The 144,179-nt window shown below is 44.6% G+C and overlaps 1 protein-coding gene across 3 annotated transcripts; it reads left to right on the top strand.

Annotated features, from left to right (window-relative positions):
* The first annotated feature begins 69,513 nt into the window (after positions 1–69,513).
* RDH5 (retinol dehydrogenase 5) lies at positions 69,514–138,358 on the top strand. Of its 3 annotated transcripts, none has more exons than XM_073663758.1 (6): positions 69,514–69,784; positions 70,420–70,486; positions 126,128–126,458; positions 130,935–131,193; positions 133,678–133,841; positions 136,282–138,358. In XM_073663758.1, exons 3-6 carry the CDS (start codon positions 126,146–126,148, stop codon positions 136,503–136,505), a joined length of 960 nt encoding a protein of 319 aa, XP_073519859.1. In that variant the 5' UTR covers positions 69,514–69,784; positions 70,420–70,486; positions 126,128–126,145; the 3' UTR covers positions 136,506–138,358. The 3 variants fall into 3 exon arrangements, 2 of the variants coding, with proteins under 2 accessions (XP_073519859.1, XP_073519858.1); XR_012273872.1 differs by lacking the exon at positions 70,420–70,486 and having other exon boundaries at positions 69,515–69,784; positions 136,282–137,228; positions 137,342–138,358; XM_073663757.1 differs by lacking the exon at positions 70,420–70,486 and having other exon boundaries at positions 69,515–69,784.
* Positions 138,359–144,179: the final 5,821 nt, after the last annotated feature.

Below are 144,179 nucleotides of genomic sequence, written 5' to 3'. Positions count from 1 at the left end.
TTTAACCTCAATGTAATCACATTGTTCAGCTCATGCACCTCCTCCTCCATCTCCGAAATGACCACATCAGTCACAAGCTGACAGCACTGCCAAGCGGCAACAGGCTGTGCTGAAGATAACATGCTTAATGCTTAATTGACAAACCGCCCAGCGCTGCAGAGTTGTTGAAAGCTGTAACACAGCAGCCTGATCTGTGGCTCTCACCGCTGAACATACAGCCAGCCATGGTCGTGTGTGACAATGGGCGGAACCTGGTGACGGAGAAATGACAACCGGAGTAGATACGGTTTCCCTCTATGCCAGTCCTTTCACCAAGCTAAACACAACTCTCAGCAAAAAAAGTTGTGGACTGGCTCCGTACCGTCCCTGGCCACATTCACCTGTCCACGTGTTTGTGGTTAGGCGGTCCTTCCCAGTAAGTGCACTGGGGAGGACACGGGTAATGTTGTGGGACCCGTGCTTGTTGAAGGCGGAGACGATACCAGGAGAAATAGTGGCGGCTGGGGACCGAGTATGGACACCCGGCCGCCGTCGGCATGGGGTTGTGAAAAGCTTCTGCCTCCATGAGCTTAAAAGGCCATATTTCAAGGTCAAGCAGCTGCCCAGAAATCTGGCAGTTTAGTGTTGCGGCCTGAGGGTGAGTGCGTGGCTGGCTGCATACTTGCATTTGCATTCCAAGTAACAGAAAACTAAGCAGATAGTGGCCCCTATCATCATCATGGCCTCGCCTCGGCACTATGAACTCTCCTGAAGGAGAAGCCAGGGCCCGCCAGAGGAGTCTCTCGTGGGTCCGTCCAACCCTGCCGAGAAGCAGCCCTGGCTAAGAAAAGTGTGGCGGAAGGCTCCCGGACAGTCTATGGCTGCTTTTTTTAATGTGGATCGGCCATGCTTATGCATGTTATTTCTTAAACCGCATTACAGATCAGGCCATTGTCCAACTCTGTATTCAAGAAATTAAATGCACGAAGACAGATGTGTGTGTGTCAAAGCACCAACGACAAGTTCGAATTGATGTTGGACGGGCTGCCATTGCTTCTGCAACAAGCTGCATTAGAGGACTTCCTGGGAGAAATGACACCCAGGGTAGATACGGTTTCCTCTATGCCAGTCCTTTATGAGGTTATGAAAAGCTTCCGCCTCCACGAGCCTAAAATGCCACATTTCAAGTGCAAGCAGCTGTCAGAAATTTGGCAGTATACTATTGCAGCCTGTGGGTGGGTGGCTGGCTGCATACTTGCGCTTGCATTCCAAGGAATGGGGTAGAGACAACTGAACGCTGCACTGGGACAAGGACATGGACGGTGATTGTTGCAAGTCTGCAACGACAAGTGAATGGCGTGAGGCATCTTTGCATGCGCCAAGGATCACTTATGATGGGCTCACTTTTAGGCAGTGACCTGGCAGTCAGAAATGTTTCCAGAGGTCTTCCCCCATGCTGTTCCCATGTCTTTTCAGCACTGTATGCATGTGTCTGATGATGTGTCACACACCACATGGCCAGATAAGGTTGTAAAATGTTAAAATGACATTTCCCAGTGAATGCATTTGTCTTTGTTGAAAGCAATGCAAAAATGCATCAAAAACGCTACGTGTGAACATAGCCCAAGGTGTGGAGGATTTTTGTTTTTGGTTATTTATTTTGCTTTATATACATTGTACATGTCATGGAAAGGATGTTCCTTAACATATTTCCCAGGAAAATCCATTTTGGTTTTGTTTTTGTATGTTTTATTGTGAGTCCGTAAAAGTGGCGTAATACTCTGACAATGTTGTTGACAGCAGTGACCTGGGAGTCAGAAATGCTTCCACGGGTCTTCCCCATGCTGTCCCCATGTCATTTGAGCACTGTTCCCATAGATTTGGGCAATTTTTAGGCCCTCTGCAGACCGCCGGGGGGAGCCGCCTGAAAAATGCTCGAGTTTCCCATAGACTTACATTGGGCTCGTTGCTCGGGTCGAGCACCCGAGTATTCCAATTTGCTCGACCCGAGCATTTTAGTGCTTTATCATCACTGTCAATAAGTTAATGGAAAGAATTGGCAAGAAAAATGTTTTCTAAGTACTGTAATGAATTTATGGAAACCTGGCCATTGCTGAGTGTAGAAAGTCAGAAAGCAGTGTTCATTTACTAGTGACATGAAGATGCTAAAAATATGTCCCTCTTGAGGCTAAATTCATACATCTGTGAAAAACACAGTCCGGATATGGACCTTAATGCCTGGATTATCCCAGCGTCCGCCTCAAGTAGACCTACACAGTTGTTGAATTCAGATCCAGATATCACTGTCCATACTTGGTCTGTGCTTTGGTGTAAAGAGGTTGTCTGCTTTAATAAAAGGGTCCTCCAACAATAAGCTGATTACTGATTCTATCAGTGTACTCTGAAATCAGCTTAAAGGAGTTTTCCCACGAACAAAAGTTGATTTTAATCAATAGTTCCACAATTGGATGTGTTTAAATAAAATGTCCCTGTGCTGAGATAATCTTATACGTGTGCCCCTGCTGTGTACTGTGTAATGGCTGTGTCTGACCGTGCAGGAACATGGTCTGATCATACCACATCTCCTGGGCAGGGGAGGAAGAAAGAGTATACAGACATTACAGCAAAGGATCACAGCTGATTCTTTTTGTGAGGTAAAACATTTCTCTGCCTGTTTTTAAACAATGTTTTACTTCAAAGAAAGAATAATTTACATCCCCTGCTGTAATGTCTGTACTTCCCCTCTCCAGCCCCTCCTGCCCAGTGAATAGTGAGCACTTGGAACCCCTAGGTGCTTCACAAATTGATTCGTAAAAATGAAAAAGTGTTTTTTTTTTTCACTTTTTCATTATTACGAATCAATTTGTGAAGCACCTGGGGGTTCCAAGTGCTCACTATGCATCTAGAAAGGTGCCTTGGCGGGTCTAGTTTCCAAAATGGGGTCACTTGTGGGGGAGCTCCAAAGTTTGGGCACAGAGGGGCTCTCCAAACGCAATGTGGTGTCCGCTAACAATTTGAGCCGATTTTCCATTCAATTTGTTAGCGGATACCATGTTGCGTTTAGAGAGTCCCTGTGTGCCCAAACATTGGAGCTCCCCCACAAGTGACCCCATTTTGGAAACTAGACCCCCCAAGGCACCTATCTAGATTCATAGTGAGCACTTGGAACCCCTAGGTGCTTCACAAATTGATTCGTAACAATGAAAAAGTGTTTTTTTTTCACTTTTTCATTTTTACGAATCAATTTGTGAAGCACCTGGGGGTTGCAAGTGCTCACTATGCATCTAGATAGGTGCCTTGGGGGGTCTAGTTTCCAAAATGGGGTCACTTGTGGGGGAGCTCCAATGTTTGGGCACACAGGGGCTCTCTAAACGCAACATGGTGTCCGCTAATTATTCAAGCAAATTTTACAATCAAAAAGTCAAATGGCGCTCCTTCCCTTCCGAGCCCTACAGTGCGCCCAAACAGTGTTTTTTCCCCAAATATTGGGTATCTGCGTGCCCAGGGGAAATTGCACAACAAATTTTGCGGTCCATTTTTTCTTTTTACCCCTGTGAAAATAAAAAGAATTGGGTCTAAAGTAACATTTTTGTGAAAAAAGTTAAATGTTCATTTTTTTCTTCCACATTCAAAAAATTCCTGTGAAGCACCTGAAGGGTTAATAAAGTTCTTGAATGTGGTTTTGAGCACCTTGAGGGGTGCAGTTTTTAGAATGGTGTCACTTTTGGGTATTTTCTGTCATAAAGACCTCTCAAAGTGACTTCAAATGTGATGTGGTCCCTAAAAAAAATGGTTTTGTAAATTTTGTTGGAAAAATGAGAAATCGCTGGTCAACTTTTAACCCTTATAGCTCCCTAACAAAAAAAAATTTTGGTTCCAAAATTGTGCTGATGTAAAGTAGACATGTGGGAAATGTTATTTATTAACTCTTTTGTGTGACATATCGCTCTGATTTCAGGGCTTAAAAATTCAAATTTTGAAAATTGCAAAATTTTCAAAATTTTCGCCAAATTTCCGTTTTTTTCACAAATAAACGCAAGTGATATCGAAGAAATTTTTCCACAATCATGAAGTACAATATGTCACCAAAAAACAGTCTCAGAATCAGGGGGATCCGTTGAAGCGTTCCAGAGTAATTACCTCATAAAGTGACTGGTCAGAATTGTAAAAATTGGCCCGGTCATTAACGTGCAAACCACCCGCGGGGCTTAAGGGGTTAACTTAGAACTTCCATAGAGTGTGTGCACACAGCGCCATTTAAACACCCGAGCACCCACCAGATTTTTTTTTAAGGCAAATCCGCATAAGGAAAACACCAGAGGTTATTTTTCTGAAGCGGCTTTGCTGTGGTCTTTCCAGATGTTTTTGTTGTGGCTCTGCTGCCGGCATCTTTTTTACTTTATAAAAAAGGCGGGTGACTTCCGAATGAGCATTTTACTTCTTTTAACCATTTTAGGATTTCCGAACCCGGAAGCTGTTAAAAGACGTGACATAAGATTGAACATGTGCACAGCAGTGTGGTTTTTACATCGCTGCGCATTATGATCCTTTTTCTGGGGCGCTTGAAAACATGCCATGTGCACATATCTTTATAGGGCATTTCAAAAATGGTTCCCCCCTAAACCAGAACCCCCTCCTTAGGCTATTGCGCAAGAAAAGTGCCAATTGTGGTTCTATATTAACTATTTCTATATGTCCTATTAGCTCAGTGTATGCATCAGCTTATTGTATTATTATAGAGTGAAGTAGAAAAAAAAATCAGGAGCATAATTATCAGATATGGAGGACGTTTCTGCTGAGTCACAAGGGTGTGTGATGCTCAACATTGAGAGAATTGGGTCTGCTTCGTAAAAGTAAGGCATGGCTTATTGAATACACACATCAGAACATCAGACAATTGTCACTTGATATTTATTTCTCACAGTACAATTCTAATACACCTTGACAAGCCCAAATAAATCTAGAATGTCAGAGCTCCTGTAAAAGACCTTGTATTCTGTCTGATTTCCATCGGGATGTCCAGGCCGAAGATACTTGAAAATACAAGTGCCATACAAATGGCAACTGAGGACATGACTGGGGAGGTAATGCCTAAGGCTATTCTATTTGTAGAGCAGGAGACCTGTCATTTTGTGCCCTCACCTATTTACCAGAGGCAGCTGGTTGATGTTATCGCTCTGCTGTGTATTCAGTCTCTTTTACAAGCAGGCGAGCTGATCTATTCTGAGCACCTGCTGTTTTCCCTCAGTATAATTGTAAAGCCGGTGTTATGCCTTGTGTTTTGTCCACTTGGGATACAAGTTAGCCGTTAATGTCAGCATTGTGTACTATGTGCCCCGACCATCTGTCTGCTCCACTGTCCTATAATAATTGGGTTGTCTCGCTGGCTTACGATTATTAATGTGCAGCATAGAAGTTTTGTCTGTACAGTCTCAACCGACCAGAATTCTGCTGGCTATCAGTAGACGGGTAAAAAACTAACTCTTCCATTAGCAATAAGATGTGAGCTATTTGGACTTGTTAAACAAAAAAAAGGGATTTGTCCATATCTATAATCCTTATTGTGTTTCAACTTCTTTTGTTCTCTTTGTTTAAAGTGCGGTTAAAATAATTTTCTATCTTGATAGGTCAGACTTATACAGACAGTGGGTGAAGTAAGTATTTAACACATCACCAATTTTCTAAGCAAATATATTTCTAAAGGTGCCATTGACATGAAATTCTCACCAGATGTCACTAACAACCCATCCAATCCACACAGGCAAAAAAATCAAACCATAGATGTCCATAAATTAAGTTATGAGTAATAATGAGAAATAACACAGGGAAAAGTATTGAACTCGCTTACTGAAATTTATTTAACCCCTTCAGGACCCAGCCTATTTTGACCCTAAATACCTTGGCATTTTTGTCATTTCTGACCAGTTTCCCTTTACGAAGTAAAACCTCTGGAACACTTCAACGGATCCTAGCGATTCTGAGATTTTTTCGTGACATATTGGGCTTCATGTTAGTATTAAATTTAGGTCGATAATATTTGCGTTTATTTGTGAAAAAATCAAAAATTTGGCAAAAATGTTGAAAATTTTGCAATTTTCAAATTTAGAATTTTTATTCTGCTAAACCAGAGAGTGATGTGACACAAAATAGTTAATAAATAACATTTCCCACATGTCTACTTTACATCAAAACAATTTTGGGAAAAAAAATCTTTGGGGTAATAAGTTTGAAGGGTTCAAAGTTCATCCAGCAAAATTTACAAAACCATTTATTTTAGTGACCACATCACATTTGAAGTCCTTTTGAGGGGTGTACATGACAGAAAACACCCAAAAGTGACACCATTCCAAAAACTGCACCCCTCGAGCTACTCAAAACTACATTCAAGAAGATTATTAACCCTTCAGGTGCATCACAGGAACTAAAGCAACATGGAAGAAAAAAATGAACATTTTAATTTTTCTAACAAAAATTTTCTTTTAGCCTAAATTTTTTTATTTTCACATGGGTAACAGGAAAAAATGCATCCTAAAATTTGTTGGGCAATTTCTCCTGAGTACACCGATACCTCATATGTGGTCATAAACCACTGTTTTGGCGCACGGCAGGGCTCAGAAGGGAAGGAGAGCGATTTCACTTTTTGAATGGAAAATTAGCTCCAAAATTCAAATTGCGCTCCTTCCCTTCTGAGCCCTGCCATGCGCCCAAACAGTGGTTTATGACCACATATGAGGTATTGGTGTACTCAGGAGAAATTGCCCAACAAATTTTAGGATGCATTTTATCCTGTTACCCATGTGAAAATTAAAAAATTTAGGCTAAAAGAAAATTTTTGTGAAAAAAAAAAAAAAAGTACTTTTTTCGTTTTCACAGATCAATTTGTGAAGCACCTGGGGGTTTAAAGCGCTGACTATGCATCTAGATAAGTTCCCTGGGGGGTCTAGTTTCCATTATGGGGTACTTTTGGGAGAGCTCCAATGTTTAGGCACACAGGGGCTCTCCAAACGCAACATGGTGTCCGCTAACAGTTTGAGCCGATTTTCCATTCAATTTGTTAGCAGACATCATGTCGCGTTTGGAGAGCCCCTGTGTGCCCAAACATTGGAGCTCCCCCACAAGTGAACCCATTTTGGAAACTAGACCCCCCCGGGAACTTATCTAGATGGGTGGTGAGCATTTTGAACCCCCAGGTGCTTCGCAAATTAATCCGTAAAAGTGAAAAAAGAAAATTTTTGTGGAAAAAAAAATACTTTTTCATTTTTATGAATCAATTTGTGAAGCACCTGGGGGTTCCAAGTGCTCACTATGCATCTAGATAGGTTCCTTGGGGGGGCTAGTTTCCAAAATGGGGTCACTTGTGGGGGAGCTCCAATGTTTAGGCACACAGGGGCTCTCCAAACACGACATGGTGTCCGCTAACAAATTGGAACCATGTCGCGTTTGGAGAGCCCCTGTGTGCCTAAACATTGGAGCTCCCCCACAAGTGACCCCATTTTGGAAACTAGACCACCCAGGGAACTTATCTAGATGGGTGGTGAGCATTTTGAACCCACAGGTGCTTCACAAATTAATCCGTAAAAATGAAAAAAGAAAATTTTTGTGGAAATTTTTTATTTACCTGCTGATTCCAGGTCTTTCTGTAGCTCTCCACAGGTGGTCCTTGGCTCTTGGACAACTCTTATGATAATTCTTTTCACTCCTCTGTCTGAAATCTTGCAGGGAGCACCTGGTCATGGCCGGTTTGTAGTGAAATTATGTTCTTTCCACTTCCGAATCATGGTCCCAACAGTGCTCACTGGAACCTTCAGTAGTTTAGAAATTCTTCTATAACCAATGCCATCAGTATGTTTTGCAACAATAAGGTTCCGAAGGTCTTGAGACAGTTCACTGTTTTCACCCATCATGAAATGTTTTTTGTGTGGCACCTGGTAATGAGACACCTTTTTATAGGCCATAAGTTGAACCAGCTGATATTATGTTTCACTAAGTGTCAGGATTGCTTTCTAATTACTGATAGATTTCAGCTGGTGTTATGACTTTCCATGGCTTTTTGTACCTCTTTCTTCATGTGTTCAATACTTTTTTCCTATGTCATTTCTCATGATTACACATAACTTAATTTATGGACATCTATGGTTTGATTTCTTTGCCTGTGTGGATTGAATGGGTTGTTACCGACATCTAGTAATACCGTATTTTTCGGACTATAAGACACACTCCCCCCACCCCACCCAACTTTTGGGGGAAAATTGGGGTGTGTCTTATAGGTCGAATGTAGCTTACCAGGGAGCTGGCGGTGGCAGGAGTTGTCTCCTGATATCTCAATCTGCGCAGACCCAGACCCTGCAATTGTTTGATCACTTATACTACATGCTGCAATTATACAGTATTGCACTATTTAGAAATGATATTTTTTTAACGTTTCCATACTGTCGTGCATATTTACCAGCCTTAAATATTTTTTGTTCCACCCGGGACATTTATTGCTTTATTGCACATACATAGGATATGAAATATGGATGAGTCTAATATATATATATATATATATATATATATATATATATATATATATATATATATATATATATATATATATATACTGAAGGCATCAAAACTATGAATTAACACATGTGGAATTATATACTTAACAAAAAAGTGTGAAACAACTGAAAATATGTCTTATATTCTAGGTTCTTCAAAGTAGCCACCTTTTGCTTTGATGACTGCTTTGCACACTCTTGGCATTCTCTTGATGAGCTTCAAGAGGTAGTCACCGGAAATGGTTTTCACTTCACAGGTGTGCCCTGTCAGGTTAATAAGTGGGATTTCTTGCCTTATAAATGGGTTGGGACCATCATTTGTGTTGTGCAGAAGTCAGGTGGATACACAGCTGATAGTCCTACTGAATAGACTGTTAGCTTCTTTTTTCTTGCCATAATACAAATTCTAAGTAAAGAAAAACGAGTGGCCATCATTACTTTAAGAAATGAAGGTCAGTCAGTCCGAAAAATTGGGAAAACTTTGAAAGTGTCCCCAAGTGCAGTTGCAAAAACCATCAAGCGCTACAAAGAAACTGGCTCACATGAGGACCGCCCCAGGAAAGGAAGACCAAGAGTCACCTCTGCTTCTGAGGATAAGTTTATCCAAGTCACCAGCCTCAGAAATCACATGTTAACAGCAGCTCAGATTAGAGACCAGGTCAATGCCACACAGAGTTCTAGCAGCAGACACATCTCTACAACAACTGTTAAGAGGAGACTTTGTGCAGCAGGCCTTCATGGTAAAATAGCTGCTAGGAAACCACTGCTAAGGACAGGCAACAAGCAGAAGAGACTTGTTTTGGCTAAAGAACACAAAGAATGGACATTAGACCAGTGGAAATCTGTGCTTTGGTCTGATGAGTTCAAATTTGAGATCTTTGGTTCCAACCACCGTGTCTTTGTGCGACACAGAAAAGGTGAACTGATGGACTCTACATGCCTGGTTCCCACCGTGAAGCATGGAGGAGGAGGTGTGATGGTGTGGGGGTGCTTTGCTGGTGACACTGTTGGGGATTTATTCAAAATTGAAGGCATACTGAACCAGCATGGCTACCACAGCATCTTGCAGCGGCATGCTATTCTATCCGGTTTGCGTTTAGTTGGACCATCATTTATTTTTCAACAGGACAATAACCCTAAACACACCTCCAGGCTGTGTAAGGGCTATTTGACCAAGATGGAGAGTGATGGGGTGCTACGCCAGATGACCTGGCCTCCACAGTCACCAGACCTGAACCCAATCGAGATGGTTTGGGGTGAGCTGGACCGAAGAGTGAAGGCAAAAGGGCCAACAAGTGCTAAGCATCTCTGGGAACTCCTTTAAGATTATTGGAAGACCATTTCCGGTGACTACCTCTTGAAGCTCATCAAGAGAATGCCAAGAGTGTGCAAAGCAGTCATCAAAGCAAAAGGTGGCTACTTTGAAGAACCTAGAGGATAAGACATATTTTCAGTTGTTTCACACTTTTTTGTTAAGTATATAATTCCACATGTGTTAATTCATAGTTTTGATGCCTTCAGTGTGAAAGTACAATTTTCATAGTCATGAAAATGCAGAAAAATCTTTACATGAGAAAGTGTGTCCAAACTTTTGGTCCGTACTGTATACATCACACAGGAGACACCGAGGCTGGGGCATACACATGACAGAAGACACAGAGGCTGGGGTATGTATATCACTGGAGATGCTGATGTCTCCTGTGGGACGGGAGCGCATTGCCCGCTAACTCAGCTAACAGAGTACTGCCGTAATCTTCCATTGCACGCACCGCAATGTCCTGCAGTATTTGCTGCGTGCACATGCTCCCAGAGTAATAAGAAATTAAAGGGCCGTCAGCCGTCATAATATAGCTGATGGATAGAGCACTTTGGTCCCAGGGAATCTGCCCAGGGGCAGGAGAAAAGGTCATCGTAGGTCGTAAACAGCCCTTGGGCCAGAGGCCCCCTCCCATCCCCGCTAAAAGATAATGGGATGTCCTTGCATCAGGTGATAGAGGGCCACAGCCATGGCAGAGAGGAAATGGATAAAGAACAGGTATCCCGTGCGATATTGACCCAGAGCTTTGCATGATAGCAATGTACAAAATTGAGTATCCTTCCATGTGCTGCAGCCAGAAATATCTATGGCAGTCAGGCATTCTTGTGCCCATTGCGTCTTTAGGATTAATTAGAATTCTGGCTCTGATCCTGGGGCAACCCGTAGACCAAACTAAGTGATTGAGGTTGCGCTGGATTTTGTTCCAGAAAGGAAAGAGATTGTGGACTGAAATGGTTTGGAAAAGATATAATAGCATAAGCATGACTGTCATGTTAATGATGTTACCCTCTATCAAACCAGGAAAATTTGCCACGATTTCATGAATTAAGTTTTTCTAATCTGGACAAAATTGATTGAAAGTTGCATGCTCATGTGCTAACAGAGTGTCTTCGGCGTGCTGGAAAAATGTTTGTGTCGCCACGGCTGTTATCCGCACCACATTCAGGGATTGCCTAACAAACAGGCAAACCCCGCATGTGTTGCAGCTGTCTAACAGCCACAAGAGATGTAGCCGTGACGATGCGAACATGTTTTTCGAGCACGCCAAAGACACTCTGTTAGCACACGAGCATGCTCGGATAATGGCTTTTGCGAGCACGTTCGCTCAACACTAGAAGAGATGTATGTGGGTTAGGCCACATTCACACCTTCAGCATTTGGTCAGTATTTTACATCAGTATTTGTAAGCCAAAATCCCGAGTGGAACAATCATAGAAAGCCATCACCACTTCTGTGTTTTTCACCCATTCCTGCTTTTGGCTTACAAATACTGATGTAAAATACTGACCATATACTGAACACGTGAACATGGCCTTAGGGAGCTAAATCAGGAGGTCATGTGCAAATGAATGCAAAAGACCTTATTATTTTCATTTATGTTAATCCCCCCACCCCCACCTTGAAATCATATACTCCCCTAATGAGGCCTCCTCATTGAGGCTGAAACACGTAGGGAGGGACCTTGGGGGTCACATAGATTAGGTCTATTCTTGGGTACTGCCCTTGTCAGGACAGGAGTCTACGCATGGGGCACGACACGGGACAATAGTATAACGAAACTTTTTTTTCCCCATCCTACAGCGTTACCTCTTATGGGTAACATCCGCAACAAAGGGTACTAGTGAGACCTCTTCATTTTTTTACTTGCACGGTTGTTGTCTTGGGCACTTATTTATATGTTGAAAATGGTCCAGAAGTAATGCATATCAGCATATACAGTGGTGTGAAAAAGTGTTTGCCTCCTTCCTGATTTCTTATTCATTTGAATGTTTGTCACAGATCACAAAACAAATTTAAATATTAGACAAAGATGACACAAGTAACACAAAATGCAGTTTTTAAATGAAGGTCTTTATTATTAAAGGAAAAAGAAATCCAAACCTACATGGCCCTGTGTGAAAAAGTGATTGCCTCCCCCCTCCCCACTCCTGCCTTAAAAACTAAATTAACTGTTGTTTATTAGTGTTGAGCGAGTATGTTCTGTTCCGAGTATGCTTGGACCGAGCTTCGAGTATTTACAGCTGCTCGGTGATATGTTTGAATCGCTCCCATGTGCATGATTTGCGACTGTTTGACAGCTTTATTACATGTGAGGAATGTGTAAGAAGCAGACATTCCTCACATGTAATAAAGCTGTCAAACAGTCGCAAATCATGCACACGGGAGCGATTCAAACATAACATTTAGCAGCTGTAAATACTCGGAGCTCGGCCCGAGCATACTCGGCGAAAGGGTTAACAGAACATACTCGCTCAACACTATTGTTTATCACATCTTTGGGAAGGTGAGTTCAATTTCCCTAACCACATACAGGCCTGATTACTTCCATGCTCGTTCTCCATCAAGAAATCAATAAATAGGACCTACCTGACAAAGTGAAGTAGACCAAAAGATCCTAAAAAGCTAGACATCGTGCTGCAATCCAAAGAAATACAGCAACAAATGAGAAACAAAGTAATTGAGATCTATCAGTCTGGTAAAGGTTATAAAGCAATTTCTAAAGCTTTGGGACTCCAGCGAACCACCGAGAGAACCATTATCCACAAATGGCGAAAACATGGAACAGTGGTGAACCTTCCCAGGAGTGTCCGGCCGACCAAAATTACCTCAATAATGCAGCAAAGACTCATTGAAGAGGTCACAAAAGACCCCACAGCAACATCCAAAGAACTGCAGGCCTCACTTGCCTCAGTTAAGATCAGTGTTCATGATGCCACCATACGAAAGAGGTTGGGCAAAAATGACATCCATGGTAGAGTTCCAAGATGAAAACCACTGCTGAACAAAAAGGCTTGTCTCAGTTTTGCCAGAAAACATCTTGATCACCAAGACTTTTGGGATAATACTCTGTGGACTGCTGAGACAAAAGTTTAACTTTTTGGAAGGTCTATGCCCCATTACATCTTCCATAGAAGTAACACAGCATTTCAGAAAAGGAACATCATACCAACCGTAAAATATGGTGGTGGTAGTTGATGGTCTGGGGCTGATTTGCTGCTTCAGAACCTGGAAGACTTGCTGTGGTAAATGGAACCATGAATTCTGCTGTCTACTAAAAAATCCTGAAGGAGAATATCCGGCCACCTCAAGCTGAAGTGCACTTGCAAGTCCAGCTATGAATGACTTAAGAAAAACAAAATTAAGATTTTGCAGTGCTGACAAAGTCCTGACCTTAATCCAATTGAAGTGCTGAGGAATGGCAAAAAGGCGGTTCATGCTCCGAAACCCTCCAATGTGGCTGAATTACAACAATTTTGCAAAAAGGAGCGTACCTTTTCTGTCTGTATTCACACACCTGTGTTCTGGAGCGTGGCTCTTAACAATTTGTATTAAAGGCTAAATTTTATCGCTACTCTCATCGCTTATATAGTGATAAATTTAGGTCGATATTTTTTGTTTATTTCGTGAAAATATTGGAAATTTGGTGAACATTTTGCAATTTTCAAACTTTTACTTTTCATGCCCTTAAACCAGAGAGTTATATTACACTAAATAGTTAATAAATAACATTTACCACATGTCTACTTTACATCCGCATCATATTTGAAACATCATTTTTTTTTATTAGGAATTTAGAAGGGTTGAAAGTTTATCAGCAATTTCATATTTTTTCCAACAAAATTTACAAAAAATTTTTTTTAGGGACCACATCACATTTAGAGTGACTTTGAGGGGCCTATATCATAGAAAATACCCAAAAGTGACAATTTTAAAAACTGCACCCCTCAAAGTGCTCAAAACAACATTCAAGAAGTTTATTAACCTTTTAGCTGCTTCATAGGAATTAAACATTAAAGCTATGTGGAAAGAAAAAATTACAATTTTAATTTTTACCACAAAAATGTTGCTTTAGCCCCAAATTTTTAATTTTCACAAGGGAGACAGGAGAAAATTATCCCGAAAATTAGTTCTGCAATTTCTTCTGAGCATGCTGATACCCCATTTGTGGTGGAAAACTACTGTTTGGGTACACGGCAGGGCTCGGAAGGAAAGGAGCGCCATTTGACTTTTGGAGCGCAAACTTGGCTGGAATAAGTAGTGGACACCATGTCACGTTTGCAGAGCCCCTGATGTGTCTAAACAGTGGAAACCCCCCCACAAGTGACCCTATTTAGGAATCTACAAGCTTCAAGAAATTTATCTAGAGGTGTGGTGAACACCTTGAACCCGCAAGTGCTTCACAGAATTTTATAATGTTGAGCTGTGAAAATACAAAATTACATTTTTCCACAAAAGTGTTCATTTTCACAAGGGTACCAGGAGAAAATGAACCATGCAGTTTGTTGTGCAATTTCTCCTTTGTACACGATACTCCATGTGTGGTGGAAAATTGCTGTTTGGGCGCACGGCAGAGCTTGGAGGGAAGGAACACCATTTGACTTTGGCTGGAATAAATAGCGGACATCATGTCACGTTTGCAGAGTCCCAGATGTACCTAAACAGCGAAAAAAAAACACAAGGCACCCCATTTTGGAAACGATAACTTTTGAGTGAGGAATTTATCTAGAGATGTAATGCACATTTTTAATCATCACGGAATTGTATAACATTGGGCTGAGTAAATAAAAATTACCATTTCAGCAGCAGAAGGGAAGGAAGGGAGACACAGATCCATTACTAGTGGGTAGGCGAAGCCCCATAGGATAGTTCACCTCAAATTTATAAAAAGTGACGACCGGCCCTTCCAGCCTAGGCTCCTCCTACTCCCATGATTCTCCAGTCTAAAATTTGAGGTCGCAGAGGATAGTCGCTGCCTTTGCAGCTCCTCAGAAGATTTTGTTATTTTTATCCCGGAGACCTGGACCCCCCGTGGTCTAGGGGTCTCAGCGCTGCTGGGACCCCCACCCCTCCCCTGGCAGATCTGCATACCCCCTAAGGCGGTCCCCGCAGAACCCTGCCGGCCCCGGGGGATACAGGGCGCTTTCTGGCGGAGACGCAAACCGCGCCTGTGGGGTCCCTGCGCGCTCCGCCGTGGGGGAAGCTAAGGGCCACGGCGCCACACATCCCTGGGGGTCCCTGTGACGCTCAGCTGGGTAAGTGCTCAGTATGTATGAGACCTTTAGCGGCTGCTGCGGCAGCCGCTATTACTTTAATCAATGCGGTGACTGCTGTTTTTTTCTTTTTATCCACAGGTGGAATCCCTGCAGTGAGGTGTCAGACGAGCGGGAGCGGAGGACGGAGAAACCGCACGCTTTTTTGAACGGCGACGGGGGGCGTGGCCTCGCGTCTCCTCGACTGCCTGTCTTTCGCGGGCAGGAAGCGCTCTAAGCGCGCCGGAGCGGTTCCCGCCCCTTCCTCTTCCGGCTTCTTCTGCGCTGTGGCCATACCGAGCGGCGTCCTCCTGCTCCTAGCTCGTCTCTCGTCTCTCTCTCCCTCATTCCGACCGGGAAGAGCAGTCACCGCGGCCAGCTGGGTGAGTCGCTTCTGTCTTTAAGGCAGAAGGTTCCTCTCTCACCTCCGCAGCGCGCGGCACCTCTCTGCAACCCTGTTAAGGTAGTCAGACTGTGCTGTACCTGCCGCTGTTACCTCTCAGCTGAGGTATTTCTGGGGCTCGCACACCTCTTTTAAAAAAGCAGAGGTTGTCCGCAGTCTGCAGCATTAACCCCTCGAAGGCAGTTAACCCTTAAACCTTGCTCTGTCGGGCAGCTGGGGTAGCTTTCTCTCCTAGAGGAGCTGTAACCCTTCAGCGCTTGGTTTCCCCTGGGAAGAACAGGCTGTGGTACGGGATCACTCTGTCCTAGTTACTGACCACACCTTTAAGGGGTTATTCGGCCTTTCAAATTTCTGTGTGAGGGCATGTCGGATCAGGGTCCAGAAGGCGCGGACCGCCTCCCAGGTCCGCTTCAGGATCTGTCTCGCGTATCTGACACGCAGGAGTCCTCGACGGCGTCAAGTTTAACGCTGGTCGGGGGGCTCAGTGATGTTACAGTGGAGGCGCTCACTCGCTCCATTGATAGCCTGTCTGGCCTTCTAGGTCATTGGGTATCAGCTAAATCCCAAAAGACTTCTCGTGGCAAGAAGCGCCACAGGCCGGTACTGTCCCCTCCGCACAGCGAGACGGAGGCCTCAGAAACTCCAACAAGCTCTGCTGGGGAGATCTCCGATTCTGACGAAGAGGATCGGCAGGGGCGCTCTGCTTCGCTTTTGGGCCGCGTGGATGCCTTTATTGTGGCTATGAGAGAGGCGTTACAGTTGCCTGATGAGGTATCGAGACGCCCTGGTAAGTCGGCCTGGCTGTTTCAGGAGTCGCGTCGGACTCTGTCGACTCTGCCATCACTCGATGAGCTTAGCGAGGCGGTGGAGAAAGAACGCCTGTGTCCGGATAAGCGTTTTCAGGGGACACGGATTTTTGATGCTCTGTACCCCTGTTCCACGGAGACGGTCGCTAATTGGGTTCCCTCTCCTGAGGTGGACGTTCCTTTATCTCAGCTGAGCAAATCTTCTCTGCTTCCTGTTAAAGGGAAGGCGAGTCTGCAGGATCCGCTAGACAGAAAGACAGAGTTAGCGGCAAAATCCATCTACGAGGCCGCGGGTCATGGATTCCGAGCGTCTTTAGGAGCCATGTGTGCTGGTGAGGCGTCTCTGCGGTGGTTGGATCAGCTACGGACGGCGTAGCAAGATGGGACCCCGTTATCGGAGGTAGAAAGGCTCATCCAGTTGTTGGAAGAGGCGGCCCGATATGGCAGAGATGCAGTTCTGGATACTACATCGGTTCTGTCCAGAGCGCAATCCTCGGCCGTCACAGTCAGAAGAGCGCTGTGGCTTAAGCAGTGGACTGGAGACGCTGTATCCAAGCAAGGTTTGCTGAGTCTGGCGTACAAGGGTGGTCAGCTTTTTGGTTCTGACCTCACGGAGCTGATTGCTAAGGCCAAAGCAAAGGATAGGGCTTTGCCGCAGCGGAGAGCAGCGGCGTCTACGTCTGGCAAGTCTAGTGTCGGTGGTGGTCGTCGGTCCTTTCGGCCCAGGGGACGGTTAGGTCAGCCCTCTTGGGGATCGGGTCGTCCCTCGTCTTCCGGAAAGAAGACCTCTCAAAAATCCCGTACTCCCTGGAAACAGAATTTCCATCAAGACAAACGGGAAACTGACAAAAAGCCCGCTAAGGCGGACTGACGCCAGGTGCTCACCTGAGGGTTCCCGGGTGGGGGGTCGTCTGCTCCAATTCGAGTCGACTTGGGCACTCCATGTATCGGACGCCTGGGTGACGCGGGTTATGTCGGCAGGCTATTTCATAGAGTTTCATTCTCGACCCCCAGACAGGTTTTGCCAGTCTCGCATCCCGTCCGAGCCCAAGCTGGCAGCTGCACTGCTACGGGAGGTCGATTCTCTTCTGCAGAACGGCGTAGTGGTTACGGTTCCACCGGAGGACCGGGAAAGGGGATTTTACTCCAACCTCTTTGTGGTTCCCAAAAAGGAGGACTAGTTTCGCCCCATTCTGGATCTCAAAGAGTTGAATCTTCATGTCCGGACCCGGAAGTTCCGCATGGAATCTCTTCGCTCTGTTGTGGCGGCTCTGTCACAGTACGATTTTTTGGTGTCAATCGACATCCGCGACGCCTATTTGCATGTCCCCATTGGAAGGGCCCACCAGTGCTTCCTGCGTTTTGCCATAGGTCAGGCTCATTATCAGTTTGTGGCCCTGCCGTTCGGGTTGGCCTTGGCGCCCAGGGTTTTTACAAAAATTCTGGCGCCACTTATGGCGATTCTCCGAAGACAAGGGGTTACGATTCTTCCCTACCTGGACGACCTGTTGATAGTGTCATCCACAGCGGAGGAGGCGGTGACCGCTCGCGATCTATCCCTTCAGCACCTGGAAGACTTCGGGTGGCTGGTCAATTGGAAGAAGTCATCTCTGGAGCCGTCACAGTCAATCCTGTTCCTGGGAATACATTTCGACACGGTACGGGCAGTGGTGTCCCTGCCTCCGGACAAACAAGCGAACCTTCGTCACCAGGTTCAAGCCATGAGGTCGACGACGGCAATGTCCCTTCGAAGGTGTATGCGCCTTCTGGGTCTGATGGTGGCAACAATGGAGGCGGTACCGTTTGCTCAATTTCATTCCAGGGGTCTCCAAGATCTCATTCTGACCCGTTGGGATCGATCGCCGGCTTCGCTGGATCGCAGTGTCATTATCTCCCGCAGGGTGCGAGAGTCTCTATGATGGTGGTTACGTCCGGAGGTGTTATCCCTGGGGAAATCTTTCCTCCTTCCACGGTGGTCGGTCATAACCACCGATGCCAGCCTGACGGGCTGGGGGGGAGTTTGGAACGATCTCTGGATTCAGGGGGTCTAGTCGTCAGAAGAGTCTTCTCTGCCGATCAACATCCTGGAGTTGAGGGTGATTTTTCTCTGCCTCCGTCATTGGACAGTCCCTTTGAGTGGTCTGCCAGTCCGAGTTCAGACGGACAATGCACAGCGGTCGCGTATATCAACCATCAGGGCGGGACGAGGAGTTCCAGACTCATGATGGAGGTCTCTCAGATCATGGTATGGGCCGAGTCCAGGGTTCCAGCCATCTCCGCGATTCACATCCCAGGAGTGCGGAATATCACAGCGGACTTTCTCAGTCGCGAGCAAGTGGATCCCGGAGAATGGAGTCTTCATCCGGAAGTGTTTGCACTGCTGTGCTCCCGTTGGGGGACTCCCCAAGTGGATTTGATGGCATCCAGGCTGAACGCCAGGATTCCGACGTTCATGTCCAGGTACAAGGACCCGGAGGCCGTGGTGGTAGATGCTCTAGTAGCCCCGTGGGACCAGTTCGAGCTGATCTACGTGTTTCCGCCGGTATCCTTACTGCCTCTAGTGATTCGGCGGATCAAACTCGAGTGAATTTCGGCAATTTTGGTGGCGCCGGATTGGCCAAGGAGGGCGTGGTTTTCAACGCTGGTGTCTCTTCAGTCAGTGCCTCCCTTTCCACTACCTCTTCATCCGGACCTGTTAACCCAAGGTCCCAGTCGTCATCCGAACCTGAAGTCTCTTCGTTTGACGGCGTGGCTCTTGAGACCGAAATCTTGACCCGTCGAGGGTTTTCAGCCGAGGTCATTTCCACCTTGCGAGCGGCCAGAGGTCCTGCTACGACTAGGGTTTATCACAAAACTTGGGAGGCCTTCTTTTCGTGGTGTTCTGAATCGTCAAGAAACCCGAGGATTTTTTCCATTCCCAACTTATTGGCTTTCCTGCAATATGGGTTGGACAAGGGTCTGACAGTTAGTACCTTGCGGGGTCAGGTATCTGCTCTATCCTTGCTTTTTCGGAAGGCTATTGCCTCGCGCAGGGATGTGCGTTCCTTTTTTCGAGGGGGTAACTCGTCAGTTTCCGCCTCGGAAGACGTTTGTGGCTCCTTGGCGGCTCAATATAGTCTTGGAGGCTCTTCAGCATGGGCATTTTGAGCCTATGGATTCTGCTACGCTTTATTTGCTTTCTTAGAAGGTGGCCTTCCTGGTAGCGGTCACCTCCTTGAGAAGGGTTTCTGAGTTGGCGGCACTTTCTTGCTTGCCCCCTTTTCTGGAATTCCATCCGGATCGCGTGGTGCTTCTCTCCCGTTGTGACTTTCTGCCTAAAGTGGTCTCACGTTTCCATGTCAATCAGGACATCGTGTTGCCCTCACTCTGTCCAGAACCGAGGAATTCAAAGGAGCGGGCCTTGCACTCGTTGGATTTAGTACGGGCATTAAAGTTCTATCTTGCGATCACGCAAGGGTTTCGGAAGTCGGACTATCTTTTTGTGATTCCTGCTGGTCGTCGGCGTGGTCAGCGGGCTTCCAAAGACACTATAGCTCGGTGGATACGGTCGGCTATCCTAGAGGCGTACCGGCTCAAGGGCGAGCCTTGTCCGATTAAGGTTCGAGCTCACTCCACGAGAGCTGTGGGTTCGTCGTGGGCTTTTCGTCAAGGGGCCTCGGCAGCTCAGCTCTGCCGGGCGGCTACCTGGCGCTCTGTTCACACCTTTACAAAGTTTTATAAGGTGGACGTCAGTGCTTCCGCTGATGCGGCCTTGGGACGCAGGGTCCTGCAGGCGGCGGTGGTTTAGGATATCTCTTTAACTTGTGTTTAGCGCTGGTTGGGCGTTTATCTAAGTTGTTGAGGAGTTGGCGATTCTGCCACTGTTTTTCCCACCCTTGAGTTCTGGACTGCTTTGGGACGTCCCACTAGTAATGGATCTGTGTCACCCTTCCTTCCCTTCTGCTGCTGAAAGACGGATTTTGGTAAGACCTTACCTGTAAAATCCTTTTCAGCGAAGGAAGGAAGGGAGACACAGCGCCCTCCCATGGCAGAAGTTTATTATAGTTTTTCAGATGCGGCGCGACCCCTCTCTGATGGCGGTTATCTGGGTTGGGGTTGGCGCGCAAAGGCTCTGTTCCAGCATTGCCAGCTCATCGCAGTTGTCAGGTCCAGTGAGTAGTACCTGGGACTGTGTGGTTTCCTCTACTTTATGTATAACCTGTTCTCTCGTTTTTTCTGAGTTTTCAGAAGAGGTTGTGTTGCTCCGCTGGTGTTATCTGCTCTTCCTTAGCTTGTGTACGGACTGGAGAATCATGGGAGTAGGAGGAGCCTAGGCTGGAGGGGCCGGTCGTCACTTTTTATAAATCTGAGGTGAACTATCCTATGGGGCTCCGCCTACCCACTAGTAATGGATCTGTGTCTCCCTTCCTTCCTTCGCTGAAAAGGATTTTACAGGTACGGTCTTACCAAAATCCGTCTTTTTTCAATTAAAATGTTGCTTTGGCCCCAAGTTTTTAATTTTCAAAATGGCTAATAGGAGACAAAACGGTACTATTTATGTAAATTTTGAAAACTACTTTTGAGGCACAGTACAAAGCTCAGAAGGGAAGGAGCACCATATTACAGTGCAGATTTTGCTGTTATGGTTTGCGGAAACCATGTTACATTGGCAGGGCCCCTGAGGTGCCAGAATGACGGAACCTTTCCATAAGTGACCCCATTTTACAAACTACACCTCTCAATGAATTCATCTAAGGATGCAATGGTGATATTGATACCATTGGTGTGTCACAGAACTTTATACCATTGGGTGATAAAGAAAAAATAATTCAATTTTTACCCCCAAAATTTCATTTTAGCCCAAGATTACATTTTGACATGATGAAATGGATAAAAATGGCACCAAACTTTGTCACACAATTTCTGCTGAACTTGGCAAAACCCCGTATGTGTCTGTATAGTACTGCTTAGCCTCACGGCGAGACTTGGGAGGGAAGGAGCGTTATTTGTTTCTCGGAGCACAGATTTTCCTAGAATAGTTTGCGGATTTTATATACAGAGCCCCTAAGTGCTAGAATAGCAGAACCCCCTCAAGTGACCCAATTTTGTAAATGACACCCCTCTGGGAATTTATCTACAGGTGTAGTGACGATTTTGTCTTCATGGGTGTTTTTCAGAAACAAGCAGCAGTGAATGTTGCTGAGTGAAAATAGCAAATCTGCCTTTTGTAGTGCCCAATATATTGTAGTGCCCATACACTGTGCCCAGCTTGTGCTTCTGGAGATACACATCTCTCCTCACTACAATCATTCCAAACATGTGGACGCTAAATGTGGTTTAAGCACACTGTGGGGTCAGAAGGGAGGGGAGGGGGCATTTGGATTTGGAAGCAGAGAATTCGCTGGATTTCATTTTGGGGGAGCTATTTTTATTTTCCAGAGCCTTTGTTACCAGAAACGTGGAAGCCCCCTATATTTCCATCAACAGATGATGGACCTTAGTGGGAACTTTATTTTTTTTGTGGATTAAGTTGATACTTTTATTGGGAATATTTTACATAAAATTTTGGATCACATTTATCCTGTGCTCTGCGCTACGGGTTTTCTATCTAAATCTCCCAATGACATGATTCTCACGAAATCACTGACTGATCCATTCGCTATAATGAGGCAGCAGAGTTACTCTGGACTTCGTCTGGCTTCAGTTCAGATGTGTCCTTCTTTTTAGAGGTGCACAAAACTGTGGTCAATTGTTCTTTTATGCAGGCCTAAAAAAACGGACACTGCCGGATCATAGGCCAGACAGCATCCAAAATGTCTCCATCTGCCTCATTATAGGGAATCTTGCGTCCGGGGTTTCATCTGAATCATGTATTTCAGAGATTTACACGGAAACCCCGGTGCAAGCACTCAGCGTAAAGCACAGGATAAATGTGCTCCGAGCCTTACTGCAATCTTTGGGAGGCTGATTATACAATTCAATAGTAGGTCAAGAATTGATTGTATTTATTTTTTACATCATTCCTCGCTTAGTGTAAGTGATTAAATTACTTTATTCTTCGGTTCAGTGCGATTACAGCGGTACTAGATTTATAACTGTTTTTATTTTTTACAAAAGAAGTTTTTGCATTGCCATATCTTGAGAGCTATAATTTTTCTAGATATCTGCCGACAGAGTCGTGTGAAGGCTTGTTTTTTTTGGTACCATTTTCGGGCACCTATTTTTGATCGCTTTCTATTCCGATTTTTGGGAGGCAGAATGAACAAAAATCAGCAATTCATGAATTGTTTTTGGGGGATTTTAATCCCGGTCACTGTGTGGTAAAACTGATGACACAATTTTATTCTTCAGGTCAGTGCGATTACAGCGATACCACATTTACCGTATATTCCGGCGTATAAGACGACCTGGTGTATAAGACGACCCCCCTACTTTCCTGTTAAAATATAGAGTTTAGGATATATTCACCGTATAAGACTACCCCTTTTCCAACGCATACCAAACACCGGTAAAAATAAAAAAAAAACAGATTTGAATTTAACATGGTCCTTTTTTAATTTAAATTCTTATGACATGCAGGTATATAGCAGGAAAACTCACTCATAAACATATTAAAATAGGGGGGACCCCACGTCATTTTTTGGGGGGGTCCCCCATTCTAATAGCTAGTAAAGGCTAGGTATTCAGCTGGGGGCTGATATTAGTAGCCTGGGAAGCTCCGTGGGTATTACCCCCTTCCCAGACTTCAAACATCTGCCCCAGCCGTCTGCTTAACCTCCGCTAGAGACTATAATGATGGTGGATCCCACGCCAATTTTCTTTTTAAAAAATCCTTTATTTTAACACTAAATGACAATTGAGGGGTTAATAAAGATGCAGTCCCTAAATTATTATTAATTTTGTAATTAATTTTTCCCAAAAATGTTGACGTGGGCTTCGCCATATTTTTGTGTCCAGCCAGGTACAGCAGGCAGGAACGGGCTGCCCCCAACCACCAGCTGCCTATTTGTACCTGGCCGGACACAACAATATAGGGAAGCCCTTTTTTTTTTAATTATTTCATGAAATAATGAAAAAAAAAAGACGTGGGGCTTCGCCCTATTTTTGTGTCCAGCCAGGTACAACTAGGCAGCTGGGGGCTGGAATCTGCAGCGCAGGGAGACCCAAGCTTTCTGGGCCCCCCCGCTGCAAATTGCAGTCCGCAGCCACCCCGGAAAATGGCGCGTTCATAGAAGCGCCATCTTCTGGCGCTGTACCCAACTCATCCAGGGCCCTGGTGCGGTGGCTCACTGGGTAATAAAGGGGTTAGGGCCAGCTTGGCATTATCAGCTGGCCCTAAGCCCGAAATTCATGGGGTCACGCCAATATTAGACATGACCACCATGAATTTCTAGTAAAGTAATTAAAAAAAACACAACACCCAGAATAAAGTCCTTTAATTGAAATAAAGACACAATTTTTTAATGTTCTAAATTAAACCATACTTACCATCACGCCCATTCCAGCTGAAGCCAACGATCTCCTGCAATAAAAGTAAAATAATAAAGCAACCTCATCCTTACATCTCCATGGTTCCCAGGACCGGTCCAGCTCTGCTACATTCACATGACAGGCTGCACCGCAGCAGAACGCTGCCGTTCAGCTTGCCATGCGGCAGACACTGAGAAGCGCAGGCATGCTTGTGCTCCTCAGTGTCTGACTGTGACGGCATCCAGATGAGCCGAGATCATATCCAATGAACTCGGCTCACCTCATGCACGTCACTGACAGCGTGGGAAAATTCTCCTGCTCCCCGCATGCGCAGTAGAAGTTTCCCACGCTGTCAGTGACGGACGTCCAGGAGGTGAGCTGAGTTCATTGTCGGCTCATCTGGATGCCGTCACAGCGAGACACTGAGGAGCGCAAGCATGCCTGCGCTTCTCAGTGTCTGCGGGATGACAGGCTGGATGGCAGCGTTCTGCTGCGGTCCAGCCTGTCATCTCGATGTAGCAGAGCTGAAGCTGTCCTGGGAACCATGGAAAGGTAAGGATGAGGTTGGTTTATTATTTTTCTTTTATTGCAGGAGATGGTTGGCTTCAGCTGGAATGGGCGTGACGGTAAGTATGGTTTAATTTAGAACAATAAAGAATTGTGTCTTTATTTCAATTAAAGGACTTTATTCTGGGTGTTTGTGTTTTTTTTAACTTTGACTATGGGGTTAGTAATGGGGGTGTCTTATAGACGCCTCTCCATTACTAACCTGGGCTTGATGTCAGCTGGCATTATAAGCTGACATCAACCCCAACCCTATTACCCCCTGCCACCGCACCAGGGCAGCGTGGAAGAGCGAGGCTAAGTGCCAGAATTGGCGCATCCTATGGATGCGCCATTTCTGGGGCGGCTGACGGCTGGTGTTTCTAGCCTGGGAGGGGGCCAATATTCATGGCTCCCTTCCTGGGCTATTAATATCAGCCCCCAGCTGTCTGCCTAGCCTTTGCTAGCTATTAAATTAGGGGGGACCCCACGTCATTTTTTTGGGGGGGTCCCCCATTTTAATAGCTAGTAAAGACTAGGTATTCAGCTGGGGGCTGATATTAGTAGCCTGGGAAGCTCCGTGGGTATTACCCCCTTCCCAGGCTTCAAACATCTGCCCCAGCCGTCTGCTTAACCTCCGCTAGAGCCTAAAATTAAGGGGAACCCCACGCCAATTTTTTTAATAATAAATCCTTTATTTTAATACTAAATGACAAGTACAGTAAGCAACACTGTCACTGTACTTCATATATATGTGACTGACATGTTTCTATCTATCTAATCTATGTGTGAAGCTCTATTCTGTCTGTTATAAATTGTCGGGTACCGCTGCTGAATTGCCGGCCGGCTTTTTTAAAGAGACGGTGCATGAAAACACTAATATTTGTTTTAATAAATCCTTTACACTAAATGACAAGTACAGTAAGCAATACTGTCACTGTACTTCATATATATGTGACTGACATGTTTCTATCTATCTAATCTATGTGTGAAGCTCTATTCTTTCTATTCTAAATTGTCGGGTGCCGGCTTATGCCGCTGCTGAATTGCCGGCTTTTCATATATTGTCACAGAAGCGATGCGAACTTCCCTGCTCCGGACACAGCGCAGCGCTTCTGTGACAAGTGAAAGCTGTCGGCACAGAAGCCCTGCGCTGTGTCCGGAGCTGGGAATACGCAGCGATGTGTCAGTTTCAGCACAGAAGCGCTGACTGTCTGGACCTACCGCCGCCGTATTTTAACTCCCTCCACCTTATATTAACTCCGACATGGCAGGGATACGGCCACGGCAGCTTATTAACACCCCCAGAGTATCCCCGCATGTCAATTTCTGAAAGTTTAAAAGCATTACCGGCGTATAAGACGACCCCAGACTAGACAGAAGATTTTTCAGTCTTCAAAAGTCGTCTTATACGCCGGAATATACGGTATATAATTTTTTAATGTTTTGCCACTTTTAAATTTTTTTTATTTTCCACTGATGGATCTGTATGGCAGCTTGTTTTTCACGGAACAAGATGTAGTTTTCTGCAATATCATTTTTATTTATATTCGACCTTTTGTTCACATTTGTATTCCATTTTTTTGTTTAACGGTATGATGAAAAAAACTTATTTTTTTGCCACTTTTTTTTATTACTTTTTTTTTTTACTGTGTTCTCTGAAGGGGTTAAATAGTGTGACAGTTTAATTATTCAGGTCCTTTTGGATGCAGAGATGCCAAACATGTACTTTGTTTATTTTTGTATTTATTGGTATATTATTTATTTTTTCAGTTTTTTTTTTGTTCTTTTATTTTGTGTTTTTTTTTTATTTTTACACTTTTTTTAAAACTTCATTTTTTTACTTTTTTTCCCTTTCCCAGGATAGGACAGCAACTTTCCCTGCCCTGATCATTCATCTATTACTCTGCAATGCTTTTGCATGAGGCATGTCAGCAGAAACTTACAGGCCACTGTATCTGCGTGACCCCGCAGCCATCTTTTGGCCCGGGGTCACGATGGAGGCCATCAGCACAACACAATCGCATTGTGCCGATCAGAGCAGAGAGGGACTTCCCTCCCTCTACTTTGGCGATCAATGTCGCTGTCACTATTGACAGCGGCATCAGAGCTGTTCAATCCCCGCGATCGGCGCTAGCACTGATCGTGGGCATTACTGTAGTGTGTCAGCTATGATGTACAGCTGACCCCCGCTGTTGATTGCTCTGTACTCCCTACTTTCGAGAACACACTTCCTGCAGTGTAAGGCGCATGTCATGCAGGGGTTAACACCGGCAATAACAAAAGTAAATAATGGATAGCGATGTATCACCTTTTGAAAAGGGAGTAACAACAACAAGACTTCTAGGGCAAGCCATATGGTTCGCACTGAGGCATGGGTCATGTATGGCTATAATGGAGGAGTAATGACACAATAATAAAAAGCATATAAGTATGGTAAAAGGAGACCCTAGTGAGAGAGAGAAAGCACTTAAGGCAGAGAAGAGGTACTTAGTGCAATCAGGGCTGGAGTCAGTCAGTATCAAAAGATCCATGAGACTTGCATGAGGATTTTCTTTAGGTACTGTGGCAGGAGGCCCTTCTGGGTGGAAGGTGCGGATGGAGTGACAGTCTCTTGGTCTTTTCCTGGAATCTGGAGTGTTGAGGAAACGGCCAGGCTGTGAGACAAATCGTGGGCAGGTGCAGATCACAAAGAAAAGCTGGAAGGTCTTCAGGGGGAACGAAGAGTGAACATACAAGCTCCCTTTTGTATATTCAGAGAGAAGGGGAACCCACAACGGAAAGGGATCCCTTTAGATTTCAACACATTCTAAACCGGTTTAAGGCTGTGTGCACACGATGCGTTTTGTAACCGTTTCTGCAGCAGCAATTCCGCCTCAAAAACGCTTAAAACACGCTTGGTAGAAGGCCTGCCATGTTCCCCAATGATAATCTGCATGTGCTGTGCACATGCTGCGGAAATTTCCGCTGCGGATTATCATTGTGGAAAAAAACGCAGCACTACCAATTTGCCGCCATTGACTTGCTTTGGAACGCATGGAATCTGCATCCCTGGATCTGTAGATGCTCATTCCATGCGTTTCAATGCGCGGATGGTACCCGTGTCTGGAGAGGAGGAGACTCTCCTCTGGACCCGGGTACCATAGAACTTGTGAAAAAAATAATAAAATAAAAAATAAACATTATACGTACTTTCTGATGGCCCCCGGTGTGCTTGTCTTGGCTTGCCGGCAGATCGCGGTGGACTCAAGGACCTGCGCTGACGTCATTTAGTCATGTGACGGGTCACGCGACGCTGACGTCGGCAGGTCCTGCAGTGTACGCGAGCTGCCGGCAAGCAGAGACGCATCGGATAAAGATTCTGGGGGCCATCAGAAGGTAAGTATGATATTTATTTTTTAACATTCTTTCGGTCACACTATATAAATCCATGCCGTTTGCATGGATTTATATAGTGTGACCAAGTTGTCAAGCACTTTCCAAGTGATGCTAAAATCGCTTGGAAAGCGCTTGACAACCCGCATGCGGAAATACATGTGAAGAACGCTTCACATCTGCATGTCCCTGGCAGGGAAAACGCATGTACAATCTGCATGGACAATCCACATGCGTTTTTTCTGCCAGGGAGATACAGAAACGCTCAGGAAAAAATCCGGAGCATTTCTGCATCGTGGGCACATAGCCTAAGGGTTGCATGCTAAGCCAGAGTATGACGTGAGAGATTTTGCATGATGTGTGAGAGATTGCTTCCTCTGAGCCGCCTGTAGAATAGAGTTTTTAAGACTGTAGAAGTGGATGCGACATATAATGTCCCTGGGTGTATTGCGAAGTTTTTAGCAATAAGGTTCGGATACGGTTTTAACCCCTTTACAGCCTGGGACGTATTACTACGCACCAGGCTGTAACCCCCGGTTCAGTGAGGGCTCTGGCGGTGAGCCCGCACTGAACCGGGCACATGTCAGCTGATTATTACAGCTGACATGTGCCCGCAACAGCCGCGGGTGGAATCATGATACACCCGCGGCTGTTAACATGTTAAATGCCGCTGTCAATCTCTGACAGCGGCATTTAACAGTGCCGCGCCGGAAGCGTGTCACTTACCCCGCCCATCGGTGACCCCGTCACGTGATCGCGGGTCACCAATGCGTGGGCATGACAACCCTGGGTCTGCAGCAAACTCGAGTGGTTGTCATGTACTGCTCGCTATGAGCGCCACCTAGTGGTCGGCGCTCATAGCACAGGAGCATTTCTACTACATAGAGGTGATCTGCTGATCACTTCTATGTAGCAGAGACAATCAGACAAGTGCTGCTTCTTGTCTCCTATGGAGACTATAGAATCAAGCAAAAAGTGAAAAACAAAATGTTTTTTAAAAAATATATAAAAGTTTAAATCACCCTGCTTTTGCCCCATTCAAAATAAAATAATAATAATAAAAAAAACACATACACATATTTGGTATCGCCGCGTTCAGAATCGCCCGATCTATCAATATAAAAAAATAATAATCCAATCGGTAAACGGCGTAGCGATAAAAAAATTCTAAACGCCAGAATTACGTTTTTTGGTCGCCGCAACATTGCAATAAATTGCAATAACGGGCGAACAAAACATCAGATCTACCCCAAAATGGTATCAATAAAAACATCAGCTTGGCATGCAAAAAATAAGCCCTCACCTGGCCCCAGATCCCTAAAAATGGAGACACTACAGGTCTTGGAAAATGGCGCTATTTTTATTTTTTTTTTAGCAAACTTTGGATTTTTTTTTCACCACTTAAATAAAAAAGAACCTATACATGTTTGGTGTCTACGAACTCATAATGACCTGGAGACTAATAATGGCAGGTCAGTTTTAGCATTCAGTGAACGTGATAAAAAATAAAAATAAAAAACATCTGTGGTATTGCAGTTTTTTTGCAATTTCACCGCACTTGGAATTTTTTTCCCATTTTCCCGTACATGATATGGTAAAATCAGTAATGTGGTTCAAAAGTACAACTCGTCCCGCAAAAAATAAGCCCTCACACAGCCATATTGACCAAAAAATAAAAACTCTATGGCTCTGGGAACAAGGGGAGCAAAAAACGAAAATGCAAAAACGGAAAATCCCAGGGTTGCGAAGGGGTTAAAGAAGGCAACCACTTGTAATATAATGCAATTTTATTCATAACAGTTAATATGAAAGATAAAATACAGAATCAAAGGAATAGTATGATATTATGATATTGCGTACACTTTTGTAGATTCTAACGTACAAAGGTTAAATACTTATAAAGGTTACATACTTACTATCAGATAGAAGAAGAAAAAAGATTTCCCTAGTAGCATGTACATCATCCATCCAGAAACTTCAGCTGGAGAACCGTTCAGCGATGGGCAGAGAATGCATCCTAGGTTCTACACTGTGAAGAGCGTCATCTTCACAGGTCCACAATGCTTTGGCCATACCTGAATTCTTCAACAGCTTTTATACATTTTAGAAAAAGGCTTACACAACCTAATATTACGTAAGCATGAAAGTACATAGGTTGTTGTCCAATATTCCAATCCTGTGACAGTGGCCAGCTATCACAGATAAGCAATACCGGACAAGACCTGTTCACGGACCATTCTACTTCTGTTATAATGTTTACATATGATAAGAGTAAATCCTACACCGGGTTATAAATCAGAACAAGGTTTTCTTCCCAGACAGTATATTGTGTTAAGAAGCTATGTATCAGATACATTCACAGATAAAGTATATTTTAACACAGAATATATAATCAAAATATTAATTAAAGCTTGGATACATCATAATGGGTTTCAGAGAGCCACTTATATTTTTGGTACTACAATAAGCTTCTCCATCTTAAGTCATATGCCTATAGTCTTATGTACAATATTGTGCAATCGTCTTTGTGTCTGGTTCTACCTCGGATCTCTCATGGCAAACACCGCATATACAAAGGCTAATTCCCTTCAGTAATAAAGATTAAACCTCAGACTGTTACTAAAACATAGCTTTAGGTTGAGTTTGCTATGTCTGGACTAATGACCCCTAGTCTACTGAGGTAGGATACCTACAAATGCTGACATGTCCGGTTCCTATTTTTTTTTCAATATGGATTTGAAATATAAAATAGCCATTGTTCATGTTCATACTACACTGGGGCAGGGATCATCTGGATCCACTGGGCATAGTGTTCTGTGAGAACTGTCAAGTTCGATTGCACAGCCTGGGGGTCGACCAAAAAGGTCAGTAAAGATGGTTGCAGGGCCGGCTCCAGGTTTTTCTGGGCCCCGGGCGAAAGAGTCTCAGTGGGCCCCTTTAACACATACCACGATTCATGATGCAGAGATACAGCGGAGAAATATATATATAGTACAATGCAAAGATTTCACTTCTTACATTACATGAGTGATATCTATTGTAAATTCCACAATAGCTCAGAAACCGGTGAATCGCTCCACACAGAATACTGGCCCCCATACAAGGCTCCATACGGAATACTGGCCCCCATATAACGCTTCATACAGGATACTGGCCCCCATATAACGCTCCACACAGAATACTGGCCCCCATATAACGCTCCACACAGAATACTGGCCCCCATATAAGGCTCCATACGGAATACTGGCCCCCATATAAGGCTCCATACGGAATACTGGCCCCCATATAACGCTTCATACAGGATACTGGCCCCCATATAACGCTCCACACAGAATACTGGCCCCCATATAATTCTCCACACAGAATACTGGCCCCCATATAAGGCTCCATACGGAATACTGGCCCCCATATAACGCTTCATACGGAATACTGGCCCCCATATAAGGCTCCATACGGAATACTGGCCTCCATATAAGGCTCCATATGGAATACTGGCCCCCATATAAGGCTCCATACAGAATACCGGCCCCCATATAACGCTCCATTCAGGATACTGGTCCCATTATAAAGCTCCATACAGGATACTGGCCCCCATATAATGCTCCATACAGGATACTGGTCCCCTAATAAAACTCCATACAGGATACTGGCACCCATATAACGCTCCATACAGGATACCGGTCCCCTTATAACGCTCCATACAGGATACCGGTCCCCTTATAACTCTCCATACAGGATACTGGCCCCCATATAATGCTGCATGCAGGCTGTTACCCCCCACATAATGCCCCATACAGGCCCCCCCCCTTTTAAAGCTCCATGCAGGCTGTTACCCCCCACATAATGCCCCATACAGGCCCCCCCCCCTTTTAATGCTCCATGCAGGCTGTTACCCCCCACATAATGCCCCATACAGGCTGCCCCCCCTTATAATGCTCCATGCAGGCTGCCCCCCCCTTTATAATGCCCCATGCAGGATGTCCCCCCCCCTTTATAATGCCCCATGCAGGATGCCCCCCCTTCTCTTTATAATGCCCCATGCAGGCTGTCCCCCCCCTCTATATAATGCTCCATGCAGGATGTCCCCCCCCCCTTTATAATGCCCCATGCAGGATGCCCCCCCCTTCTCTTTATAAAGCCCCATGCAGGCTGTCCCCCCCCCTCTATATAATGCCCCATGCAGGATGTCCCCCCCCCTTTATAATGCCCCATGCAGGATGCCCCCCCCTTCTCTTTATAATGCCCCATGCAGGCTGTCCCCCCTCTATATAATGCCCCATGCAGGATGTCCCCCCCCCTCTTTATAATGCCCCATGCAGGATGTCCCCCCCCCTTCTCTTTATAATGCCCCATGCAGGCTGTCCCCCCCCTCTATATAATGCCCCATGCAGGATGTCCCCCCCCTCTATATAATGCCCCATGCAGGATATCCCCCCCCCCTTTATAATGCCCCATGCAGGATGCCCCCCCCTTCTCTTTATAATGCCCCATGCAGGCTGTCCCCCCCCCTCTATATAATGCCCCATGCAGGATGTCCCCCCCCCTCTATATAATGCCCCATGCAGGATATCCCCCCCCCTTTATAATGCCCCATGCAGGATGCCCCCCCCTTCTCTTTATAATGCCCCATGCAGGATGTCCCCCCCCCTCTTTATAATGCCCCATGCAGGATGTCCCCCCCCTCTATATAATGCCCCATGCAGGATGCCCCCCCTTCTCTTTATAATGCCCCATGCAGGCTGTCCCCCCCCTCTATATAATGCCCCATGCAGGATGCCCCCCCCTCTCTTTATAATGCCCCATGCAGGATGCCCCCCCTCTTTATAATGCCCCATGCCTCCATACATTAAAAAAAAAATCAAATACTCACCTCCCTCCTCCTCACCTGCTACCTGCTGCCCGCCGCTCGGCTCCGAACTCCAGCGTTGTCGGTGTCTTCCCGCTCAGCGCTCCCTGTGACGACTCAGGGGAAGGCGAGGTGTAAAGACGTCACCGCGCCCTCTGACCTGAGACGTCACAGGGAGCGCAGAGCAGGAAGACAGCGGATCTGCGGAGGCACGGGGAGAGGTAAGTATCGGGCTGCCGGGGCCCTGAGCAAGCGGGGGGAAGGGCAGGCGCTGACACCGCTCTCCTCCGCCCATAGCCCAGCGGGGTGTGCGACCGCCAGTGGGCCCCTCTGCCTGCTCAGGGCCCCGGCATTTGCCCGGGTGCGCCGGGTGCTGACGCCGACCTGGATGGTTGTGAGGACAGAAGGAATGTCAGAAGGGGAGATTGATTCCGGGAGGCTCCAAATATGCAGGTTGTTGCGTCTGTTCCTATTTTCCAGGCTGTCAACATTTTTTTTTCTCTTTTTTTTTTTTTAAGAAATGTGTCATCAGAAAATTACCTATTGTTTAAAGGGAATCTGTCAGCAGGTTTTTGCTATCTCATCTGAGAACAGCATGATGTAGGAAAAGAGCAGCTGAATCCAATGATGTATCACTTAGTTTACCGGTTGCAGCTGTTCTGACACAATCAAATTTTTATATTCAGCAATGTAGCAGAGCTGAGAAAGCTAACCGCACCCACACCATAGCTAACCCCGCCCCCACACCAGGCTTTCTGTGTACATACTCTAAAGATAGTGCAGTGAGGTGCTTATCACAGGGAGGGCGGAGTCGGACTACAGCTCACCTGCTGCTGTAGTCCTAGCAATGATAATCACTAGGTGATTAAAGCTTCAGTCTAAGTAAACAACATCACATTGCTGGACATGTGACACATCATTGATTTCAGTGTTTTAACCCTTACCTCATGGTGTCCTCAGCTTACATTGCAAAAACCTGCTGACAGATTCCCTTTAAGGCCAGGTTCCCAATTTCAGTATTTGGTCAGTATTTACCTCAGTATCTGTAAGCCAAAACAGGAGTGGAACAATCAGAGGAAACGTATAATAGAAACACGTCACCACTTCTGTATTTATCACCCACTCCTGGTTTTGGCTTACATATACTGATGTAAAATACTGACCAAATACTGAATGTGTAAACGTGGCCTAAGTCAGGATTTTATGTTATAGGTTTTTTTTTTTCATTTTCCCCAGATCATGACCAGCTAAGTTTTTTTTCGTACATGCACACATTTTTTTTAATTTTCTTATTTGGATATTTAAATAACTTTTTCCGTTTTTGTGATGTGATTGTGTGGTGTGCACGCTGTCACGAATACCCAATGTCTCGATTTGGCAATCTGCAGTCACATAGTCACTTTTCTTATGAAACCAGACCAAGCCTATTAATACATTTTCATATTGCTGATTTTCCCAGTAACTGAGGCTGGCATATTAGTCCCTGTTACAGGAAAAAAATCAGCTTTCTGCTTGAATTTCAGAGCTGATCTGGATGTGCAAGGACTCAGCAGCTTCTGCTCCTTCCCAGCCGCCTGACTGGAGGAGGAAGGATTGTTAGCGCTTCTGATACTATATACACAATGCTTATTCAGCAATCAGGAAGGCAGAGATGGTAACAAAGGATTTCTGTCCCCAACTGCTAACGCTGCAATGACATTCTAACATTTTGGATCCTGTGTTATTATAATCTTGACCGCGATGATGATGATGGTGATGACTGGTGAAAAGTAAAAATCATTGAGTCTTGGATAACTAACATATAACGTTGCACTCTGTAGTGCTATAGCATGTAAATATGAAATATATATGACATTTGAATTGCATTACTGCTCTAGATAATAGGAAAAAATAGAGATACTTGGCACATAATTTGGCCAATTCATGCATGCCAAGTGTTAGAAAAGGCATAGTGGCCAAGGTGAGAAATCCAAGTTCAAGGCTCTTGTTCGTGTTTAGTTCTATATATATATTTAAATGTCCGGTTATTTTTTTTTTTTTCAAACCAAAATAAATATATATATACACAGGTCCGGCTCCAGGTTTTTGTGGGCCCTGGGCGAAAGAGTCTCAGTGGGCCCCTTTAACACATACCATGATTCATGATGCACAGATACCACAGAGAAATATATATATAGTACAAGGCCAAAGATTTGACTTACTTCTTACATTACATGAGTGATATCTATTGTGAATTCTACAATAGCTCAGAAACCGGCGAATCTTTGCAGCACACAGTGCAGACCGGACAATATAGTCCTCCATACAGTATTATTGGCACCACTAAGTCCTTCATACAGTATTATGGGCCCCATATAATGCTCCGTACAGAATAATGAACCCCATATACTGCTCCATACAGGATACTGGCTCCCATATAATGCTTCATGCAGAATACTTGCCGCCATATAACCCTCCATGCAGAATACTGGCCCCCATATAATGCTTCATACAGAATACTGGTCCCCATATAACGCTCAATACAGAATACTGGCCCCCATATAATGCTCCATACAGAATACTGGCCCCCATATAATGCTCATACAGAATACTGGCCCCCATATAATGCTCCATGCAGGCTGTGCCCCCATATAATGCCCCATGCAGGCTCGGCCCCCATATAATGCCCCATGCAGGCTGGGCCCCCGTATAATGCCCCCTGCCTCTTGGGGCCCCATATAATACCCCATGCAGGTGCCCCATATAATGCCCCATGCAGGTGCCCCATACAATGTCCCATGCAGGTGCCCCATGCCTCCATACATAAAAAAATCAAATACCTCACTTCTCACCTGCTGCCGCTGCTCTCATCGCTGCCGCTGCTCCAGACTCCTCAGTCGCGTCGCCGTCTTCCCGCTCTGCGCTGTGACTGCTCAGCAGAGGGCGCGGTGGAAATACGTCATCACACCCTCTGACCTGAGACGTCACAGTGCAGCAGCCGCGGAATATACAGGACCTGCTGCGGAGGCACGGGGAGAGGTAAGTATTGTGCCTGGGCCCTGAACAAGCGGGAGGCGGGCGCGAGGGCTGACATAGCTCTCCTCTGCTCACGGGTCCCATAGTGCGCCGGGGTGCCCGACGGGGAGTGGGCCCCCCCCCCGCCTGCTCAGGGCCCCAGCACTTGCCCGGGTATGCCGGGTGCTGACGCACATATATATATAGATAGATAGATATACAGTATATAGATAGATATATATCTATCTATATACTGTATACACTGCTCAAAAAAATAAAGGGAACACTTAAACAACAGAATATAACTCCAAGTAAATTAAACTTCCGTGAAATCAAACTGTCCACTTAGGAAGCAACACTGATTGACAATCAATTTCACATACTGTTGTGCAAATGGAATAGACAATAGATGGAAATTATTGGCAATTATCAAGACACCCTCAATAAAGGAGTGGTTCTGCAGGTGGGGACCACAGACCACATCTCAGTACCAATGCTTTCTGGCTGATGTTTTGGTCACTTTTGAATGTTGGTTGTGCTTTCACACTCGTGGTAGCATGAGACGGACTCTACAACCCACAGAAGTTGCTCAGGTAGTGCAGCTCATCCAGGATGGCACATCAATGCGAGCTGTGGCAAGAAGGTTTGCTGTGTCTGTCAGGATAGTGGCCCGAGGCTGCAGGCACTACCAGGAGACAGGCCAGTACACCAGGAGAAGTGGAGGGGGCCGTAGGAGGGCAACAACCCAGTAGCAGGACTGCTACCTCCGCCTTTGTGCAAGGAGGAACAGGAGGAGCACTGCCAGAGCCCTGCAAAATGACCTCCAGCTGGCCACAAATGTGCATGTGTCTGCACAAACGGTTAGAAACGGACTCCATGAGGGTGGTATGAGGGCCCTACGTCCACAGATGGGGGTTGTGCTCACAGCCCAACACCGTGCAGGGTGCTTGGCATTTGCTACAGAACTCCAGGATTGGCAAAGTCGCCACTGGCTTCCTGTGCTCTTCACAGATGAAAGGTTCACACTGAGCACATGTGACAGACGTGACAGAATCTGGAGACGCTGTGGAGAGTGATCTGCTCCCTGCAACATCCTTCAGCATGACCGGTTTGGCAGTGGGTCAGTAATGGTGTGGGGTGGCATTTCTTTGGAGGGCCGCACAGTCCTCCATGTGCTCGCCAGAGGTAGCCTGACTGCCATTAGGTACCGAGATGAGATCCTCAGACCCCTTGTGAGACCATATGCTGGTGCGGTTGGCCCTGGGTTCCTCCTAATGCAGGACAATGTCAGACCTCATGTGGCTGGAGTGTGTCAGCAGTTCCTGCAAGATGAAGGCGTTGAAGCTATGGACTGGCTCGTCCGTTCACCAGACCTGAATCCGATTGAGCACATCTGGGACATCATGTCTCTCTCCATCCACCAACGTCACGTTGCACCACAGACTGTCCAGGAGTTGGCGGATGCTTTAGTCCAGGTCTGGGAGGACATCCCACAGGAGACCATCCGCAACCTCATCAGGAGCATGCCCAGGCATTGTAGGGAGGTCATACAGGCACGTGGAGGCCACACACAATACTGAGCCTCTTTTTGACTTGTTTTAAGGACATTACATCAAAGTTGGATCAGCCTGTGGTGTGTTTTTCCAAGTTAATTTTGGGGGTGACTCCAAATCCAGGCCTCCATTGGTTAATTAATTTGATTTCCATTGATGATTTTTGTGTGATTTTGTTGTCAGCACATTCAACTTTGTACAGAACAAAGTATTCAATGAGAATATTTCATTCATTCAGATCTAGGATGTGTTATTTGAGTGTTCCCTTTATTTTTTTGAGCAGTGTATTTTGGTTTGAAAAAAAAAAATGACCGAACATTTAAATTTAACATTTAATAAACTATACATTTTAACCTAAGCTGGATTTTAACATTTGGTCATTTTCTGATGACACATTTAACCTAACATTGGTAGGTAAATCATTAACAAAATCAAACAATAATAACATTTCAGTTTAATTTGACCATCTACACACCTTCCTCTTTCTTGGTTTATGAAAAGGTATCAATATCCCTGTTTGCCTAAAATAATTGCCTCTTTTGATATTGCTGTTCACAATAATCGCAATCTGGAACATCCATTATTATATTAATGTGTATTTTCCAGTTGTCTTTTTCTTTGATGTTTTTTTGAGTCAATGTCCTTTTCAGTAAATTTAATTATTTATTTAAGTAGTGCACCGTGTGCCAATTACTGTGCTTTTGCAGAGTACAGTAACGTGCTTAAGCAAATCACCAGTTACAGCCCCTCCCCAAAGGCCGCCCCAGAGCACGAGCATATCACTATGTCACAAATGAAAATAAAGATTATAAAAGAACCACGGGACGGATTTCATCAACAAAGGTATCATTTTAATCAGTGTAACCGTGCTCACCTGACAGTGTATGTGATTTACTGCGCACAATCCTGCTGACAGGTGCACTTTAATGAACAAATGTTTGTTTGCAAAAATTAAAAAAGTTTTTCAATGTAGCTTCAAAATGCCCATGTAACAAGACACTAAATGAAGACAAATGCATTTAAAAATACCCTAGTACTCCTAGTGCTAGGCGTCACTTTTGTGTTCTCCTAAAAAGGCAAAGTATATAGGGATTCCATCTGCTAGTGAATGGCTGGCAGACGTTCCCTATGAATCCTGTTTTTTAATGTTTCAGATGGAAGCCCCGATGGGATAATATGTTACAGAAACATTTGACTCCTTGCCCAACAAGCTCACTATACTTGTTTGTGTCATAGGTGTGATCTAATGGCGTTTACAGTAAATACTAGGTGGTTTCCAACATTAGATAAGGACACTATCACTTTGTTCTTGAGCTATGTTTCCATACAGTTCTTAAAATTCCTATATGATCAGCATGAGCACGAAACTGGGCCACTACACCTTCTTGAGGTAATCAGATCGTCATTATACTCCCATGATTGTTTCTCTTTTCTTTATTGTGTCCATTACATTTTCCAACCTACTTTGACATTGGTGCCTTGTACAGGCAACACAGGAGGCATCAGAGCCTCCAAGATCATGGAATACATCCAGAAAACACATTGAAAGGAATACGCATATGTCACAGGGTTAATTAAAACTTATTTTGCTAACGTACACTTTTATTACTGCTGGCACATGTGGATATATACAGAAATGTCTCCAGCTCCTATATAGTGATGATTAGAACTGCTAAAAGTTTTTTTTTGTACATACCCAAATAGACAAAGCAATTTACTAAAGCTGTCTATAAACATAAACACATGCCCGTCGATTTATTTACACTGGCATTTTGTACACAAGTCCTAATGAAGGGAGCTCTATAGTGTAAGATGCCTTTCTGCCTCTTAATGAACTTGGAGCGTTTTTGTACTGCAATGAGCCACCACTAGAATTGTTCTGCAAGCCAACCATGCTCTGGAGTACACTTCTGTCGTACATTACACTTCTGTGGCTTAAATTATAATAAATTTGTTGGGTATGCTTGGCCATTGCCAGTACCACCCAAGCTTCATCCACTTTTGCATAAGTTGGCTGAGAAAGCCGGGACTGACAAAGATGTTAAAATTTGCAACAGTGTTTAACATTTCAAACTATTTTACACCAAAACAGCTTGATGAATCCATCTCTATGCTTTTATCTACAGATCAATGGCAACTTAAGCTACAGTGGGGATGGAAAATATTCAGAGCCCTTTACATTTTTCACTCTTTGTTTCATTGCAGCCATTTGGTAAATTCTTAAAAAGTTCATTTTTTTTCTCATTAAAGTCCACTCTGCACCCCATCTTGACTGAAAAAAAACCCAAAAATGTAGAAATTTTTGCAAATGCATTAAAAAAAGAAAAAACTGAAATATCACCTGGTCATGAGTATTCAGACCCTTTGCTCAGTATTGAGTAGAAGCACCCTTTTGAGCTAGTACAGCCATGAGTCTTCTTAGGAATAATACAACAAGTTTTTCACACCTGGATTTGGGGATCCTCTGCCATTCTTTCTTGCAGATCCTCTCCAGTTCCGTCAGGCTGGATGGTGAACGTTGGTGGACAGCCATTTTCAGGTCTCTCCAGAGATGCTCAATTGGGTTTAGCTCAGGGCTCTGGCTGGGCCAGTCAAGAATGGTCACAGAGTTGTTCTGAAGTCACTCCTTTGTTATTTTAGCTGTGTGCTTAGGGTCATTGTCTTGTTGGAAGGTGAAACTTCAGCCAAGTCTGACGTCCAGAGCACTCTGGAAGAGGTTTTCATGCAGGATATCTCTGTATTTGGCCACATTCATGTTTCCTTCAATTGCAACCAGTCATCCTGTCCCTGCAGCTGAAAAACACCCCCATAGCATGATGCTGCCACCACCATGTTTCACTGTTGGGATTGTATTGGGCAGGTGATGAACAGTGTCTGGTTTTCTCTACACATGCCGCTTAGAATTATCACCAAAAAGTTCTATATTCATCTCATCAGACCGGAGAATCTTATTTCTCATAGTCTGGGAGTCCTTTATGTGTTTTTGAGCAAACTCTATACGGGCTTTCATATGTCTTGCACTGAGGAGAGGCTTCCGTCGGGCTACTCTGCCATAAAGGCCCGACTGGTGGAGGGCTGCAGTGATAGTTGACTTTGTGGAACTTTCTCCCATCTCCATACGGCATCTCTGGAGCTCAGCCACAGTAATCTTGGGATTCTTCTTTACCTCTCTCACTAAGGCTCTTCTCCCACGATTGCTCAGTTTGGCTGGACGGCCAGGTCTAGGAAGACTTCTGGGGGTCCCAAACTTCTTTCATTTAAGGATTATGGAGGCCACTGTGCTCTTAGGAACCTTGAGTAATGCAGAAATTCTTTTATAACCTTGGCCAGATCTGTGCCTTGCCACAATTCTGTCTCTGATATCCTTGGGCATTTCCTTTGAGCTCATGATTCTCATTTGGTCTGACAGGTGTGTGCCTTTCCAAATCAAGTCCTATCAGTTTAATTAAACACAGCTGGACTCCAATGACGTAGTAGACCCATCTCAAGGAGGATCACAAGGAAATGGACAGCATGTGACTTAAATATGAGTGTCCGAGCAAAGTATCTGAATGCTTATGACCATCTGATATTTCAGTTTTTCTTTTTTAATAAATTTGCAAAGCTTTCTACATTTCTGTTTTTTTTTCAGTCAAGATGGGGTGCAGAGTGTACTTTAATGAGAAAAAATGAACTTTTTAGAATTTACCAAATGGCTGTAATGAAACAAAGAGTGAAAAATTTAAAGGCATCTGAATACTTTTTCCGTACCCACTGTATATTTGGTAAGATCTACTCCCACCTCCATTAGCATGCATTCTTGGTTCAGCATGAATCTGTTTTCAATGCATGGATAATTGGCTGGTTCAGACTAAAAATATGTATGGGAATCTTACATTTCTTATCTGTGTTTGAAATATTTTTGCCGTTATGACATTTTTTGGTTTGAGGGCCACGTGGCCAGATTGATCCAACCCCATAGCTGCAATAGAAAATTATAAACATCACAACATAAATATGGAACAGGTGCTAATTCCAATTTCAAATTCCGATTTCCAATTCAGAGACTAGGTTAGTCCAGCTATGCCCCTGGCTGGCTGTTCCCAGCACCGCAGCAGCTGACTGACAGGCCTCCTCTCACGTGTACATAGGGAGAGACCTGTCAATCAGCTGCAGCAGCCAGAGCGTTTCAGAGAATAATACACCTTGCTGGGATTCCTGCTGCCTGCGGTTTGGGCAGCATGAATCACCTGACAGGTTCCTTATAAGCGCTCGCTCACACTAGCATATAACACTGAGTGCTCTCCGATGTTTTATCAGATAACACTCGGACCCATGTTATACTATGGGACAGTGCAGATCTGTGATTTTTTTCTTGTGCCGATTCGGCATGAGAAGGCAATCACAGCATGCTTTGGGTGCCTCCAATAAATCGGATCACATATTCCCATACAAGTCTATGGGTGCGTGTAAAACATCAGACTGCACTTGGATGTCATCCGAGTGCAGTCCGACATCTGTGGACACAGAGAATGGAGAAATTAAGTTCTTCATCTTCTCCGCACCTGTGATACGATTTTATCATGCGAGAGAATCAGATCACACTCAGATGACACTCGGATCAAACTCTGACAGCCATAGAAGATATGCTTAAAATTTATTTATTTTTTAAACGATCTATGAGAGGCATATACTTATCAATAAAAACAGAATTATATCCCAGATTTTCCCTATTTTTATCCATCTGGTCCAATTCTTTCCAATAAGGCTGTGTGCCCACGATGTGTTTTTGGTGCTTTTTTTGGTGCGTATTTGCAGCGCGTAAACGCTCCAGAAACGCATTGCATACCTTATCCCATGACTTCCTATGACATTCTGCAAGTTCTGTGCACATGGTCAGGATTTTTTCTGCACAGATTTTACTCACAGAAAAAATACGGACATGACCAATTCTTGTGCATTTCTGCATGCGTATTTGCCTATACAATGCATTGGAAAAACGCATGGCAAATACGCGTCAAAAACGCATGTAAAAACCGCATGCGTTTTTCTGCCAAGGAGATGCAGAAATGCTCAGGAAAATTTCTGCTTCATTTCTGCATCGTGGGCACTAAGCCTAAAAGTACAGTTCCAGCTTAGAGCCATAGTACCTCTGTCTGAATACAGCCTTTGTTATGTGCTGTGTACATTTTTCCTTGCATTCGACCTGTATACCATATATACTGTAACCGGCGCATTCTCAAAAACTTCTTGCAGCGTTTCAAAGACTCTATTATCTAGTGCCAGTTCTCCAACTCTGAACTACTCATGTTTATATAAGCTTATCACGTGTGGTATAATCCCTTCTCTAACCTCTTTGATAATGTTCTTCGCCAGCTTAGAAAACATTTTTCCTATACCACACTGGAATTTTTTACAGAAAGCGTTAAAAGTGACTCCATGCATGCAGTCATATGATGCAACCTCAATATGATGTGAAGAGGCCTCTAGAGAGTCTGGAGCATTCCTCAGATCCAATGTTTCTAACCTTGTGTTGCAAATTCACAGCTTACAGTCAGAGATACGCTTTTTTTCGCCCCGGGCAAAGAGAGTCAGCTGAGTGCATTAGGTCTATATCTTAATAGCCTGGCCCAGTAATGTGACTTGGAGGCAACTACTCTGGTACCAGGCATCCTGGTTTCATCCCTATATATAAAGGGGTGGTCTACTACTGGACAAGCTATTTTTAAAGTCCCCAATATGACTAGTAAGTTGTTTTTTTTCTTTTGAACCCCTGACCAGCACCCCTGATGATCCTGGTCTTGTGCCATTAATAAAGTAACTTTTGCACTTCTGTCAGACAGAACTGTGAAGGATCTCTTCTGATTAGTGCATCACACCACAACGATGATATCACACAAGGTCTTCTAATCTGAAGAGGCACCGACCAAGCCGCCACTCCATCCAGGATCTTGCTAATCTTTTTGCTCGACTCTAATAGTATGATTGGTTTCACTCACAGTTTCTGATACTTTACCATTGTTTTTGTCAGCCACATTCAGGAGTAGATCCACCCGAGAGAAGTATACAGTAAATCCTTCCATTATATTTCAAATTTCTGTTGAATTTATTTATGGCTTTACTAAAAATATTTCTAAAAAATATTGCAGTAGTGTTTGTAAAAAAAAAAAAAAGTTCTGAAAAATTGCCATAATGCGTGTGACTATTATTATAGCATTACTACTCACACTACCCAGAACATGTACCATCAATGTACAGATTAAAAGGAACCTGTCCCCTCTGAAAACACTTTCAGATATGACTTTATTTTGCAGGCTAATAGTATTAAAATACTGCCTGGCCACCTTACTGAAACTGTGCCTATTGGGAGAAAATGAACTTTAAGTCATGGGGGCGTGCATGGAGTGGTTATGTAGTGAAAAGTTCAAGGGGCTCACTGGGTGAGGTGGACTCTCTAAGCCTAAGGTCCAGGTGGGCACATGAGCCACGGGCATTGATGCAGCAGGTTGATGAGTAGAGGGACTGAAAACTGTAGGTAGGCAGGTGGAATTCTGGAAACCGCAGGCAGACAGGTGGAGTTCAAGAAACCGCAGGCAGGCAGAGGACGTCAGGAAACCACAGGCATGCAGGTGGAATGCAGGAAACCATAGGCAGGTAACAGATAACACTCTGTAGTAACAGGAAAGTCAGCAACCAAGGAAGTGGCACACAGCCATGAAGATGTTCTGAAAACCGAAGCGAACAGCGATAAGAGGTCCAGAGAACCCTGGGACAGGTAGCCTACAAAATTGCAGAGTCACTAAAAGCAGCAGACAAGTAGGTAGACACACTAGAAGCCGCTGGTCTACAGGAGACGACACAAACTGCAAAGTCTAGTCTCAAATTCAATGCCAAGGCCCGGGTCTATGTCTCAGAAGCCCTTAAATAGGCCCAGGCAGTTCATCACATGGAAACCCGCCAGCCCACCTGCAAAGCCCAACGTGCAGCAACATAAGGTTCAACGGATCGGGGCAGATGGAGCAGAGCCCAGACCAAGGACAGGTGTGTAACAGTACCCCCCTTAAAGGGCCTCTCCCAAAGCAGTTCGGAACCCTCGGCAATGGTATTGTCGCTGCTGTACCTTTGGGATCCATGACCTAGGTATTCTGTTACGAGAAGTTCAAGGGTCTCATTGGGTGAGGTGGATCCTTTAAGCCCAAGGTTTAAGTGGGCACATGGGCCACGGTGGCTGTGCAGCAAGTTTGTAAGTAGAGGGACTGGAAACTGTAGGGAGACAGGCGTACGTCAGGAAACCACTGGCAAGCAGGTGGAGTGCAGGAAACTGCAGGCAGGTATTTGATAACACTCTGGATTAACAGGAAAGTCAGCAACCAAGGAAGCGGCACACAGCCAGGAAGATGTCCTGAAAGCCGCAGGCAGACACAGAGAGGAGGTCCAGGAGACACTGGGACAGTTAGACAACAGAACTCCTGAGTCACTAGAAGCCGTAGACAAGTAAGAAGAAGCACTAGAAGCCTCTTCTCTTCAGGAGACATCCTGCAGACCCGCTCTAGGTTGATATGCACACACAAACTGCAAGTCTAGTCTCAGATTCAATACCAAGGCCCGGGTGTGTGTCTTCGAAGCCCTTAAAGTGCACCTGTCAGCAGGATTGTGCTCAGTAAACTACATACACAGTCAGGAGGGCGACATTACACTGATTAAAATTATAATGGTTGATGAAATCCGTTCTGTGATTCTTGTGTAAACTTTACTTTCAGTTTGGAGATAATGATATGTTCGTGCTCCGAGGCGGCCTGTGGGGGGCACACTATCTGGTGCTCTGCTTACTTATTCATCTGTACGCTCTTATGACAGCTCACTGTGCCTTCACTGACCTGCTTCCTAATAGCCGGCGCTCACAGTATGGTGAGCAGTGACTGTAGCCACTTTGTGCATTACCGCATGATTGAAATTTGGTGGCTCCTGGGAGGGAATAAGATAATTTTCGCCCAGTAGTGGCACTTTCAGTAAAACAACCGGGTAGCATTGTAGTTCTATTTACCTGCACATTAACCCTATATTTGTAGGTAAGCACCATTTTCAGAGGTGTCAGGTTCCCTTTGATGTCACAATCATCACTTCTCCTTGCTACAGAGATTTTGCATGCTTCACATCTTTACTAGACATTACTGTGGGACCTGTTTTCTACTCCACTTATTACAAGGCTGTGTATAATGCGTGCAGCCCTGGACAAAAAAAAATGCTGTTTGCCTCAATTTTCAAAAATCGTGGCAAAAATGTTGCTTAATTCTAGCTTTGTTTTCTGGAAATCAGACTTGATTCCCATAAATGAAGATCACATATACTGTATATATTATGGCATTGCCTGATGCAGACCCCTGGAGCACACACAGGTCCAGGCTGTCTTTAATTTATTGCTGTTAATTGTCATTCATGTGCAGAGAGGTTTACAGTAACATTAATAATACGTTCAGCATTGTATATCCCACTATGTCTGTGTACTTATTATTTGTGCATACCCCAACAAGAACATTTTAAGAGCCAAAGGTTGACCAGACTCCTACCAATAGACCTATTTAGTAGATTTTATAAGGTGCATTCACACATGGCAGATTAAGATTGGTATACATCAATCTTAATGAACAGATGTGGTGGAGCAAGATGCGCCCAATTCATTGAGGTGCATGATATTTAATGATTTCGACGCACCTTCTCCATGTAGTACACTTTGCCAGAAATGAAACTCCAGTTAGTGGCTCTAGTAACATTTCTGGTGCTAGTAATGGCATAACTTTTGATAAATTTGGTGGCTAGGCTCCGTCCCACCCATTCCCCACCCACTTTGGTGGAGTTGGCTGGGACTGGTGTGAAAACTCCAAAAGTTGCAAAATTTTTGTGTTGCGTAAAAAATTGCAGCTTTCAAAGTGTTTTATGCCGGAAAACTAGCATAAACACTTTGATAAATTGGCCTGTTTTCCATTTTCAATCACTCAGGAAATCCAGGACAATGTCTACCTTCACGATTACTACTTTATCTCACAAATTCTGAAAACATCCAGAAACATTGACAAACGTACATGTAAATGGCATTAGCCACATCTCTTTTTATGAGCTAAACTTTTATAAACTTTATATTTCATATTAGTGCAGGAGATATATTTATAGTCATAGCATTCACCTTAGTTCTGTTTTCTTGCCTGATAATGGGAGGGTAAGGGGGAAGTGTGCTTATTCTGTGTGAAATTTATAGGACAGAGAAATCTTTCAGAACTTGTGATCAGGATCTGTCCACTGAGTAAAAACTCTTCCCCTTTTACCGAGGCCATTAATTCTCCCATTGTTCTATGTAGTAAATCCTCTTTCTGATCCGCATCAGGGGGAAAGTTTAACCAAAGCCTCTGAGCTGAGAGTGTGGGAGCAGTAGACCCTTTCCTGAAAGAACACATGAATGTCAATCATATGAGAACATTGTGACTAAAATCTCCACTGTACACCATATGTTGCGTTATCAGCTGATTTTACATACAAAAGTATTGGGAAATATGGACAAAAGCATGAGCGATATATGGCACTCCTGCTAGGTGGGGGTGATCAAGAAAGGTTCCACATCCAATAGATAAAAATTAAAAGGTACTTGTCGCTCCCAAGTGAAAATGATACTTCAGATTTTATGAGACAATCCAAACAAAATTGTAATGTGATGTGTCAGTCCTTATAATTGGACCTTCATCAGGCTCAGATTGCTGCTGGATAAATAGGAGACACAGAAAGAATTGATGAGCCATGGCGCCTTAATTATTGTGACTACGGCCGCTTACTTTCGGCACATCAATTCTTTTTGTGTCCCCCATTTATCCAGCAGCATTTCATGTCTGATGTCCAATTAAGTCATAACATTACAATTTTGTTTGGATTGCCTGATAATAAAATCTGAAGTATCATTTTTACTTTGGAATGCCAAGTACCTTCTCATTATTATAGCCCCCCGCTACGCAATCTGCTAATATTTGTGAAAGAATGGGTCATTCTAAAGAGCTCACTGAAGTCGATCGTGGAATTGTAGGAGAATGTAACTATTGTGCCACTTAATTCTTCTCTGGTGAATGTCCCACAGTTAACTGTGAGTGGTATTTTTGAAAAGAGGAAGTGGGGTTGTCGAGGGCTGAGGCGCATAATGCATAAAAGTCACCAATGCTATATTGGCCCAGGACAAAAACTTTGAGCCGGGAGAGTTATGGCAGGACTTAACCATCAAGAAGCACAATGTTCACCACTGGACTCAGAAGCAATGGATACGTGTCCTGTGGAGTGACAAATCATGCTTTTCTATCTGCATTGTGCCAAATGTAAAGTTTAGTGGAGGAGGGATAATGTTGTGGACTTGTTTTCAAGGGTCGGTCAGGTTATAGTGAAGGGACATCTTAAAGGGGTTGTCTGATCAAAACCAATATGAGGGGTGTTCATTAAAGATTTCCCCTGACCGACTTCTATTTATCAAAGGACGCTGAAACTTCACATGTGTAATGATATAAGTCTCTATAGGTTACATGCCAATTTGCAACTCAGAACTGATAACGGTCTTGATTTTACAGGTGCTGAACTGGTGTGAGGTTTGATAATGGACCCAGTGGAATACAGAGCAGTCATAAAGTTCCTTTACTTGAAAGGCCGCACACCAAAGGAGAAGTTCGATGAGATGAAAGAGGTTTATGGTGATGATTCCCCATCATATGATGTAGTCAAGAACTGGCATCGTCAATTGAAATGTGGTTGGACTTCGGTGCAAACAGCTCCAATTCCAGGGCGACCCCACTTTGCTATTGATGAACACACCATCTAGCAAGTGGAGGTCGCCATTTTGGAAAATCTCCACGTAATCATTCGCCACCTAGGCCAAAATATCAAGATTAGTGTGGGGTCCATGGAAAATATCATCCAAGACCATTTTCGCAGGCATAAGGTATCCGCTCGCTAGGTTCCCCTGCTGCTCACACCTTTCCAGAAGCAGGAACGAGTCGAATGCTCTAAGGCTCTATTGACGATGTGCCATGGAAACCAGGAGGACTTTTTCAACAGACTGATCACATAGGATGAAAGCTGGGTCCATCATTATAATCGTGAGACTAAAGTCCAGTCGATGCAATGGAAGCATCATGACTCACCGCCTCCAAAGAAGGCACGTGCCCAACCCTCGGCAGGCAAGGTCATGCTCACAGTATTTTGGGACCAGCACGGAGTAGTATTGATGGATTTCCTAGCAAAGGGTACCATGATCACTGGGGCATACTATGCTTCACTGCTGCGAAATTGCGGGAGGCCATCAAAACCAAGAGACGTGGCATGCTCCAGTGTCCGCCGTCTGCAAGACAATGCACCAGTTCACAACTCACATGTTGCCCAAATGGAGGCATGCTCCTGTGGCTTTGACATTCTACCGCATCCCCCTTAATCAACCGACCTCACACCATCGGCCTTCCACCTCTTTCCAAAAATTAAGTTATTTTCAAAGGGCAAGCATTTTCCAGATGATGATTTCCGAAGTCACAATGTGGCTTTTGGAGCAACCTGTCGACTTCTACAAGCGAGGTGTTTACAGTTGCTTAAAGAGATAGGAGTAGTGTATGTCCCTAGGTGGCACCTATATAGAGAAGGACTAATAACTGTGCCAAGTTTCATTGCTCTCAGTCCACAGGAAGTGGGTCAGGGGAAATCTTTAATGAACGCCCCTTGTAAATCTGCAGTCACTCTGTGTGACCGCAGACTTATGATTCCGGTTTCAGACCTGGTAATGGAGGGTATGTATGAGTTGTACATACCCCTGGCAAATGGGCGCAGCCTCGCTCTCCATACACTGCACACGCCCTCTAGTCGGCCATGCCCACAGGCCGTCCACGTCACTAGACAGAGCGCGGCCTCGGCTCAATACAAGTGCATGGAGCTAGCCGGGAGTATGTACAGTTAGGTCCATATATATTTGGACAGAGACAACATTTTTCTAATTTTGGTTCTAGACATTACCACAATGAATTTTAAACAAAACAATTCAGATGCAGTTGAAGTTCAGACTTTCAGCTTTCATTTGAGGGTATCCACACTAAAATTGGATGAAGGGTTTAGGAGTTTCAGCTCCTTAACATGTGCCACCCTGTTTTTAAAGGGACCAAAAGTAATTGGACTATTGACTCCAAGGCTATTTCATGGACAGGTGTGGGCAATCCCTTCGTTATGTCATTCTCAATTAAGCAGATAAAAGGCCTGGAGTTGATTTGAGGTGTGGTGCTTGCATTTGGAAAGTTTTGCTGTGAAGTAAACATGCGGTCAAAGGAGCTCTCCATGCAGGTGAAACAAACCATCCTTAAACTGCTAAAACAGAAAAAAAACATCCAAGAAATTGCTACAATATTAGGAGTGGCAAAATCTACAGTTTGGTACATCCTGAGAAAGAAAGAAAGCACTGGTGAACTCATCAATGCAAAAAGACCTGGGCGCCCACAGAAGACAACAGTGGTGGATGATCGCAGAATAATCTCCATGGTGAAGAGAAACCCCTTCACAACAGCCAACCAAGTGAACAACACTCTCCGGGAGGTAGGCGTATAAATATCCAAATCTATCATAAAGAGAAGACTGCATGAAAGTAAATACAGAGGGTTCACTGCACGGTGCAAGCCACTCATAAGCATCAAGAATAAAAAAGCTAGACTGGACATTACTAAAAAACATCTAAAAAAGCCAGCACAGTTCTGGAAGAACATTTTTTGTACAGATGAAACCAAGATCAACCTCTACCAGAATGATGGAAAGAGAAAAGTATGGCGAAGGCGTGGTACAGCTCATGATCCAAAGCATACCACATCATCTGTAAAACACGGCGGAGGCAGTGTGATGGCTTGGGCATGCATGGCTGCCAGTGGCACAGGGTCACTAGTGTTTATTGACGATGTGACACAGGACAGAAGCAGCCGAATGAATTCTGATGCATTTAGAGCCATACTGTGTGCTCAGATCCAGCCAAATGCAGCCAAACTGATTGGTCGTTGTTTCGTACTACAGATGGACGATGACCCAAAACATAAAGCCAAAGCAACCCAGGAGTTTATTAAAGCAAAGAAGTGGAATATTCTTGAATGGCCAAGTCAGTCACCTGATCTCAACCCAATTGAGCATGCATTTCACTTGTTAAAGACTAAACTTCAGACAGAAAGGCCCACAAACAAGCAGCAACTGAAAACCACTGCAGTGAAGGCCTGGCAGAGCATCAAAAAGGAGGAAACCCAGCGTCTGGTGATGTCCATGAGTTCAAGACTTCAGGCAGTCATTGCCAACAAAGGGTTTTCAACCAAGTACTAGAAATGAACATTTTATTTACAATTATTTTATTTGTCCAATTACTTTTGGTCCCTTTAAAAACAGGGTGGCACATGTTAAGGAGCTGAAACTCCTAAACCCTTCATGCAATTTTAATGTGGATACCCTCAAATGAAATCTGAAAGTCTGAACTTCAACTGCATCTGAATTGTTTTGTTTAAAATTCATTGTGGTAATGTCTAGAACCAAAATTAGAAAAATGTTGTCTCTCTCCAAATATATCTGGACCTAACTGTATAACTGATACATACCCTCCATTACCAGGTCTGAAACAGGTGAATCCCTGCAGCGCACGATGTGTGCACTGGAAGGATTCATAAGTCTGCAGTCTTACAGAGTGACTCCAGACTTATCGGTTTTGACCGGACAGCCCCTTTAATGCTTCAGCATACCAAGACATTTTGGACAATTGTATGCTTACAAGATTGTGGAAACAGTTTGGGTAAGGCCCTTTTCTGTTCCAGCATGACTGTGCCCCAGTGCACAAAACAAGATCCATAAAGGCATGGTTGGAGGAGTTTGATGTGAAAGAACTTGAATGACAGCACAGAGCCCTGATCTCAACCCCATCTAACACCTTTTGGATGAATAAAACAAGTGATTGCTAGCCAGGTCTTCTTATCCAATATCATTGTCTGGCCTCACAAGTGCTTTTCTGGATAGGTGGGCAAAAATTCCAACAGACACACTCCAAAATCTTGTGAAAAGTATTCCCAAAAGAAGCTTTATAGCTACAAAGTGGGGGCCAGCTCCATATTAATGTCTATGGATTTAGAAGGGGATGTCATGAAAGTTCCTGTAATGTGTACATGTCCTAATACTTTGGCCATGTTTAGGCCACAGAAGGTGCTCACAGTAGCACAAGACAAATGTATGTGATGTCTAATTTCACTTGCCGTACAGAATGGATCAGTAGATGCCAGTCTTTGAATCTGACAAAACCATGTGGGCAACGCCATGAAGAGGCCTTCATGAGAGAATGTCACAGTGGCTGAACTCTCAGGATTATGGTGTGGGGTGGTATAATGTATGATAGCCGGACCTTTCTTGTTTTCATTCCGGGTGCACTAAGAGCTCAGAGTTACATTGATTTAATTGTGTCCCAGGAGCTGTTCTTTTCAACACAAAAAAGGGGGCTGCCGGCAGCAAATTTTGATGATTTGTGTGCTGAAGTGCATTCATCATGGCAGAACTTTCCTCAGACAACCATTGAAACCTCATAGATAGCAGCCAAGGCGTGTGGTCCCAAGTTGTAGAACTGAAGATGACGCCATTCACCACATCGTGGAAAAATCTTCTTTATTATTCCATAGCAAACAATAAAAATCAGGTTGGAAGAGTATGGGCCTGTGAAAGTGTCAGTAGACACAAAACAGCCATAGTCTGCTGTTGTTCGCTTGTCTCTAACAGCTCAATCACACTTTGGCTGTGTGCCCACGTAGCGTTTTTCAAGCGTATATGCTGCGGAATTTCCGCAGCGTAAACGCTTGAAAAACGCATGTATATCCGCACCCCATGGTCCCCAATGGCATTCCGCAATGTCAATGCCCATGCTGCGGATTTTTCCGCAGCGTATATGCTGTGGTCAAAAATCCGCAGCATGTTCATTAATTTTGCGGAAGCGCAGCGGAATCAATGTGCGGATGGTACCCAAGTCTGGATGAGAGGAGACTCTCATCCAGACCTGGGTACCAAAGAACCTGTAAAAAAAAGAATAAAATAAAGTTTATACTTATCTTCTGATGTTTTCCCTCCGTCGCGCTGTTGTCTGAAGGACCTGCCACGTCATTGAGTCATGTGACCCACCACATGACTCAATGACGTCACCGCAGGTCCTGCACACAACAGCGTGAGCCGCTCAAGCCTCCGGACGGGGCAGAGAATGCATCAGAAGGTGAGTATAAAGTTTATTTTTTTATTTTTTACCATTCTGAACAAGTTGTCAAGCACTTTTCCAAGTGATGCATGGAGAAGTGCTTGATAACCCGCATGCGGAAATGCATGCAAAGACGCCTCACAAACGCTGCTACCTGGCGGGAAAACCGCATGTAATATCCGCATGCGATTTTCCCGCCAGGGAGAAGCGTAAAAAATATGCTTCAGGTCCGCAACGTGGGCACATAGCTTTTATGTGTTTTTCTCCTATTATTTTTGACTTATTGTGCATTTAAAAAAAATAGAGAATGTCAATTTTTTCCGTATTTTTACAGTTGTTTTTCTCCTTTGGGTTCAAAATGGGTTTGCACCAAAAACACATCTAAAATGTGTAATTTTTGCTGCAGTTTTCGGGTCATAATTTGTATTATTCATGCAGAAAAAAAACTTTTAAGTAAAGGGATTTGTGAACGTGCTCTAAATCTGAAGCTCCTTTTGGTACCCACACTAATTAATTCTGTAATTCTCTAGTTTTATTTGATATCCACAGTAAAAATTTGGAAATAAAGTAGAATGTGTGTGAATGGAGTATAACAAAACTTCCTACACATGAAGAGTGAAAATGTGGATTTTAAAGGGAATCTGTCACTAAGTTTTTGCTATGTAATCTGAAGGACCATGATAGAGGGACAGAGGCCCTGATTCCAGCGATGTATCACTTACTGGGCTACTTGCTGTCATTTTGATACAATCGCTGTTTTCTCTGCTGCAGATCTAGCAGTATTTTGAATGCTGATCTCTGTATAACCCCACCCACAGCACTGATTGGAAGGTTTCTGCGTACACTTTGCAGTATAAAGCTGATGGTAGGGGCTTGGTTACACAGCGCATTTAACTAGGAGTTAACTCCTAGTCCTGTAGTGATAACCTTCTGCTGATAAAGCACTGACTTTATTGAAATAGCAACACACAGCCTACTAAGTGACACATCAATGGAATCAGGCTCTCAGCCCCCACAATATATCATACTGCTCTTAGATTATTTTGGAAAGACCTGCTGGCAGATTCCCTTCAAAGCAAGATATGGGTTTTGGCAACTTGGCCTTGGAGAAAATCTGTTGCATGAGTACGTGGCCTAAATAACAAGATGAACGATGCAACATTTGATCTTTAAAAGATGGGAAATAGTGCATGACATTAAAGTAAATGGCATGCAAAGTAAAAGTAGTTTAGGTGATATATATTGTGTATTCTGCAACACAGTGTGATTATGATCAGCACTTAAAAGGTAAAAGCATTTTCAAGTAACTTTTCAGAATAAGCTGTTTTGTGTGTACATGAGGGATAACACTATTTCTGGTTATTAAATAAATTTTACCCTACATTTTCAACAGTTTCCCCTCCTCTTCAAACTCTATCTCTTAATGTGCAATTGTCTCTGAGCTAGTGGGAAGAGACAAGGTGTTGTATAGTTGTGAATCCCGCCCTAGTGTGAGATATAATAGCTCAGCATGATCTTTCTGTCTCCCACTGCTTGTTTTCTCACCCTATTCCTCACAGTTTCACCCTCCCTCTTCTTTATAGAATATAATAGGAGGTGTAACCTGATCCCTCACTATGCTGCCAGTCCATCTTGTCTTGAGCATGATGGATTTGAGCAGTCTCTTTGCTCCTACTATTAGTTTATGGATTAATTATGCAAGTTTGAATGTTCAGTTTCCATTTAATATTTTGTTTGCAACTGTAATTTAGATGATATCCTAGTATAGCTCCAAAATGTAGTCAGTTATCGCTTCAATATAACTCATTTAGGCCATCCTATACACACGTGGTCAAAATTGTTAGTAACCCTCGTTTAATTAAAGAAAAACCCACAATGGTTACAGAAATAACTTGAATATGACAAAAGTAATAATTAATTAAAAATCTATGAAAATGAACAAATGAAAGTCAGACATTGCTTTTCAACCCTGCTTACACAGAATTTAAAAAAAAATTCAACTCATGAAATAGGCCTGGACAGAAATGATGGTACCCCTGAAAATAATGTGACAAAAGGGACATGTTAAATCAAATTGTGTCCACTAATTAGCATCACAGGTGTCTACAATCTTGTAATCAGTCAGTGGGCCTGTATATAGGGCTACAGATACTCACTGTGCTGTTTGGTGACATGGTGTGTACCACACTCAACATGGACCAGAGGAAGCAAAGGAAAGAGTTGTCTCAGGAGATTAGAAAGAAAATTATAGACAAGCATGTTAAAGGTAAAGGTTATAAGACCATCTCCAAGCAGCTTGATGTTCCTGTGACTACAGTTGCACATATTATTCAGAAATTTAAGATCCATGGGACTGTAGCCAACCTCCCTGGACGTGGCCGCAGGAATAAAATTGATGACAAATCAAAGAGACGGATAATACGATGGTAACAAAAGAGCCCAGGATAACTTCTAAATAGATTAAAGGTGAACTTCAAGCTCAAGGAACATCAGTGTCAGATCGCACCATCCATCGTTGTTTGATCCAAAGTGGACTTCATGTGAGATGACCAAGGAGGACTCCATTGTTGAAAAAACTCATAAAAAAGCCAGACTGAAATTTGCCAAATTAAATGTTGACAAGAACTATCGCTGGCCGCTCAGAGGCATCACGTGACCCATCACTAATGTCACGTCAAGTGGGTTATTCCCCTCGTCACACCCAGCATCCACCGCACGCTTTCCCAATGAATGCGGAGAGGCAGAGCGCGCGGTGCATGCCGGGTGTGACGCGCAGGGTAACCCCACCCACAACCCAGCAGCCACCGGTGGAACGCGGAAGAGGGAGCTCGGCTGCAGCCTGGACTTGTCGTGACGTCAGCGGATGTCAGAAGCAGCTGCAGCCGGGGGTCACGTGATGCCTGTGAGCGGCCAGTGATAGCGCCATTCACAGGCAGAAAAGGTACCACAAGGTATTTAGAGAAACACTTATGGGCCCTGGGGGAATACATTGGGGGATCATATAAAGTAGTGGACAACCCCTTTAAGTCTTTAAACACAGTTATTGGAAAGCAAACACCATGTGTCAGTGCCGGACAGCCTTTTACCGAATGATCCTTGCACGTAGAGAGGTAGTTACATGTGGATGACTACTCCATTATCAGGCACATATAACTTACTTATTATTTTTTTAAATGAACCATTTATTGGAAATACTATGTGAGATTGCTGAAATGAAGAATACAAAGGCTTCTTACAATTAGTCTATCAATGCCCTAGATACATGCCATGCCAAGCAGCCTTGGTTTCCATGGATATGCCAATCTGAATAAATTGTATATTGATCCTGCTGAGCTCTGTTCAATTTATAGCAAGGTAGACATCTTGTTGTGAGTACAGATATTGAATATTTGTTGCTGTCAATTTGTACCTTGTGTTTGCTGTGGCATTGTTTTGTATAAACGTACACTAGGAAAGAAAATATACAAAAAAATCCACGTTCAAAACCACTTTACAAAACTCCATAAAATTGAGGCCACATAATATACATAAAAAGAAAACAGCAGCACTCTGTATATGCTAAGATGTATGCAAACATTGGATATATGGAGTTTTAAACTCCTTAACTAGCTATATTGAATATACTCAGAAAATGAATTGGCCAATTCATGTGTGTCCACCAGCAGGGACAAGGCGTACCTTTCTTTGTTGGGTCCCTAAACCTAATGTTTTACAAACTTGCCTCACCAAGGCTAAAAGCCTACATATTTAAAGGGAAGTTACGATCCAGCAGTAATTAAAAACAGCCTTAGGCTGTTGGGAGGAGAGCTCAGTCAAAAATGGAGGCAGTCACCACCCTGGAAGCATCTCTGACACCCAGGTCACTGCCTAAAAGTGTGCCCATCAGAAGTGATCCTTTCCGCATCAGAAGGTGCAGACTTGCAACTATCCCCGTGCAAGTCCTTCTCCCAGAGCAGTGTTCAATTGTACCTCCCCCATTCCTTGCAATGCAAGCGCAAGTATGCAGCCTGCCACCTACCCCCAGGCTGCAATAGCATACTGCTAGCTTGCTTAGGCATTTGGAGGCAGACGCCGGCCACCATGTCATGGCTGCGTCGGCGGCCTGGTATCCACACACGGTCTCCAGCCGCCTGGGGGCGGCCAGGTGCCAATAAACGGTCCCCAGCCGCCCCTATTTCTCAGCTGAACTTCCCCCACACTTTTCTTAGCCTGGCCTGCTTTAGGGCAGCATTGGACGAGCCCACCAGAGAACCAGACTCCTCCGGTGGGCCCTGGCTTCTCCATCAGGGGAGTTGAGAGTGCCAAGGTGAGGAGCATGATGATGATAGAAGTTAGCATCTGCTTTGTTTTCTTGGAATGCAAGCGTAAGTGTGCAACCTGACACCCACCCACCCCCACGCTGCAATATCATACTGCTAGCTTGCTTGCACTTGAAATTGGGCCTTTTAGTCATGTGGAGGCGGAATCTGGCCACCACATTATGGCTGCGTCGGCGGCCTGGTATCCATACTCAGTCCCCAGCCGCCCGGCGGTCGGGTGTCCACGCTCGGTCCCCAGCCGCCTGGGGGCAGCCAGGTGTCCATAAACGGTCCCCAGCCGCCCCTATTTCTCCTGTCAACTTCCCCACACACACTTTTCTTAGCCCGGCCTGCTTTAGGGCAGCATTGGACGAGCCCACCAGAGAACCAGACTCCTCCGATGGGCCCTGGCTTCTCCATCAGGGGAGTTGAGAGTGCCAAGGTGAGGAGCATGATGATGATAGAAGTTAGCATCTGCTTTGTTTTCTTGGAATGCAAGCGTAAGTGTGCAGCCTGCCACCCACCCACCCCCAGGCGGCAATACCATACTGCTCGCTTGCTTGCACTTGAAATTGGGCCTTTTAGGCATGTGGAGGCGGAATCTGGCCACCACGTCATGGCTGCGTCGGCGGCCTGGTATCAATACTCAGTCCCCAGCCGCCCGGTGTCCGGGTGTCCACTCTCGGTCCCCAGCTGCCAGGGGGCGGCCGGGTGTCCATAGACGGTCCCCAGCCGCCCCTATTTGAAGGACAGCCTAACCACAAACACGTGGACAAGTGAATGTGGCCAGGGATGGTCCATCTCATGCCTTCACACTGGGTTAATATTGTGGAAGCCGGGACACAGTTGGACACTGGGATGCAACACGTCCTCCAGACATAGAGGATTGCGGGTCCTGGGTCAATCAGGCTTCAACACAAAGTTCAAAAGGTAGACAGCAGCAGTGGTCAGCCTCCTACACAACGAGTAAATTATTCATGATCATGAAGCCATCCATCTCCTTAGCTTTCTGTTTCTTGGAATGCAAGCGCATGTATGTAGTAGCGGCTAGGCCTGAGGTGGTCAGCGTTTTGGCGCATATCCTACCTCCTCCGAGGATTGCTGGATGTTTTCCTTCTACTCTCCTAGTTCTATGACTCCCGTTAAAACAAAGCTTCAGGTGATGAATGATGGATGAGGTGGTGGCAAAGGAGAAAGACCAGGAGGAACAGGGACCATTCACATCAATATCAGGCCAGTCAACCACACATGTCTTGTAGGATATGTTTCTGTACCAAAAGGAGAGGTTCGGCTACACAGTTATAGGGCATACAGTGAGTGCAATGCCTACCAAAAATTTTGAGGCACTCCAATGCCCCTTGGAAGTGACATGGAGGTCAGAGGGCCTTAACTAAACCGTTTTTTCCGTTTATAGCAACTGGGTCTCCTGTGCACTGTTGGCCTAAGCAGTGAATGGAAGGCATTCCAAAAATTATGAGGAACTGCAATGGCCCTTGAAACAGACGTGGATTACAGCATACTAAAAACCTTCTACCCATTATTGGGGAGTGTGTCTCCCTTAGTGTTCGCCTATGCATTGAAAAGCAAAAGCTGACTAAAATTAGGAGGAAATGCAATCCCCGTTGGAAGAGTCATGGAGGTTAGAGTTAATTAAAAGCAACATTTCAATGCCCCTTGGAAGAGCTGTGGAGTTCAGAATGGTTTAACAAGACGGTTTTATTGCCCCTTTGAAGAGACGTGGAGGTCACAGTAGCTTAACAAGATGGTTTTAATGCCCCTTGGAAGAGACGTGGAGGTCGCAGTAGCTTAACAAGACAGTTTTAATGCTCCTTGGAAGAGACGTGGAGGTCGCAGTAGCTTAACAAGACGGTTTTAATACCCCTTGGAAAAGTGGTGGAGGTCGCAGTAGCTTAACAAGACGGTTTTAATGCCCCTTGGAAAAGTGGTGGAGGTCGCAGTAGTTTAACAAGATGGTTTTAATGCCCCTTGGAAAAGTGGTGGAGGTCCCAGTAGCTTAACAAGACGGTTTTAATGCCGCTTGGAAAAGTGGTGGCGGTCACAGTAGCTTAACAAGATGGTTTTAATGCCCCTCGGAAGAGATGTGGAGGTCCCAATAGCTTAACAAGACGGTTTTAATGCCCCTTGGAAAAGTGGTGGAGGTCACAGTAGCTTAACAAGACGGTTTTAATGCCCCTTGGAAAAGTGGTGGAGGTCACAGTAGCTTAACAAGATGGTTTTAATGCCCCTCGGAAGAGACGTGGAGGTCCCAGTAGCTTAACAAGACGGTTTTAATGCCCCTTGGAAGAGACGTGGAGGTCCCAGTAGCTTAATAAGACAGTTTTAATGCCCCTTGGAAGAGACGTGGAGGTCCCAGTAGCTTAACAAGACGGTTTTAATGCCCCTTGGAAGAGACGTGGAGGTCCCAGTAGCTTACCAAGACGGTTTTAATGCCCCTTGGAAAAGTGGTGGAGGTCACAGTAGCTTAACAAGACGGTTTTAATGCCCCTTGGAAAAGTGGTGGAGGTCACAGTAGTTTAACAAGACGGTTTTAATGCCCCTCGGAAGAGACATGGAGGTCCCAGTAGCTTAACAAGACAATTTAAATTCCCCTTGGAAGAGACGTGGAGGTCCCAGTAGCTTAACAAGACTGTTTTAATGCCCCTCGGAAGAGACGTGGAGGACCCAGTAGCTTAACAAGACGGTTTTAATGCCCCTTACAAGAGCCATACAGTACAGCATATTACAAACATTATTCCCATTATTGGCGAGTGTGTCTCCCATAGTCTTTACCAATGCCTTCCAAGCAAAAGCTGCCAAAAATTAGGAGGAAATGCAATGCCCATTCGAAGAGTCGTGGAGGTTAGAGTTAATTAAAAACAACACTTCAATGACCCCTTGGAAGAGCTGTGGAGGGCCCAGTAGCTTAACAAGACTGTTTTAATGATCCTTGGAAAAGTGGTGGAGGTCACAGTAGCTTAACAAGCCGGTTTTAATGCCCCTCGGAAGAGACGTGTAGGTCCCAGTAGCTTAACAAGATGGTGTTAATGCCCCTTGGAAAAGTGGTGGAGGTCCCAGTAGCTTAACAAGACGGTTTTAATGCCCCTTGGAAAAGTGGTGGAGGTCACAGTAGCTTAACAAGACGGTTTTAATGCCCCTCAGAAGAGACGTGGAGGTCCCAGTAGCTTAACAAGACGGTTTTAATGCTCCTTGGAAAAGTGGTGGAGGTCACAGTAGCTTAACAAGACAGTTTTAATGCCCGTTGGAAAAGTGGTGGAGGTCACAGTATCTTAAAAAGACTGTTTTAATGCCCCTCGGAAGAGACGTGGAGGTCCCAGTAGCTTAACAAGATGGTTTTAATGCCCCTCGGAAGAGACGTGGAGGTCCCAGTAGCTTAACAAGACAGATTTAATGCCCCTTGGAAGAGACGTGGAGGTCCCAGTAGCTTAACAAGACAGTTTTAATGCCCCTCGAAAGAGACGTGGAGGTCCCAGTAGCTTAAGAAGACCGTTTTAATGCCCCTTGGAATAGTGGTGGAGGTCGCAGTAGCTTAACAACACGGTTTTAATGCCCCTTGGAAAAGTGGTGGAGGTCGCAGTAGCTTAAAAGACGGTTTTAATGCCGCTTGGAAAAGTGGTGGAGGTCCCAGTAGCTTAACAAGACGGCTTTAATGCCCCTTGGAAAAGTTGTGGAGGTCACAGTAGCTTAACAAGACGGTTTTAATGCCCCTCAGAAGAGGTGTGGAGGTCCCAGTAGCTTAACAAGACGGTTTTAATGCCCCTTGGAAAAGTGGTGGAGGTCGCAGTAGCTTAACAAGATGGTTTTAATGCCCCTCGGAAGAGACGTGGAGGTCTCAGTAGCTTAACAAGACGGTTTTAATACCCCTTGGAAAAGTGGTGGAGGTCGCAGTAGCTTAACAAGACGGTGTTAATGCCCCTTGGAAAAGTGGTGGAGGTCGCAGTAGCTTAACAAGACGGTTTTAATACCCCTTGGAAAAGTGATGGAGGTCACAGTAGCTTAACAAGATGGTTTTTATGCCCCTTGGAAAAGTGGTGGAGGTCACAGTAGCTTAACAAGACGGTTTTAATGCCCCTAGGAAGAGACGTGGAGGTCCCAGTAGCTTAACAAGATGGTTTTAATGCCCCTCGGAAGAGACATGGAGGTCCCAGTAGCTTAACAAGACGGTTTTAATGCCCCTTGGAAGAGGCGTAGAGGTCCCAGTAGCTTAACAAGACGGTTTTAATGCCCCTTGGAAGAGACGTGGAGGTCCCAGTAGCTTAACAAAACGGTTTTAATGCCCCTTGGAAAAGTGGTGGAGGTCACAGTAGCTTAACAAGACGGTTTTAATGCCCCTCGGAAGAGATGTGGAGGTCCCAGTAGCTTAACAAGACGGTTTTAATGCCCCTTGGAAGAGACGTGGAGGTCCCAGTAGCTTAACAAGACAGTTTTAATGCCCCTTGGAAGAGGCATGGAGGTCCCAGTAGCTTAACAAGACGGTTTTAATGCCCCTTGGAAGAGACGTGGAGGTCCCAGTAGCTTAACAAGACAGTTTTAATGCCCCTTGGAAGAGACATGGAGGTCCCAGTAGCTTAACAAGACGGTTTTAATGCCCCTTGGAAAAGTGGTGGAGGTCACAGTAGCTTAACAAGACGGTTTTATTGCCCCTTGGAAAAGTGGTGGAGGTCCCAGTAGCTTAACAAGACGGTTTTAATGCCCCTTACAAGAGCCATACAGTACAGCATATTGCAAACATTATTCCCATTATTGGGGAGTGTGTCTCCCATAGTCTTTGCCTATGCCTTCCAAGCAAAAGCTGCCAAAAATTAGGAGGAAATGCAATGCCCTTTCGAAGAGTCGTGGAGGTTAGAGTTAATTAAAAACAAAATTTCAATGCCCCTTGGAAGAGCTGTGGAGTTCAGAGTGGTTTAACAAGATGCTTTTAATGCCCCTCGGAAGAGACATGGAGGTCCCAGTTGCTTAACAAGATGGTTTTAATGCCCCTTGGAAAAGTGGTGGAGGTCACAGTAGCTTAACAAGACGGTTTTAATGCCCCTCGGAAGAGACGTGGAGGTCCCAGTAGCTTAACAAGATGCTTTTAATGCCCCTTGGAAAAGTGGTGGAGGTCACAGTAGCTTAACAAGACGGTTTTAATGCCCCTTGGAAAAGTGGAGGAGATCAGAGTAGCTTAACAAGATGGTTTTAATGCCCCTTGGAAAAGTGGTGGAGGTCACAGTAGCTTAACAAGATGGTTTTAATGCCCCTTGGAAAAGTGGTGGAGGTCACAGTAGCTTAACAAGACGGTTTTAATGCCCCTCGGAAGAGACGTGGAGGTCACAGTAGCTTAACAAGACGGTTTTAATGCCCCTTGGAAAAGTGGTGGAGGTCACAGAAGCTTAGCAAGACGGTTTTAATGCCCCTCGGAAGAGACGTGGAGGTCACAGTAGCTTAACAAGATGGTTTTAATGCCCCTTGGAAAAGTGGTGGAGGTCACAGTAGCTTAACAAGACGGTCTTGGGGAGTGGGTCTCCCATAGTCTTTGCCTATGCCTTCCAAGCAAAAGCTGCCAAAAATTAGGATGGAGGAACTTGCAATGCCCCTTACAAGAGCCATGCAGTACAGCATATTACAAACATTATTCCCATTATTGGGGAGTGGGTCTCCCACAGTCTTTGCCTATGCCTTCCAAGCAAAAGCTGCCAAAAATTAGGACGGAGGAACTTGCAATTCCCCTTACAAGAGCCATGCAGTACAGCATATTACAAACATTATTCCCATTATTGGGGAGTGGGTCTCCCATAGTCTTTGCCTATGCCTTCCAAGCAAAAGCTGCCAAAAATTAGGATGGAGGAACTTGCAATGCCCCTTACAAGAGCCATGCAGTACAGCATATTACAAACATTATTCCCATTATTGGGGAGTGGGTCTCCCATAGTCTTTGCCTATGCCTTCCAAGCAAAAGCTGCCAAAAATTAGGATGGAGGAACTTGCAATTCCCCTTACAAGAGCCATGCAGTACAGCATATTACGAACATTATTCCCATTATTGGGGAGTGGGTCTCCCATAGTCTTTGCCTATGCCTTCCAAGCAAAAGCTGCCAAAGATTGGGACGGAGGATCTTGCAATGCCCCTTACAAGAGCCATGAAGTACAGCATATTACAAACATTATTCCCATTATTGGGGAGTGGGTCTCCCATAGTCTTTGCCTATGCCTTCCAAGCAAAAGCTGCCAAAAATTAGGATGTAGGAACTTGCAATGCCCCTTACAAGAGCCATGCAGTACAGCATATTACAAACATTATTCCCATTATTGGGGAGTGGGTCTCCCATAGTCTTTGCCTATGCCTTCCAAGCAAAAGCTGCCAAAAATTGGGACGGAGGATCTTGCAATGCCCCTTACAAGATCCATGAAGTACAGCATATTACAAACATTATTCCCATTATTGGGGAGTGGGTCTCCCATAGTCTTTGCCTATGCCTTCCAAGCAAAAGCTGGCAAAAATTAGGACGGAGGAACTTGCAATGCCCCTTACAAGAGCCATGCAGTACAGCATATTACAAAAATTATTCCCATTATTGGGGAGTGGGTCTCCCATAGTCTTTGCCTATGCCTTCCAAGCAAAATATGACAAAAATAAGGACGGAGGAACTTTCAATAATGGCAACACGGACCACGGTCACCCTGGTGGTATAGTGGTGGTGGAGGCTGAGGATAAGGAGGAGAACATAAAACAGCCGAAATGAGGAAGCGTATACCCATGTGTGGGTGTGAAGCAGTGCATGTGAATACACCTCCCGAAATAACACAGTGCATTTAACTTTATGTTACTCTGCTGTCATTTGATGGTGATGAGAAGTCTGGCCCAATCCAGCCCTTCTTCATTTTGATAAGCGTCAGCTTGTCAGCATTGTTAGTTGACAGGCGAGTGTGCTTATCAGTTATAATTCCCCCAGCGGCACTAAAAAAACGCTCCGATAACACGCTAGCGGCAGGGCAGGCCAGGACCTCCAAGGCGTACAGAGCGAGTTCATTCCAAGTGTCCAGCTTGGATACCCAATAATTAAAAGGCACAGAGGAATCATGGAGGATGCTGGAACGGTCGGCAAGGTACTCCCTCACCATCTTTTGAAACTTTCCACTCCTTGTGAGAGTACCCCGCGCCTCAGGGTCTGTCCGAAGGGAGGGTCTGAGAAAACTGTCCCAGAACGTTGACAGTGTTCCCCTGCCTCTGCTGGATTGGAGTTGCATCTCTCTCGCATGTACGCCTTGATTGGGGAACGAACTGTGACCTCTGCCACTAGCGTGTTCAGATAGGAATTTTAACAGTTCTGCAGCAAGGGCCTTCTGGTACTGCCCCATTTTTGTAGACCTCTCCACTTCAGGAATAAGAAAGTGAAAGTTCTCCTTGTAGCGGGGGTCTAAAAGTGTCACCAACCAGTAATGACTGTCACCCAACATTTTGACAACGCGAGGGTCACGGTTAAGGCAGCGTAACATAAAGTCAGCCATGCGTGCCAGACCGGTAACGGGCAAGATTTCCGTGTCCTTACCAAGATGACGACTGACCATGCTCTCCTCCTCCTCCTCCCCCCTGTCCTCAGGCCACCCACGCTGAACCGACGATATGACAGTTGTATAGGTACTATCGTTTAGAGCGCATGATACAAGCTCCTGTTCTTCCTCCTCCTCTCCCTCATTGTCCCCCAATGCACATTGGGATGAGATGAGGCTGGGCTGTGTGTAGTTGACCGCTACGGCTTCTTGATCCATCTCATCATACTCTGGCTGCAATGCCTCCTCTTTAATTCTCTGCAGAGAGCGTTGCAAAAGACAGACAATTGGAATGCTGACGCTAATGATGGCGTCACCGCCACTCACCATCTTGGTGGACTCCTCAAAGTTTGCCAAGATGGTACATATGTCAGACATCCAGGTCCACTCCTGAGGTCTTATGTGTGGAGTCTGACCTGAATATCGACGGCCTTGTTGCAGCTGGTACTCCACAACTGCTCTCTTCTGCTCACAAATCCTTTGCAACATGTGGAGGGTAGAGTCCCAACGTGTGGGGACATCACACACCAGTCGGTGTGACGGAAGCTGCAAACGTTGCTGCAACACAGCAAGGGCGGCGGAAGCTGTAGCTGACTTGCGAAAATGAGCTGACAGGCGGCGTACTTTGACGAGCAGATCTGGCAACTCGGGGTACGATTTAAGAAACCGCTGAACCACGAGGTTAAGCACATGAGCCAGGCATGGTACGTGTGTGATCTCGCCTCAGAGCCTCCACCAGGTTACGGCCATTGTCACACACGACCATGCCTGGATGTAGGTTCAGCGGTGTCAGCCACAGATCTGCCTGCTCTTTCACAGCTGTCCACAACTCACAAGCAGTGTGAGGTTTCTCACCTAAGCTTATGAGTTTCAGCACAGCCTGTTGCCTCTTGGCGGAGGCTGCACTGCAGTGCTTCCAGCTTGTAACTGATGTGGTGATATCTGAGATGGAGACTGAACATGAGGAGGAGGAGGATGATGCGCAGGAGCTGTACACTGTGGGGGCAACTCTGACTGACATAGTGCCCGCAATCCTCTGTGTGGGGAGGATGTGTTCCGTCCCAAGGTCCGACTGGGTCCCGGCTTCCACTATGTTTACCCAGTGTGCCGTCAGGGAGTTGTACCGTCCCTGGCCACAAGCACTTGTCCACGTGTCTGTTGTCAGGTGGACTCTCCCAGTAACTGCGTTGTTGAGGGCACGGCAGATGTTTTGGGACACGTGCTTGTGTAGTGCGGGGATGGCACACCGGGCAAAATAGTGTCGGCTGGGGACCGAGTACCGAGGGACGGCCACCGCCATAAGGTTGCGGAAGGATTCCGTCTCCACCAGCCTAAAAGGCAGCATTTTCAACGCAAGCAGTCGTGAAATGTGCGAATTTAGGACTGTGGCCTGTGGGGCGTTAGCTGCGAATTTCTGCTTTCGTTCAAAGGTCTGGGATATGGACAATTGAACGCAGCGGTGGGACGTGGACGTTGATGCTGTTTCTTGAGAAACTGCCATAACAAGTGAAGACTGAGAGGAGGGGGCATCTTTGCATGCAGTATGGACAGGGGAATGCCTAGCACACAACAGGGGGTTCTATTGCACGCACAACAGCGGAAGAAGCAGTAGTGACACCCGCTGACACTGGTCGTGGACCCTGGGGTTCGCCCTTCAAAGTCGGGTGCTTTGCTGCCATGTGCCTGATCATTCTGGTGGTGGTCAGGCTGGTAGTTTTGTCACCCCTGCTGATGCTGGCATGGCAGGTGGTACAAATGGCCTTTTTGGGGTTATCAGCAGAGTCTTTAAAAAAATTCCAGACTCTGGAAGACCTACCGGTTGTACTGGCAACGTCCCTTGTGTTGGTGTTACGGGGAACTGTTGCCTGCCTTCTGTGTGCGGCCACCACACTGCTTCTTCCTGCCTGTTGGGGTACTCTGCCTCCCTCACCCTGTGTGCTGCTGGCCTCACTTTGCATGTCCTCCTGCCACGTTGGGTCAGTTACTAGATCATCCACCACCTCCTCCTCTTCCACTTGCGCACCATGATCCTCCTCCTCACTTCCTGGCAATTGTGTCTCGTCATCGTCCACCTCTCGTGACAAATTGCCAGCATCGACTTCCTGTGGCCGTGGCTGTTCAAATATTTGGGCATCGCTACATGGGATCTCCTCTTCCACCACTTCAAGCGGAGCAGGCGAGGGGCACAAATCTGGAAATGGACCAGTGAACAGCTCTTCAGAGTGTCCAAGTGTGGGATCAGTTGCTGTCTGACGACACTCGGCATGGTGGGAGGAAGGAGCATCAGGGTGAGGAGGAGTATGCGGTCGAGACTCACGGCTACTAAGATTTGACCGTGTGGAAGACAGACCGGAGGTGGTGGTGCCCAGGTAACTGGAAGTATTATCTGCTATCCAATTAATAACCTGTTCACACTGATCAGTTTTCAATACTGGTGTTGTTCTGTGCTTCCCTAGTAATTCGGTCAAGAAGTGGGAGCGAGAAGATGTGGCTGTTGGTTGTGGCACATTTTCACCTTGGCCACGGCCCCGTCCTCTGCACGCACCATCATCAGAACGTCCAGTTCCACGTCCCTTGCCACGCGCCTTGCCCATTGTAATGGAAGTAAAATAGCTTACACTCGCACTATCAATGGAAAAAGGGTAACAAAAAGTAGATTAGAACTGTGGAAGAGGAAAACCACAGTTCTATTTCTCTGGTCTACACCTGATTCTTTTAAACAATCTGAACAATCAGGGAGAAACTATTACTGTTTTTCTTTACGGAAAAAATACAAAAAGCTGGATAATAGAGATTTTTTACTGTGGGACGGCAAAACCACAGTTATAATTTACTAGTGTATACCAGACTCTTTTAAACAGATATATTGGTGTCTGAACAATCAGGAGACACTATTACTGTTTTTCTTTACGGCAAAAAATGGCAAAAGCAGGATAATACAGAGATTTGACCCGTGGAACTGCAAAACCACAGTTCTATTTCTCGGGCCTACACCAGACTATTTTCAACAGATATATTTGTGTCTGAACAATCAGGGAGACACTATTACAGTTTTTCTTTACAGCAAAAAATGCCAAAAGCAGGATAATAGAGATTTTTTATGGTGGAACAGTAAAACCACAGTTATAATTTACTGGTGTATACCAGACTTTTTTAAATATATATATTTGCGGCTGAACAGTGAGCAACACACTCAAATGGCCCAAAAGTGGATAATACAGAGGTTTGAACTGTCGAACTGCAAAACCACACTTCTGTTTCTCTGGCCTACACCAGACTATTTTAAACAGATATATTTGTGTCTGAACACTTTTTTTTTTTTTTTTGGGGGGGGGGGGGGGCAACAAAATGTTAATAAGACCGGTATTTGTACAGTGTGAAGGAGGAAAAAAAAAAGAGGATTTAGATGAAAAAAAAAGGATTTTTCTTGGCCCTCGAGACCTGGAGCTAAGTCCAGCAATTTCAGCAACAGGAGCACACAGGACTGTAATGCAGCGTTTGCTTGTATAACCACTGCGTCTCCTCTACAGCCTGCCTGCCTGCCTGTTATCTGGGATGGATATTAGTCCTGAGAAGGACTGTTTGTTTGATCTGGCAGGCTTTAGAGACCCTACACTACCTATTTCGCACTATAAGTCTCTCCCTAGCTCAGCAGCACTTTCCCTACACTAGCTGATCCCGGCCGTCTGTGTCCAAGATGGGCGGAGACCCGAGCTCCCGCCCGAGTAACCCGGAAATGCTCGGTGCTCGCCGAACATCCCGAGTAGCGTGATGCTCGGGCGAGTACCGAGCAGTGTCGAGCATGTTCGCTCAACACTAGTGCTAACTAGTTTTTTTTGTGTTTGTTGTAGCTACATAATATCATCTGTGATTTAAATAGAACTCAATAGAACAATGAGTGAATTCAAAGGGAATGGATAATATAAATGAAGGACTTCTCCATTTTGCTGAATTCTTGAGCCTTTGACTGATCAAATAAATCATGTATGTTTCTAACCTATAGGTCACAGCCAAATTCGCCTCTTTAAATTTAAACACTTGATCTTTTTATTCTCCTTTGAGATTAGCTGTCACAAGAAGTAACTGGCAGCGACTTTCTCTTCTCTTCCCATTGACAACACATGAACTCTCATCCTAGCCAAACATGTGTATGAGGGACTCGGGAAGCAAATCTGTCAGGTGAACGAGTATTCAGCTGACAGATTTCTCATGTGTATGGGCATCTTAAGGGTGCTCTTGCCAACAATGATCAGCAATAGGCTAAAGGAGTAACAAGATGGCCACCACTACAGGATAGCTGGAAGGTAAACAATATGGATAGAAGTGGTAGGAATTTTCCACCATTTAATTTGTAAAGGCTGGGTTTATGGGATTTAAAGAGCCAATAGTCTAATCACCTGGCAATATTTGCTGTAACTAGAATACATTGTTGCAGGAGATTATCTGTTATGGCAGATGACCATTTTCCAGTTGAGTTCTGGGTGTACAATGGATCAGACATCAATGATGGGTCTGGAATTACCATAATTCTCTGTTTTGAATATTATTTGTTGTGAGAATTAGGGTTGGGCTGTAATCACTTACTGAAAATAGTACTTCCATGGCTTCAATATACTGTAAGTGCATCACTCAAAATACTAAAAATACTAGACCATTTTTTTTTATTTACAATGGCAGATGTGACCTGAATGTGCTGAGAATAGTTCTTGAAGGTATTTTTCATAAATGTCTACTAGATGCGGGTGCCACCTCTGGGACTCCTATCTTTAGAACAGGGTTCCGTGATCCCCCATTCTGGCTTAGGGTCCTTAATTTGCCAGAAGTAGCAATGAATGGAGAGAGCCAGTGCATGTGCCGCCACCTTTCCACTCACTGGTGGTCAAAAGCCAGCCAGAACTGGAGATTGGGGTATCCCTGTTCTGGAGGTAGCTGAGGGTCCCAGAGATGGCACTGAATGGAGAAACCCAGTGCATGTGCCGCCACTTCTTCGCTCACTGGCGGTCAAATTCTGGTTGGAACTGGAGAGTGGGGGATCCCTGTTTTGGAGGTAGCTGAGGGTCCCAGAGGTGGAGAAACCCAGTGCATGTGCCACCACCTCTTCACTCACTGGCAGTCGAATGCTGGCTGGAACTGGAGAGTGGGGGATCCCCGTTCTGGAGATAGGTGAGGGTCCCAGAGGTGGAACCACATCTATCACTATGCAGTAAATGTCTCTTGTGAGATAACCCCTGTAACATATACTTAAGAAGATATTTCTAACAACACATGTACATAAACCAGGATCCCTTTTAGTCCCAATCTGTCCCTAATACCACTAGACTTGTTGACTGTTCTGTTTCATTTTCCCTTGCTGCCTTTCTCCATATTCTCTCATTCAGCAATAGCAGTGCTAAGTGTTAATAGCTCAGTCTCCTCCTTATCCCCCTCTGTAAGTCTAGGAAAAACTCTCCTTTAAAGCCGATGGACTTTGACTACAACAACGATTCTCACAATCCGTTTTCACAATTAGCCAGACAGAGCGGAGCGCAGCACAGTACGGAGGTAAAGAGTTGCTGCAACTAATCACAAAAGCTGCTGACAGCTGTTTCCAGAGACCCAAGATCCCGCTCCACCCAAATATTGTATAGGAAACAGGAAAAGCCTAAGGGATTGTGAAGGTAGGAGCAGCATCACACTGTCTGCTGTTGCATTTCATGTCACTGACAGGCACTGCTGTCACAATCAACTCTCTGTTAATATTTAACTCCGTCTTTACTAAGTGACAACGTTCTGGGTTGTGTCACTTATCATTTCAGTGCAGATGTTACAGCTTACACAAGAATATGGAAGCTATGGGAAGTTTCGCTAACATGCTTCTGACGTGTAATGCCATGTGCTAGATATGACGGATGACACGATGTATGTGTAGGGCATTGCAGGTGTATGTAACATTTACTGATGTTTTATTTTATGTGCATGCATTTTGGTATTTGAAGGTTATGACCTTCGAATAGGAACATCCATTTATCCACTGGTGCTTGGCTGCTTTTCCAAGGTCTTTGGATCAACATTCCAGTTTACTCTAAGCTTTTGATAAAGGATTAGTGAACCAAAAAGCTTCTATTTTATATAATAGACTAAGAGTGGATTCCTGCCGCATTGTTGGCGCCTGTCACAGCTTAATATATCTATGACACATGAGACATTTAATGTTAAAACCTGCAAGCCATGAAAACTTCAGAAAAAAAAGCTGGTTGAATATACCATTGTATCTACTGGTTGTGATGTTTAAAATTAAACTTTTTTTTAAAAGGTATCAATCACACTGTATCTTATCAATATGAGATCGGTGGAGGTCCAACGCCTATCAATCACTACCGGTAAGCTGATATCTGCTTCAGGAATGGCTGGATATAAACCATATATGAAAAGGGACACTGCAGATCCATGTATTGCGGCCCCTTTAAACAACTATTCAACATTAGTGTCAAGGATTGGACCCACACCAATATGATATTCATGTCGTATCCTAACAATAGGCCATTAATGGTTTGAGCCAGAAAAAAAACACAAAAAAACCCTGTATTGTGTTGGAAGCAGTAAAAATGGCCAAGAGTGAGTCATTTTGTAAGCGCCAAATTATGGCTCGCAAAGGCTAGCCTTTAAGATCCTATCCCACAGAGGAGCTTTTATAGCACAAATTTCTGAAAAAAATAAATGCAGACTGTGATAGAAAGTTGTCCAGACCACAGTTTGCTGCACACGTCCCTGTGTAAGTGCCAACTAGAATGCCCACTCCTTATAGTGTCTATAATGGGCACATGTGTATTAGAAGTAAACTAAAAAGTGAGTAATCAAAATGGCCTTGCCTGACAGACTAGGCTTTCTTCATCTTGAGGACGGCCAGGTGTGTGCATGGCTTTTCTGGGAAACAGATAGCAGCTGGATTATGCACCCTGTCACACTACAAAAATTATTCACTGATGCGTTGAGGAACATGACTAAGAGGCCCCATAGACTCCAGAGAAAAATCAGCCAAAACGGGCATTTCAACCATAATGAATGATCGTTATCCGCGTTTGTGAAACAAGATCAATGGCCTATCGATGAATGATTGTTATTACTCAAAAGGCCGATCAGAGATGTTGGATTTTTTTCTGCCAATCTTAAGCACTGGCTATATCATTGGCCAAAGAAATCCAACATGGGCAATATTGTCTTTGATGATGTTTCTCCATTCCATATTTGTCTCGGACCTTAAGGCTACGTTCCCACGATGAGTTTTTGGTGAGTTTTTGACGCTGCATATTTTTGAAAAACACAAGTAACCTATCTTACTTAATGGGTGCAGAAAATCTGCAACCTCAAAAACTCACCAAAAAGCTCATTGTGGGAACATAGTCTAAGAGTTCAAGGTGTTGACTTTGCCACCAAATTCATCAGATCATTAATCTAATTGAACATCTGCTGATAACACAAAGCCCATCAATGGAGGCCACACCTTGCTATCTGTAGGCTCTTCTGCAGTAGCCAGATTCAATGGGACATCTGCAGAGGTCTTGTGGAGTTCATGCCTTAAAGTGGTTATCTGGGACTTTTGTTGTTTTTTTTCCTATGAGGAAAAGTACTTACCAGCAGGTAGTTGCTAGCAATTGTGGCAATTTTCCTGCTTCCTTTGACTTCATGTCAACAGAGCAGCTCCTTCTCTTCTGCTCAGCTGTGTCAATGGGGAATTCGTGGCGATGTCATGCTCATGGGTAGTCAGCTTCCTGTAGTTAAGCAGTGGGGAGCCACCTGTCAATCAGCATAACATTGTCAGTGACGCCCCAGCAACAGATCAGACTGGAATAGAAGGAACTGCTCTGTCAACCTGATTGCCTGTTGCCGGGCAGAACAGGGAGAGAGATAGCAACTACTTTCCGGTAAGTTCTAAGCCCTATAGGAAAAAAAAAACCCGAAAGTCCCGGAAAACTCCTTTAATGGGTCTGACCTGTTTTAGCTGCACAAAGGTGGCATACTCAATATTGGGCAGGTAGTTTGTGTGTTATGGTTTCTCGGTGTATGTGTATGCCTGTAGTAAGCGCTTGTTTGCATTACAGAGCTTCTCTTTACACTGATTACTACTGTTAATTTTGTTTTTAAAGTAAGCAGCAATATGATCATTGTAACAAAGGGATATGAGTATGAAGTAAGACAAGGGCAGTAATTTAATTGTCAATGTACTGTATATGTATATATAAGATGGTCTGCGCTGTATTCTCCAACATACTGTAATTTTTCCTATTTTAACATCGACACTCATGCATCAAATGATATGCCATTGCAGCTCTGTGCTCCCATCTCCGCACACTGCAATTGGATTGCTAATATAAAATATGTTACCTGTCAGGAAAGTAACAGTTGTTCCTGTTATAGATCTGCAGTGTGTCACGATTTAATAAAAAAAAATTTTTTTTTATGAGATGTAAATTTAGTTTTATTCCCTGAATGTCTGAGCCATATCATTTTTATTCATGAAATTCACACTTTTGCTCACATTTTATTTTTCTTGTGTGCTGATCGGGTGCGGTGATTCGTATCCCATATAAATATTATACGTAGAGTAATAAAAAGTTCTCATAGAGAGAGAATATTCAAGACAAAAGATCAAAGAAGTGTTGTACTTTTTGGTAGATTTACAGTCAGGAGAGGATTCTCTCCTGCTAAACCAGTGAATTATGCACTAGAGATCTCCAAAGTAATTCAAACATACACAAATTTAAGGTAGGAATAGCATCAGCTGGAGCCAGAGAGCTGGAAACAAATAAAAACAGGCCACAGAGTGGCTTACATAGAGAAGCAATAATCAAAAAAGACAAAAAATGGAATAGGGTGATGCCATTACAAATAAAGAATCACAAGCAAGTACATTTATGCTAAAATGGAAACAGTTTATTGGAAAATACTGCAATAAGGAGGAGAAAAAGAAAATTATAAAATCTTTTGTATTGACTGCGTGACATATTCTGGAAGGTCTTAAAAACAATTTGGGCCTGCTCCAAATTGGTAGCTGACTGAGAATGTGAGAAACTATGGTAGATGACAATTGATGGAATTAATGTTCTTATTCCTCTTTTTAAGATGGCTTTTATGATGATTTATTTTGTTGTTTAACCCTTTTTGACTTCTATTTAGGTTTCCCTTATGTTCTTCCAACTAAGACATTTGGTACCAATGGACTGAATAATCTCCCATAAGTATCCCAAAAATATGTCCTACACCAAACTCCTGTTCACCCATTCTGCGTACTGGACGAAAATGTTATCATTCTAATATGTTGGATTTGTTGAAGTTATTGTTATAAAAGTTTGCAATAAAAATTATATATTAAAAAAAGACAAAAAATGGGGAAAGAGACAAGTAGCCTTCTACAATAAGATAATACCATTTCTCAGAGAAAATGATACCAGTGGATAACTAGAGTGACCCTAAATTTAGGCCAGGGCAGCCAGGCAGAGAAGGGAGAGTCAATGAGATCCTAATTGCTAGACTTGATCACTACCTATACACATCAATATGTTCAGGATCTCCATTCATGCCAACTGCTGATTGGATGAGCAGAAGGAAAGACACAGCAGAGCAGTAGTGAGGTCCTTGAGCATGACGGTGCAGAGCAGGGCACTGTTGGGGTGTGAGATGATGTGCCTGTTGTGTGCTCATCTTTTCTGGGGGGAAAGGGGTGAGTCTATGATCTTTTGAATGTGGAAGGACTGGTGGATTTACATCGCCCAGCTGTTGGGACCAGTGTTGCAAAAGCACCAGATTTGGTGCTGCCAAGCTGTAGAATGGAGTGTGCAGAATGGGATGGGCTTTTGGTATTGTGCATTGTGCTGGAGACAAAGAGTGTCATAGATAGTGCTGCTGGAAGTCTAGCAGGTGGGTGAGAGAGACTCCTAAACCGGTGCCGAGAGTGAACTTCGCTGGGTGTAGAACAATGGCTTAGTAGATGGGAGAGAGAGTTTGCAGTGTAGAGATGGTTTGCAATGGTAAGATAGTTTAGAGCAGCAACAGTACTGTGGTTGTGCTGAGAGCACCAATCTGAAACTATGCAAGGAAGTCTGAGAGCTGGCAGACAGATTCCTAGCTAGAGATTGTAGCTAGAGACACCAAAAGCCCCCCATACACTTAAGATAGCTATTTGCCGATAGATAGATCTTTATTTTCTATAAGAGAGTTTCTTCCAGGTTCCTCTGGCTGCAACTTATCTATTAGAGAATAAAAGGATTGGCAGTCCAAAATTGCTAGCCTGAAAATCATCGGTCAGGGGTCCACTATACACATTAAATTGTTGTTCAAACCTTTCAGCCTACATTGCTCTAATTTGTTAATTTGTATGGGGGCCTTATAGGGAATCTGTCAACAGGTTTTTGCTATGTAATCTGAGGATAACATGAGGTAGGGTTTAAAACACTGAGTTCAGCGATGTGTCACTTATGAGGCTGTGTGCTGTTGTTTACTTATAATGAAGGACATTATCATTGCTGGGAATAGGTCTCACTGCTAGAACAACTCTGCCCCCTTCTGTGATAAGCAGCTCATTGTCAATAGACAATGTGCTTAGAGAGCCTGGTGTGGGCAGGAGAATTATTCTCCGCTCTGATAAGAACTCTGATTGTGTCACAACTGTTGCACTCAGTAAACTAAGTGATAGATCGTTGGAATCAGGGTCTCTTTTCCTACATTATGCTGCTCTCAGATGAGGTAGCCAAAAGTTGGTGACATATTCCCTTTAAGGCTGTGTGCCCACGATGCGTTTTTTAAGCATTTCTGCAGCGGCAAAAACGCTGCAGAAACACTTAAAAACGCATAGTAGAAGGTCTACCATGTTCCCCAATGATAATCCGCATGTGTTGTGCACATGCTGCGGAAATTTCCGCTGCAAATTATCATTGCGGAAAAAAGCGCAGCACTACCAATTATTTTGCGGAAGCGCCGCATTTTCGCACCCATTGACTTTCATTGGAACGCATGGATTATGCATCACTGGATCTGTAGATGCGGAATCCAAGCGTTTCAATGTGCGGATGGTACCAGAGTCTGGAGGATAGTAGACTTTCCTCCGGACCCGGATACCATAGAAACTGTGAAAAAAAGAATAAAATAAAAAATAAATATTATACATACCTTCTGATGGCCCGCGGTGTGCTTGTCTTCGCTTGCCGGCAGCTCGCGATGGACTGAAGGACCTGCGCTGACGTCATTTAGTCATGTGACGGCAGGTCCTTCAGTGTAGTGTACCGCGAGCTGCCAGCAAGCGAGGACGGAGCGAATCGAGACTCCGGGGGCTATCAGAAGGTAAGTATAGATTTATTTTTTTATTTTTTACCATTCTCTCTGGTCACAGTATATAAATCCATGCCGGTTGCATCGATTTATATAGTGTGACCAAGTTGTCAAGCACTTTCCAAGTGATGCTAAAATTGCTTGGAAAGCGCTTGATAACCCGCATGCGGAAATGCATGTGAAGAACGCTTCACTTCCGCATGTCCCTGGCAGGAAAACGCATGTACAATCCGCATGTACAATCCGCATGCGTTTTTTCTGCCAGGGAGATGCAGAAACGCTCAAGAAAAAAACCCTGAGCATTTCTGCATCGTGCGCACATAGCCTTAGAAGGACTGTTGACTTTCCCCTGTGATTGGTGTGTTTGTAGAGACTGAACATCTCTGAGCTCAGTGATATGTCATAATTGTGGAGAGGAAGGTCATCTCAAATGTCAGTGAAAAAGTGAGTCAAATGCCTGTGGGGTAATTGAAAAACTAGCACAGTTACTTGAAAAAAAGGGGAAAAAAGTACAATGTAGACCACACTGGGACTTATCCATTAGCCTCTTCAAGGAACAAAATCATTCATACCACAAAGGGACACTTAAAGTGGTTTTCGTTCATTTTAATCAATAGATCTTGGAATAATAATAATTTCCACAATTGAATGTGTTAAATAAAATGTTCCTGTGCTGAGATAATCTTATACATGTGCCCCTGCTGTGTACTGTCTAATGGCTGTGACTGACCGAGTACAGAACATGGTCTGATCATACCACAGCTCCTGGGCAGGGGAGGAAGCAAAAAAGCATACAGATATTACTGAAGGGGATCACAGCTGATTCTTTCTGTGAAGTAAAACATTTCCCTACCTGTTTTTAAACAATGTTTTACTTCAAAGAAAGAATCAGCTGTGATCCCTTGCTGTAATGTCTGTATACTCTCTTTTGCTTCCTCCCCTGCCCAGGAGCTGTGGTATGATCAGACCATGTTCCTGTATGGTCATACACAGCCATTACACAGTACACAGCAGGGGCACATGTATAAGATTATCTCAGCACAGGGACATTTTATTTAAATACATTCAATTGTGGAAGTTATTATTATTCCAAAATGTATTGATTAAAATGTACTTTTGTTCATGTCAAAACCCCTTTAGAGTACCAAAGGAAGATTTGTACAATTTGCTCTAGACCAGGGATCGGCAATTAATTTTACAAATGGGCCATATGAGAACCCATAACTGTTGTTGGGGACCAAACCAATAGGGTGAACTTAATTCTTCTTCTTATTATTCTTTTATAGTAATTTTTATCACTTAATATTGAGCAGAATTAAGTATGCTGACTCGCTGCTATTGCGAATATATGTTACAATAAAGTTTATTGTATGTATTCTTACCTATAGTAGCTAATCAAAACCATATAATTTACTGCATTTAATATTGTTTGTAACAAAAACAGTAAATCATACTGGTCCTGTAATTCAGCCTTTGTACCTTGATCAACAGCTCCCAATACAATAAGATGCCCCCCACATAGTATGATGTCCCCATACAGCCCCTCAAATAGTATGATACCCTCTCAAACCGTATGATGTCCACACAGCACCCAAACAGTATGATATCTCCACAAAGCTCCCCACACAGTATGATGTCACCATCAAGCCCCACACACAGTATGATGTCCCCTCAAAGTACCGTCACACAGTATGATGTCACAACAGAACCCCTCACACAGTATCATGTCCCCACAAAGTATTATGACACCACAAAGCCCCCCAGGCAGTATGATGTCCCACACAGCCCGCCGAAGCAGTATGATGTCACTACACAACCCTCCATGTAGTATGATGTCCCCTCACAACTCCCCATACAGTATGATGTCCCCTTACAGCCCCCATACAGTATGATGTCCCCTCACAGCCCCCACCTTGCATAATGTCCCCTCACAAACATCTCCACACACTATGATGTCTCCTCAAGGCCTCCCACACAAGATGTCCCTATAGCTTCCTACAGCTAGGGATGGAAGGAGATGAGCACAAAAAAGGGGGAAATGGCTTAGCTTTAGATGAACTCCAAATAAGCACGCGGCCTCAAGCTCCAGAGAGGACGATGTACTGCTCCTGCTAAGCTTCACAAGTAGAAATGGATATAGCAGGCGACTCCCTCTCAGACACACCAAGGATATATACACCCAGGCCAGAGAGCTTATTATCAAGAGACAGGTAGCCGCTCGGTCCTAAAGACAGCCTCTTATCTAAGAAACTGTCTGCAATGCCAAACGTAGAGATCTCCTGCAACCCACTGCAAGGCTACTGTCTGTCACCTCTGACACACCCGTGACAGTACCCCCCCTCTACGAGTGGCCTCTGGACACTCAGGACCGGGTTTCTCAGGAAAAGAGGTGTGGAATGAGCGAACCAATCTGAGAGCGTTCACCTCTGATGCTGAAACCCACATCCTCTCCTCTGGACCATAGCCTTACCAGTGCACCAAGTATTGTAGAGAACAACGATGGAGACGAGAATCTACAATCCTCAAAATCTTGAACTCCAGATTACCATCAACCATTACTGGGGGTGGTGGTAGAGGTGAGGGCTCAAGAGGTTCCACATACCTTTTGAGTAAGGACCTGTGGAACACATTGTGGACCTTAAGGGCCTGAGGAAGTTCAATACGAAACGCTGCTGGGTTAATGACGGCGGTTATTTTATAGGGACCAATAAACCTAGGTCCCAGCTTCCAAGAAGGAACTTTCAATCTTATATTCCTGGAAGACAACCACACAAAGGCAGTCATTCACATTCAGGTCCGGACCTGGCAAGCGTTAGCCATACGTTTATACCTGTTTCCCATGGTCTTTAAATTACACAGAACACCCTGCCATATCGAGGAGAGCGGCGAAGCAAACCGTTCCTCCTCAGGAACTCCAGATGCTCCTCCCCCACTGAAGGTACAAAACTGTGGATGATAACCATATGCTCCGAAGAACGGTGACCTGCCAGTGGATTCTTGATGATGATTATTGATGGCAAATTCTGCCAGCGGTAAGTAGGATGCCCAATCCTCCTGATTTTCAGAGACGAAACACCTGAGGTATGTCTCCAAGTTCTGATTGACACACTCGGTCTGACCACTCGACTGAGGGTGGAAGGCAGAGGAAAAAGACAGCTGCACTCCCAGTCGCGAACAGAATGCCTTCCAGAATTTGGAAACAAACTGGGTCACCCGATCAGACACCACATCGGAGGGAACCCCGTGAAGCTTCACAATCTCATTTATGAACACCTGAGCAAGTGTCTTGGTATTTGGAAGTGCAGGTAATGCGACGAAGCAAACCATTTTACTGAACCTTTCTACTACGACCAAAACCACCGTTTTGCCTGCAGAAACCGGTAGGTCAGTAATAAAATCCATGGACAAGTGTGTCCATGGCCTACTAGGGATAGGTAGCTGAAGAAGAGTACCAGACGGATGGGTATGTGAAACCTTAGAACGCGCACAGATACTACAAGCAGCTACATGTTCAATCACATCCTGATGCAACCCCGGCCACCAAAAACGATGAGAGAGGAGGTCCGCGGTTGCCTTACCACCTGGATGCCCAGCAAGCACAGAGTTATGATGTTCATTGATTACTTTGCAGCGCAGATCAGATGGTACAAATAACTTTCCTGAAGGGCAGGAGGCAGGGGCATCCCCCTGAGCCTCCAACACCTCACCCTCCAGTTCAGGATAAAGAGCTGAAATGACTACCCCTTTCTGTAATATCGGGGAAGGGTTCTCATGGTCACCACCACCAGGGAAGCTTCGGGACCAAGCTTCAGCCTTGACATTTTTGACCCCTGGACGAAAAGTGACAACAAAATTGAACCTAGTAAAAAACAGGGACCAACTGGCTTGCCTAGGGTTGAGATGTTTAGCTGACTGGAGATGTGACAGGTTCTTATGGTCAGTAATAACAGTAAAAGGATGGACAGCCCCCTCCAACCAATGTCGCCATTCCTTGAACGCCAATTTGATTGCCAAAAGTTCCTTATTACCCATGTCATAATTTCTCTCAGCCAAAGACAATTTTTTAGAAAATAAGGCACATGGACGCCATTTACCAGGGGACGAACCTTGAGATAACACAGCCCCAACCCCAACATCCAAAGCATCGACCTCCACAATAAAGGGTTGAGAAACATCGGGTTGACTGAGTATAGGTGCAGTGGCAAAATGATTCTTTAAGGAAGAAAAAGCCTGGAGGGAAGCATCCGACCATTTGGAAAAATCTGACCCCTTCTTAGTCATGTCAGTAAGGGGTTTCACTATAACAGAGTAATTTTGGATGAGTTTCCTGTAAAAATTAGTAAAGCCCAGAAAACGTTGTAGAGCCTTCAGGCTCTCGGGACGTTCCCAGTCAAGAACTGCACGGATTTTCTCCGGATCCATCCGAAAACCTGAAGATGACAACAAGTACCCCAAAAACTGCACCTCCTGAACAGTGAAAACACATTTTTCTAGTTTGGCATAAAGTTTGTTATCCCTTAATATCTGGAACACCTACTTAACATGCCCTAGATGAGTCTCAAAATCAGATGAATAAACCAAAATATCGTCCAGATAGACCACCACAAACCTCCCCACCAAATGATGGAAAATATAATTTATGAAATGCTGGAATACCGCAGGTGCATTGATCAAACCAAAAGGCATAACCAGACTCTCGAAATGTCCTTCCGGGGTACTGAACGCTATCTTCCATTTGTCCCCTTCTCTGATTCTAACTATATTGTAGGTTCCCCTTAAATCCAACTTGGTTAGCTCCCACAACCTGGCTGAACAAATCAGGAATCAGAGGAAGAGGATATGGATCACGGATGGTAATTTGATTTAATTCCCGGAAATCTAAACAGGGACGTAGACTGCCATCTTTTTTCTTCACAAAGAAGAACCCTGCCGCCACGGGCGAAGATGAGGGTCTGATATGTGCCTTCTCCAGACTTTCCGCAAATAAATCCTTCATGGCTTGTCTCTCAGGGCCAGAAAGATTATACCGTCTGGACTTCGGTAGTTTAGCTCTGGGGGTCAGGTTAATAGGACAGTCATAAGCACGATGAGGAGGCAAATCCTGACACCCCTTCTCAGAAAAAACGTCCTCAAAACCAAACAGAAAAGCAGGTAATATTTCCGTATAGACAGTAGCAATGGAAATATCTAGACAGTTCTCATGGCAGTAATCTCCCCATTCAATAATCTCCCCGGCTTGCCAATCCACCAACGGATTATGTTTAACAAACCAAGGTATGCTCAAGACAATGGGAGAAGGAAGATTGTCCAGAACATTTTAAGGATGATTTCACAATGAACTGACCCCACCCTCAGTTTTACATTATGTACAATCTGAGTAAATGCTTCCTGTGCAAGTGGCGCCGAGTCAATGGCAAAGATGGGAATAGGTTCAGCTAAAGCACAGCAAGCAAGACCATGAGTTTTCACAACTCAGCATCAACCATGCTGACTCCGACTCCACTGTTAACAAACACAGAACAGATTTTTTTTCGGTTTTGCTCTCTAGCACCACCTCTGCTGTCATGACAAAGCGGGAACTGCAGTTTGGCCACAAGTGCACCCCTTGTTTATCCAACTCCAGACCACTGAGAGTTAATCGAGTCTCCTTTTGTTTAGGAATTGAAGGACAGGTCCCAACAAAGTGTCCCTTTTTCCCACAAAAAAAACAAATGGCTTTTTTCTTGCGAATCTCCAGGGAGATGTGTGATGTAGATACACCCCCTAACTGCATGGGTTCCTCCACCTCCCCTAGTACTGGTTCACCTCCAGACCGCTCCCCTGGCAGAGGTACACAACCCCAGCAAGAAGGCCCCGAAGAAGGTGGTCACACCCGTCTATCCCGAAGGCGTCTATCAAGACGTATGGCCAAAGAAATGGCAGCCTCAAAGGACAGAGGAGTTTCATATACAGCCAAGGCATCTTTCAACCTTTCAGTAAGCCCCTCAAAAAATTGACTTTTAAGGGCTGAGTCATTCCATTTGGAATCCGTTGCCCATTTACGGAATTCCGGACTGTATGTTTCCACTGACCGAATCCCCTGCTGAAGGCGACGTAGCCTAGACTCAGCCAAGGCGACTCGGTCAGGGTCATCATAGATGAGGGCCCGAGCTCCGAAAAACCCCTCCACAGATTGGAGACAAACTGAGTCCTGCGGTAACGAAAACTCCCATGACTGAGGATCGCCCTGCAATAGAGAGTTCACAATACCAATCCGTTGCTCCTCATTACCGGAGGAGTAGGGCCTCCTTATATACAAAAAACTTGTCCCTACCTGTTGAAAACCTGTCCGGAAGGGCAACCTTCGGTTCAGGCTGGACAAGCCTACCTGCAGAGGCCCCATTATGGGGGACCTGTAACCGCTGATGCTGCTGCTGAACCTCACCTCCAGAGACAGACAGCGGAACTGCTCTGCGAGCTCTGCAACTGAACGCATACCAAAGGGAGAAAGGAAAAAAAAGTGCACACCCAAAAACACACAAAGAAAAAAAAAAAGTCAGTTCCCTATTTTTTTTTTTTCCTTTTCAAAATGTGCTCGGCCGGCTATAATGTCACGGCAGGCGTGGGGAAGACTTAGTGCAACACAGAGGGAAAAGGGAAAGGGGCCTAGACACTAGGGAAAGGGGGGAAGTGGAGACCTCCTAGTCTGGTCTAGCGTCACCCTGTCCCAACTATCGTCCCTATATTGCCTCCTCAGCAATCGCCGCACGCGTGCCTCGCCCTACTCTCCCTGGCGTATGGCTATGGCTAGGAATGGAAGGAGATGAGCACTAGTCAACCTCCACTAAACTCTATAGACAAAAAGGGTGGACAAAAAAAGGGGAAATGGCTTAGCTTTAGATGAACTCCAAATAAGCACACAGCCTTAAGCTCCAGAGAGGACGAAGTACTGCTCCTGCTAAGCTTCACAAGTAGAAATGGATATAGCCGGCGACTCCCTCTCAGACACACCAGGTGTATATACACCCAGGCGAGAGCGCTAATTAGCAACATAGAGGTAGCTGCTCGGTCCTGAAGACAGCCTCTTATCTAAGAAACTGTCTGCAATGCTAAACGTAGAGATTTCCTGCAACCCACTGCAAGGCGACTGTCTGTCACCTCTGACACACCCGTGACACCTAACCCCGCTGTCCTGCTGCTCTGGTCTGTGCAGTGTACTGAAGATCCGCTCAGTAGTCGTGATGTAGTAACATCATTGCTTCTGGTTAGCTCTCTGTCGCACAGACTCAATGGTGAAAGAGGGAGCTGTTCCATCATTGTTGTTATGATAGTACAGCATCTCACTTGGGAAAATAGGTAACATGCTAAAAACTGCAACTGACCGTGCCGGTTCCTGTACAGACTAGAGATGCTGACCCTGCAGTCCCTAGTGGTTCCTGCGCGAGCTGAGATAGCCCTAATCGTAAACTAGATGATGGCAACTCGGACCTATGCTGCCTGAAAGGCCGCTTCACATTCCTGAAATGGAGAAATGGAGGGCAGAGCAGAATTCAAAATATCTACAGAAGGGAAAGTGTACTGAAACCCTAAGAGATTCCGGAGTGAATAAAACAAACCACTAAATACAAAATAAAGGATTAAGTACGTACTGTTAGAGAATATGTCTCATACTTCCTAAAAAGAAACAGAAGATAAGTGTAGGGTGAAAAACATAAACAGCAGCGAGATAAACCCTAGCTGGTCTTTCACCTACTGACTTAAACTACAACAGTATGGCTGGACATCCAAGTGAGACTATCACCAGCAAGAAATACCAGCAGGGGGAAAGTATATGAAGCCGCACCCAAAAGGTGATAGGGCAAACAAATGAGTAAATGGAAACACCTGTTACCCTAAAAAGATTGAAGCAAGGATAACAGAAACTAAACAGCCAGAGAAAAGGTGTATCTGCTGTGGCTTGGCGGACAGAGAAGCCAACCACAAAGCACAGGCTCAATGGTTCGAGCGCAAATGCATGACAATTGTATGCACTAGTATCACCATCCCGAGGATGCAGTTACTGGTGAAATTGAGACACTGGGTGTGGTATGCTACTGTAATAATAATAATTTTAATGTATCGTGATTTCTATAAAAAAAAATTAAAAAATCTTTCACACATACCCTATTCAGTTAGAGCAGCTGGAAATATTGGGTTTAAGGGATTCATTCATTGTGATGGCTATATTAAGCTTAAATTCCCCTTGCTGATGCAGATATCAATCAGGTGTTTGATGCATTGGCACTGTGCACCCAAGGCTTCAAGGAGCTTTGAGTAACTCATTAGTGGTGGACACAACTAATAGTTTGGCAAGACGAATGCTAATTCAGTTGTACCTGAAAGGGAGACAAAAACTCATCTTTTACCCACACTTTAGGCTAAGTGCCCACGATGCAGAAATGCTGCGTATTTTTCCCGCTTTTCCCTGGCAGGAAAAACGCATGCGGATTTTACATGCTTTTTTCCTGCCAGGTAGAAGCGTTTGTCAAGTGTTTTTGCATGCATTTCTGCATGCGGGTTATCAAGCGATTTTAGCATCACTTGGAAAAGTGCTTGACAACTTGGTCACACTATATAAATTCATGCAACCGGCATAGATTTATATAGTGTGACCAAGTAATAGTTAAAAAAAAAAGAATGGTAAAAAATAAAGATTATACTTACCTTCTGATGGTCCCCGGTATTTTCTCCGGACGCATCGCTGAGGAGGCCGGGGGCCATCGGAAGGTAAGTATAATCTTTATTTTTTATTTTAAATTCTTTTTTTAACAGGTTCTATGGTACCTGGGTCTGAAGGAGAGTCTCCTCTTCTCCAAACCCGGGTACCATCCGCACATTGAATTGCGTGATATCCACATATGCAGATGCAGTGATGCGGATGTCACACGGTCCAATGCAAGTCAATGGCGGCGATTACGCTGCGTGTCCGCAAAATTAATGGACATGCTGCGTATTTTTCCGCAAGGATAATCCACAGCACAGCACTTGCGGATTATCATTGGGGACCATGGGGCTCGTATTATCAAGCATTTTTTAAGCGTTTTCGCTGCGGAAATTCCATGGCAAAAACGCTTGAAAAACGCATAGTGGGCACGCAGCCCATTATTGATTAGAGTCAACTGAACAAATCCAGTGCCTTGTCCTGTTTGACAGCAGAGAGAACAGTGGTGACAAAGGTAAAGTCAGCTGAAATGTTTAATCTTAATACTATGTGCCCACGATGCAGAAATGCTCAGGATTTTTTCCTGAGCGTTTCTGCATCTCCCTGGGACAAAAAACGCATGCGGATTGTACATGCGTTTTTCCTGACAGGGACAAGCGGAAGTGAAGCGTTCTTCACATGCATTTCCGCATGCGGGTTGACAAGCGCTTTCCAAGCGATTTTAGCATCACTTGGAAAGTGCTTGACAACTTGGTCACACTATATAAATCCATGCAACCGGCATGGATTTATATAGTGTGACCGAAAGAATGGTAAAAAATAAAAAATAAATATATACTTACCTTCTGATGACCCCCGGTGTCTTTATTCGGTGCGTCCTGGCTTGCCGGCAGCTTGCGGTACACTACAGGACCTGCCGATGTCAGCGGTTGCGTGACCCGTCACATGACTAAATGATGTCATGGTAGGTCCTTGAGTCCACCACGATCTGCCGGCAAGCCAAGACAAAGACACCGGGGGCCTTCAGAAGGTAAGTATAATATTTATTTTTTATTTTATTCTTTTTTTTACAGGTTCTATGGTAACCGGGTCTGGAGGAGAGTCTCCTCCAGGGTACCATCCGCACATTGAAACGCATGGTATGCGCATGTATAGATGCAGTGATGCGGAATCCAAGCGTTCCAATGCAAGTCAATGGCGGCGAAAACGCAGCTCTTCCGCAGAATAATTGGTAGTGCTGCGTATTTTTCCGCAATGATAATCCGCACTACACATGCGGATTATGATTGGGGAACATGGCAGACCTTCTACCAAGCGTTTTTTAAGCGTTTCTGCAGCGGAATTGCTGCTGCGGAAACGCTTAAAAAATGCATCGAGGGCACACAGCCTAAGAGTGTTCCTGCTCCTTCAGAGTGGAAAAGCTGATTGAAGAAGTATCTGAATGATAGAAGTGCTTTTGTTCTCCAAAAGTGATATGGATGTGTGCTCTACTAACAATCAGCCTAGAATTCTTCTAAGGAACGAAAGAACAAGGTGCATTGCCTGAGGTGACCTAGAAAGTCTTCAGAAACACCTTGAAGACGTACAGACTACTGGGATTATCAAAGAGTAAAGAAGTCCTTATGCTTCTCCAAGAAAGGTATGAGAATGGCTCATAGATTGTTTGTTGGCTACAGCTCTTTGAATCAACACACTATTCCTGATCAGTATACCACTCCCAGGATTGAGGATATTCTTAACAGTCTGTTGGGAAGTAAATGAATCCTTGTATTGGACCTATATTGTTGATATCATCAGATTCCCATGCATCCAGATGACATGGAGAAGACCACTTATACTTTGGGTTTCTACAAATTTGAAACAATACCTTCAGATTTCTATGGAGCACTAGACACATTGCGCACTCCATGAGATGCTGAAACCGGTGGCATGCATTTCTTTGAAGTTCCTAGATGATTTGATAGGCTTTGACAGGATATTGGAGGAACATGGGGAAAGACTGTTAAAAATTGTATAAAGAAGGCCTAAAACATTCTGAAGAAAAGTGGCAATTCTGTCAGCTTTCAGTAACCTCATGCAGTAGGTATGTAGTGTCCACAGATGATATAGCAACTAACCAAAGCAAGATTGAAGATGTATCCTCTTGGGCCAATCCATGGACTTTCACTAAACTTAAATCCTTTCCTTCGTTTCTACTAGCTTTATGGAAGATTTCTGGAAGGATTTTCCAAAGATGTCCTTCTTTTGAACCAGTTTTTCCAGAAAGATGTGAATTGTGGAGAATCAGAAGAAAACAATACAGTAAAGAAGCCTGAAAGACAGAAGTGGGCAAAAGAGTCTATAGAAGGTAGACTGAGTACTGTGACCAGGCTTTTCAGCTGAAAAGTCTTACTCGTGCACATGTGCAAGCCTACGCTGAAATGACTAAGCCATATATATTGAACATAGAAGTCAACACAGAAGGTCTGGGTGGTGTCTTGTACCAAAAACTTAACCAGAAGTTTATACCAGAAGTTTTTATCAGTAAATTCCTTGCTTTGAAATGTGCAGTAGTAGATAAATTGCATGATTATATCTGTATGGAGCAGTGTTTGAACTGCTGACAGACAACAGCCCACTGACTTTCATTACATTACATTAGATGCCATAGGCCATATAGGGTTGGCTGCCATAAAACTAGTCTGTGTTATCATCCTGTTCAAAACAACTGAGAGAACTGGGAGACTTCATGAAGATCTGGATCCAGATGATGAATGTATTGAGATTCTAGATCCTTGTGTAAGAACTGTGTCAAAATGCATCTTGAGATTACAAGTGAAATTATGGATGAGACAATTGGCATGACTTCAGAGGAGATTCATCATTTCTATTGCAATGTTACAGCTCTTGAGACTTCATCTATGCCATCCTTGAGAAAAGGAGACCTGAAGACAGAACAAAATGAGGACCTTTTGTATCATGTTAACAATGAAGCTTTGAGTAACAAAAAACATTTATACAAGGTTTGTGTATACATGGGTACCAAATGCTAAAGATACAGAAAGGATAGTTGATGTTCCCACAGAAACACAAAGGGCCTAACTCACCAAGACTGTTGTTTTGTACACTAGACTTGATGAATAGTGTTCTGGAGTAACATGCACCAAATTCATGTGCTAAATTCTTAATGAAATTGGTGCATCTTTCAGCTTGCATGTGACAATGTAAGACATGCACTCTAGTCAAGGACTGGAGTACATTTTTGATGAGATGTATGCCATTTTTGTGGCATACATTTTAATAAATCTGATGAGTCATGTGATAAAGCCCATTTAACTAAGCTCTGCCCAAAAAGTGAGATCTGGTGTAAAAACCGCCAAAAGAGGCATCTGACCGGGATCCAAGGGGTAACGTTTCTTGCGAAGAGTGACATGTCAAGCCTGACATGCCTAGGTGAGGAGACTTTTAAGCCTCAATGTTCCCCTGGGAAATATGCAAATTGTCTCTTCAGAGAGGAAGAGAACTAGAACTCTTGTGCCACCTATAGGAAGTAAAGTCAATATCGACTCTCTAACGAGCCTTGTCACATGACTTAGAATTAAAGCCAAAACCAACATAGTGTCTGCAAATTGAGATTTTGGTTTTGGCTTTAATCCCAAGTCACGTGACCAGGCAAGAGTTGATACTGACTTTTAGGATTGCTAATGAACTTATTGGGTGAGAAAACTGTACTGACTTCCCACAGATCTGTCTTCACGTATATGCCCATATAGTCATACATTCAACTGGTGGTGCCCCTTTGAGGGTTTATACCTGGAGAGTGGTATCAACAATTAAAAGTAGAGCTGAGCAGATCGATTCACGGGACTCCGTTCCAGCTTCCAGGTAAGTGGTACTTGGTGGCTAGATGTCAGGCCTGTGAATCTCTTACCTTCCAGTGTCCCCAGTGCAGTTTTTAATTTGTCAGGGCTGGTGCAACGTCATCTGTGAGTCACATCGCAAAAATGACATCGCGCCAGTACTGGAAGGTAAGAGATTTGTGGACCTCCCGTCTATCTGCTATGTACCACTGTCCCAGATGCTGCACCAGAGTCCCGCAAATCGATCCGTTCATCTCTCATTAGAACTGCTGTTTAAGTTTCCTATATTGTACTGTAATGTTATAAATGTTTTTACCTATGAACTGATATTTTTTATAGTTAATTGATTTTTTTAATTTCTAATTTATCTTGTGTGGACTCAAGGATTTAAAGGGAACCTTTCACTCAATTCACACTGCCAAAGCCACAGGCATCATGAATTAGATCTTGGTTGCATGGTTGCAGCCAGGTATGTTTTTCTCTGAGACACTGCAGAGAAAACATGGGTTGAAGAGCAAGCTTGGGATTATAGGGAGAGACCTGAGTAGTCCTGTGCTGCCCCCGATTGGCTTCTCCACTCACCGCTCTAGTTGATTGGCCAGTCTCTCCCTATATTATATTATGCTTTACAGCATTATAGCACCCTCATATATCACAACGCTTTACATACATTATCATCACCGTCCCCATTGGGGATCACAATCTAGATTCGCTATCAGTATGTCTTTGGAGTGTGGGAGGAAATCGAAGAACCCGGAGGAAACCCACACAAACACGGGGAGAACATACAAACTCTTGACCTTCCACAAACTGTCGTAACCTTTCTAACCTCATACCCATCCAACTAATCCCCACCTCCTCAGTTGCACTAACAGGAGTTCTATGGAACGCTCGCTCCGTCTGCAACAAACTTTCCTACATCCACGACCTTTTCATTACTAACAAACTTTCCTTCCTCGCCATCACCGAAACCTGGCTCAGCCCCTCTGACACAGCCTCCCCAGCTGTACTTTCATATGGCGGATTCCACCTTTCCCACACCCCGCGCCCCAATGGCAAACATGGTGGAGGCGTAGGTTTTCTCCTGTCAGATACCTGCGCTTTCACCCAAATCCCACTGCCACCCTCCGTTACACTACCCTCTTTTGAGGTGCACTGTGTGCTCATCTATTCCCCCTCTGACCTCCAACTGGCCCTCATTTACCCACCCCCAGGGCTAGGCACCACTTTCTTAGACCACTTCACCATCTGGCTGCTTCACTTCCTTTCCGCTGACATCCCCACTATCATAATGGGTGACTTCAACATCCCCATTGACACGTCCCACTCGTCTGTCTCTAAGTTCCTATCCCTCATTTCCTCCTTCGGCCTTGCTCAATGGTCTTCTGCAGCTACTCATAAAGATGGCAACACACTGGACTTTATCTTCACCCGCCTCTGTTCCCTATCTAACCTCTCTAACTCACCTCTCCCACTATCTGACCACAACCTACTTACATTCTCTACTCTCTCCTCTCCAGGTGTACAATCCCCACTCCACAAACTTACACATGCTCGCAGAAACCTCAAACACCTTGACCTACACTCACTCTCTGAATCCCTCCTCCCTCTTACAGACATAAATTCCTTACACAATGCAGATGTTGCTGCCTCTTTATATAACACTACAATAGCTGCAGCGCTCGACTCGATCACCCCTCTCACACATACCAAAGCTCGCACAATCAACAGGCAACCCTGGCACACCAAACTTACTAAAGAACTGCGACGGGCCTCCAGGGTTATGGAGCGGAGATGGAAAAGGTCTCACTCCATCGAGCACTTCATCGCATTCAAACAATCCCTCACCATTTTCAAGTCCACACTCACTGCAGCAAAACAAACATACTTCTCATCTCTCATATATTCCCTGTCCCACAACCCTAAACCGCTATTTAACACTTTCAATTCTCTCCTTCATCCCCCAGCGCCTCCTCCCTCTTCTCTCATCTCAGCTGAAGACTTTGCCTCATTCTTCAAGCAGAAGATTGACACCATCAGACAAAGCTTTTGCCTAAAGTCCGCACAACCCCTCCTCATATCTACTTAACCTTCCTCCTCCAAACCCCACTTCTGCACCATTACAGAAGGTCAAGTCTCCTCTTTACTCTCCAAATCACACCTCACCACCTGCGAACTTGACCCAATCCCATCCCACCTCATTTTAACCTTAACACAGTCTTCATCCCAACCCTAACCCACCTCTTCAACCTGTCACTAACAACCGGTGTCTTCGCCTCATGTTTTAAACATGCCTCAATCACACCCATCCTCAAAAATCCCTCCCTTGACCCATCCTCTCTGACTAGCTACCGCCCCATATCACTTCTCCCCTTTGCCTCAAAACTACTAGAACAACATGTTCACCTTGAACTGTCCTCCCACGTCTCCTCCTGCTCCCTCTTCGACCGCCTACAATCTGGCTTCCAACTGCATCACTCAACTGAAACTGCCCTGACCAAAGTCACCAACGACCTACTACCTACCAAATCCAAGCGACACTTCTCCATCCTCCTCCTTCTGGACCTGTCATCTGCCTTCGACACAGTCGACCATTCCCTCTTACTACAGATTCTCTCATCTCTTGGCATCATGGACTTGGCCCTATCTTGGATCTCCTCATACCTAACAGACAGGACATTCAGCGTCTCCCACTCACGCACCACCTCCTCATCTCGCCCCCTATCTGTCGGTGTCCCCCAAGGTTCAGTTTTAGGACCTCTGCTCTTCTCCATCTACACATTTGGCCTGGGACAGCTCATAGAGTCTCACGGATTTCAGTATCACCTCTATGCTGATAACACACAGATCTACCTCTCTGGACCCGATATCTCCTCCCTACTAACCAAAATCCCAAAATGTCTGTCCGCCATCTCATCCTTCTTCTCTGCCAGATTTCTAAAACTTAACATGGATCAAACAGAGTTCATCATCTTTCCACCCTCTCATTCATATCCCCCATCTGACCTATCCATCAACGTCAATGGCTGTTCACTCTCCCCAGTCCCACAAGCTCGCTGCCTTGGGGTAACCCTGGACTCTGATCTCTCCTTCAAACCACATATCCAAGCCCTTTCTACTTCCTGCTGACTCCAACTCAAAAATATCTCCCCGATCCATGCATTCCTCAGCAAAGACTCTGCAAAAACACTAGTGCATGCCCTCATCATCTCCCGCCTTGACTACTGCAACCTCCTGCTCTGTGGCCTCCCAACACTCTTGCGCCCCTCCAATCTATTCTAAACTCTGCTGCTCGAATAATCCACCTGTCCCCCCGCTATTCCCCAGCCTCTCCCCTCTGTCAATCCCTTCACTGGCTCCCCATTGCCCAGAGACTCAAGTTCAAAACCCTAACCATGGCATACAAAGCCATCCACAACCTGTCTCCTCCATACATCTGTGATCTAGTCTTCTGGTACTTACCTGCATGCTGTTATGATCTGCAACAAGTACTAAGGAAAGAAAGGGGAAAGCTGTCCCTACTGTAAGACTAAGCTGAATCTCTATGATGTAGCGGGCTGCCTGTTCCTAGCGAACAGACCTGCCTTAGTCCTCGGCTAGTCTGAATGAAGACCTATAGCATAAGGGGAGGGGTCCCTAAAAGAAATACGGACTGGAACAAAAATGGGGCACCTCCTAAACAGAGAAGTTGTTGCAGAACACAAAAAGACAAACTGACAAAAAGGTACTAGAGGTCCCAGAAGGACCAAGAAAACTGACAGAGAAGGGCACCGAAGCACCTGGCTAGAGAACAGTCAAACACTGTAGTACAGCACAGCCAAAAGGGCAGAGCTTGAATATAAAGGCAGATGGTCACGTGACCGCAAAACACAAGATGGAAAAAAACAAACAGGAGGGTTCTAACAGTACCCCCTCTTTTATGAGGATCCTCCGGATCCTCCAGGCCCAGGCCTATCCGGAAACCTCTTGTGGAAAGCTTTAATAAGCCTAGTAGCAGAGACATCATCCGTCCTTACCCAGGAGTTGTCTTCGGGACCAAAACCCTTCCAGGAGACAAGATACTGTAATCTCCCTCTATGCCATCTAGAATTCAAGATACGAGAAATTTCATATTCGCCGTCTTCCACCACAGGAGGAACTGTGACAGTGGCATCCCTATCTGACACATCAGCCTTTTTCAACAAGGAAACATGAAACACAGGATTAATCTTCCAGGAAGTAGGGACATCCAACCTAACAGCAGACGGGTTAACAACCTGAAGCACTTTAAATGGACCCACAAACTTAGGACCCAGTTTTTTAGAGGGAATCCTCAACCGCAGGTTCTTTGAGGACAACCAAACCATGTCACCCACAGTAAACAAAACCTCCTTACGTTTCCTGTCAAAATACTTCTTGGACTTCTTGTTAGCCTCTTGAAGGTTGCAACGTACATTAGTCCAAACTCTCTCCAAATCACAAATTCTCCTCCTCCGGCACCGCCGACCCCAATTTGGAGAACGAACCAAAAGACAGATGTCTCCCAGTACAACAAAGAAAAGGAGAACACCCAGCAGAGGAGGATGTATGATTGTTAAGAGCAAATTCCGCGAGAGGCAGAAACTCAGACCACACCTTTTGATTGTCCGCCACAAAACAACGCAAAAACTGTTCTACATTCTGGTTCTTTCTTTCAGTCTGTCCATTAGACTCAGGATGATACCCAGACGAAAATGACAAATGGACTCCCAACCTGTCACAAAAATCACGCCAAAAGCGAGCCACAAACTGAGGTCCTCTATCAGAAACAATATCCGTGGGAACACCATGAAGCTTGACAATCTCCTTAACAAACGCCTTAGCGAGTGTCTTGACGCAGGGCAACTTAATGAATGGAACCAAATGACACATCTTACTAAAATGCTCCACGACCACCCAGATGACAGTAAAACCCTCAGACACAGGAAGATCAGTAATAAAATCCATTGTGAGATGCGTCCAAGGCACAGTAGGAACCTCCAGAGGGCAAAGCAACCCCGCAGCAGGAGTATGTGAAGCCTTTGACCTAGCACACACAGTACATTGACGCACCCACTTGATGACTTCTTTCTGCCATCCAGGCCACCAAAAACTATGACTGATAAGTCTCTTAGTCTCAGAAATTCCTGGATGACCTGCCAACCGAGACTCATGACACTCCACAAACAACTCTCTCCTAAGGGTTCTAGGCACGAACAACCTCCCATGGGGAGTGTTAGATGGGGCATCATCTTGAGCTTTCAGAATCCCATCCTCCAAAATGGAGTCAAATGCAGCCACCACAACTCCTTTCTGTAAAATGCTCTCCTCCTCCTCGGCACTGAAGGTAGGAGAGAAGCTGCGAGATAAAGCATCGGCTTTAACATTCTTAGTACCAGGGATATAGGTAACAGAAAAATGAAACCGAGAAAAAAAAAGTGCCCATCTAGCTTGACGGGCATTCAAGCGCTTGGCAGCATCCAGATAGATCAAATTCTTATGATCTGTGAAAACCTGAATAGGAAATCTAGCGCCTTCCAAAAAATGACGCCAATGTTCAAACGCGAGTTTAATAGCCAGCAACTCCCGATTTCCAACATCATAATTCAGTTCGGTTTCCAAAAATTTTTCGAAAAGAAGGCACGAGGATGTACTCCATCCCTGTTCTCCTGAGACAAAACTGCTCCGACCCCCACCTATGAAGTATCGACCTCGACCAAAAAAGGCTTGGTCTCATCAGGCTGCATAAGGATAGGAGCAGAACTGAACCTCTCTTTGAGATACTTAAATGCTTCAATGGCCTCAGTAGTCCACTGGACCTTATTCGCACCTTTCCTGGTGAGATCGGTTAGAGGTTTAACAATTACAGAAAAATTCTTAATGAATTTCCTGTAATAATTGGCAAAACCAAAAAATCTCTGAATAGATTTCAAACCAATAGGCCTAGGCCATTCCTGCACAGCCTGAAGCTTCACACGGTCCATCTCAAAGCCCTCGCTGGAGACAATGTAGCCCAAAAAACTAATTTTCTGCACAGCGAACTCACATTTCTCCAGCTTAGCAAAGAGTGAATTATCACTCAATAACTGTAAAACACGTAAATCACGTACACTCTGCCAATGGGACTCTAGATCTGGTGAATAAATCAAAATGTCATCCAAATACACAACCACATTCTTACCAATCAAAGGTCTCAGGATGTCATTAATAAGGTTCTGAAACAATGCAGGTGCATTGGTATGACCAAAAGGCATCACCAGATTCTCAAAATGATCTACCGGAGTGTTAAAAGCAGTTTTCCATTCATCACCCTCCTTCACTCGTAACAAATTGTATGCCCCCCGGAGATCAATTTTAGAGAACCACTTGGCCCCCACTAACTGGTTAAACAAGTCAGGAATTAACGGCAATGGGTAGGAATTGCGTACGGTAATCTTATTAATTTCACGAAAATCCAGACATGGACGTAAACGCCCGTCCTTTTTCTTAACAAAGAAAAATCCAACTGCCACAGGCGACTTAGAAGGTCTAATGTGACCAGCAGCCAGGCTAGTCTGTATGTATTCCTCCAAGGCCTTTCTTTCAGGGATAGTCAGATTAAACAAGCGACTCTTGGGAAGAGTAACTCCCGGAACAAACTCAATGGCACAATCATAATCCCTATGAGGAGGTAAAACTTGCGACTCCTCCTCCGAAATAAAACTCCAAAAATCTTGAATAGGTACTGGTAATTCCCCTTTTTCCACAGCCGCAATGCTCACACATTTATCATAGCACTTAGGACTCCAAGACTTAATCACATTAGTAGACCAGTCCAGTAAAGGATTGTGCAGTTTTAACCAAGGGACTCCTAGAACAACCGGAGAGGGTAAATTATCTAATACAACCAAGTCCAAAATTTCTTGGTGAACTCCATTGATAGTGAGGGGGAATGCAGCAACCTTGTGAGTAATACATTTCAAGGGAGTGCTATCTATTGCTATCACAGAAATAGATGATGATAAAGGTTTGGATTTCAAGTTAAGTTTTTCCAAAAACCCTTTATCAATCACATTAAGTGTTGAACCACAATCCACAAATACCTGAAATTCAATCAAATCTCCCTGCAAAGTAGTACTCCCAGAAAGAAATACTCCTGCAGAGCGTAAACAAGTTATACGGGCGTACCTGACCTTTTTTTTTTCTTTACTTAAACGAAGCTCACAATACTTAATCAAATGGTCAGCTCTACCACAATAAAGACACAATCCCTCAGCGAACCTCCGGTCTCTTTTCTGAGAGTGGAGTGACATTGCCCCAACCTCCATCGGTTCTCTGCCATCTGAGCAGATTTTCTGGGGACTAGGACCTGACATTACAGGAGTCTTCACCTCATTCAGCCTGAACCTCAGCCTCCAGTCCACATGAGCAGCTAATTGCATGGCATCCTGCAGAGTCTCAGGTGCAGGGAATGCAATTAGCAGATCCTTAACCCTTTCACTCAGACCAGCAAGAAATAAACATTTCAGAACAGGATCATTCCATAAGACTTCTGAAGCCCATCTTCTGAAGTGTGTGCAATAATTTTCAACATCACCTGACCCCTGATTCAAACGCCTGAGTTCTGCCTCAGCAGATGAGATTCTATCAGGATCGTCATATAATAGTCCCAATGCAGAAAAAAATTCTTCTACAGACCTTAAGCATGGATCAATAGGTTGGAGAGAAAAGGCCCACCCCTGTGGTTCATTACGCAAAAGTGACATAATAAAACCAATGTGCTGTGATTCATTCCCAGAGGACCTTGGTCTCAAACGAAAATATAACAAACAAGCATTTTTAAAGGAAAAAAATCTTGCTGTTTACTATAAAAAACATCAAGCAATCCTACCTTGGCTTCCACAAAATGCGCTCCAGAACAGCTACTCACGTGTTGCTGTAGCTCAGCCGCCTCCAGAGACAATCCCTGCAAGCGTTGAGCCAAATCCTGGACGGAAACCATACTGATCCCCGAAATTCTTTCCTTTTAGTTTTTTGGGCTGGACTTACTGTTATGATCTGCAACAAGTACTAAGGAAAGAAAGGGGAAAGCTGTCCCTACAGTAAAACTAAGCTGAATCCCTACAATGTAGCAGGCTGCCTATTCCCAGAAAAAAATGGAAATTTGGCGAATTTTGCAATTTTCAAAATTTGAATTTTCATGCCCTTAAATCAGAGAGATATGTCACACAAAATAATTAATAAATAACATTTCCCACATGTCTACTTTACATCAGCACAATTTTGGAACCAAATTTTTTTTTTATTGGGGAGCTATAAGGGTTAAAAGTTGACCAGCGATTTCTCATTTTTCCAACAAAATTTACAAAACCATTTTTTTAGGGACCACATCATATTTAAAGTCACTTTGAGGGGTCTTTATGACAGAAAATACCCAAAAGTGACACCATTCTAAAAACTGCACCCCTCAAGGTGCTCAACACCACATTCAGGAACTTTATTAACCCTTCAGGTGCTTCACAGGAATTTTTGTAATGTGTAAGAAGAAAATTAACATTTAACTTTTTTCACAAAAAAACTTTGATCGCAGCATTGCGGGGGTTAATGTGCGGGGAGCGGTGCGGGACCGCTCCCTGCACATAGTACCGGGTGTCAGCTGTGATAATCAGCTGACACCCGGCGGCGATCGCCATGACGTACTAATACTGGTCAGGCTCTTAAGTCCCAGGGCACAGACGCGTATTAGTACGTCATGGGCTTTAAAGGGGTTAAAGAAACAGTTCCAGTTTTCTGACAATAAGGCTGGAGTCACACGATCGTTTTCATCTCCGATAGTTTTCTGAGTGAAATCCGTTTGTTTCTGCATGTGTAATGCGAATGCAATGCGAGTTTGCGATTCTTTTTCTTCACATGCATGGCGTATGACAGCCATATGCTATGTGTTTTAACATCATCTTTTACATACTGTAAATGCTCTGTAAATAAAAGCTTGTTTATAAAACTAATAAAGCCTAGATGTCCTGCAGATATATATTTTCACAAGCTTCCCTACATATAATAATATTGCTCCCTTTAATCCCTTTCATGTGTCACTAAAAGGTATTTACCCTTTTTAATCCTATTAAATAAATAATTTAAAAAAATGACGTGGGGTCCCCCTTATTTCTGATAACCAGCAAAGGTAAAGCAGACAGCTATAAGCTGATGTTATAAGGCTGGGAAGGTCAATGGTTATTGGGCCCTTCCCAGCCTAGAAAGTATAAGCCTGCAGCCACCCCAGAAGTGGCGCATCACATTAGATGCCAGCTGTGATTTGTCAAAAAGCACAGCTGGCATCAAGCCCTGGTGTTAGCAATGGATAGGTGTCTATCAGACACCCCCATTACTAAACCAGTAATCAAAAATACAAACACACCCAAAAAAATACTTTACACTGTGTTCCAAATTATTATGCAAATAATATTTTCTCAGATTTTCCCAAATTACCTATATGAATTGCAGTCATTGTAATTTTCCAGTCAAATAACTATTAGAGTACAATTGAAAGGTTTTTGTCCAAACTGCCTATGATAACAGTATATTTTTAAAAAATAAAAAACTCAAACTGCACTCAAAATGCATGTTCCAAATTATTATGCACAGCAGAGTTTTCAACCTTTTCATTTTAATAAAGAACAAAAAAATGGTCATTTTTGAAATTATAAGCATTAGCAGGTTATTACAAACTGAAATCAAACAGTTTTCAACTCAAAACTTTATTCTAGGTGATGTAACATCTGCATCTCTGGCTGCTATGGGCATAAAAGGGGACAAACTTATGGTGTGGCACCCATGCTCCCCTGACCTCAACCGCATTGAGAACCTCTGGAGCATCATCAAAAGGAGTGTCTATGATGGCGGGAGGCAGTTCACATCTAAGCAACAGCTCTGGGAGGGTATTCTGTCCTCATGCAAAACAATTAAAGCAGAAACCATCCAAAACCTGACAAATTCAATGGACGAGAGAGTTCAGAAGCTCCTTTCGAACAAGCGGTCCTATGTGCAAATGTAACATCACCTAGAATAAAGTTTTGAGTTGAAAACTGTTTGATTTCAGTTTGTAATAACCTGCTAATGCTTATAATTTCAAAAATGACCATTTTTTTGTTCTTTATTAAAATGAAAAGGTTGAAAACTCTGCTGTGCATAATAATTTGGAACATGCATTTTGAGTGCAGTTTGAGTTTTTTATTTTTTTAAAAATATACTATTATCATAGGCAGTTTGTACAAAAACCTTTCAATTGTACTCTAATAGTTATTTGACTGGAAAATTACAATGACTGCAATTCATATAGGTAATTTGGGAAAAATCTGAGAAAATATTGTTTGCATAATAATTTGGAACACAGTGTATTAGAAAAAACACTCCCAACACTTTCCCTGGTTCCTCAATTTATTTAAAAAAAAAAAAAAAGTCATGCAGCTCCGCCGTAGTCCACTGAATCCGCCATAGTCCACAAATGGAAACCTGGCAAACACAAAAAAAAGAAATAAAGACAAGACACTGTCCCTCATTCACCAATTTATTAGAAAACAAAAAATTCCCATGCAGGTCTGACGTAGTCCTTGGCGTTTCCACAGCGATCCCCGAATCTGACATCCAATGGCTATGGAGCCTCGTTCAAAGAACTAAGCTCCATAGGCAATAGCCGCAGCCACTCTGGGTCCCTCTGCTCTTCACGAGACCTGGCAGCTCTGAACAGCGGTGATGTCAGTCACTACACTGCTCATCAGTCGCTTAGTCACGCTGCCTTCTATGAGACTCTGCGACTCTGAGCGGTATAGTTACTGAGGTCACCGCTGTTCAGAGCCGAGGCTCCATAGTCTTTGGAAGTCATGATTCGGGGATCATTGCGGGCAGGGCTGCCACAAGGAATTTCAGGGTCCCATATTGGCAAAATCGTTGGGCCCTTGAGACTCAACCCAACCCAGCTCTGCCTCCATCTCTCGAACCTTCCACAGTCCCACGGCCCACTCTTGGAAAAACTCCACTTCTGCACCACGTCCTCACCAATCACACATTAACAGTCCCCATCGAACACCAGATCACATACATAGCCAGCAGCTTTTGTTTTGGCCAAAAGATTTTTTTAAGCCGCCACCATGACAAGGTAGACTCTTTTGTCAGGGCCCTACCCTAATCTAACCTATTAAACATTTCTTAAAATATCCAATGCTCTTTTTAGGTACATTTTTATTTAAGGAAATGTGTCACATATATTTTTTTAAATGACCAATAATACCACATACAAGGGACAAATACAGTCACACCATGGCCGGACCCCATATTACCACCACATTGTGACTGAATAATATCATGTACAAAGGAGAAATACCTCCACACCATGACAAGACCACATATTACCACCACATAGTGACCGAATAATACCACATACAAAGGAAAAATACCGCCACCATGACCAGACCACATATTACCACCACATAATGACCGAATCATTCCACATACAGGGAACAAATACTGCCACACCATGACCAGACCACATATTTCCACCACATAGTGACTGAATAACACCACATACAAGGAACAAATACCACCACACCATGATCAGACCACATACAGATGAAACCAGAAGTTTACATACACTATATAAAAAGACACATATGCATGTTTTTCTCAATATCTGACATGAAATCAGAATAAACCTTTCCCGTTTTAGGTCAATTAGAATTACCAAAATTTTTTAATATTTGACAAATGCCAGAATAATGAGAGAGAGAGAGAATGTTTTAAGGCATTTTTATTGCTTACTGCAAAGCCAAAAGTTTACATACACTAAGATTACTATGCCTTTAAACAATTCTGGACTGCCCATATGATGATGTCATGTATTTGGATGCTTTTGATAGGTTTTTCGGCAACATCTGAGTTAATTAGAGACACACCTGTGGATGAATTTGAATGCACACCTGAAACACACTGCTTCTTTGTGTAGCATCATGGAAAAGTCTAAAGAAATCAGCCAAGATATTAATAAGAGAATTGTGGACTTGCACAGGTCTGCCTCATCCTTGGGTACAATTTCAAGATACCTGGAGGTGCCTCGTTCATCTGCACAAACAATTATGCGCAAGTGCAAACAAGATGGGAATGTCCAGCCATCATACCGCTCAGGAAGGAGACGGGTTCTGTGTCCCAGAGATGAATGTGCTTTGGAACAACATGTGCATATCAATCCAAGGACAAAAGCAAAAAACCTTGCGAAGATGATGGTGGAAGCTGGTAAGATTGTGTCAATATCCACAGTGAACCGAGTACTGTAACAACATGGGCTGAAAGGCCACTCTTCCACGAAGAAGCCATTACTTCAAAAGAAACATAAAAAAGCCAGATTAATGTTTGCAAATACACACAGGAACAAAGACCTTAATTTTTGGAGACATGTCCTGTTGTCTGACGAAACTAAAATTGAACTTTTTGGGCATAATGACCATCGTTACGTTTGGAGGAAAAAGGGAGAAGCTTGGAAGCCTAAGAACACCACCCCAACTGTGAAACACGGGGATGGCAGCATCATGTTGTGGGGTTGTTTTACTGCTGGAGGGACTGGTGCACTTCACAAAATAGATGGCATTATGAGAAAAGAAGATTATGTGGCAATACTAAAGCAACATCTCAAGACATCAGCCAGGAAGTTAAAGCTTGGGTGGAAATGGGTCTTCCAAATGGACAATGACCCAAAGCATACTGTCAAAATGGTAACAAAGTGGCTTAAGGATAACAAAGTCAATATTTTGGAGTGGCCATCACAAAGCCCTGATCTCAATCCTATTGAAAATTTATGGGCAAAGCTGAAAAGACAGGTGCGAGCAAGGCAACCTACAAATCTGAATTAGTTACACCAGTTTTGTCAGGAGGAATGGACTCAAATTCTGACCAACTATTGTAAGAAGCTCATGGAAGGATATCCCAAATGTTTGACTTGGGTCATTCAGTTTAACCCCTTAAGGACCGAGCCACTTTGCACGTTAATGACTGGGCCAATTTTTTCAATTCTGACCACTGTCACTTTATGCAGTAATACCTCTGGAACGCTTCAACGGATCCCCCTGATTCTGAGACTGTTTTTTCGTGACATATTGTACTTCATGATAGTGGTAAAATTTATTTGATATGACTTGTGTTTATTTGTAAAATAAACAGAAATTTGGCGAAAATGTTTAAAATTTAGCAATTTTCAAACTTTGAATTTTTATGCCCTGAAATCAGAGAGATATGTCACACAAAATAGTTAATAAATAACATTTCCCACATGTCTACTTTACATCAGCACAATTTTGGAACCAAAATTATTTTGTTAGGGAGCTATAAGGGTTAAAAGTTGACAAGCGATTTCTCATTTTTCCAACAAAATTTACAAAACCATTTTTTTAAGGGACCACATCATATTTGAAGTCAGTTTGAGGCATCTATATGACAGAAAATACCCAAAAGTGACACCATTCTAAAAACTGCACCCCTCAAGGAACTCAAAACCATATTCAAGAAGTTTATTAACCCTTCAGGTGCTTCACAGGAACTGAAGCAATGAGGAAGAAAAAAATTAACATTTAACTTTTTTTCACAAAATATTACATTTAGACCAATTTTTTTCTATTTTCACAAGGGTAACAGATAAAAATGGACCCCAAAATGTATTTTGCAATTTCTCCTGAACATGCTGATACCAAATATGTGGCGAAAAATTACTGTTTGGGCGCATGGAAGGGTTCGGAAGTGAAGGAGCGCCATTTGCCTTTTTGAATTCCAAATTTGCTGGAATAATCAGCAAATGCCATGTTGCGTTTGGAGAGCCCCTGATGTGCCTAAACAGTGGAAACCCCCCACAAGTGACCCCATTTTGGAAACTAGGCCCCTCAATGAACTTATCTAGATGTGTGATGAGCACTTTGAACCCCCAGGTGCTTCACAGAAGTTTATAACATAAAGACGTGAAAAAAAATCACAAAAATTTTCTTTTAGCCCCCAATTTTTTATTTTCACAAGGTTAACAGGAGAAAATAGACCCCAAAAGTTGTTGTGCAATTTCTCCTGAGCACGCCGATACCCTATATGTGACAGAAAACCACTTTTTGGGTGCACGGCAGGGTTCAGAACGGAAGGAGCGCCATTTGACTTTTTGAATTCAAAATTTTCTGGAATAATTAGCGGACTCCATGCTGCGTTTGGAGAGCCCCTGATGTCCCTAAACAGCAGAAACCTCCCACAAGTGACCATATTTTGGAAACTAGACCCCTCAATGAACTTATCTAGATGTGTGGTGAGCACTTTTAACCCCCAGGTGCTTCACAGAAGTTTAGAACATAAAGACGTGAAAAAAAAAATCACAAAAATTTCCTTTTAGCCCCCAATTTTTTATTTTCACAAGGGTAACAGAAGAAAATGATGGACCCCAAAAGTTGTTGTGCAATTTCTCCTGAGCACGCCGATACCCTATATGTGGCAGAAAACCACTGTTTTGGCGCATGGCAGGGTTCGGAAGGGAAGGAGCGCCATTTGATTTTTTAAATTTAAAATTTGCTTGAATAATTAGCAGACGCCATGTCATGTTTGGAGAGCCCCTGATGTGCCTAAACAGTGGAAACCCCAACAATTGACCCCATTTTGGAAACTAGACCCCTCAATGAACTTATCTAGATGTGTTTTGAGCACTTTGAACCCCCAGGTGCTTCTTAGAAGTTTACAACATAGAGCTGTGAAAATAAAAAAATCACAAAAATTTTCTTTTAGCCCCAAATTTTTTATTTTCACAAGGGTAACAGGAGAAAATTGACCTCTCATTTTGTTGTGCAATTTATCCCCAGCACGCCAATACCCTACATGAATTGGCAACTACTTTTGAGGCACAGTGCAAAGGTCAGAAAGGAAGGAGCACCATATTATAGTACAGATTTTACTGTTATGGTTTGAGGGTGCCATGACCCACTGGGAGATCCCCTGAGGTGTCGTAACAGCAGACTCCCCCATAAATGACCCCATTTTTAAAACTACACCTCTCAATGAACTCATCTAGGGGTGCAGTGACCATACTGACACCAAGGGTGTGTCACAGAATTTTATTCCATTGGGCAGTGAGGAAAAAATAATTACATTTTTACCGCAAAAAATTAGTTTTAGCCCCAGATTTGACATTTTTGCACTGGATAATGGAAAAAATGGCACCAAAATTTGTCACATAATTTCTGCTGAATGTGGCAATACCTCATATGTGGCTGTACAGTACTGTTTGGCCACACGGCGACACTTAGGAGGGATGGAGCTATTTGCCTCCTGGAGCGCAGAATCCCCCTCAAGTGACCCCATTTTGGAAATTATACCCCTGCCAAACATGTGGACACTAAATGTGGTTTAGACACACTGCAGTGCTCAGAAGGGAGGGGGGATTTGGATTTGGGAGCGCAGAATTTGCTGAATTTCTTTTAGGGGGCGAGGAGCCATTTAGCTTTTCCAGAGCATTTGTACTACCCGTAACGTGGAAGCCCCCTATATTTCCATTAACACATGACAGACCTGAGTGGGGGCTTTTATGTGAAGCTTTTATTGGGAACATTTTACATAACATTTTAGATCACATTTATCCGGCACTCTACGCTGAGCACTTACTTTGGGGTTTCCATCTAAATCTCCAAATGACGTGATTCAGATGAAACCCTGGAGGGATCCATTCACTATACTGAGATGAGGCAGCAGAGTTACTCTGGACTCCATCTGGCCTCTGTTCAGAATTATCCTTCTTTTCAGAGGTGCACAAAACTGTGGCTGACTGCGCTTTTATTTACGCCTAAAAAGATGGACACCGCCGGATAATAGGTTAGACGCCGTCCACAGTACCTCCATCTGTCTCATCACAGGGAATCTTCCGTCAGGGGTTTCCGTCTGAATCACGTATTTCAGAGATTTACACGGTGTAAGCGCTCAGTGCAGAGCACAGGATAAATGTGCGCCGAGCCTTACTGCGATCTTTGGGAGGCAGAATACACAAATCAGCAGCAGGTGAAGAATTGGTTTTATATATTTTTTACGTCGTTCCTTGTGCAGTATAAAAGTGATTAGACGACTTTATTCTTCGGGTCGGTGCGATTACAGCAATGCCAGATTCATATCGGGTTTTTATGATTGACAGCTGTCACACACTAAAAAACGCTTTTTTTTGCAAAAACTAATGTTTGCATCTCCATATTTGGAGAGCTATAATTTTTCCATATTTCGGCCGATGGAGTCATGTGATGGCTTGTTTTTTGCAGGATGAGTTGACGTTTTTATTGGTACCACTTTTGGGCAAATTACATTTTTTGATCACTTTCTATTCAGATTTTTGGGAGGCAGAATGAACAAAAACCAACAATTCAGGATTTTTTTGTTGTTACTTGTGTGGTAAAATTGATAAGGCAGCTTTATTCTTTGGGTCAGTACGTTTACAGCGGTACCACATTTATGTAAATTTTTTTATGTTTTTGTGCTTTTACATAATAAAACTTGTATATAAAAAATAATTATCTTTGCATCGCTTTATTCTGAGCAGTGTAACTTTTTAATTTTTCGGATGATGGAACTGTATGGTGGCTTGTTTTTTGCGGGACAAGATGACGTTTTCAGCGGTACCATTTTTATTTTCAACGTCTTTTTTATCGCGTTTTATTCCACTTTTTTCCAGCGCTATGATGAAAAGTCATAGTTTCTCATGTTTTTTTTTTATGCTGTTCACTGAAAGGGTTAACTAGTGTGACATGTTTATAGATCGGGTAGTTCTGGATGCGGCGATACCAAATACCAAATGTGTACTCTTTTGTTTATTTTTATTTTTTTATTTTTTTTACCTATAAATCTGTATTTATTAGTGTAATATTTTATTTTTTTTACCTTTTTTTTTTAGATTTTTATATTTTTTTTAATTTTTTTTAAAACTTTTTTACTTAGTCCCACTATGGTAATTTCACTTTTTTCATAGATATAATGTATTGCAATGCACTAGCATTGCAATACATTATACCTATATTGAAAGCTCCTGAGACTACGCTGTGCATTGGTCTCAGGAGCTTTCCATAGCTTGGCGACCTGGGGGTCATCATGACGATCCCTGGTCACCATAGCAATGGTCGGCCCCCCGCGATGACGTCACGGGGGCACCGACCTGAAGGCAGAGGGAGCTCCCAGCCCTCTGCCTTGTCTCCTGAATGCTGCGATCGCGCTCGATGGCAGTATTCAGAGGGTTAACAGCCAGGGGCGGCGCTGACACCGCTCCTGGCTGTTTAGTTCCGGAGCTCAACTACTGACAGCGCTGAGCTACGGCACTGATTGGGCAGCAGACGCTGAAATTTCAGTGTCTCCTGCTCCATCATGCTGTGATCGGTCAGTCAGATTGACTCTCACGGACAGCTGTCGGCACTGAACTGGCACAGCGTGTTTACGCGCTGTGACAGTTCAAAGCCATGACGGACACTGCATGGCAAGGAGCAGTAACTTACACCCGCTCATGCCGTGCAGTGTCCGTCATTGAGCGCTATGGGGTTAAGGGCAATGGTACCAAATACTAATGAAATGTATGTAAACTTTTGACTTTGCAGTAAGTAATAAAAATGCCTTAAAACATTCTCTCTCTCTCATTATTCTGGCATTTGGCAAATATTGAAAATTATGGTAATCCTAATTTACCTAAAACGGGAAAGGTTTATTCTGACTTCAAGTCAGATATTGAGAAAAACATGCATATGTGTCTTTTTATATAGTGTATGTAAACTTCTGGTTTCAACTGTATTATCACCACATAGTGACTGAATAATACCACCTACAAGGGACAAATACCACCACACCATGACCAGATCACATAGTACCACTACATAGTGACCGAACAATACCACATACACGGAACAAATACCACCACACCATGACCATACCACATATTACCACCACCACATAGTGACAAATAATACCACATACAGGGAGCAAATACCGCCACATCATGACCAGATCACATATTACCACCACATAGTGACCGAATACTACAATACTGATCATTAATTAAAAAAAACAGAATACTAATATTACTATAAGTGCCATTATGCACAAGAGCTCTGTTCATAGTATACACTGTACAGTATAAGTGCACAGGTAATACAGTGATCACCGGTGACATTATACACAGGAGCTCTGCATATAGTGTATAGTTTACAGGTAATACAGTGATCACCAGTGACATTATACACAGGAGCTCTGTATATAGTGTCAGTGTACAGGTAATACAGGGATCACCAGTGGCATTATACACAGGAGCTCTGTATATAGTGTCAGTGTACAGGTAATACAGGGATCACCAGTGGCATTATACACAGGATCTCTGTATGTAGTATACAGTGTATAGTGTAAGGGTACAGGTAACACACTGACTCACCGGTAACGTCTCTAGTTGAAGTCCTTCATTTTCGCTTTTCTTCATGCAGTTCAGACCGCCAGCACTTCTTCCAGCTAGGACTCATCTCTGCATAAAATAACACAGTTATCTAGAGCACTGCTTCCATGGCAGATTCCCCCCTTTTTCCCCAACTTATACACTACGCAGATGAATACAGACGTGCACCCACCATTAATATATAATTAATTATTATGCAACCCATCATTCCAAATATAATTTGTAATTGACCACTGTGCCCCCACTAACTATAAATAGGCACTTTCCCCACCCAATAAATATATAAATTAATTAGCACCTGTACTCTTTCCCCAATTCATTACCAGTCACATTCCTGCATCTTCAATGCCCCCCACTCTGTACCTCCTGCTCCCCCGATTCATTACATTTACATACCCCCCTCTGCCCCAATTCATTATGTCATGTCTTCTCTCTCTCTCACCCTCAATTTATCATCATTTGCTCTCCCTCTCACTCAATTCAACATTTACTCTCCCCCACCCTCAATTTATCATTTGTTGTCCCCCACCCTTAATTCATCATCATTTGCTCTTTCCCCACCCTCAGTTCATTATCATTTATTGTACCCCACCCTCAATTCATGATTATTTGCTCTCCCCACCCCCACAATCAATTCATCATTTGCTCTCCCCCGTCCTTCACCCGCAATTCATCATCATTTGCTGTACCCTGTCACCCACCCTCAATTCAGCGTTTGCTGTCCCCAATCCCCCACCCTCAATTCATCATTAACTGTCCTCCCATCCCCCACCCTCAATTCATCATTCACTACCCCTGTCCCCCACCCTCAATTCATCATTCAGTGTCCCCCACCCTCAATTCATCATTCACTGTCCTCTACCCTCAATTCATCATCATTTGCTCCCACCAAGCAGATTTAATTCATTTTATTAAAATAAAAAAGGGTTTTTCATACAAACCTCTCATATGATCCTCTACACCTCCACTTCTGGACTGGTGTCCAGGTGAGTGGCGTGCGTATATGCTGGCACGTACGTGATGACATCATCGCATACACGCCGTTACCAGCACGTCACTAAAGAGGCCGGGGGACTCTTGCACCAGCCCCAGGTTAAATTGCCGTGTTGACACTTAGAGATAAATAAGTGGGTTTTGGGTTGCCATTTGGGCATGCGGTCTCTAAAAAGTTTGCCATCACTGCCTTAGAGCATCGGAAGTACTGCCTGAAAAATTAAATATTAGGTGCAGGTTTCAGCAGAGGTTTTAATATACAGTTATATGAAAAAGTTTGGGCACCCCTATTAATCTTAAGCTTAATGTTTTATAAAAATTGATGTTTTTGCAACAGCTATTTCAGTTTGATATATGTAATAACTGTTGGACACAGTAATTTTTCTGCCTTGAAATGAGGTTTATTGTACTAACAGAAAATGTGCAATCTGCATTCAAACAAAATTTGACAGGTGCATAAGTATGGGCACCCTTATCATTTTCTTGTTTTAAATACTCCTACCTACTTTTTACTGACTTACTAAAGCACTTTTTTTGGTTTTGTAACCTCATTGAGCTTTGAACTTCATAGCCAGGTGTATGCAATCATGAGAAAAGTTACTTAAAGTGGCCACTTGCAAGTTGTTCTCCTGTTTGAATCTCCTCTGAAGAGTGGCATCATGGGCTCCTCAAAACAACTGTCAAATGATCTGAAAACAAAGATTATTCAACATAGTTGTTCAGGGGAAGGATACAAAAAGCTGTCTCAGAGATTTAACCTGTCAGTTTCCACTGTGAGGAACATAGTAAGAAAATGGAAGAACACAGGGACAGTTCTTGTTAAGGCCAGAAGTGGCAGGCCAAGAAAAACATCAGAAAGGCAGAGTAGAAGAATGGTGAGATCAGTCAAGGACAATCCTCAGACCACCTCCAGAGAGCTGCAGCATCAACTTGCTGCAGATGGTGTCACTGTGCATCGGTCAACTATACAACGCACTTTGCACAAGGAGAAGCTGTATGGGAGAGTGATGCGAAAGAAGCCGTTTCTGCAAGCACGCCACAAACAGAGTCGGCTGAGGTATGCAAAAGCACATTTGGAGAAGCCAATTTCTTTTTGGAAGAAGGTCCTGTGGACTGATGAAACCAAGATTGAGTTGTTTGGTCATACAAAAAGGCGTTATGCATGGCGGCAAAAAAACACAGCATTCCAAGAAAAACACTTGCTACCCACAGTAAAATTTGGTGGAGGTTCCATCATGCTTTGGGGCTGTGTGGCCAATGCCGGCACCGGGAATCTTGTTAAAGTTGAGAGACGCATGGATTCCACTCAGTATCAACAATAATGTTCAAGAATCAGTGACAAAGTTGAAGTTACGCAGGGGATGGATCTTTCAGCAAGACAATGATCCAAAACACCGCTCCAAATCTACTCAGGCATTCATGCAGAGGAACAATTACAATGTTCTGGAATGGCCATCCCAGTCCCCAGACCTGAATATCATTGAACATCTGTGGGATCATTTGAAGAGGGCTCTCCATGCTCGGCGACCATCAAACTTAACTGAACTGGAATTGTTTTGTAAAGAGGAATGGTCAAAAATACCTTCATCCAGGATCCAGGAAATCATTAAAAGCTACAGGAAGCGACTAGAGGCTGTTATTTTTGCAAAAGGAGGATCTACTAAATATTAATGTCACTTTTCTGGTGAGGTGCCCATACTTATGTGACGCGCCCCCTGGGCCTAGTGTGCACGTGTGTGGGATACCCGGAGCCGGGTCTCTGGGGGTTGTAGTCTCCGTAGCGGCGACCCGGTCCCGTGGCTCAGGGTGGTCAAACCAGTGGCAGTCTTTTATAGGTTTTAGGTTAATTGTCCAACTACGCTACCCGTGGATTGCGGTCAGGGTGTACCGCCGCTGCGAGGCAGTCCGCTGAGGCTGGTGTGGTGTGCGCAGCAAAAGATGGGATAACTCCCCACGGGAAGAGTATGGCCTCAGGGCAAGGAATGTGGATGATGGGAGTGATGGTGCACGGGAGTCCCAGTACTAGTAGTGCTGTATGCGGTGAGAAAGCAGGAACGACTCAGAGTCATTGCAGTGCAGTTCAGGATCTTTACTGATGATATTAAGGCAGACCCTCCCGGGAGTACTGGCCAGCATAAGAGGCCTGGTCAGTCTGTGAGCAAGCAGGAGTTCCCCTGGCCAGGTGGAGTTGTAGGCCTCCCCGTCTATCTGCACTCTTCCTGGCTACCTTGCTGTAAGCGAGTGGAAGTAGCCCACGTCCCTGAGTATACCGTGTGGTGCTCACCCGTATGGCTGGTGACTTGGGGCCTTCTGATAGCCTCCGCTCCTCGATGGCGGTGCTGGTCCCTTCCTTGTGACTGAGCCTCCGGGCTTCTATGGCCAGAGGACCTGGAATCCCCTGCCGGCTGGGTTCTGCTGCTGGACTTAGAAGTTCCCACAGCCTCGGACTCCGTTGTTCGGTAGTAGTCTCTTCAGCCAGGACGAGCAATATCTCTGCTTCCAGTCCCTGGCACTCAGCTCCTGCTCCTACAGAGCTCCTGCTGTTTCTTTCCCTGTGTCTGCTTGTTCTCCCTCCAGGCTCTGACTGTCTAATCCCGCCCCAGACCCAGTTTATAAGGGCAGGTTCCTCCCCTCCCAGGTCTGGGCAGGAAGTGTTGCATGCTTAAGGGCTCCTGACCAGAGAAACCTCCCACTTGCTCTCAGACGTAATATTTCTATTACTGTGGTAACCAGACCCCTGGGGTGCCACATTCCCCCCTAGTAAATTTTAGTACTCCGGGACTAAACACATTTTTAGGAAAACACAAATACAGGGTATAAACAATAATACAACAACATATATACAAGAAGCTTTAGTCTTTAGAGGTCACGGCGTGTCCGTAACCGGGTATCCATGTCACCCACAAGGTGAAGTTTTGGCACAGAGTAGGGGACCTGTCCAAAGCAAACCCCAAACGTTGGCCCTGGGTGTGGCTGCAAGGCTGAAGCTAGCTACTTTGGGCCACAAGGAGGCCACGCCAGACAGGTTTTCTCTTAAGCAGCCATCTTCGCAAGAGGCACCAAGGTGCAACTATCTACAATGTAGTTCTGGTTATTCAGCGTCCATAACCTGTCAGTCCAAATAAACCTGCAGGGTAACTAGAGAAACATAATTAGTAACCAGGTAACAAAAACATAAACCTTTTTCAACATTGGCAATTTACAAGCAAATTCACATTACATTTTAGATTCTCCAGCGAGCGGGCATTTGTCCTCTAGTGCTCCTGGTGGACCTACGTAACCCACTATCTGGTTCTGCACTACAGGGTGTAGGAGGTGTTGCGGGCAGGCCTGGCAGCTTTCTGCCTACTCTTTGGCTTACTAGGGGCACGGCAGGCTCACTACTAGCAGAGAGTTGATTCTCCTGGGCTGCTGGTATGGATTCTTTTGCCTCCTGGGCCTGCTGCTCTTCTGACACTCCCCGTTCTTCTGTAGGCCCTTGAGGGGCAGGCTGGAGAAAGGTGAGGACGGGTACCACGACTGCGTTGTTGATTTGAGTCCAGGACCGGGGAAAGTCTCTGAGTACGGTACTGATCATTTCTTCCCTTTCCTCTGCGGGTTGAGGGTTCTCGTGATCTTCGTCAGGGCTTTGCAGCTGCTCGGGACACTTTTTCAGGTGGTCTCTGGAGACAATGGCTGTGGTCTCTCCTCCATCCTTACTGATTACACAGACTTTTGGGTTCTCATGGCTTGAGGGCAGTACGGTGTACGGGTCCTTCTCCCACTGGTCGTTCAACTTGTGGAGCCGCCTCTTTCTCTTCAAGACCTGCTCTCCAGGTACCAGGGGAACAGCGGGAGCATGCTGGTTATAAGCCTTCTCTTGTCTTTCTCTTGCTTGAGACAGACTTCGCTCGACGCTCTCCTGTACTTTCCGATACTGCTGCTGCCGTTCTGTATCCCAGTCTGCCTCTGGCGAGGTGTCCTCAGGTGTCAGGACTCCCATATCCAGGTCAATAGGCAGCTTACCAGGTCTTGCTCTCATTAGGTAAGCCGGGGTACAGTTGGTGGAACCTACGGGGATGTGATTATACAAGTCCACCGGATCAGGCAGTTTTTCAGGCCACAGACTGCGTTCTTCCAGGGGCAACGTTTTTAGCAAGTCTATCACCACCTAGGTTCATTTTCTCACATAGTCCGTTGGTCTGAGAGTGATAGGGTGTTGTTCTTATGTTCCTGCAGCCATACAGGTTGCAGAACTCCTGGAAGACCTCCGCTTCGAAGGCTGGTCCTTGGTCCGTCAACACCTGCTCCGGATACCCGTGTGGACGGCAGAAGTGCAGCTGGAAGGCTCTGGCTGCTGTTTGAGCCGTTAAGTCTTTGACAGGGACTACCACCAGGAACCGGTAGTAATGATCTACGATGGTGAGGGCGTAGACGTACCCAGATTTGCTTGGGGCCAGTTTCACATGGTCCAGGGCTACCAGTTCCAGTGGCTGCCTGGTGATGATGGACTGCAGGGGGGTCTTCTGGCTGGCACGGTCCTTTCTTCTTAGGTTGCACGGGCCACAGACTCTGCACCATCTCTCGATGGCTCCTCTCATGCCTACCCAGTAGAACCGTTCACGCAACAGGAACTCCAGCTTCTTCCATCCGAAGTGTCCTGCTCCGTCGTGGTATGCCTCCAGAACCATAGCCGCGTCTCGTCTTGGGACCACTACCTGCCAGGTCAGCTCATGTGTTCGAGAGTTGACCATTCTCTGGCACAGCTTCTCCTTGTAGAGAAACAGCTTAGTTTTCTCCTTCCACAGTTGCTTGGTCTCCTCCGGAGCGTCTGGGTCAAGACGGGCATCAGCCTGTGTCAGCATTTCCTTTACCAGATGGACTGCGGGATCACTGTCTTGTGTCTCCGCCCAGCTGTAGTGGGGTAAGGGATTGAACGTAGCAGAGCGCCTGTCCCTCACACGGTGGGAATACAGGGTAATCCCATGACGGTGGAACGCAGGTAGTTCGATTTCTTCCAGTTCTTCTGGATCTTCCCCTACGTCCGGTAAGTTTGGCATTCTGGACAGGGCATCCGCGTTGGCATTTGAGCGTCCCGTCCGGTATTTGATGGTGAATTCATAGTTGGACAGGCGGGCCATCCATCTCTGCTCCAGGGCACCGAGTTTTGCAGTGTCCAGGTGTGTCAGCGGGTTGTTATCTGTGTACACGGTGAACTTGGAAGAGGCAAGGTAATGCTTGAAACGTTCGGTCACTGCCCACACCACTGCCAGGAACTCTAGCTTAAATGAGCTATAATTCTCAGGGTTTCTCTCTGTGGGCCGTAGTTTTCGGCTGGCGTAAGCGATTACCCATTCTTTCCCCTGCTGGATCTGGGACAGTATGGCCCCTAGCCCGATGTTGCTCGCGTCCGTGTGGAGGATAAAGGGCTGGCTGTAGTCAGGGTACGCCAGGATTTCATCCCCCGTGAGGGCCATCTTCAGCTGGCGGAAGGACTCCTCTTCCAGCTTTTCCCACCTGAAGGGCGGCTTCTGGTTTTTGGCCTTCCTGGATTGACCTATCAGGAGGTCCTGCATAGGAGCTGCCATTTTGGTGAAACCGGGAATGAATCTTCGGTAGTAGCCTACCAACCCGAGGAACTGCCGCACTTCCTTTATGCTGGAGGGTCTTGGCCAGTCTTTAATCACGGTGATCTTATCGTGGTCGGGAGCCACTCCGTCAGCACTCACCACGTGTCCCAGGTACTGCACCTTTGGTTTCAGGAGGTAACACTTGGAGGGTTTCACCTTTAGGCCGTAGCTTGCCAGGGCGTCAAACACTTCTGCCAGGTGTTTCAGATGGTCCTCGTAGGTTTTGGAATAAACGATGACATCGTCCAGGTATAACAGGACCGTCTCGAAATTCCGGTGTCCCAGGCAGCATTCCATCAACCGCTGGAAGGTTCCTGGTGCGTTGCAGAGCCCGAACGGCATACAGTTGAATTCGCTGAGACCCATCGGGGTGGTGAATGCAGTCTTCTCCTTGTCTGCCTCTGCTACAGGAACCTGCCAGTACCCGCTAGTAAGATCCAAAGTGGAGAAGAAGTTAGCAGATTTTAATGCAGCTAAAGATTCTTCTATTCTAGGTAACGGGCACGCATCTTTGTGTGTGATACGGTTGACCTTTCTGTAGTCTACACACATTCTCATTGTGTTGTCCTTCTTTTTCACTAGAACTAGTGGAGCTGCCCAGGGGCTACAGCTGTCCCTGATTACCCCAGCCTCCTTCATGTCCCGCAACATCCCCTTTGCTTGCTGATAGTGTGCAGGGGGTACAGGTCGGTGTCTTTCCTTTATGGGTGGATGGTCTCCTGTGGGGATGTGATGTTCTACCCCCTTTACTCGCCTGAAGTCTAGCGGGTGTTTACTAAAGACTCTTTCGTACTCCTGAACCACCCGGTAGACTCCCTGTTTTTGGTGTGAGGGAGTGGAGTCAGTACCCACATGCAGTTGCTGACACCAGTCCTCCATTTGTTTCTTAGAGCTGTTACCTTCCTCTGGTTGAGATGGAGGCAAGGGTTCCACGGCCCTTACAGAATTTTGATTTATGGTGAACAATTTGGCTAGCGTGGCATACCGGGGCAGGTATACTTCTCTCTCCCCGATATTTATGATGCGGACAGGTACCCTCCCATGGCGTACATCGACCACCCCCCGTGCTGTCAAAATGGTGGGCCTACTGTCTGAGTAGACGGGCTCTACCATTGCTTGGTAGTCTCTACCTCTTAGACCTATAGCTGCCCGGCACCAGATCATCATCTCACTTTTCGGGGGCATGGCAATAGGGAACGGGTCACACATTCTCACGCTACCAATCTCACCACCAGATAATTCCACCTGTTGCCGTTTCATCAGTGCCCGGATTTCTTTTTGGAGGACACGCTGCTGGCTGGAACTGGCGTTCTTGGCAACCTTCTGTAAAATGAGAATCACCTCTGCAAGACAATTTTCAATTAAGTTAGTTCCCAAGGTTATTCTAGGGTGACTCTCATGACGGTCAATGTCCACAATGATCAGTCCTTGTGCCGCCAATTCGACCTTATCGACCTTAATGGTCACCTCTTTGAACCCCACCTGCGGCACGGGCTGACCATTGCTGGCGATGATACTCAGGTCGTCATCTGGGTAGCGGGTTATGTCCGAGTCATTCCAGTACTGCTTAAAGAGCACGTACGGGATGGTAGTCACCTGTGACCCAGTGTCTAGTAGGGCACTCATAGGAGTGCTATCCAGTACCACAGGCAAGACCGGACGTCCCCCTACGTATTTATCACGCCAGTTCGATGGGCCTGATGATCTTATGCCTGGGGGTTGGCCCTCTGCCCCAGGTTGTGCCCGTTTAAATGACAGTACCTTGCCATATGTCCGGGTTGATTGCAGCGGCGGCAGATGGGTTGTCCGTCCTCGTTGTATCTGTCGCTGGGTCTTCCTCTGGACGATGGGATCCTCCTCTGTTGGTGCCACGGGACGTCCTCCAGACTGGTGGCCAGCTTGATCCTTCCTGGAGGAGAGACCTGTAAAGACTGCACAGTTCGGGTTAGCGCTGCTACTCTTTTAGTTAGCTCTTGCACCTGATGGTGCAGGTCTGTAGCCGGGTTGTTGTCCAAAGCCTGCACACCAGCTCCTACAGGCTCTGCAGACAAGGGCGCCGCCTCCTGATGATAGGTAATAGCAGGGCGCCGGTGGGTTACAGCGCTACCCGGTGCCGGTTCTTGGAGCACCCGGATCGCCCTGTCTTTGAACTTTGCAAAGTCTAACCCAGGGTTCTGCAAGGCCATTGCACGTAACTGAGTTCGGTGGGCAGCAGACCCTCAATGAATTGCTCAGTCAACAGTTCATTTGCATTCCGCACACTGTCAGGGTCTGCCTGTTTAATGCCTCCCAGGGCATCTTGCAAATTCAAAGCATAGTCTCTTATACTGTCTTGGGCCCGCTGCTTGCACCCATAGAATTTCATTTTGATCTCTGCTGAGGTGCGGGTATCAAAGGTGTCCTTCAGACGGGCCAAGATCTCCTTTACGGTCTCCTTGTCCCTGACTGACCAGGACTTTACTTCACGTTGGGCTGCGGCGGTTAGCTGGCCTACCAATATGCTCACTTTTTGTCCCTCCGTCAGGGGGTATACTTTAAACAGGCTGTACAGTCTCTCTTTAAAGTCGCTTAGGGTATGCGACTCCCCTGAGTATTGGGGCAGCCAGGCCGCTCCGGGGATGTAAGGCATGGTGAACGGCATTACAGCGGCAGCGGCCGCGCTGGTGGTAGAGGGTCCCTCCGTGTCCGTCGTCTTCCTCCCCCCTAGTTAAGTGTGGCCTACCTTCCGACGATCCTCTTCTGTAGGCCGCGGCTCCGCTGATGCTGCTCCGGACGAGGACCTTGCGTCGCGTCCTGGTGACGTCAGCGTCGCTCTCTCTCCCTCCCAGGACTTTGCGCAGCGTCGGTGCGTGGGGCCGAGCTTCCGGTCTTGCGCGCTTTCGGCGTCCATGCCCCTCTTATTCCCGCGCGGCGTCCCGAAAATGGCGTCCGATGGCGGGAAAACGACTGTGGATGGCGGGAAAACAGCTGCGGATGGCGGGAAAACGGCTGAAGATGGCGGGAACCTTCTGAAGATGGCGGGAAACGGCTCCGGATAGCGGGAACCTTCACCACGGCAGGTATGATAGTCTTTTGAAGGCACGCAGTACCCGGTGGTTGCGGGCACGAAATCCTGCCGACTACGCCAAAGTTGACACGCCCCCTGGGCCTAGTGTGCACGTGTGTGGGATACCCGGAGCCGGATCTCTGGGGGTTGTAGTCTCTGTGGCGGCGACCCGGTCCCGTGGCTCAGGGTGGTCAAACCAGTGGCAGTCTTTTATAGCTTTTAGGTTAATTGTCCGACTACACCACCCGTGGATTGCGGTCAGGGTGTACTGCCGCTGCGAGGCAGTCCGCTGAGGCTGGTGTGGTGTGCGCAGCAAAAGATGGGATAACTCCCCACGGGAAGAGTATGGCCTCAGGGCAGGGAATGTGGATGATGGGAGTGATGGTGCACGGGAGTCCCAGTACTAGTAGTGCTGTATGCGGTGAGAAAGCAGGAATGACTCAGAGTCTTTGCAGTGCAGATCAGGGTCTTTACTGATGATATTAAGGCAGACCCTCCTGGGAGTACTGGCCAGCATAAGAGGCCTGGTCAGTCTGCGAGCAAGCAGGAGTTCCCCTGGCCAGGTGGAGTTGTAGGCCTCCCTGTCTATCTGCACTCTTCCTGGCTACCTTGCTGTAAGCGAGTGGAAGTAGCCCACATCCCTGAGTATACCGTGTGGTGCTCACCCGTATGGCTGGTGACTTGGGGCCTTCTGATAGCCTCCGCTCCTCGATGGCGGTGCTGGTCCCTTCCTTGTGACTGAGCCTCCGGGCTTCTATCACCAGAGGACCTGGAATCCCCTGCCGGCTGGGTTCTGCTGCTGGACTTAGAGGTTCCCACAGCCTCGGACTCCGTTGTCCGGTAGTAGTCTCTTCAGCCAGGACGAGCAATATCTCTGCTTCCAGTCCCTGGCACTCAGCTCCTGCTCCTACAGAGCTCCTGCTGTTTCTTTCCCTGTGTCTGCTTGTTCTCCCTCCAGGCTCTGACTGTCTAATCCCGCCCCAGACCCAATTTATAAGGGCAGGTTCCTCCCCTCCCAGGTCTGGGCAGGAAGTGTTGCATGCTTAAGGGCTCCTGACCAGAGAAACCTCCCACTTGCTCTCAGACGTAATATTTCTATTACTGTGGTAACCAGACCCCTGGGGTGCCACATATGCACCTGTCAAATTTTGTTTGAATGCAGATTGCACATTTTCTGTTAGTACAATAAACCTAATTTCAAGGCAGAAACATTACTGTGTCCAACAGTTATTACATATATCAAACTGAAATAGATGTTGCAAAAACACCAATTTTTATAAAACATTAAGCTTAAGATTAATAGGGGTGCCCAAACTTTTTCATATAACTGTAAAATGATTCATATTTCTTAACTGTCATTACATTTATTGTTGTATAATATTTTCCCTTTCTTCACAGCAGTAGCATTTTGACACACAACCCTCCCCCAATGTGTGTGTTTCTGTCCTTCACCGGATCAATAATGGCTGGAAAGATGGAAATGCTTTTTGGCCAGGAGAATTGCATTTCTGTACATATAAGCTCGGCTTTTGTTCCATTTATTTATGAACAGAAATAGTAACCTAACTAAAAGAGTCGGTGATGTAATTGCAGACATTCACTTTACATTCTTCACGAAAACTAGCAGATAGGTCGATAAGATAATAAAACAGTCACACGCTCTTCAAGGCTTTCACAACAAAGCTACAAAATGGAAAAGAATGTTATACAGTTAAACATTTCTCACTTCTACAAAGAGGATTCTGCTCTTATTTAGATGTTGCTTTTATTGTAATAGGCAGTTGCATGGGTTGTATACGCAGCAAGGGTTATTAATGTATGACCACTGGGACCCACAACATATACAAGAAGAGGGGTCTCAAAGTCCCCTGTGTAAATGAAGCAGTAGTTGACATGTGCGACCACTGATCCATTCCCCATCTATAGGGTTGTTGGTCACACATGCTCACTACTGCTCTATTCACACAGGCAACTTTGGGCTCCTGTTCACAAAATAAGTGAGGGTCTCAGCAGCTGGGCACAAGATCAGAGGAGCTGTCATCAGCCCCCTGCTCCACCGGGAATTCCAGCAAGACGCAGGCCACTTCCAGTCTCGCCTTGTTGGAGAACGCACACGCAGGGGGCGTTGGATGGCGCAATTGAGTGACGTCGCACTGTCTAGTGCCCACTGCTGCACTTCATAGAAGAGGAGACAGCGGACAGGAGCCTGGATTAGATGAGTATAAATTTTTATTTATTTTTTTTAATTCTTATATTTCTGTGCAAGGAGGCATAAAATGAGGGGCTGTGCATAGGGGAGGATAAAATTAGGGGCTGTGCAGGTGGGGGGATAAAATGAGGGGCGGTGCAGATGGAGGGAATAAAATGAGGGGCAGTGCAGATGGAGGGAATAAAATGAGGGGCTGTGCAGAAGGGAGGATAAAATGGGCTGTGCAGAAGGGAGGAAATAAAATGAGGGGCTGTGCAGAAGGGAGGATTAAATGAGGGGCTGCGCAGGTGGGGGGATAAAATGAGGGCCTGTGCAGATGGAGGGAATAAAATGAGGGGCTGTGCAGATGATGGGAATAAAATGAGGGGCTGTGCAGATGGGGGAATAAAATGAGGAGCTGTGCAGAGGGAGGGTGGAATAAAATGAGGGGCTGTGCAGAGGGAGCGGAAATAAAATGAGGGGCTGGGCAGATGGGGGGAAATAAAATGAGGTGCTGTGCAGAGGAGAGGAATAACATGAGAGGCTTTGTGGGGGGGCCATGAAATGGGGAGCTGTGCGGGAGACCATGAAATGAGGGGTCGTGCAGACGACAGCAAAGTATATGAGGAGCTGTGGTGACCACACTGTATATGAGTGTGGAGGATATTATACTGGGGGCTGTGGTGACCATACTGGATAGGGTGCTGTGGTGAATGTCACACTGTTTGAGGTGCTGTTTGTGGGCCATAATACTGTGTGGGGTGTGATGGGGGCCATCATAATATACATGGTGCTGTTTTAGACATCATACTCTACATTGGGGTCTGTGGTGGACATCATACTATATATGGGGGGCTGTGGTGGTGACCATACTATATATTGGCAGCTTGTTGTGGATATCATACCGTATGATAAGCAGCTGTCGCGACCATTATACTGTGTAGGGGGACAGTGTGAGGAGTGGTTACAGTTTGAATAGGGCAGCGTGGTGGTCAATATGAGAGCATAGTGTGAAGAGGTGGTACAGAATAGATATGGAGAGGGGACAGCGTGAAATGGAGGCACAATTTGGAGAGGGGTTAGCTTGGCGGGGGGTCAGTGTGGAGATAAAGGAAGTGTAATGGAAAATTAGAGAGGGGACAGCCATGGTATAGGCCGTGGTTCATAAGGGCGGATGGTGTGGCGGTTATAGCTGACAAAGGTAGACAGTGTGGAGGCCATATACCATAGGAGGCTTATTTAGGTCATAATATGACCAGATATTTTTATGCAGAGGGCATTTTAATAACACTCTTATTTTAAGGGCACTGTGTGGGGATATGCAGCAAAAGACCGAAGAGGGAGGTCTGCAAAGATGGGCTGTGGATGTGAAAAGTCATCATGGCATCTAGACAAGATGAAGATGAAAAGAAAGTCAACTCCAGAGAAGATGTCATCTATATGGTACAAAAAATAAAGATACTTAGCATGTAATTTGGCCAATTCATGCATGCCCAGAAGCCAACGACAAGGAAATCTCCTTTTGCTGGGAACCTATCTAATGTGAATCCTCGCCTAGGCTGAAACCTATATTTATATTGGTAGGTAGGATCCTGCTGTAATTAAAACCACCACAGGCTGATGGGTGGTGTGCTCGGTCAGAGGGCCTATATATAAATAACAAAAGACTGACGATCACTTCCAAACAGAAAACTGGTGTGTACAGGTGCATACTTAGAGTAGCCATCTTTATACATAATTAATAAATATGTAAACATGAAAAATAGTGTCCTAGGCTGCTGGGCTTCAGCCTAGGAGAGGATTCCCATTAGGATAGGTTGCCAGCAAAAGGAGATTGCCTTGTCATTGGCTTCTGGGCATGCATGAATTGGCCAAATTATGTGCTAAGTATCTTCATTTTTTCCTATTATCTAGAGCAGTAATGCAATTCAAATTTCATATATTTCATGTTTACATGCTATAGCCCTACAGAGTGCAACTTTATTTGTTAATTATGTATAGAGATATATGAATTTCATATATTTCATGTTTACATGGTATAGCATTACAGAGTACAACTTTATTGGTTAGTTATGTATAGAGATGGCTATTCTTAGTATGCTACTGTACACACCAGTTTTCTGTTTGGAAGTGACGGTCAGTCTTTTATTATTTATTGATATTACAATTGATCGTTGTACTAAGCTTGGTTCTTGTATTTAACAACTTTTTTTTTCTGGTCAGTGGTCATGTATTCATGTACTTATGGTTGTTCTGTTGATATATTCATGTACTAATGGTGGTTCTGGTGACGTATTCATATACTGATGGTGGTTCTGGTGACGTAATCATGTACTGATGGTTTTCTGTTCATAAAATCATAGAATCATAGAATGTTTGAGTTGAAAGGAACCTCCAGGGTCATCTTGTCCAAATCCCCCCTGTTGATGAATTCATGTACTGATGGTGGATCCAGTGATGCATTCATAAACTGATGATGGTTCTGGTGACATATTCATGTACTGATGATGGTTCTGGTGACATATTTATTTACTGATGATGTTTCTGGTGCCATATTCATGTACTATTGATGGCTCTGGTGCTCTAATTATGTACTGTTGAGGATTTTGGCTTCATATTCATGTACTGATATGATGGTTCTGGTGATTAATATATCACCATAATCATGATCACTACATGAATACAGCACCAGAACAACCATCACTACATTAATTTGTCACCAGAACAGGAATACGTCACCAGAACCACCATCTATACATGAATACATCACCAGAACCACCATCAGTTTTGTGTAAGCTGTATTTGTCGCATGACGGATGCAAAAACTATCTACCGTATCCCTTTATAGTAGGGGTCTGTTTATTTTTCATTAGGGTATCTGCCGAATGCTGGACACCTTAACCCATTAACGACTGCCAATACGCAATAAAATGGCAGCCTTATTCCCTCATGAATGATTAAGTGAATAGAGCCCCCAGAGTCCAAAAATCTCCTGGGTGTCAGCTACGGGGCCGAGATCTACCGGCTGACACCTGGCAAAAAAAGCAAGGATTTTTCTTATTGATTCCTGATCTTATCACAGTAATCAAAAGCCCAATAACTAGTAAATCATGCCCCTTGTGTCATCCCGTTAGTCATATTAATTTTTTTAAATTTTATAATTTTTATTTCTTTCATTCTTTGTCGTTAGGGTTGGGCTTAGGATTAGCATTGGGTTTAGAGTTAGGATTGGGGTGAGGGTTGGGTTGAGGCTTAGGGTTTTTCAAAAGTAAAAAAAAAGAAAATGATGATGATATGATGACTAGTGTTGAGCGCGAGTGCCCGCTACTCGAGTTTGCATCGGGTGCTCGGATATGAACCGAGTATCGCGGGTGCTCGAGTGACATGCTCGAGTCCCCACCCCGCATGTTTCGCGGCTATTATATACTAAAAAAAAAACATGCGGGGATTGCCTGTCATACACGGTCAATCCATCATTGTTTTTTGGCTGTCTAACAGCCACGAAACATGCGGGACGGGGACTCGAACATGTCACTCAAGCACCTGCGATACTGAAGGCATAGCCAAGCACCCGATGCAAACTCGAGTAGTGAGCGCTTGCGCTCAACACTAATGACGACATATTCAATATGACGAACTAATGTTATCAAATTGTGTAGTAGCTGTGGGTTCAAAAAGCTCACTATACCCATGGATAAAATCATTGAGGGGTTTAGTTTCCAAAATGGGGTCAGTTGTCTGGGGTTTCTGCTGTTTATGCACCTTAGGGGTCCTGCAAATGTGACATGTCGCCCGCAATCTATTTCAGCCAATTTGTGTTCCAAAATTCAAATGGTGCTCCGTATTTTCTGAGCCATGCTGTGCGCCCAAACTGAACTTTTTGACTACATGTGGGTTATCGCTGCACTCGAAAGAAACTGAATAACAAACCATGGGGTCCACTTTTTGGTGTTACCTCTTGCAAAAGTGAAAAAATTGGGGCTAAAGCAACATTTTAGAGGTAAAATTTAAATATTTTTTTTTTCATTCCATTTTACATAAATTCCTGTGTAGCACATGAAGGGTTAAGAAATTTACTGACAACAGATTTGATGGCTGCAATTTTTCAAAATGGTAAAAATTTTGATTAGGTTCCAATATATGGGCCCCTCAAAGTTCACTTAAATCTGAATAGGTCCCTAAAGAAACATATTTTGTAAATTTGTGGAAAAAGTGAGAAATTGCTGCTAAACTTTTAACCACTCTAACATCTTAACAAAATAAAATAATGCTTGAAAAATGATGCAGATGTAAAGTAGACATATGGGAAATGTTATTTATTAATTTTCTTGTACAACATGACTAACTGGTGTAAGGATATAAAGATTGAAAGTTTGAAATTTGCAATTTTTTTTTTAAATTTTACAAATAAACGCAAGTCATATCGAACAAATTTTACCATTATCATGAAATACAACAGTCACGAAAAAACAATCTCAGAATCACTGGGATCCATTGACGCATTCCAGAGTTATTACCACATAAAGTGACACTGGACAGAATTGTAAAATTTGGCCTGGTCATTAAGGTCAAAATTAGTTTCCTTTATTAGTTTCCATAACTATCCTTGGGTTCTACATTTAAAATATAGGATGTCAGGGATGAATATTGCTATTTTGTCCCCTGTATTGTGTAAATGGTCCGCAAAAAATGTTTGATTCTGTATCTAACTTTGAAATTGCACTCCCTGTTAAGTCACATCCCTAAAGTACACTACTTTTTTGTACTTTTGATGTTATTTTTTTGGGAAAAGGTAACAATTCTACTGGAAGTGGTCATCAGAGTTTGCTACCTAACACATCGGAGGTGGAACGTGAATTAGGGGTCCTGTTACCTTAGTCTCTGACCCATTCCTTTGCTTTGTGGTGCAGGGGTGATATCGGCTTCATCTGCCTAGGGCACCAAAATACTTTACCCCGGCCCTGATACCAGCCCATAGCAGTACTCCACCTCTACCTTTCTGAATTGAAGTGGAAGTGTGTGCCAGTTACTAAACCAGTCAGGGTCTATTCATCTGGTCTGTCAATACTTATACTCCCTGCCACATTCCGACTACACGTGCGCGATCTAGCTCAATACAAGTGAATTTAATGAGGTCGCGTAAATCAAGTTGGAATGTGGCCGGAAGTATGCAAATCGCATACTTGCGGTTACATGACCGTGACGCACCCCTGGGCCTGTGTCGCACAGCGTTGCGCATGCAGGAGCTTACCCGGAGCCGGATCTGTTGAGGGTTGTAGTCTCGTGGCGGTGACCTGGTCCGTGCCCAGGGAGTCAGACTAAGTGGCGTTGTATTAGCGGTAGATGTTGGACGACTACGCCACCCGTTGAATGCAGCGAAGGAGCTGCCGCTGCAGGGCAGACCGCTGAGGCCGGTGGTAGGATTGTGCAGCGTGATAGTATCACCCCCAACGGGAGGGGTATGGCCTCAGGGCAGCCGACGTGGATGATGGGGGTAGCAGGAATCACTCAGAGACGATGTGGTGTAGTTCAGGGTCTTTACTGGTGATAAAGATAGACCCTCCCAGAGTACTGGCTAGCGATCGAGGCCTGGTCAGTCCTTGAGCAGATGGGATCTCCCCTGGCCAGGCGGAGTTGTAGGCCTCCCAAACTGACTGTACTCTTCTGGCTACCTTGCTAGAGGCGGGTATAAGTAGCCCACGTCCCTGAGTGTACCGTGTGGTGCTCACCCGTATGGCCGGTGACTCGGGGCCTTCTAGTGGCGTCCGCTCCACGACGGCGGTGCTGGTCCCACGCGTGTGACCGTGCCTTCGGGTTTCTTGGCCAGAGGACCTGAAATCCCCTGCCGGGCGGTTTCTGCTGCTGGGTAAAGATTAGTCCCCACAGCCTCGGACTCCGGGTCCGGTGATAGCTTCTCAGTCAGGGCGAGCTTTGCAGCTGCCAGCCCCTGACTCCTTATAGCACTGCTCCCACAGAGCTCCTGATGTTCTTTTCCTATATCTGCTGCTCTTCTCTGTCTCTACTTCTTCTCTACTCACTAACCCTGCCTCAGCCCTAGGTTTATATAGGGGAAGTTCTTCCCCTCCCAGGACTGGGCAGGAGGTGTGGCATGCATAGGATCCCTGACCAAGAGACCTCCCACCTGCTCTCAGACGTAATATCTCTATCACTGTGGCAACCAGACCCCTGGGGTGTCACAACCGCCTGCTCCCAGCACCGGCACTGCGCATGCAGGCTTTCTTGCCAAACTTGGACAACCCCTTTAAGAGAAGCCGTACAATTCAATCTGTCATTGAAGAAGTTGTCTCATCAAAATGTTTATTTCTTAATCCCTCCTATTTTTGTTTATAATGGTGTGTAAGTGCATTATAATACTCATCAATGGCCATCTTCCCGGTTTTCCAGCGCTGCTACAGTCCTCTTTTGGCCCATGTAGGACCAGAATGGCTCTGGAAGTTGGATAAGAAAAGTACAGGGTGAAAAATTGCTGTAACTTCTAAAAGAAACAATATATTTTACTGAAACTTGCACTGTACATACCTGTACATACCTGGTTCATGAGAAACTGATTTCTATTTTAAAGCAGGTGTTCAAAATGTCCACCATTCACATCCAAGCCCGCCTACACGCACCGTTCCATATTGATGAATGTTTTCCACAGGACGTCTGGGTTCATAGCCTGAATTTCTCGCTGTATGTTCTGTCGGAGGCCTGTAATGTTCATGGCTTGTTACTGTTCACCCGACCTTTCAAATGGCCCCAAAGTAAAAAATCCTGTGGTGCTAAATCAGGCGATCTTGTTGGCCACATTCCCTTGGAGATTACTCTGTCATCAAAAAAGACTGCAATACACGGTTTGGACGGCATATTTCGACCTAACTAACCTTGGCAACTTTTTAAGGAATCAGGTTTCCAATAAGTTTTTACAATGAAAACACGCTCGTCCAAATTGTATCTGTACATTGTTAACAAATGAAGAAGGAATTCGGCAGGAGGGAAATGCAAGCACCAGACATAACTACCTACGCGCAGAAAGGTGTGCAGCAAGTCTATCTCATAGTGGAGACGACTGGCTGGGCGACAAGTTGGTGAGACCACTCGGTGTGAGGCAGTCTCTCATCACTGTCGCTGAGGTTCATTGCACTCTGACTTCTCATGAACCAAAGTATGTACAGTCCAGATTTCAGTACGATTGACTGTCTCTTTTAGAAGTTACAGCAATTTTCTGGGTAAAGTAGTGAGTCAATCACCCTGTATTTTTACTCATTGACACATCATTGCATAGGTAGGTAAGAGGGTTTACGAAATAAAAAATTGCATGAGACTTCTTCTCTTAGAAGCAATCCATGCAAAACTAATAAACTACTAGTGCAGGACCAAAAAAGACAGAGCATGACTCAGAGAACCAGAGAAGACATAACCCTGTGTCATGCCCTACACACATAGTTTAATATTTGCCCAGAAGTATTCATTTAAAGAGAATGGCCCCGATTTATCAAAGTGTTTGTCAGAAAACTGGTGTAAAACACTTTGTAAAGTCGCAATTTTTTTGTGCAAGCGGATTTGCGCCAAAATTTTGCAACTTTTGTCATTTTCTCGGTAACTCAGTGGTTAGCACTGTTTTTTTACAGTGCTGGAGTCCAGGGTTTAAATCCCACCAAGGTCAACATCTGCAAGAGGGAAGAGTTACAGTAGGTTAGTGTGCTGATGTGATAGGCCGGTCTAAAGAGTTGTGTTTTTAAAGCACGCCATCAGAAAATGACATATTGTTTTAGGTTTTTAGTGTACACATATGTAAGCAATAGTGACGATTAATATGTGTTGTTTTGGATGGGTGGCTTTGGGCATGACCTTTAAATTTTGCGTACAGCAGATATTTATTTGCCTTCCTTTCTAACACAGGCCTCCTAAAAGGACTCCATGTGGTGCTACGTGATCCTGTTTGCCATTGCGTGGGCTATTGGATGGTTTCTGAGAGACAGACAGACAATCTCACGACTGTCCGACAAACATGTTTTTATCACAGGGTGTGATACAGGATTTGGCAATCTATTAGCCAAAAGATTGAACAGAAAAGGTTTTCATGTCCTGGCCGGATGTCTCACAGAAAAAGGAGCAAATGACCTCCAAAAAGCCTGTCCTACGGGACTAAAAACCACTTTACTGGATGTCACCAGCCCAGACAGCATCAAAAAGGCGGTGGAATGGGTAAAGGCAGAGGTTGGGGATAGAGGTAAGTAATCAATCATAGACAGCTAAATATAAATTCCCAGTAATAATGCACTGTAACTCTACTAATAATATAACTGTTCATGCAGGGACCTTTTGTCTAATGATTATTGTTTTTATTGTGTTGTATTTTTATGATTATATTCATTGTGTTATATAGAAAAATAGACTCGATTAGCACAAAAATAAACGTTCAAATATTTACATATTTAAGAGTGTTTACATAGATATCGATAATTTATCTTGTCATACTATAGTCACAGCAATTTTGATGAATGACAACTATTGAGTAAAATGTTGCATTTCTTTACGGCAAGGGAAGCACTGTTTTTTTTTATATAGAGAGAAATAGATATAGATATATATAGATATGTACTCTTCTTGGTATGTAAAAGAAGAATTCTAAAGTGTGCCTGTACCATACCTCACAACTTGTAGGGAAGCATGCTCTTGCTTATGCCCTACAACAAGTTAGAAATGCATACCAGTCTGATCTGCCCGTTCTAATTATTATTATTATTATTATTATTTTTAGAACACCATTGATTGCATGGTGCTGTACATGAAAGAGGATTACATACAAAATACAAATATAAATTACAGTGACAGACTAGTAAAAAGGGAGAGAGGGCCCTGCCCTTGCGGGCTTACAGTCTACAGGATAATGGAGAAGGATACAGTAGATTGGGGGGTTGTGGCAACTCCGATGGTGGTGAGGTGACAGTAGGTTATTGCAGACTGTAGTGAGGTGGCAGCGGGGTCAGTGCAGGCTGTAAGCTTGCTTGAAGAGATGCGTTTTCAAGTTCCACCTGAAAGTTCCGAAACTGGCAGCTAATCGAATGTGTTGGGACACAGAATTCCAGAGTGTGGAGGATGCTCGGGAGAAGTCTTGGAGGCGCTTGGGTAAGGAACGTTTAAGTGTGGAGGAGAGAAGAAGGTCTTGAGAGGACTGGAAATTACGTGTTGGAAGGTAATAGGGGATTAGGTCAGAGATATATGGAGGAAACAGATTATGGACGGCTTTGTAGGCCAGTGTTAATAGTGTGAACTGGATACGTTGGGGAAATGGGTGCCAATGAAGTGATTTGCAGAGGGGAAAAGCTGAGGAATAGCAACGCGAGAGTTGGATTAGTCGTGCAGCAGAGTTAAGGACAGACTGGCAAGGTGCAAGAGTGTTAGCAAGAAGGCCACAGAGAGGGAAATTGCAATAGTCGAGGTGGGAGATGATGAGGGCATTCACTAACATTTTAGTAGAATAATGGTTGAGGAAAGGATGGATTCTAGAAATATTTTTGAGTTGGAGGCAGCAGGAGGTAGCAAGAGCTTGAATGTGCAGTTTGAAGGACATTATAGAGTCAAGTTTTGTCCACATTGAGCTTTAGGAAGAGTGATGAGAAGAAGGAGGATATGGCTGATGTTACACGTCGCTAGGTTCAGATAGCGGCGAGACAGGTTACATGAATTCTTTGGAATCCTGGGGGAACCGTTACTCAGTGTGACCATAGACCATGTGCTGCAGCTTCTCTCAGGCACACAGGGGTATAGACCCTCAGGCTCAGACACGTAGGTTGTTTCACTTGCTGACCAGACACACTTGACAAGAGTCCTCATAAACGGTAGAACAGTAGCATTTAATAAGGAGCCGCACAGCCAGTGCAAGTTAAGTCTTATGAGCAACAGGCTCCAGTCACAAACAGTACAGTTTCCTTAGCAGCACAGCAGTTCACAGTCTTCCCAGTAATACAGGACAGCACAATTCTAATGCAAAGGCACATTAATGAACACAGCATTCTTTACAGCACAGTGAGATAGAGGAGGGGTGAGGGTTTGCTGAGGGAGATTATCCATGTGACACCATTTCTTCTTGTCCTTATCTTTCTGCCTGACAATACTCTGCACTGTTAGTTCAGGAACTTTACCTGACCTGTGCTTAGCTTCACTCCTGACTTGAATCCTTTTCACTTGCAGGGGCCTTCTGTGAGATACAGAATACACACACCACCTTTCTCTTCTGCTCCAGCCAGACAGTAAACAACTTAACTACAATCCCCCTGGGGTTCTGCCAAAACACTCCCCTTCTCCTGTGACTGTGTTAACCTCTCTAGTTGCTGGATGCTTCTGGAGCACAACACTTCCTGTCTCATGTGCTTGTGTTACTTCTAATAGTTGCTGAATGCTTTTAAAGCAACAGCACTACTTCTGCATGTCACACTCTGCAACAGCAATACTTCTGCATGTCACACTGATAGACACTCAGAAATTTGGGACAGCAGAGAGGTGACGTCTGGGCCAGAGAGGTATATCTGAGTATCATCAGCGTTTAAATGGTACCGGAAGCCATGGGGCTTTATGAGTTATCCAAGGCCAAAGATATAGAATTGAGAAGAGTAAGGGTCCCAGAACAGAGCTTTGAGGGACACCAACAGAGAGAGTGGGATGAGGAGGTAGTGTAGGAGTGGGAGACACTAAAAGTGTGGTTGGAGAGGTATGAGGAGAGGGCAAGGTCTTTGAGCCCCAGGGAAGAGAGGATATGTAGTAGGAGGGAGTTGTTGACTGTGTCGAAGGCAGAGGACAGGTCTGGAAGGAGGAATATAGAGAATTGTCTGTTAGCTTTGGCAGTAAGTCGGTCGTTAGTAATTTTGGTCAGGGCAGTTTCGATGGAGTGATGAGCATAGAAGCCAGATTGTAGGTCGTCAAAGAGTGAGTTAGATGAGAGATGGAAGGAAAATTCATCATGGACATGCTGTTCAAGTAGTTTGGAGGCGAAAGGAAGCGGGGATATGGGGAGAGGAGATGAGTGAGCTCTCTTTCGGTGATGGTGGGGAGGACGGTTATGGGGAGAAGCAGTGATCTTTTATATTTAGGGGTTGTGGTGGATGGGCAGTAAAGACTTGCCTTGTTTGGTTGATCTTATTTTTCAAATGTGTGGCGAAGTCTTCTGCAGAGATGAGGGAGGTCGGAGGGAGCAGTGGTGGGCAGAGGAGGGAGTTAAAAGTGTTGAATAACTGTTTGGGGTTGTGGGATAAAGAAGATACAAGGGTTATGAAATAGACCTGTTTAGCAGAGGTGAGGGATGATTTGAATGCGAGTGTTGCTTGTTTGAATGCTGTGATGAGAGTGTGTTTTCTTCCAACGCCGCTCAGCAACCCTGAACACTTGCCAAAGCTTTTTAGTGTGGTTATTGTGCCAGGGTTGTCTATTGATTTGTCGCACTCTGCCATGCATGAGAAGGGTGAACGAGTTAATAGCTGATACAGGAGTGGTGTTGTAGAAAACAGTGGCACAGACTGTGTCATAGAGTGAAGATATGGAGGACAGTGGTAAAATAGTCGGAGAGCGTGTGAATATCTAGGTGTGTGAGGTTTTGTAACTTGCCATACATTTACTTTTAGAGAGTCATTCTTCTATATCAGCATTCTGCCATTCCTGTAGGTGCAGGAACTTCCTCTCCCTTACTTCCCAGCATGCATTGTGCCTGCCATTATCTAATGATTTACCTGTTCCAAACAGATATCTCGCCTCTCTCTTTAGCCTGTTTAACAGACAGATGAGCAGAGACAAAGCCCTTTCCACTTCCTGTAATCCATCATCTTGCTGTATCTAATTCTAGACACTGATTAGATCTGACATCAGGCAATGGACAGCAGGTTAGACATTTAGGAGACACCTAGCGGATGGCACTTTGGAGGCATTTTCCAGGGGAAAGAACTCAAAATGTTTAAATATGTTTGACAGATTTGCAGATTGTCTATCTGTTAAGTACAAGAACCATTTAATCCTATTTCTAATAGTAGGACCACTTTTCTGTAATCTAATTATGATCAAACCTTGCAACCTTCTGCTGTCCATTTACCACTCTGATCCCCATTCTGTGTGTGGTGATGTCTCGGTTTCTCTAGCTGTCAATGGTTCCTGTATGAATGACATTTTTAACCTTTAAAGAAGTTGTACACTACTTTATAATAGCCCCCCAATGTATCCCCCCGGGGCCCCTAAAACTTTTTGTAAATATCTTCGGTGGCCACTCACAGGCGTCACGTGACTCCATGCTGACGTCACGACAAGTGAGGCGTGACTCAGCGTTAGGGTCCCCGCGGTGGCTGCTGAGTTGTGGGCGGGGTTATTCCCCTGCATCGCACCCGGCATCCACCGCGCGCTTTCCCAATGAATGGGTAGAGGCAGAGCGCGCAGTGCATGCTGTGGAACCAGGAAGACAAATACCCCCGGCTGCTGACAGCACTTGTTGTGACATCAGCGGATGTCAGAGCCGACTGCAGCTGGGCGTCACGTAATGCCTGTGAGTGGCCAGTGACAGCGCCACTCACAGGCATTATCTGCAACATAAGGTATTTACAACAAGTCTTAGGGGCCCCGGGGAGATACATTGGGGGGGTAATATAAAGTACTGGACAACCCCTTTAAGACCTTCACCATTGCTTAGAAGGTTCTTTGATATTCATCTTGTTTTTATCTGGTATAGGTCTCTATGGTCTAGTTAACAATGCTGGTGTTGCCAACCCAATTGGACCAACTGAGTGGATGACACTAGGGGACTACAGGAAGGTTATGGAAGTGAACACATTTGGCACTATTGGAGTGACACTAGGTTTTCTGCCTCTGGTAAAACAAGCACAAGGACGAATAGTTAACATGGCCAGCGTACTTGGGAGACTATCAGCCAATGGAGGGGGTTACTGTGTGTCTAAGTATGCGGTGGAGGCTTTCTCTGATAGTCTCAGGTAAGAAGCATTATTAGTCTCTGTCCTTTTATTCCATGTTTTTCTGGACACTTCAGTGCCACATTGCAACATGTATTGTTAGAATTACACCTCATTCAGACGTCCGTGAGCTTTGTACAGTATGTGCTCTATTCGCATTTTTCGCACATAGATGCCATCAGTACACAACCCGTGTGCTGTCTGTGATTAGAATAATGAATAGGAGAAGCTTGCAAATCATTTTTTCATGAGTGAAAATCACTGATGAAATCCTGATGGTAAAAACTGACACACAGACGAAACACTGAAGAAAATCAGTCTGTGTTTTTACGTACGAGAGAAATCACAGAAGTCTGAATGAGTCCTTAGAGCTAATGATCTATACACTGTATTAAGATGTAAGTGCATTTTGTGTCCATCTAAAAAGACGGACACCGCTGGAACAGATGGAGCACTAAGTGATGGCCCGTGCCTCATTACAGTGAACGGCTCTGTTGAAGGTTACATCTAAATCCCATTTTTCAGGACTTCAGCCAGAAATCCTTGATGCAGTCTCAAATGTAGGGTCAAAGGTCAATGTGAATATAGCCTTACTCATTTAATTTGTGGCTTTACCATTATGAAACATTAGTGAAAAAAGTGCTGTGTATACTCTCTAGTAAGTCATAATACATACTTTGTATTGTTAAATAATCTTCGTTTTATTTTCCAGAACTCCAGTGTTCAATATATTTGCACTAAACTGCGTTCCAAATTATTATGCAAATTGGATTTAAGTGTCATAAAAATGTAATGTAATGTAATACTTTTTTTGTTGTTTTTTTTCAAATAAACTCATGGATGATATTGTCTCAGGGCTCTTTGGATCATTGAAATCAACCTCAAACACCTGTGATAATTAGTTTGCCAGGTGAACCCAATTAAAAGAAAACTACTTAAGAAGGACAAATAAGAAAAAGAGAAGGAAGCCTCACCATGTATACAGTAGTATTCTTGCTCCAAAATGAATGCAGCCTGATTCCAATCTGTTGACCACTGGAATGTAGCAGAAAAGAACTGAAGAAAAAGATTGAACCCTGGCAGCTGATAAAAATGAGCAATCTTTATTTCATGTCTTTAAAAGGGGATATCCGGGCAATAAAAACAATGAACATTCTGACGCGTTTCTGGCCGAAGCCCTTAGTCATAGAATGTAAATGATACACTGCGGAAATACTATTTAAACAAATTTCATCCAATGGCATTAGGGCACAAATTACCATATATTAATTATTTGATACATTACGGGTGAGAGGAGGAGAACACATTCAATACATACTGTATATGTGCAAAGCACAGAATCATATAGCAATATTAGATACAATATAAGATAAATGTATTATAAGTGGTGCATGTATCGACAGAACATGAACAAAATAGAAAACAATCAATGATGAAACATCATGCACCACGTTGTGTTGCATTGCTGCTTGATGTGAACATGGGTGTATGACCCAAGATAGTGCACAGATTCCACAATGCACTGGATACAAATTACAGTAGTTTTGAAGCAGCAATGAAAAATCAGCTAATGAATGCACCCACGGACCACTGGAAAAAATCAGAGAAAAATAGCATTTGCATAATAATTTGGAACACTGTGTATATATTAATTTGCAATTTTCTTGAATGGGAACTGGCTGAAGTATTATTATTATTATTATTATTATTATTATTATAGCGCCATTAATTCCATGGCGCTTTACATGTGAAAAAGGGTTATACTTAGCAGACAACAAGTACAATAGTTTGAACAAAAAAAGTCACCGACTGGTACAGGAGGAGAGAGGACCCTGCCCGCGAGGGCTCACAATCTAGAAGTCTGGAACAGCAGCTCGCACGTATGAGTTACTGTGCCCTGTAAGTTGGACCCCACTCATCAAATGGCGCCTGATTTATCTGGCTTTTAGTGTGGTCTGTACAGCAAGTAAGGGTTCATTTACACTGGCTGACCGTGGCTGGTAAAAGACCACCAATCAGCTACATGCAAGCCAATCAGTAGTCATTTAATAGCCTCTTTCAACCACACTCCCATGTGCACAGAATGATCAATACTATAAACTGTGAATATCATTGTTCTCGGCAGCACATGTCCTGTTTACATAGGATGGTGTGCTGCCGAGAGTGATCATTTTTAAGCAAGTCTAAAAGTCATTTCACCCAAAGAACAAACATTTTGCTCATTTGTCTGGTCATCGGCAGACTGTTGTGACAGACCTTTAATTGGTAACAAGCTCATTACTGATTATCGGCCAGTGTAAATGTACTTTAGGTCAGTACAGTTCTGCACTATTAGTAATGGGGTAAAATAATAAAAAGAAGCTCATTGTTCAATTGTAGCATCATTTAGAGATAACCGAGACTGCCAGCACTATGGCTGTAAGAAGAACACGCTGTGTATGAGAAATGTTTGCCACCCTTTGTGGTTTTAAAATAAATGTAATGTGATTTCTATTAATGCTACAGGAGAGACATACAGCACTTTGGTGTCAAGGTTTGTATTATAGAGCCGGGCTTCTTTAAGACGGCAGTAACCGATCTGGAATCTATTGAACATTCCCTGAAGCAGCTCTGGGACCAGATGCCACCAGAGACGAGGAAGAGTTATGGAGACGTATTTTACCAAAAATGTGAGTTTCCAGGAGTAGGGGGTTGTAAGGAGTGCAGAACGATAAGTCTCTCACTATACATTTCTCTTCACTGTTGTTTTTTTTTTGTTCTTTCCTGCAGCTACAGCCAAGGTTGTAATTTAGGAGTAGAGATTGTGCAGATTACAGTTACAGAATGTACAATGATGAAATCTCTCTAGACAAGGTCTCTACAACCTTCTGGGCCACAATTTTAAATTGTTCTGACTTAAAGGGGTTTTCCAACACTATTTTCAATTTTTAAAGAAAACCTGTCATGCTCAAAAGTGCTATTTACCTGCAGATATAGGGTTAATCTGATAAAGTGCAACCTTCATGGCTACTGGGAGGAAATTAATTTATATCTTCCCGAGAGACACTTGTTTTTACTCATAGGGGCGTGCATGGAGTGATTACAGGCATCACTCATTATACTGTTAGTGGCAGCTGTATTGACTCCCTGACACTTTGATTGACATCCTGCTCTGCAGCATATTTGTGCAAAGCGAGCTGTCAAAGTGCTGTGGAGTGATTACAGCCATAGTTCACCATATAGTGAGCAATGACTGTAGTTGTTCCTTGCTCGATCCTATGATTGAAAGCAAGCTGCTCCCGGGAGGATATAAGTTCCATTCTCTCTGCGCTTTCAGTAAAACGTCAGGCAGCATTTTAAAGCTATTTCATAGAATCATAGAGTCATAGAATGTTAGAGTTGGAGGGGACCTCCAGGGCCATCGTGTCCAGCCCCCTGCTCAATGCAGGATTCACTAAACCATCTCAGACAGATGTCTGTCCTGCCCCTGTTTGAAGACGTCCATTGAAGGAGAACTCACCACCTCTTTTGGCAGCCTGTTCCACTCATTGATCACCCTATTTACTTACAGATTAACCCTAGTTCAGCAAGTAAATAGCATTTTTCCCATGACAGGCTCTCTATAAAAAAAAGTTTTTCAACATTTTAAATCCCCTTGTGAAGAACCGCACATCGCAGCCCCGCCTGACGTCACTAATATTTCGGAGTCATAAGGTCTGGTCTCCCTACTTTCACCAACGTGACATTCCGCACCCCCTGGAGATATTTACCGACAGCTTGGCACAGTTTTAGAGTGAGAGAGGGTGGCCCACGCGACTACCGGCGTGGCAGAACACTTGCTCACAACCCTGACAGGCTGAGAGACCCCTTTCACAAACACCAGTAAAACAGAGCCTTGCCAGCCCAGTAGGACTGCCACCAGTTCCTCATTAGGTATAAGCCATAAACCCAGTTCATTAATGGGATTATATCAGGCCAGAAACAAGCCCCTGTAGTATGTGACGTAAAACCAAGAAAACGGACGTGTGGATTCGTGGATCGAAAGAAAAGAGCAGCACAAGGTTAAATTGGATATACAGTATAATCGCCTTAAGGGCACAATAGACAAAACACTATATACACAATGGATATACATATATCGTGGTCAGATATGCAAATACATGTGTTAGTACAATAAGTATAAGCAGATGATTCAATAGTCAATTACCAGGTGGATGTTAGGCCTTGGTGCTGCACAGCAACATGGGAGGTGTGTGGTGCCAACGTTTTCCTTTTTTTCCAACACAATTTTTGGCCTTTCCCGCCCCCGGGATAGTCCTAACTTTTCTCCCCATAGATCTGGTAGCTGAAACTTCAAAACCTATGATGGATCATAACTTCTCAATGGAAGGTCATAGAGAGGAAGTTTTGGCGCCATTGGATCTGGCCAGGCCCCTGTTACTCTTGGAGACCAAACACTGATTCGCTACCTGGCTTCAACTAGCTGTTCTACGTGTCTCCTCACTCCGGCGTGCCAGACCCCACCAGGTGTTCAGCCTGTCCCAGAGATCTCGAAAATGTAAACAGTATACGGCTAGGACGTACGATAACACCATAACTCCTTATGAAATTACGGCTTCCTTACATCTGGGGGGATCTTTAAAGCAGCTTCGGCTCCCAGCAGGGGTTCACCCTGCCAGAAAGTCATTGATACCAGCTAGGCTTCTGGAGGTATGAGCTTTTCCACTTGGAGCTTTTGAAGCTGGATCACCAGCTGAGCCAGGTGTTCTGTCTCAGCTTCACACTTTGAAGGAGGTCTATAATCTTGAACTGGATATGATATAGACGATTGATGTGAAATTATTATATCCCCCATATCCTTCACACCCCTACATACATTTTTCTTTTTTAACTATTGATATTGTCATTCTAAACAGTGTCCACCCACTGCACTTGCACTTAAAACTTCAGAGATGGATTGGTCTACAATTTCCAAACTCCATACTACAAGAAATTCATGCATTTAATAAGCATTAAAGGGCTTTTACAAACATGCCTTTAGTTAGGGGTCTAATTTCCTGATGACAGGTGTGCCTCATAATGTATTCTACATCTAATATTTTCCAATATCATTGATTTCCTTTAATCCAGATATGAAAGTGCAGAGGCTGATCATGAATTTCATCTGTGATGCCGATATCTCCAAAGTGCCAAAATGCATTGAGCATGCCTTACAAGCAGCGTACCCCCGAACAAGATACAGTCCAGGATGGGACGCCAAGCTGGTGTGGCTACCTGCATCTTACATGCCAGCCTTTATCGTGGATGCCGTCCTTGCCATTGTTCTACCTAAACCAGAACAGAGAGTCCGTTAAGACTCATTCCTGAAAGTGTTCCAAATCTGGATCTTAGTAAAGTGAAGTTTTCATTTTCAGTCTGTGATAAAGCTTGTTTTGTACTGGAAATGTATGACCGCTAAGAGGCTCCACGCATAATCACAATGAAATGTGTGGTTTGTATTTATGACAGAATTGCATATTTTCTGTATATTTTCTGTTAGACTGTGAAATAGCGCTTATTAAGTGTGGTTTTAGTAGGCTGCTGACTTCATGGTGGAACCACTGTAAGGATTGAATGTGATGGTTCGTTCTGGATGACAAGTCAGAATTAAGCTGCTGATATTAACTCACATGACACAAAGTCTATGTAGTGAACATTTAACACATTTTAATTGTAGACACTGATGTAGTTTCTAATATGAAGCTGCATTTCTGAGATTGAGCTTCTATAGAAGTAAACTGTGAAGTAAATGGGGTTGAGCCGCAATACCGCACACAACCAATGGACATGTATGGAGCCATTTCAGGAAGAAAGCAACCATGTCTTTAGAAGGGTATGTACTCACGATGTGTCGAGGCCTGTGGAAGAGCCACCTGCGGCTTCCGCTCATTTTATGCAAATGAGTGGCGGCCATTTTTTTTTTACATGAAAACTTTCCCCATAGAGGTTAGGTCTATGGGGAAAGCCCACATGCGGACCCCCAGGAGAAATTGACATGCTGTGGACTGGAAAGACGCACCGCATGTCAGTTTCCGCAGGTGCCCAGTTCCGCATAGTGGACATGGGATTTCTACAAATCCCATCCACTATGCTGTAACATCTGGCCGCTGCGGGTTTGACGCTGCATAAGTCCACAGCGTCAAACCCACAGCGGCTTCTGCCCGTGGGCACACACTCTTAGTCCTGGACAAACCCCCTTTAAAGGGAATCAGTCACATTATGAATGTTATCATCCTATGTGCATGAACGATGGTATAGAACAGAAGGAGAAGATTGATGTACAGTATTATGGGAAATGATTCAGTATAAGGAAAAAGGGATAGATCAAGCTGCACAGATTAAAAGTTTTGAAGCTTTAATTGATCATATTAAAATCTAAAAAAAAAGTCCAGTCGTATCTATGAGCAAAACACCAACGCGTTTCTTCAAAACTTTTAATCCCTGCAGCAGGATCTATTCCTCTTTCATTCTATTGGTTTCCCATCCCTGGCAGTGGTGTAGATCCGAGCTCCGGAGGATTGTGGGCTATTGAGGTGAGGTGGCTACCTTGTTTTTGTCTCAAACGATTCAGTATACCTTATATTTTATTATTTATATCCCTGCATTTTTTCTGCTTAGGAGTCCGGTGTGCGGTCCTACTAAGTGATTGACAGTTATATTTTCATACAGTTAACAATGTAAATCACTGAAAAGGACCACCCACTAGACTCCTAAGTATAGAATGAGCAGGGATCTAAATAATAAACTGCAAGTTACACTGAATATTTTCCCACAAAACTATTTATTAATCTGATCTGCTCTGTATACGTGCCCACGGATCAGACTGCATACCCAATGTGACAGGTCACCTATATATTATTTTTAGCCACTTTTTAGTTATAGCTGTATCTGGATAAGTTTTGTAGGCAATGTGACCTAATTTCTAGCCACATCTACCAGCCACACCTGAATGTCTTATATGCCCCTCTGCCTATATTGCTGAAAACCTTGCAGCCTGATTTTATGTTTAAAATACTAGAAAAGCTGATAAAGGATTTGTCATCATCTGACACAAAGTGACAACTCCCAGACTTGTAACATATTGAAATCACTGTGACAGTTTAGATTTTTCTTTATAACTCTTTAAGTGAATGTATATCTGATTCTACTAATAAACAAGTTGCAAATACATTTTGCTTGTTATTGTTGCAATGTGTCTTAATTTGGTAAGAGGCATAAAACGTCTTTCATCCGGTTCTTGTTCTGAGCTGCAGATGACCACTTCTAGGATATTAGATGACTTGTCAGATGATATTACCTTGTGTTACCTGCTATAATTACATTTCATCATCATTAACACTGTATTTCTACTGACAACTCAAATGGAAGTGACACCACTGTACCACTCCGGATTTGCCAAGCAACACTTGCAAGTGAATGTTACACAGTGTGGTGGATTGGCTCACCCAACTGCTCACAGAGGTAGACACAGAAATATTTCTTCTGCTAGTTTATTCACATAAAAACTTAGCCCTTAAAATGTCGGATTAACTCCTCTCAGCACTTAGTGTGCTGGAACATTTTCCCTAGGTTCATATCACTGAAGCTAACAACCTCAGTGATACATATCTCCCATCCAGTACTTTACCAGTGACTTTGTCACATATCCCCCTCTGCCCAAAGCTGGGGATTTTGGCACCTAAACAGGGAAGTCTGGACAAGGCATCTGCATTACCATGTAGTTTTCCGTGCCTGTGCTCCACATGAAAGCTAAAGTCCTTGAGCGCTAGAAATTGTAGCATCGGCGTCTCTGCCTCCTGCTAGGCAGAGACGCCGTCCCTCTCACCTTCCTGTTCAGCGCGCGGCGTCCTCCTGCGCTCCTTCCCTCGCTGCTGCCGTCATCCTAAGGGGTCCCCGGCCAATTGCCGGAGGACTTCCCATATATAAGGCACCTCCTCCAAAATGGAGGTGCCCGAGCAAAGTTGTTTGCACTGTGTCTCTCCTGTGCTTCAGCCCTCAGGTTCCGCTGTTAGCCTGACTTCTCGTCCTGCCTGCCAGCCTGTTACTTGCCTTGTCTGTTTGACCGCTCACCTGGGAGCGTCCACCAGTTACCTGACTGTTACCTGCCTTGTCTGTCAGACCGCTCACCTGGGAGCATCCACCAGTTACCTGCCTGTTACCTGCCTCGTCTGTCAGACCGCTCACCTGGGAGCGTCCACCAGTTACCTGACTGTTACCTGCCTCGTCTGTCAGATCGCTCACCTGGGAGCGTCCACCAGTTACCTGCCTGTTACCTGCCGCGTCTGTCTGACCGCTCACCTGGGAGCGTCCACCAGTTACCTGCCTGATACCTGCCTCGTCTGTCTGCCCGCTCACCTGGGAGCACCCACCAGTTACCCGCCTCGTCTGTCTGCCCGCTCACCTGGGAGCACCTGCCTGTTTCCTGCCAGCCTGCCTGGAGATCCTGCCGTCACTTGTTGTGACCATCTTCCTGGTAAAACCTATAGACTGCTACCTGCCCTGCTTTCTCGAACTGTGTCCACCTGCCAGCTACCAGAGACTTCCGCCTGCTTCCCGTGTCCATCCGCCATACCAGTCAGTCCCAGCCATCTGACCCGTGGGAGCCACCTGCTCTCTTACAAGGTCGCCCCCAGAGTGGCACCTGGTCCCTCAGCCCGGATCCTCCCTGGTCACGGTGTCGTTAGCTGCCGTACGACCAGGGTCGGTTCGGGTGGATACTTAGTCACGCCCCTCTGGGTCCCTCCTTGCACCTCGGCACAGAGGTTCCACCACTGGGCCCCGTAACAGTTTGCTCGGGCCATGGAACCCGGTGGCACCCAAGCTCCCTCGCTCTCTGACCTATACCAGGAAGTCTCCCGTCAGAGATCCCAGCAGGAGTCTATCCTGAACCACCTGCGGAATGTCCATTCCCGCCTGGACACACTGACTGCTCCACCAGCAACCACCGCTAGTGTCACGACTCGCACCCCGGCAGTGCCGCTGCCCATCAATACCATGGCATCCTGCTCCGGACCCCGGCTTTCTGCACCTCCTTGTTTCGGAGGCGACCCCGCTCAAGCTCGGGGCTTCATAAACCAGTGCACCCTGCACTTTGAACTCTTGGCACATCACTTTACCACCGACCGGGCCAAAGTGGCTTTCATCATGTCCCATCTCACTGGAGAGGCACTGGCTTGGCTAAATCCCCTGTGGGAGAGAGGGGATCCCCTAGTATCCAACTTGTCAGCTTTCCTCACTGCTTTCCGGAAAGTCTTTGATGAACCGGGACGAAAGACCTCGTCAGCCTCCTCTCTGCTACGTCTCCGCCAAGGGAGTCTCACCGTAGGCCAATATGCCATATGGTTCCGTACCCTCGCTTCTGAACTTGCCTGGGATAACTGATAGAACTCTCCTGTTAGTTTTTTTTTAGTTTGCTGGTCACATGACCATTTTTGCCTATTTAATCCGGCTCTGCCCTCCTGGCCTTGCTGGACTTCATTGTATTTACTACTCTTGAGCTAGCTTGGTGCTCTGTTGCAGTTCTCTGTTAGTTTTGCTAGGTCTTCTGACCTCTATGCTTTTTGTTGTGTGTTTGTCTTTGACTGCTACTGTTTCTGCTAGGAGGTGTCCAACTTATCCCAGTCCCTAGTTCTTGTAGTACCATTAATAGTGAGGGGAAATTCACAGACCTTATGAGTAACACCCTTCAAGGGAGAGCCATCAACAGAAACCACAGCAATAGGGGATGACAAAGTTTTAGGTTCTATTCTAAGTTTTTCCAAGAATCCCCCATCAATCACATTCAGAGTAGAACCACAATCCACAAATACCCGAAATTCAATTAATTCATTCTGAGCAGCGGTAGCAGCAGATAGGAATACTCCCTTAGAATTTAAACAGGCAATACGTGCATGACTGACCATTTTTTTTTCTTTCTTCATACGAAGCACACAGTTCTTAATAAAATGACTAGAATTTCCGCAATAGAAGCACAAGCCTTCAGAAAGCCTGCGGTCTTTTTCCTGAGAGCGGGGTGCCATCGCCCCAATCTCCATCGGCTCTCCATTGTCAGCACAGACCCTCTCAGGACTCGGAGCTGACATAGCAGAGGATTTGCTCTCATTAACCCTTGCACGCAGTCTCCTGTCCACCCGTATAGCTAATTGCATTGCCTCCTGCAAGTTTCTAGGTGTGGGATAAGTAATCAGTAAATCCTTAACCCTTTCACCTAGCCCTGCAAGAAACAAGCTTTTCAAAGCTGAATCGTTCCACCCCACCTGGGCAGACCAGCGACGGAAGTGAGAACAATATTTTTCCACATTACCTGATCCCTGCCTCAAACGTCTCAATTCAGACTCAGCAGATGAGACACGATCAGGATCATCGTACAACAAACCCAAAGCAGAAAAAAAACTATCTACTGATCTAAAGCACGGATCACTAGGTTGGAGAGAGAAGGCCCATCCCTGAGGATCTTTGCGCAAAAGTGACATTATGAACCCTATGCGCTGTGATTCATCACCAGAGGATCCGGGTCTCAAACGAAAATACAATAAACAAGCATTTTTAAAAGAAAAAAAATCTTGTTGTTCGCCAAAAAATAAATCAGGCAGACGTACCTTAGGTTCCACAAAATGTGCTCCAGAACAGCTACTCACGTGTTGTTGGAGCTTGGCCACCTCCAGAGAGAGTCCCTGCAAGCGTTGAGCCAAATCTTGAACCAAGACCATGATGGAAAACTGGAGGTCTTTCCTTAGAGAATTTTTTTTTTTTTTTCTTTTAGGGCTGGACTTACTGTTATGATCTGCTACAGGGACTAAGGAAAGACAGGAGATCTGTCCCTACAATAGAACTAAACTAGATCCCTACGATGTAACGGGGAACCTGATCCTGCGATCACTATTAATGGTATTCATCAAGAGAATTTGGATTTGGTGGTATTGGATAATTTGCCTTCTCCAGTAATATTGGGGTTACCCTGGTTAAAATTGCACAATCCTGTACTGGATTGGTCTACCAATGAAATTAAGTCCTGGAGCCCTAAGTGTTATGACAAGTGTTGTAACGGACGTATTGCTGCGGTGGAAAAAGGGGAATTACCTGTACCTATTCATTTTGGAGAGTTTTTTCTGAGGAGGAGTCACAAATTTTGCCTCCCCATAGAGACTATGATTGTACCATTGAATTTGTCCCTGGAGCGACTCTTCCTAAAAGTCGTTTATTTAATCTTACTATTCCTGAGAGAAAGGCTTTGGAGGAATACATACAGACAAGCTTGGCCGCCGGTCACATTAGGCCTTCCAAGTCTCCTGTGGCTGTTGGATTTTTTTTTGTAAAAAAAAAAGATGGCGGTTTACGTCCTTGTCTGGACTTTCGTGAGATTAATAAAATTACTGTACGCAATCCTTACCCACTGCCATTGATTCCTGATTTATTTAACCAGTTAGTGGGGGCCAAGTGGTTCTCTAAAATTGATCTCCGGGGGGCATACAATTTGTTGCGCATGAAGGAGGGTGATGAATGGAAGACTGCTTTTAACACTCCTGTGGGTCATTTTGAGAATCTGGTGATGCCTTTTGGTCTTACCAATGCTCCAGCATTTTTTCAGAATCTTATTAATGACATCCTTAGACCTTTAATCGGCAAAAATGTGGTTGTGTATTTGGATGACATTCTGATTTTTTCGCCTGATCTGGAGTCTCATTGGCGGAGCGTACGTGAGGTATTATAGTTATTAATGGACAATTCGCTTTTTGCTAAGCTGGAGAAATGTGAGTTCGCTGTACAGAGAATTAGTTTTTTGGGCTACATTATCTCCAGTGAAGGTTTTGAGATGGACCCGGTTAAAGTTCAAGCTGTGCAGGAATGGCCTAGGCCTATTGGTTTGAAATCGATACAGAGGTTTTTGGGTTTCGCCAATTATTACAGAAAATTCATAAAAATGTTTTCTATTATTGTCAAACCGCTGACCGATTTCACCAGGAAAGGTGCTAATGCGGTTCAGTGGACTTCTGAGGCCATTGAAGCTTTTGTGTTTCTAAAGGAGAGGTTCACCTCTGCTCCCGTCCTTATGCAGCCTGATGTGACTAAGCCGTTTTTGGTTGAGGTTGATGCTTCTTCGGTGGGGGTCGTGCGGTGTTGTCTCAGGAAAACAAGGATGGAGTACATCCCTGTGCCTTTTTTTCAAAAAAATTTTCTGAGACTGAACTTAATTACGATATTGGTAATCGGGAATTGCTGGCGATTAAACTCGCATTTGAACACTGGCATCACCTCTTGGAAGGTGCTGAATTTCCCATTCAGGTTTTCACTGATCATAAAAATCTGATCTATCTTGATGCTGCCAAGCGCTTGAATACCCGTCAGGCTAGGTGGGCACTTTTTTTCTCTTAATTTTTCCGTTACTTACATCCCGGGTACCAAGAATGTTAAAGCGGATGCTTTGTCTCGCAGCTTTTCTCCCATGGTCGGTGTTGAGGAGGAAGAGGAGAGCATTTTACAAGAAGGTGTTGTGATTGCTGCTTTGGACTCCGTTTTGGAGGATGAGATTCTTAAAGCTCAGGAGAATGCCCCATCTAACACTCCCCATGGGAGGTTGTTTGTGCCTAGGACCTTTAGGAGAGATTTGTTTGTTGAGTGTCATGAGTCTCGGTTGGCAGGTCATCCAGGAATTTCTGAGACCAAGAGACTTGTGGGTCGCAGTTTTTGGTGGCCTGGATGGCAGAAGGAAGTCATTAAGTGGGTACGCCAATGTACTGTGTGTGCTAGATCCAAGTCTTCGCATGCTGCTGTGGCGGGGTTGCTTTGCCCTCTGGAGGTTCCTAGTGAACCTTGGACACATCTGGCTATGGACTTTATTACTGACCTTCCCCCCTCTGAAGGTTTCACGGTCATCTGGGTGGTCGTGGACCGTTTTAGCAAGATGTGTCACTTGGTTCCCTTCATCAAACTGCCTTGCGCTAAGACACTCGCTAAGGCCTTTGTCAAGGAAATTGTCAGACTACATGGTG

This window comes from Phyllobates terribilis, unplaced genomic scaffold (assembly GCF_046119375.1).
Source record: "Phyllobates terribilis strain yellow unplaced genomic scaffold, ASM4611937v1 Scaffold_2__4_contigs__length_985480577, whole genome shotgun sequence".
NCBI classification, from domain to species: domain Eukaryota; kingdom Metazoa; phylum Chordata; class Amphibia; order Anura; family Dendrobatidae; genus Phyllobates; species Phyllobates terribilis.
This window is presented reverse-complemented; position numbering and strand designations above follow the sequence as displayed.

Bases quoted from the DNA above. Each gene is read 5' to 3' on its own strand.
- RDH5 (XM_073663758.1), top strand. From the start codon at position 126,146: ATGTGGTGCTACGTGATCCTGTTTGCCATTGCGTGGGCTATTGGATGG. The intron at 126,459-130,934 runs GTAAGTAATCAA...TATCTGGTATAG, and splicing joins GGCAGAGGTTGGGGATAGAG to GTCTCTATGGTCTAGTTAAC. The intron at 133,842-136,281 runs GTGAGTTTCCAG...CCTTTAATCCAG, and splicing joins AGACGTATTTTACCAAAAAT to ATATGAAAGTGCAGAGGCTG.